The following is a 144,179-nucleotide window of genomic DNA, read 5'->3' on the forward strand; positions in this document are numbered from 1 at the left end:
ATACCAATTTGCCAATTATTAAAAAGGCAAATAGTATCTAGAAACAGAGAATGGAGATTTACAATGCAACCTCATTGGGAAGAGGGACAAAGAAACAGGCCCAGTGACCCCTTACCCTGTGCTGTGGGGAAGACTCCAGGGCTCAACATAACCGGGGTGCAGAAGCCACAGCACCCCAGAAGCTCAGTATGTTAATTATAGGTGGACGAGGAGGCGGGGTTATTGCATACAGCTGAACAAGGAGGCGGGGTTATTTCGTGCAGCTGGACAAGAAGGGTTGGGGAGGGCGCTCCAGTGGACATTCACTGCACACTGTCAACATTTGCACTCAGACCAGAAGAAGGCTTGGCCTCTGAGCCTCTCCCAGGGAAAACCTCCCCCAAGCTTTCCTGTGGGTCTGAGGTATTTGGGTTGTTAAAATATTAAGAGACCATTTTTCCTTTCCCAGTCCTGCTCCCACAATGATGACTCTGAGACTAAATATTTATTAATAAATGGCTAGGCCATCAGCTTTGGCCATTCCTTGAGTAGCTTATAACTTGTTTAAACTATTTAAACTATTTTATGTATACCACTTGGTTAGTTACCCCTTCGTCAGCGTCTCTCCAAGTTTGCCTTCCTGCTGCTTTATACCCATCTCCTCTACCCATCTCTTGGTCTGTCTCTCCTGCATCTCTCTTTTACCTCTTTCTATTTCCCAGAATCCTCTCTCTTCCTGCCATTGTCCCACCTCCTTTTTCCTGAGTCAGCTCATTGGCCTTCAGCTTTTTTATTGACAGGTGTTACTTACTTATAAGAGATTCTCTCTACAGGGCACCTTGACATGGCTGGCCCATGTCAGACAATACACATTCACCCAGCACTTGACTCACCCCCTATACCCACCAAAATCATCTTTAGGGCACTGGCATGAGGTTTAAGGAGATGGCTCAAGCCTGAGGACCTGAGTTCAGTCCCCAGAACCCACTGTGGCAGGAGAGCAGACTCCTCAAAGTTGTGCTCTGACCTTTAAACGTTTGTCGTGGTGGGCAGGTACTCACAAACACAGGTGTCACACACCCATCCACAGCCACACAATTATTATACCTGTACACACAGGACACATAATAATGAGTTAGTGAATGAATGAATGAATGAATGAGGGAGGAAAAGGGTCGTAAGATAGTTAAACTGCATCCTGTTAAGAGAGGGTGAGAGGCGTGCATTGCTAAGTAGTTCGGGCCAAGTGTGGTCCTGTCTGTCACGGACCTTTAGCTGTCTCAGGACTAGGCTCTCCAGCGAGGTGGTCTGATAAATTGTTAGAACTGTCAGAAATCTCTCCCAGAAAGACTTGTTCCTTCTCTTTCCTTCTTTCTCTGGCACCAGGCTTCTGCCTTTCCCTTCCCCCAAAATGAGATTCCTAGGGAAATTTTAATTATTTGGGAACCACTATTTCAAAAGTCTGCTAGCACAAGTGTCTTGTTTAAAATATCTTTTCTCCTATTGGGACAGTTGTGTAACTCTTCCATGCCTAGACAGACAGCCCCTCACAGGTCTTCTGCAATTCCTGTCATGTAATATATCTTCCACATCTTCCTATATTAATAAACAAGGGCTTACTTATATTTGCTGGTTTGCAATAATGATTCCTCTGGATGAGTCATCTCACTAGTGCACATTTAAATTTTTTCTCTTACTAGCATGTGTGTACGCAAGAGAGAGACCAAATCTTTGGGTTTAGACTCCGTCTTAGAGAACCTGACCTAAGGTTACACTCAAGTTAACTAACAGGCCAGTATCTAGCACCAGTCTCCAGGTTATTCCCCAACAAGTCTGCACCCGCAGGTTACAAGCCTGCTCCTGGCACTTCACTTCCTAGCAACCACCAACCAGGAGAAAAACAGAAGTTAAGTTTATGATTTGGCTCCCAATACCAGCCAATTCTATTAAAGGCCATAATGGGCCCCCCCCAATCAGAACTAGCAGGTTAAATACCCCCATCTTGCCTCTATAGTAGGCTGAGAGCTCCACCTTCCTGCTGTGTCAGGTTTGGCGAGGAGCCCAAGCTTGAGCTTGAATAAAGAGACCCTGGAGACCCGGCAGGTAGACTAGGGCCCTGCACAGAGATGGATGGATTGGCCAGGAGTGGATTACATCGGAATCAGCTCCATGGTGATCTTGCGGTTTCAAGGCACAACACAAGTGTGCATGATGTGTGGGCGTGTGGGTGCAAATGTCATGGTGCCCACGGGCAGGGCAGAGGACAACTTGTGGAGTTGGTTCACCAGTAATAGGCAGCAAATACCTTCACCCACAGAGCCACCTCACTGGCACTCTCTGTTATACACTTAAGTAACCTAGTCTATTCTTTCTGACAGTTACGTTGTTTTCCATTTTCAATGGTTTGCATATGCTTAGCCCAGGGAGTGGCACTGTTAGAAGGTGTGGCCTTGTTGGAGGAAGTGTGTCACTGTGGGGTGGGCTTGGAGACCCTCCTCCTAGTTGTCTGAGGATGCTCAGTCTGTTCCTGGCTTCCTTTGGGTGAAGATGTAGAACTCTCAGCTCCTCCTGCACCATGCCTGCATGGATGCTGCCATGCTCCTGCCTTGATGATAATGGACTGAACCTCTGAACCTATAAGCCAGCCCCAGTTAAATGTCCTTTATAAAACTCACATTGGTCATGGCGTCTGTTCACAGCAGTAAGACCCTAACTAAGACACCATTTTTTAAAGATTATTTTATGTAAGGGATTGTTCTGTTTTCATGCACACCAGAAGAGGGAATCAGATCCCTTTATGGATGCTTGTCAGTCACCACATGGTGCTGGGAATTGAACTCAGGACCTCTGGAAGAGCAGCCGGTGCTCTTAGCCACTGAGCCATCTCTCCAGCCCATTCTCCATTGGTTTTAAAAGAAGAATTTTTACAAACACTAGCATCCCATTTCTTTTTTCTTTTTTCTTGCAAGATTTTGTAACACAGCTGCCCAACACTCATGCATTTGTAAGTAAACACCCCCCTCCCCCATAAACTTATTGCTCCACAGAGCTGTCAGCCAGAAACAGCACAAACAGAGATCCCACAGTGAGTGGAGGACAGAGGAGATACTCTAAAGAGACTCTGATGCTAAGAGGGAAAGCAGTGAAAGAGCCCGAGGCCCTGTGCCCAGGAAAGGACTTTCTAAACTATCTCACACCTAACTGCAGATCGTCTGCTTGATCTCACAGCCTTCTATAAACTCTAAGACCACCATAGACCCAGGGAAGAGAAAAATGGGTTTTCTTTCCACACTCAGGCCAAACTATAAGTAAGCCCACTTTTTTTTTTTTTAAATAGCAATTTCTATTTCATCATTTCCTTCTGACGGAAACTAAGACAACACGTTATGGCCCTGCGTGCTTGGTAGCAAATGTGTTTTTTTATGTCACTCTCGGAGAAGCCACGCAGCCCTCCAAGGACGGTTCTTGGAAGGCCTGGAGTGATGTGGAGTGGGCTTGGAGCAGTGCCTGGCACTTAGTGAGCACTGTGTAAATATTTGTCATTCTAAGTTTGGATGAAATTCCAAGATAAGTCCTCTGGTTTCCTAACATTTGAGTACAAAATTAGATGAAAATATCAAGCCAGAAAGTGTCCAAGTGGCCAGCCAACATCTCAGAAAGTTGGCAGGCAAGCACAGTTCAGGGGGCATCCAAGCCATTCCACAGACATCTGAAGGAACAAGTGCATCCTTGGTCTGATGAGGGTTCAGTGGCATGACCCCCTGCTTTGTATCACTATACTCTTAATGCAGTCCAGGCTGCTTTAGGACCCGCAATCCTACTGCCTCGGCCTCCCAAACAAGAGGCCTGTGCTCACCTTTCCAAAATTTATAAACTGGGGATCAGGCAGGACCTTGAACTCTTGGTTCTCCTGCCTCAGTTCCCGAATGCTATAATTAAAGATACACACCATCATGTTTGGCTGTGTCTTAAAACTAAAAGATGGCCAGGAGGTGGAAGTATACGCTTTTAATCTCAGGAGGCAGAGGCAGGCAGATCTCTGAGTTCAAGGCCAACCTGGTCTACAGAGCGAGTTCTAGGACAGCCTGAACTACACGGAGAAACCAAGCCTCAAAAATAAATAAATAAACAAACAAACAAGTAATAAATCATGCTCAGAAGTGTTACACTTAAAGTGTAACTATTATGGGCTAGATAAGAGTCCCCCAAATATGTTTGACTCCCAAGCCCTTCTATTGCAAAGTAGACTAGAGATTGGCGATGGATTCAGATCACTGGTTAGCTTGCTTTAACCTGCAGAGAATATGTACTCACCAGAGTGGAGTCTTCAGTACAGCACGTCCTTGTGACCCCTGAGGCTTTGGTCCTTTTTCTGCAACTTAAAGGCCACAGTGGTTGCTTCTGAATTCATAGCTGGAAAAGGTCCACACACCAAGAAATGACAGCACCACCGGAAACCAGCACCATTGGATGCCACCAAAGGTGGGAAACCATTCTCTCCCATGGCTTCCAGAGGAAGTGCAATCTTTGTCCACACCTTGAATTTCAACCAGTCAGGCTCATTTTAGATATCTGGCATCCAGGACTGTTGTAGCCACCAAGTTAGTGGTGATTTGCAATAACAGTCACAGAACAGGAAAAGAATGTGATTTCGGTCCAAGCAAAAATGGCATTTAGGAGTCCCAGGTGCACTGACACATCTCACTTTGCCAAACAGAAAGCAGATATCGCGGAGCTCAAATGGTTTAGCAGAGATTTTATGGGACTAACGTTGAGCCCAGAAGGCCGTGGTCCTGAGACTACATCTGTAATGAGAGACATGGGAAGGAGTAAGAAGTGGAGATCTGGGATGCGTCTTGGGCTTCAATTGTGTTGAGCAAGAACAGATCCTTCAATTCTCTTTACCAGCATCAAATCCAAGCACATCTTCACCACTGCTTGCATGAGTTTTCCATGCAATGAGCTCCGTACTGCCCACTCACTGCGGCCTGCCAACCCATAAGAATCATTCTCTCTAACCGGAAGCTGCCATCGGCTGTCCAGTTTGCATCTGCGGGCTCCTGTGCCTCCCTCTCTGGGCCCTTATTCCTAAAGATGTGGTGGCTCTCGAGGACGTTGGCTCTCTCTTCCTCCTGTTGGCAAAAACAAAAACAAAAACAAAAACAAAAAACAAAACAAAAACAAAAACCAGAGGGTGGCAAAGGTCTTGCCTTTCTTAAGTTGCTTTTGGTCAGAGTGTTTTGTTTTTTAATTTAAATTTTTTGTTTTGGATTTATTTGTTTGGTTGGTTTGGATAGTCAAGACGAGGTTTCTCTTGTAGCCCTGGCTGTCCTGGAACTCGCTCTGTAGACCAGGCTGGCTCAAACTTGCAGAGATAGACCAGCCTTTTTGCCTCTTGAGCGCTGGGATTAAAGGTATGTGCCTCCACTCCCAGATTTGATTTATGTTTATTTCTTCTGTTTGGGTGTTTTGCCTTCCTGAATATATGCCACATACAAGCAATGCCTGTGGATACAAGAAGACAGCACTACGTATCTTGGAACTGGAGTTATAGATGGTTGTGAGCTCTCATGTGGGTGCTGGGAGTTGAACCTAGGTCTTCTGGGAGTATAGCCAGTTCCTTTAACTACTGAGCTGTCTCTCCAGCCCCCAGAAAGTTTTAGCACAGCAACAGAAAAGTAACTAGTATCAGTAAAAGTATGAATTTCAGATGACAAGAAAATTGGCAAAACACTTGTAAATAATTCATATTTATGTTAAGATGTGGTGGTTTGTTTGTTTTTTTTTTTTTAATTTAAAAAATGTTGTTTTGAGACAGGATCGTATGTATTCCAAGCTGGTCTTGAACTCCCTATGTAGCTGGGGCTGGTCTTGAATTCCTGATTCTTTTGCCCCTTCTTCCCAAGTGTTGGGATTATGGATGTTCCCCACCACACTTGGCTATTTTTAGGTCTCTAAGAAGAATAAATATTTTACTGATTTTGTTTGCTTGTTTTATATTTCATATCACGTCTGCTTCCCAAATGAGAAAGAAATGAGGCACAGCAATGTTGGGAGTTTGTACCTCTGGATATCAGTGATTAGTATGGTTGGTTTTAATGTCAAGTGGCCACAAATTAGAACACATGAGTAGGGAATGCCAATTAAAGATCCTGAATTGACTTGATTGATGTGGCAAGGCCCGCCCCAATTGTGGGGGGCCCTTCATATGTCAAAGGATATGGCAGAAAGAAATTCATATTCCCCTCTGTTCGCTAAGTTGATTTGCCCCATTTCTACTCGTCTTCCTGCTGCTGCCACTGCCACCGACAATGATGATGATGATGATGATGATGATGATGATGATGATGATGATGATGATGATGACTTCAATGCTAGCAGAACCACCCTTTCCAAATTTTCATCACGCACCAGATAAAAGTAGCACTTCAAGAACCTCCCATACCTCAGGTCCAGATTGGTTCTACTGAAGCATCCCACCTTGTAGACTGAATAACTATAGATTACTGTTTCCCAGGGAGAGACAGCTATTGTGGGACAACCTCGAGGATCAAATAACTACCAGGTTCTCAGCTCTTGGATGAGATTCTGCTGTTCTGCTATTTTAAATTACACACACACACACACACACACACACACACACACACACACACACACACACACACACACACATATTCATCCCTTGGTTCTATACCTCTAGAGAACCTCACTGAAACTGGTTCAGTCTGGCTCAAAGCCCAGGTTTGGTCCCCACTTTGTTTTAGTCTCAGTGCTCTGGAGACTTTTCCAAACACTGGCTGCTGACCCAGGTAGACAAAGGCCTGTGTGGTGGTAGGGACTTTTTGCAGAAATACAAAAGAAAAAAAAGGAAATCTTATTTTGGTGCTTTGATACAAAATGTACCATTAATGTCAATAATGCTTGGCATGGTGGTATTACCTATAATTCCCACACTCGGGAGGCTAAAACATGAATATTTCAAGTTCAAAGCCCACCTGGGCCACCTAGTGAGATCCTATCCTACAGCAGTGAGGCACATTAATAGTAATAATAATAGCACACTTCTTTGGTAATTGTATGTGATTCCTAGTGTGAGGTTAAATAGACCTTGTATTTTCACTTAGCAATTCCAGGATGCCAATGTGTAGGGAGAGGATGTTTTTATCCGGAATCTGTGCTTGAATTCTGAAGGTCCTGTTCCCCAATTGGTTCTTGATTGATCAATAAAGATGCTATCAGGCAACGGCTTGGAGGAAGAAACAGAACTTCCAGGTTCCCACAGGCAGGCTAGCAGACACAGGAGGAGGAAAGAGATTCACCATGCTTCAGAGGGAGAGCCACCAGCCCAACCATGTGAGATCTCCAGTGGAGTGGCCATTGGCCACTTCCCTAACTGGACCTGGAGTAGCAGGTGGGAGATTAAAAGCTCGACTAAGCTGAGGGCAGACTTAGGGTGCTGAGCTAGGTCTAAAGGTGACTGAGCAACTGAGCGAAGATTTAGGGGTGCTGAGCTGAAAAAAAGGACGCACTAGCAGAGGAAGGCTTAGGAGAGCCCAGCCATTTAGCTAAAGCATACCAAAATAAGTTAATGTGCGTGTGCTTCATCTGCGGATCCAAGGGAATATGGGCAGGGCTGGTAGCGAGGTCTGCCCAGAGCTTAAAGAGGAATAGTAGAAACTGCACACTACACCAATGAGCTTTTTTTCCGATTAAGTTTCTGTGTTTCACTGTTGATATTTTGGTTCTCAGCCCCTCTAAGGAGTCTCTCTACCAAACCATCTCTTAAACCTATTCAACTGTTATCCTGTGACTGTCCATTAGAATTTAGAGGATTTGAATGAGGACCTGCTGAGCCGTGTTTCTCTGCTATTTTCTTACCTGATCGCATCCTTCATTTTCTGTTGACACTTAAAAAGAGTCCCCTGGGAGAGCAAACCCCTACGGAACTTCTAGTAGGGCTCACTCATCAAAGCCAATCATGATTAGCTTTTATATAGGACTTCACAGTGTGGAAGGCAATTTCTACATGGCTTAGCTTCCCCAGAAATGTTAGATAGTACATACCTTTTAAGATATTTTTGCTGGGGCCTGAAGAGATGGCTCAGTGGTTTAGGGGGCTTCCAGAAGACTGGGGTTCGATTCCCAGCTCCCACATGGCACCTCACAACTATCTATAACTCAAGTTCCAGGGGATCTCATGTGCTTATCTGGATTCGGCAGACACCGTATATGGCATAGAGATATATATACTGGCAAAATATCCAATATATATATATATAATTTTATTATATATACACATTATTTTATTATATATAATAAAAATAATTAAAGATAAATCTAAAACAATATTGAAAACCTGATAATTTTGCAGGGTCAGGGAGATATGTATGCACGAGGGAGTTCAGATTCCCAGAGCCCACATAAAAGCCAGGTCAGGTGGCAGCTCATGATCCCAGGGTGTGGATGGTGGAGACAGAAGAGCATCGGACAAGCTATCTGCATGGACTGGCTGATTCAGTGAGCTCCGTGTTCTGGACAGGACTCTGCTTCAGTACATACAGCAGGAAGCCATCAGGGAAGACACCAGTGTCAAATTCTGGCTTTCACACATGTGCCCAGGCACATGAACAAGTATACTCACACATGCATACAAACATACATACACACATACATATATACAAACATATGTACATACAGTTTAAAAGATAAAACAGTTTTGTGAGTGAGGAAAATGGGGCTTTGAAGAAGTTCACTAATTTCTCCCCGTCAGACAGTGCAGCCGTGTGACTGTGGTTGCAAACAGCAGTCGGCCAGCATCAGAACCAGCCTGGAGCTAGTTCATGGATGCCAGTAAACTTCGACATAGGATGTGGCTGGCCTTCCCACCATCCAGTGGGAAACAGATGCAGCTGGCTTGCATTACATCCCTCTGCCCCCTGGTCCTCCTCTCTCAGATGCCTGGATAGCCATTAGCTACCCCTCCTGATGCCCTCTGGCGTTTGCTGATTAGCACAGATGCATTGCAAACTTGACTGTTGGCAGTTCCTGAGCCCTGAGACTTAAAATCCAGGGAGTTGGTGACTCAGCAAGTTTCCTCCAGTCTGAGGAATTAAAGGCCTTTGGCTATAGGCCAGGTTGTATGAGAGGCAGGAATCTGGATGTTTCTGGAGCTGAATAATGTTGACAAGGCCCCACCCTCAGGCCCTTCCCACTGCCAGGCTACTTACCCTGGTGGCCATGAGCCACTCCTCCAAAGACTGTATACAATGACTTGGCAAAAATGGGCAGGCATGACTAGGCAAATTGTAACTTGGTGTGTGCAATATCTTGGGTGATTGTGCCTCGTGGGGCTTGGGTTGAGTTACAGAGCTTGGAAGGAGAGGTGGTAGGGCAGGGCTTTAGAAGATCATTATGTGATCTCCAGACAGTCGGAAGACTGACTTTTGAGATGGTGGAGGGCAGAGTCTATTGGCAGGGTGCCCCAGAGTTGTGGGTTTACAGCCCCCCTGCTTTACTGAAATCTTGCCGATATATCCTCATCCCGTTCTCGGGCCCCACTCCTGGACCAGAACTCAAACTTGAACAAAAGATGCACTTTACTGTGGCTAATTGGATTTACACCCCAGTCCGTCCCGGGATCAGCCTTTGGATGCTGTTTCCTGTGGCTGCTATGAGGGCTGTCCCCCAAACTTCCAAGTTCCTTACGTGGACCTTGAGCTGAAAACCCCAAGACCGCCATCTATTCCCCAAGAGAGAAACAGATTCTCTGTGTTTACATGAAGATCATTCACAGCACCAAACGCTTGCTCACCAGTGACTCACCTGCTAAAAGCACTTTATTACGGGTTTATTAGTGGTTTCTCGCCTGAAAAACTCATGCCTGAAAACCTAATCTTAACAAAAAGCCAACTCTAGAAAATCCAAGCGCATTCCTGAGAGATTTTTGCTCCTTTGAAACAAGGTCTCCCTATGTATCACTTGCTACGCTGGCCTTCGACTCACAGCAGTCCTCTGGCATTTCAAGTGCTGGGATTGCAGGTGTGTGCCACCACTCTTCGCTCATGTTAAAGACCTTATACTATAATAAGAAGGTGGCAGGGGGTGGCCCCAAATCACTATCACCAGTTCCATATGCTCTTCCCAAGTCTTTCCACTGTATCATTAAGAGGTGAAGTTTCTGTTCCGAGAGGACAGAATGAACAATGCTGTGAAATTTGAGACTCCGGCAAAAGGAAGGTGAAAACTGGCTGTCTCTGCCCTCATCACAATGTGCACCTAGGGATCCCTGAGCTCTGGCAAAGACGTGCGTGCGTCAGGAGGGCCAGGTAGAGTGAGAACACACAGGTGGAGGGGGCTGCCCGGGAGCCCTGCTTTAGTTGCCAGAGTCCACCTACCCAGTGCCAGAGCCAGGGTGAGGACATGCCAAGGGCGAGCTGCAGGCTGAGCCCAGGCAAGCCCCGACTGAGAACAAAAGTAATGATAGACTGTTATTTTCATGCATCTCTGAGTTGGATGTTGGCTGATCCGAGGTCCTGCTAAGAAAAATTATTTATTCTGCACAGTAGCAACATCACAGGCTCCAGACCACAGCTTACTCCAAATAGTGAGACCAAAGCTATGCCTCTCTGCGCTCCCTCCCCCTTCTCTCTGTCTCTCTTTCCTGTCTCTGTCTCTGTCTCTGTCTCTGTCTCTGTCTCTCTCTCTCTCTCCTACACACACACACACAAGGCAGAGGGAGGGAAGGAGGGAGGAAGGCCAGGAAGAAACAAAATGATTTAGTGTTGTCACGGGATTTATTAATTCCTGGGTCACCTATGTCACTTCTTGGGCTGAAGCTTCCTTCTGTAAGCTAGCGGTAGTTCTGGAAGAACTCTGTTTTCAGAAGGAAGAGTCACATCCTCTTCCTTCTACAGTTTGTTTGCCATCCCTTCTACAGTTTGTAGAGAAATCTAACTCAATGACAGAACAAAGAGATGGGCTCTGTTACAGGGCACAATTGTTCTTGTCCTCAGGTTTCAGGTGAAAGCCTCACCTGCCCGCCCTCCCCTCTCCCCCTACCCCCAGCCTCCCTCTGGCATCTGGAAGGCTAGTCTGAGAGGCCAGGCATGTAACTCTGGCCTCAGCCCCAGCTCACCTTTGGGAATGCCCTGTGTTCTAGTTAGAGAGCCTCCGATATCACTACTGTGTAAGGCAAATCATTTGCCTGGCTGAGAGCAGACCCAGGCTCCAGGCACTCGGGACCCCTCTGCACTTTCTCAGACACCTGTTGAGTCTAGCTTCGAAGTTCTCTGTATACTTACTGCCCCTCCCTACCGCATGCTGTAGACTGGCTTCGACCGTGACGACTGGGCTTCTAAAAACCCCAAGTAGGGCTGGAGAGATGTCTCAGTGGTTAAAAGCACTTTCAGAGGCCATGGGTTCAATTCCTGGCTCCCACATTGAGTCTCATAAGTGCCTTTAACCCCGGTTCTAGAGGACCCAACACCCCCATTTGGTTTCTGGAAGCACGTAGTGCACAGACATACATGCAGGCAAAACACCCAATCCACATAAAATAATAAAAGTAAAACATTATTAAGAAAACAGAAGCAAAACCCAAGCTAAATCGGAGTTCAAGTTCAAAGCCAACCTGAGCTACAGAGCAAGACGCTGTCTCAGTGACTAGGAAGGAACAGGAGGGCAGCTCAGGGTAGAGCGCTTTGCTTACCTGTATGTGTGAGTCCCAGCTTTCATCTCTACTGCTGAGAACATGATAATGATATGCTAGCTAGATTCTATGTCAACTTGACACAAGCTAGGGTAGCATGGGCAGAGAACCTCAATTGAGAACACGCCTTTATCACACTGGCCTGTAGGTAAGTCTGTGGGATGTTTCTTGGTTAATGACTATTGTGGAATGGCCCAGATCACTGTGGGTGCCATCATCCTTGGGCAGATGGTGTTGAATAGTAGAGGAAAGCACGCTGAACAAGCCGGGAGGAGCAAGCATTCCTCCATGGTCTCTGCTTCAGTTCTTGTCTCCAGGTTCCCGCCCTGTGATGATGTCGTGTAACCTGTAAGCCCAATGAACCCCTTCCTTCCCAGGTCGCTTTTTGTCATGGTGTTTTTACCACAGCAATAGAAACCCCAACTAATAAAAATAATGATTTAAGTCGATAATACCAATCCAAATGCTTCTGCATGTTCTGAACTGACATGCTAAAGTGAGTGCCACTTTCCAAATTTAACAGCTCAAGAATGAGCAGACAAAATGTCCCTGCTATGTGCACAGCAGAGCACACGGCTTGCTGGCCACCTCTGAGCTACAATTTTGTCGATTTTACCACTGGCATATTTTATTACATTTGTAGAAAAAGCTTTAAACTTCAATTTATTGTTATCTTGGTATGTGTGTGTGTATGTGTATGTGTATGAGTATGTGTGTGTATGTGTGTGTATGAGAGAGAGAGAGAGAGAGAGAGAGAGAGAGAGAGAGAGAGAGAGAGAGAGAGACTTGGATGTCTCAATGGCAACTGATTTTTGTGTTTGTGGAAAGAAGAAAAGCACACAGGCAAAGCACAAACACAATGGTGCACCCCTCAGGGCTGTCCAGACAAACAGACCAACGGCTGTGTACAGTAAGGAGAGAACAGCTGAGGTTTAATTTAAGGGACTGCCTTGCTGGAGTGTGGAAGCTAGCAGGTCCAAAATCTGCAGTGCAAGTTCCAAGGCCAATGGGTGGGACACCCAGTTGTACACTCTGCACGTGACTCGCTTCTGTACACTCTGCACGTGACTTGCTTCGGTCATGAAGTGGATGGAAGTGATTTATACCTTTGAAAAGGGACTTCTCCGTCACCCCATCTTTTCCCTGTGGCCTTGAGATGGCAATGTTCAGATCCAGGCTGCTTGAGTCAGGTGACTGTCACAGAGCTGAACTGGCCCCTTAGGAACAGGAGGATACTTGTGAAATAAACCTTCGTTTTAAGTCACCTAGGCTGGGGCATGAGAATCACTGCATCACAACTTACCTGACTGAACCCCGGTGGCAGGCCATTTAGGATGCAGGGCCATGTGATCCTGAAAGAAACTTCTCTTTGCTTGGAGAGATAAATGCCTAATGGTTTTTGATGTTTTTTGTTTTGTTTTTTTCTTGTCAGATGTAAAACAGGGATGCTTGGGGGTTTCGAGCACTGGCTGCTCTTGCTGAGGACCTGGGTTCAGTTCCCAGCACCCACATGGTGGCTCACAATCTTGTCAACCCCAGTCCCAGGGATCCGATGCCTTTTCCTGTTTTTTGTGGACACTGCGTGCAAGTGGTGTGCAGACATTCACGCAGCCAGAACACCCTTACCTATCAAATGAATTTGAAAAGTAATTAAAAATGTAAAATGGGGACCTAGGGTTGGAGATCCAGGAATAAAGTTACTCGTGGAGCTTTGCAAAAGGATATTAGATCAAAGCAACAGTTTCTGAGTCAAGAACCGAATATTTCGTACTGAACACTGGTTTAACGGGAACCTTTGAGTGATCATGATATATTCCAAACTCAAATATTGGGAGAAAGAAGCAAGTTGTCAAGGAGGCTGGAGTTATCTGGTACTGCTGTACATCCGCATGGAGGACCAGAGGGAGGACAGGCGAGACGCTCTGTGGATGGAGGGACGTTTTGATAGCAGCAGTGTGAATGTTGATTGCCGAGATGCTGCACACTTAGCACGGTGAAAACTTTGCACTGTGCTCACGATACCACGTGAAGGAGGATATGGTGAGTCACTTGCTTCATTGGTCCTGAGTGTGTTATTACTGGTGTACAATTACTAGTATGTAATTAACACTTGCTGGTTGAAAATTACCAGTGGGAGCTCCTTGTAACAAAAGTGGACAAATTTAAAGATTCTGGGGTGTGTCTCCCAGAACCCCAGGGCAGGAACGATGAGAAGTCTCAGAAAGGACCTGCATCAGGGAGTTGAAGGCCACATTTATGCTTCCTGGTCTCCGCCTGTCTCTGCAATTCTATTTCCTTTTCATTCTGCCTGCAGCCTGGCCTCTGAGTCTGCAGCCTGGTCTCTGAGCCTGCGGCATGGTCTCTGAACCTGCAGCCTGGTCTCTGAGACTGCGGCCTGGTCTCCCAAGCCTCAGAGCCTGTGGTGTGATCTCTGAGCCTGCAGCCTAGTCTCTGTGTTCTGGTCCAGAGGACTGCAGACACAGGCTATGTCCGACCTCTTCTCCTCCGTTCTCCTAGTATACCTAGTACACCCCAGTGTTAATAATCACTCAGTTTAGAAAAGCTCAGAAACCCCCAATTGGTTATTCCCAAGAAAAGAAAGCCAAGTAGCACATCCCGAGTTCTGTGATCCCCTCTATCCAACGAGCCTTTGCCACTACTTCTGAGATGGGAGTCGCCAGGTGTGTCTGTCTCCCATTGCCTTCGATTTTGAGAATACTCACTGTACCACATGGATTGCTGTCTTTTGTAACCATAGCACAGAGTACATTCAGTTTCAGTGACACATGGTGGACTCTCAGGTTGAGTCGGGGTCTCCTCCAGTATGACCAAACTGTCCACTATGGGAGAGGCCATTCTTCCCATTTCCTGTCCAGACTACAAGTCTGAGGTGCTGTGTTTGACTACCTAGTACCCATGAGGCTCTCAGCCCCAGCCACTTCACCTACATTCTCTGAATCCCACAGAGCACACGAGGCCTCGCAGGTTTCTCTAGGCTAACAGGGGTTCTTACCGCTCTGCCTTTGCCCTCGATTCGCCCTTGTTAGTTTCTGGCTAAAGAGAGTCTTTGCCTATCGTTCCAGGGTTTGTTCTCTCACCATCCACCAACTCCTTCCATAGGTGGCTTCTTCCAAGGTCTGTGGCTTGCTGGAAGGTTGCACGGTCTCTGTTATCCACAAGGATTAATTTACCTCAGAACACTGAGGCACGAGAAACATCTCTTTAGGAAAAATAAAATCCAACTGTGAGCACCTTCATGCCAACTGATGAGAACCCAAGGTAGCCATGACTCTGGCTAGACCCCTTCTCCATGGACCTTGGTGGGAATCCTGGCATTTACACAGTGACAAATGCTAAGCCTAATACTTGATCCAGGGGCATGGCCAGCAGTGAAGTCGCTCCCCTCCTACTGCTCTCAGATCTCAAGGCTCCCAGGCCTCTGAAGGGAGGTGTATAGTAGTCCCTGTCCATGCAGTGTCCTTCCTTGGCAGGGTCCCCTTGGAGGACTCTGGCTATCCTGAGCATGGTGAGTGTGGCTCCCTTTAGATTACATTCCTAGAGCTAGCCACCAAGGTCTACTTCCTTATTTGGCCACTTCCTCTTCCTGAGGTTGAATACAAAAGTCCAGCTATTAAAAGCCCCCTTTGCCTCACCTAACTAACACGCCCAGGTAAAATGAAACACCTCATCCTAACACAGGGTTTCCCTGGTACCTTCATAAACTGCCATTGGCCCATGGGCTAAGTCAGTCTCCTCTCTCTCCAGAGAGTCCCCATCTCCCTCATCCTCTATCTCCTTCTTTGTCCCTTATCTCTGCCCTCTGTCCTCCTGGGGCAAATAAATCTTCATGTTGAGAACTTGGTTCTGGGGGATGCTGAGCTGAAACTTTCCCTTCCAGCCCTGTCATCTCTGAGTCCCTGACCACATTCTTTTGCCATCCTGAGCTTGGACTTGAGGACACAGAAGCCTAAGTGCTGGAGACTCCACTGGGAAAACACTTGCTGCCCAGGGATGAGGACCTGAGTGGGATCCCCAGCAGCCATGGAGAACCTGGGTGTGGGTGTGGGTGTGGCCGTGCGCATGCACACTATAACTCCAGCACTGGGGAGGAAGAGACAGGAGGTTCCCTGAGGCTTTCGGACCTGTTCTTCTTGTCCAGTAGGACCTGTGAGCCCCAGGTTCTGGTGCAGGGCTGGTGAATGGGCTGACAGGTTCAGGCTCTTGACACCAAGTCTGACAAGCTGACTCCTAGAACCCACATAGTGGAAAGAGAGACGTGATTGTCATAAGTGGTAACCTCCATACCTACATTGTGGCATGCATACTCCCCTTCCCCTACAAAATAAATAGAAATGTAATAAAATAAAATACGGAGGAGAGTGATTGAGGAAGATGCTTGACATGGCCTGTGCATACATTTGCACCCTGCTGTATACCTGTGCCTGCACACATACACACACACACACACACACACACACACACACACACACACACACACGCACATGCACCCTTATCTTAAGTCTATTAATTGTCCCATGAGTCATGAAATGCTCTTTGTACAAAGGAAAGGTTGGGGTGGGTGCTGTGAATTCTTGATGCACCTTGAAAAACACATACCATCACTTTATTTCTTCATGCACAGAAGCCAACAAAGACATCCATTTGCGCAGCATTTAGAAGTTTTCCAAAGTGGTGGGGAAGGAAACATGCTAGCCTGGATCTCAAACCATGACTCCTACCATAGTCCCTGTTGCCCAGAGGTCACCCTGTCAACAGCCAGGCTAGAGAGAAGATGCCCTTGCGTAGATGCCTATGGAAAACAGTGAAGTCTCTCCCTTTGTAAATCAGTTGTTATCACATTTATTGATTTATGCTGTGGGTATATGCATGGCACACCATAAGGTGTGGCTGTAAGACAACTTGTGGCTAACAGCGCTCTCCTTTCATCAGGCTTGGTGGCAGGGGCCTTTACCAGCTACGCCATCTCCCTGGTGCTCTGTCCCCCAGCCTTAATTTTTAAATTATGCTTTACCCTCATGAGAAGACTTTATTTGAGGCCGGGTTGTATGGTACTCACACAGCTAATCCCAGCACTTAGGAGGTAGAGGCAGGTAGGTAAGTTCTAGGCTAGCCTGGTTCACAGAATGAGTTTCTGGACAGCCAGGACTACACTAAAAAACCCTGTTTAGAAAAAAAAGGAAAAAAAGAACACAGGAAGGGAAGAAGAAGAAGGAGGAGGAGGAGGAGAAGAAGAAGAAGAAGAAGGAGAAGGAGGAGGAGGAGGAAGAGGAGGAGGAAGAGGAAGGGGAAGGGGGGAGGAAGAAGAGGAGGAGGAGAGGGGGCAAGAGAGAGAGAGAGAGAGAGAGAGAGAGAGAGAGAGAGAGAGAGATTTTATATGAGCTAGACAATTCTGTAGTTCCAAGAATCAGAAGGCAGTGCTTCAAGATCAAAAATTCAAGGCTAGCCTGGACTACATAGTGAGACTCTGTCTCAACGAACTAGCTAGCTAACTAAATTACAGCATAGATTTACCTGCTCAGTTTTTAAACATATGGTGGCTATGATTTAATACTTGTTTCAAAAATTAATGATGCACTGTGCAGTGGGAACTGTCGTCCCTGAGGACAAAAGTCTGGGGTCTCCAGAGTCTCCCTTCTCTACGCCGGAAGCCCACAGGTGCTGTATCTTCTTTCTGCCTGGCTTGTCTCTCAGAGGCCTGCCCTCCATGACTCAGCACATTAGGTTTCTTGCGTTCCACAGTTCTAGCAGTGACCCTTGCCTGACTCCCTGGCAGGCCCAAGGCATCCTCTTGCTTGTGATGTCCGGGCAGGGTGGTCTGGCCCTACAGAAGGGGTGAAGAAGTCTTTGTGACTGAGGGACCCCAAAGGGTTGACTTTGCTCCTGAAAGAGCCCAGGGCCTGAGCAGCGTCAGAATCAAGTGGTAGCATCTAGCCAAAGGGGGTGGAGGTGGCTTTCCTCAGGGAGAACTACTGTTCCTCTCCAGTGAGATATCTAACGCTTTTGAACTCTTACTCTCTAAATGATTGCTCTGAACTTACCAAACGTTTCTGCACTGTACCAGTCCACATTCCAGCAACATCTCCAGTACCTTGGTGTCCCACCAGGCAATCCACCCCAAGTCTCCCGGCAGAACCCCTCACATTTCTGTTGTTCCTGCATGTCTTGTAAGAAATTTGTAAAATCCATGGGTGGTAAAGTAGGGGGCTGTTCTTAAACAAAATCCAGATCGTTTGATTTTACCAGTGAGGACTCAGGAGTCAGATGCTGGGGTGATGCCTGCTAGGTCAAAGAGGCAGAAAACAGAGAAAGCACCTTCCTTCCAGCCCCAATGCCTTCTCTCATGCTTGTTCAAATGGTTCAAAAGACCTCCTTCAAACTGAATGTCCCTCCCACCTACTTCCTGTGAGTCTCCCTGTCCCTCCCATCTACTTCCTGTGAGTCTCCCTGTCTGTCCTCCTGAGTTCCTCTCACTCCCTATGGGTTTTTTTTCCTATGTTCACTTCCAGGCAACTGATGGCTTACTCCACCTCTTGACCTGTGGTTGACTTTATTTAATTCTGTTTACAATAAACAGAAAGCTCTTGGTTTAAATGTGTGTGCTAGGGCTGAGCTACACCACGACTAGAAATAGGTTTTTCCAGTAAATAATACAATCTCGGGAGTTCACCCTCTGATCAAATATCTTGTAACAGGATTTTTTTTTCTTTAGTAGGAAAGCTAAAGAATGCTAGCATACAGCACAAGAGGCAAAAATGCAAGGGATGAAGCCGCCATGCACATGCCTCATGAATGCCGTTATTTATGTGCATTCTATACGTTAAATGAGTCTTTGACAGACGCTTACATTGTTTTTATATGGTATTCTCGTAATGAGAAAGGAAAATGTCGTTTATGTCTAGCATCCAAGGTGATAGTACTGTGTCTTATACACAAAAGTTTCCACTAATGTGTTCACGACACATTAAATAATTAGATACTTGGTGCTGGAGATGTGGGTAAGAGTACACGCCATTCCTGCAGAGGACCAAAGTTTAGTTTGTAGTACCCAGGTGATGGCTCACAACCATCTGCCATTTCAGTTCCCAGGGATCTGATGCCTCTTCCAACCTCTGTGAGCATCAGACATACAAGTCGTGTGTGTATATACACACAGGCAAGGCATTCACACACCTAAATAAATCTAATTAAAAAAAAATACTTGGTAACTGCTTTATCTCAGTACTTTTAGACATTAGCAAGCATCGGAACCTTCTGGAAGTCAAGCTAAAACCCAGGTTACTGGGTCCTGTCCTGGAATGGCTTCAGTCAATCTAGCATGGGCCTGTGAATCTGCAGTTTTAACAAATTCAAATGGGGCTGCTGCCGGTCAGAGATGACATCTTGAGGACCGTTACCCAGAGCTCCCAGGCAGACTGTTGTACAAGTATTTGAGTGTTTCTGTGATTGAGAGAGTGTTGGTTGGAGCTTTGGATAGATCAAGAACTCATTATTATCTCTCTGCTTTTAAAATCTATTTTATTTATTCTTTGACATTTCTGTACGCAGTGTATATAATGTTTGCAACTCAAATCTCCTCTCCCACTCTCCCTGCCCACAGTACTTCCCCTTCCCACCTACCATTCTCTTCCTTCATCATTAATTCTGCATACATGTGGGTATTTTGCCAGCACACATGTATGTATTATGTGCACCATGTGCATACCAGGTGCCTGTAGAGGCCTGAAGAGAGTGTTGGTTCCCCTGGAACTGGGGACGCAAAGTGTCGCAGCCTTTATAGGGTTGCTAGGTATTGAGTCCTGGACCTCTGCAAGGGGCACCATGCTCTTAACTACTGAGCCGTCGCTCCAGCCCCTCCTCTTCTTTTTTAAAATAACATTTTTTTCGTTTAATTAATGATATTAGCAGCTGTCCTAATATTGCTGATCAGTTCAGATAATCTAGTATCTAGTGGCTGGCTTGGTGCCACCTGGGGAATTTGTTAGAAGCAGCCTAATGCCTAAATCAGCGTGGGACCCACCTTCTGACCCGCAAGGTCTCTGCAAGATATGAATACTTTCTGATGGATGGACAGCACTGGGGGACAACACTAAAGAGCCCTTTCCTCGTAAAGTGTCTAGGAAGGAGTGGTCAAGTAAAGAACCAGGCTGCCTCCACCTTAGGCTTCAAAGTCATCTTATAGAAAAGATAAGCAAGGCTCACTCCTGATTGCGATTAAATCTTTTTGTCAAGGTCTGTCCTATTCCCCACATGTAACCTTAACTACAATTGACTCTGTACTTTCTGTTCCAAGAATGGCAACCCCCTCATTGTTTCAAAAGTATAATAACCATCTTGCAACCCTACCTTTGTTCCGAAAGGGCTGTTTTGACTACTTATTGTCACAACCTTGCAATCCTGTCCTTGTGTCAGAAGGTTGTTATGACTAACTTGAAATGCCTGGGTTCTGTAACCCTGCCTATTTTGCTTGACCCCTACCCTTGGCCTATAAAACCTTTCTCTCTAATCCAATGTGGACCTCTCAGCCCCCCTCCCCTTTAGGGGGAGGCAGCCCATGAACAGGAATAAAAATGCTTGCTTTAATCATTTGGGCCAGGATGATTTGGGTTGAAGATCTTTCCCTTCCCGTCTTTGGGATTAACACAGGAACCTGGGCTGGCCTTGACGGTGTCCAGAGCTATGGTGAGCTGCTAAGTGCCTTGAAAAGACCCCAGTGGGCACTTTAAGGGAGCTGTGCCTCCATTTCTGGATAGCACTGGTGGACGACATTGAATGGCCACCAGGCTGGGCCTGAGGGTGGCTTGCTCAATAATGCCGTTTATATGAGAGCTTCAGACTGTGGCTGTCAGGCCCAACCAGGCCAATGAAAAGGGATAAAGAAAACAAGCTTTTCTGCGTGGCTTGGGGAAGGCAAGCAGAAGTGCAATTGGACACAAGAGTACATGCTATGCATAAATGGAGCCACACCCGGTAGAGCCCATCTGCTCACACGCTTCCTGGCCTACTCTATGCATGCCTGGGTATGGGCAGGACATTTCTAAAACAGCATAATCTTATGATCTATTGTCAGTCAAGGCAGGTTAGAGAATTTCTTTTTGGCTATAAGACAGAAGGTAGAAAAAACCTGAAATAACAGACTCTTAAGCTGGAGGGCTCCTAGGAGATCCTTTCCAATCCGGATGTGCATGTCCAGGCAGGTTCTGTATCTCTCAAGTGCCAAGAGTTGAAAGCCAGAGCCAGACCCAAGTCTTACATATAGCTTCTTTTGCCACTTTGCAGAGACATGAAACTAATTTGGGAGGAAATAAGTAAGCTCTAATTATTGGATTTTTTTTTTCAAGTAAAGAAAACCATCCATCTGGCTTGGACTGAAGCATGTCTAGGCCGATTCCTTTTTGAAAGCAAACCCAACACCAATCAAGCTTTCTTGGCATTCCACATTCTCACTCCTGGTTTATGGGACCTTTGCTCAGCCACAGATGTGGCCACAGTACATAGACCATGTCAACTTGACCGCCAGAGGTGTTACAGATACTTAGACCTGTCAGCAGACCATCTGTCTTCTACAACATTTCTATGGACAATGGTTGACCTCAGGCTTTAAAGGTCCTGTGTCTTTTTGCTATTGAGGTCATTTGACTTGCTGCGGTCACCCAACTGGCCAATGGCCTACTCCCTTCCTCTGTCCATCCCTAGGACATTTATGACTGATCAGCTTACCTTGGACACTGGATCACAAGGCCAAGTATGAGTGAAGCATGAATGGGGTATGAGTGGAGTGGTATATGTGGTGTGAGTGGAGTATGAATGGGGTATGAATGTGGTGTGAACAGAGTGTGAATGGGGTATGCATGGTGTGAGTGGAGTGTGAATGCAGTGTGAATGAGGTGTGAGCAGAGGGTGAATGGGGTGTGCGTGGTGTGAGTGGAGTGTGAATGCAGTGTGAATGAGGTGTGAGCAGAGTGTGAGCGGGGTGCGAGTGGGTGTGAATGCGGTGTGAATGAGGTGTGAACAGAGTATGAGTGGGATGTGTATGCAGTGTGAGTGGGTAGGGTGTGAATGATGTGTGAGCAGAATGTGAGTGGGGTGTGAGTGGGGTGTGAATGCGGTGTGAATGAGGTGTGAACAGAGTGTGAGTGGGGTGTGAGTGGGGTGTGTATGCGGTGTGAGTGAGTGGGGTGTGAATGCGGTGTGAATGAGGTGTGAACAGAGTGTGAGTGCAGTGTGAGTGGGGTGTGTATGTGGTATAAGTGAGTGTGTGAGCAGAGGGTGAATGGGGTGTGAGTGGGGTGTGAGAGGGGAAGCCCATCAGTCTGTGTTAGCACAGGGTCTTATTCCTGTTTCTTTCACCTTCTGTACCTTGAGAGAGGCCAAGACCGAGCATGTGGCTAGCCGTGGGCACTGAGCCCTGGGTCTGCCCTGAGCCTTCCCTGGCTTTTCCCTCAGCATTGAGTCCCTGTATGCACTTATGTGATCAGAAGGAAAGGTGCAGAAAGCTGCCTATCCACTGCTCACAGTGGCTATGTGGGACGGAGCTGGGCAGAGGAAGACAGTTCTTTAGTCCTGATTTATGTCTGCTCTGCTTGGCATGTTTCAATCAGCATAGGTTACTCACAACTCTAAAAGTTCAATAAAATTAAAAAGCGAGTTGCAAGAAGAGGCATATGATGTCATGCGCATGGAATCCAAAACGTTTCTAACATCCCGTAGCCTCCCATGGGGTTCATGCAGCAACTCACTATACTGCCGTAGCAGCCCTACCCTCTGTAGCTAGTAACTCCTGACTTTCTCAGAGGGCTACACAGCAGCTGGGAAGAGCCGATGCGGTCAGAAGGGCTGAGGTCACGAGTGGTGGTCTCAACTAAAATGGTGACATTTTGTTTCATGAAGGAGGAAGAAGAGGAGGAGGAGAAAGAGGAGAACTAAAGTTCTAAAGGTCAACATGATGAAAGATGAAAGTTCACTGGAACTGGTGACCTACGCTTGAGGGACTGCAGTCCTTCACGTACCTCTCCTTGTCCTAGAAGTCTTCCCTAGAAGTTATATATACATATACATCATATACATAAAGCTACTTAACTACAGTAAAAGGGGAAGAATTTTTCTTCCCTGATGTATAAGACATCATCTAGTAACCCCTACATACAGACATAAGGAAGAAGGACTGAGGGACGGGAAAGGGAGAGGGAGAGAAAGTACCAAAGTATGCTTAGACCGCTGGTCTCTTTTCTTCTGGTTTTCTTTATTTCCCCACAGGGTCTTGTTCAGAAATAAGCACAGGAAACAAACATTAAAGTCTTCTTAGTGGATGGATGGATGTACGGATGGATGGATGGGTGGATGGATGGGTGGATGGATGGGTGGATGGATGGGTGGATGGATGGGTGGATGGTTGGGTGGATGGATGGATCAATCAACAAGCAGACAGATGGACAGACAACTTGAATGAACTAATCGTTGCCAGCTCTCAGCACAGGTAGGCGCCTGTCTTCTCCAGGAAGCTCATGGAGACCGCCCTTGACGTTTTGGGATTCCCTTATGGATATATAACCAAATCCTGAAGTCAGGCTACTGAGCACCAGCCAGTCCGAGTCTAAGTACCTCCAGGTGAGACGAGTGGTTAGAACAGGTTAGCTCCTGCCAATGTCACCTGTGCCCTGCTGAATGTTCCCAGTTTCCTGCCCTGTTCTAAGTTCAGACCTGTAGCTGTGCTGAGATGACCCAGACCCAGTGCTGGGCGAGAGTCGTAGCTAAGAGGACCCAACAAGGAGGAGGAAGCCACCAAGGAGATCCTTGCTTAGTCTCTGCCACCAACCAGTGTTGGGACCTCGGTGAAGGAAATCATCTGGGCTGTGGCTTCCACTCTGTAAAACAATGGGCTGCGTGTGCTCGCTGCTGCTGTGTAGATGTAGCTCCAGTGAGGGGAGAGCCTATGTCACAGCTTGGTGCCACACTGGCTATAGCTTCAGGGAATTGCCAAAGTGTCAGGGAGTGGTAAGCACATGAGAGCCAATTGGCACCATAGCCAGCCAAACAGCAGCAGTGCAGCCAAGGACAAGCCAGCTCCATCAACGTGGTCGGGATGCTAAAGTCACCATGGCTGGGCTTCTGCTGGGTGTGAACCACATTTCTTTATGTAAGGCTTGTTACAGCAACATCTTTTCTCGGGTGAGTGATGCCAGGCCCCTGACCACATGGCATTTATGGCCAGTTTTTGTCGAGTTTAAGCTTGAAGTAGAAGCAGGAAGAGTACTCAGCAGCCTTGACACCGCCTGACTCTCCAACTTCATGTTCAGGGAGTAGCTGGAGTTGTCAAAGGTCCTTCCCCACCCCCACATGACAAGAGCCTGTAGGGAGGGTTCTATGCTCAAAGCCATAGGAAGCTGAATGTAGCTTGGCCTGAGAAGCTTAGCTACAGGTCCACACGCCTTTCAGCTGCAGACCTCAACTTGGATTCTGAGCTCTGTCCTCCTCCGTGAGCCACACAGCCCCATCACTGGAAGGAAGGCTGCTGACTTTGCTCTTGGGAATATCAGATGAGAAGGCATGTGTTACAGTTTCAGCCCTGAGTTGAGCACTTCATTAGTGTCCAGTGAACGGACATCTCTTCTCACAATCAAACCCAGCTGTCTTAGTTAGGGTTTAACTGCTGTGAACAGACGCCGTGACCAAGGCAACTCTTATAAGGCTGGCATACAGGTTCAGGGGTTCAGTCCATTATCATCAAGGCAGGAACATGGTAGCATCCAGGCAGGCCTGGTGCAGGAGTTGAGTTCTACATCTTTACCAGAAGGAAGCCAGGAACAGACTGAGCATCCTCAGGCAGCTAGGAGGAGGGTCTCCAAGCCCACCCTACAGTGACACACTTCCTCCCAGAAGGCCACACCTCCTAATAGTGCCACTCCCTGGGCCTAGCATTTGCAAACCATCACATCAGCCTTCAGTACTTAACTGAGGGCTTGATGCTAGCACAGGGCTCGGGGGTGGGCCTGTTGCAAAGGGTCCTAGACAGGGAGGGAATAAAGAAGCCTAATGCTTCTTACAATCTTGTCATCACTTAATCTCACAGGTCCCTGGCAGAAGCATGAGTATCATTGTATCAGCTGCCTGTGGCCTCTGCTCAAAGGCGTCTGGAAGGTCCTGCTCAGGCAGGTCTCCAGCCTGCTGCTCAGACATCCCCTGCTGAGAAGACCTCCATTGTCAGCATGGTGCTCTCGGGGACTTGATCTATTTATTTGTTTGCTTATTAATGTATTTATTTATCTTTTTTTTTTTTTTTTGTGAGACAAGGTTTCTCTGTGTAGAACTGTCCTAGAACTGTAGACCAAGTTGGCTTCAAACTCAGGGATCCACCTGCCTCTGCTTCCCAAGTGCTGGGCACACACCACACAGTGATTTACTTCCTAAGACAGCCCTCTTCGAAATTACAATCCTCTCACCTCCACCTCTCAAGAAGACGATTCCATGGCTGTCCAGAGAGTCATGGGGGTAGGGGAAGCAGTGGGAAGAGGTGAGGCTACAGAGATATGGAAACCCGGTCCTGAAGGGTCCTTGCAGGCCTGCTCCAGAGTCAGACTTTGCTCCTGGGACAGTGGGACACCAAAGAGCAGTTCTGGATAGGGCACCACAGCCTGACACTCACTCCCTTGGGCCGGGTGTGGGGAATGAACATTGCTTTAGATGTTAAGGCTGCTGGGCTCCAGGGGCAAGGGCTTATTGTGTAAGCAGACATGGGAGGTGGAATAGTTCAAACAACACTATTGGAGGCTGGGTCTTGCTGGTCATGCACCGCCTCCTCTCCAGTAGCAGTAGATCCTAGAGGGGAAGTGAAACAAGACAGCTGGGAGCTAAGAGACCTCAGGCAACTCGTGAGAACAGACTCTTGGGAGGCAGCTTTAATGAGAGGAAAAAAGGCTACTTAAACCTTTTGGGGTGAGTAGGGGCTATGGGATTAGGGTACATCCTTGACCAGGACTAGGGTGTTGGGGATACCTCATTAGCATAATTAATTCCAGGTGCTGCTAGATGTGACCTTATAAGGGGAGAGAAAGTTTAACCTAGCTACTAGGCTCAGGTGACTTGGGGGATGGGAGGGAGCTACAGTCCCAGCCTTTCTGAACACACTCTCTGAAGTAAATGTTATGCATCTTCTTTGCCTGATTCCACTTCCCGCCTCTACTGCACTTTGAAGCACAAGCTACTATTCTTCCTCTAAGAATCTGTCTGCCTTCACACACACACACACACACACACACACACACACACACACACACACACACACGCACACACACCACGTGTTCTAAAGTCTTTACTGGATGAAAAAATACACTGAAGAAAAAGGCCGGGTTGGGGATTTAGCTTAGTGGTAGAGCGCTTGCCTACCAAGTGCAAGGCCCTGGGTTCGGTCCCCAGCTCTGAAAAAAAAAGAAAGAAAGAAAGAAAGAAAGAAAGAAAGAAAGAAAGAAAGAAAGAAAGAAAGGAAGGAAGGAAGGAAGGAAGGAAGGAAGAAAGAAAGAAAGAAAGAAAGAAAGAAAGAAAGAAAGAAAGAAAGAGGCCGTGCTCCTCATGATACTGTGGGGCCCCGACACTGACGCTGGAGAATTCCTGTCATAGGTAGTTGCCCACTTCTAGAATCTAGAGACTATGGTGAGGTTGACACCAAAGGGACAGGACACTGGACACCCGGATACCTATCCCTGGCACCCTAGGCATAACTCATACACTCTCTGTGCACTGACAACAGAAACCTAGCTCTCCACCTTGGCTCTCCCCTGCGCTGTGCTCGCTCAACCCTGGCTTTCCCCTATGAGCACCTGTGTTGTCTAGGGCACACCTGGGTTTTCACAGACCCTGGATTCAGTTGCAAATAACAGGAGTCTGAAAATAATTGGCTTAACCAAATTAGCCCAATGGGTTTTCAATTTCCCAGGTGGTCAGACCTGGTGTGGAAGCCTCTTGAGTTCCTGTGGGGGCTGCTCTGTCTATATTTCTGCTCCCCACCCCAAGCACATGCCACAAGGCACATGTTCTCTTGTTCTCGAGACGGTCAACGTACCCTCTGGTGTTTTGTCCTCAGTCTCGGGAAGATGGGAGGGCATGGCACGGCAAATAGAAGCCAGGGCCAAAAGAGCTTCCTCAGAAACCTTTTTATGTGACTTTAATTCACTCTGACAGCAAGAGAGCCAGTGCTTCTGTGAGAGCAAGCAAAACCAGACTTCCGTTAGTCAGCGTGACACAAGTTCCTGAACAGGAGTGGCTCGGTCAGTGGCGCCCTCTGCAAGGCTGATTGACTGATTAGGGGTTCAGTGACTGTGAAAGGCTGGGTAGTGCAGGCCTAGAGCCAGATTATCTCAGGACAGCAGAAGCCCTCTTCATTACCTCTCTCTATACCGCATTTATATCTTTGTGACCATTTGGTAAATCCCTTATATCTACAAACAGAACTGTAGGTTTAGATTTTTCAAAACCTACTTTTAATAAGGGTTCTTAAGTGCTTTAACCTCCCTTCTAGCCCACCACCCACCATAGGGAGTGGAAGAGAAAGGTTAATAGGATACAGGGAGAGTGGACTTGTTTAAAAACATTCCTCGGAGCAAATCCAGTCTGCATTGTCAGGATATCAGCGGTTCGGTTCACAGGAATCAGCCACGGCACCTCGATCCAACGGAAGCTGTGAGGCTCTACTGTTCAGAAGTTCACCGAGGCGATTTTGATCTCCAACTGTCAGGACGCCAGCAGTCCAGTTCAGTAGTGTCCGGATAACAAACACCAATCAGCAGCGGTGGCACAGCCTAGCAGAAACAGCCAGGCCTCCACCGAATCCACACAAGTCAGCAGGGGCTCCTAGGACCAGCAGGGACGTCAGGAGAAGTTCTCTGCTCTACCTCTCTCGAAGAAGTGAAGACCAGCGAAGACACCAGACCAATGAAGCGTTGCAAAGCTAGCCGTGCAAGCCCACTGCCACTGTCTGTTCAGTCCCACTTATATGCCCTCCAAACATCACGTGTCCTCTCTCGGGTCTTGCCTCAACAAAACACATGAGTCTGTATGAGCCAAAACATCCAGAAACTTACACTTCACTCTGCCAATCGGCCCAAGTCTAAGGAAGTGGCAAGAAGCCACCAGAAGTTTTTTTGGTGCATTTTTCTCTCTATGGAGTCACAACAAACAAACAACAGTACAGCATCCCAACGCCATCCAATGCCGCCCACAGTCTGTTGGGTTATGTTTGTATTCCTTCAAAACATGCGTCTTTTCATGTGTCTGCTTTAGCAAGATATCCTTTCACCCGTGTGTCCAGCAAAGTACCAGTTGACACAACTGACTTTCCAAAGAAACCAAAAGTTTCCACTTCACAGAGCACTAATTTCCAGTCAACAAAAAAAGCTAGAGATGCTGTCAGCCAGCTGGCATCTGAGGCCTGGGGCAGAGAATTCCCATGTTCCCCTAATCTACCTACCTGACCAACACATTTTGAAAATGCCTCCACGTATGGCCTCCTTAGTTCTGTTACTATTAAAAGTTCACAAAACTGATTCTTACAAGTAAAGTGTGACCTCTCAGAAATGTGGGTTATGAAAACGGGAACATAGCTTTCTGGGATGTAAGGTTCTTGCCACAATTATATTACTTAAAAACTCCAAAGCATCCAGGCAATGGTGGTTCACTCCTTTGTTCCCAGCACTTGGGAGACAAAGACAGGTATAGTGTGAGTTTGAGGATAGCCTGGCCTACAGAGCAAGTTCCAGAACAGCCAAGGTTATATGGACTATAAGCCCTGTCTTGGGAAAAAAAAACACATACTCTCACACACACAGTCTCTCTCTCTTTCTCTCTCTCTCTCTCTCTCTCTCTCTCTCTCACACACACACACACACACACACACACACACACACACACACACAGAGGTGGGGGGGAGAGGGAGAGAGGGAGAGGGAGAGGGAGAGGGAGAGGGAGAGGGAGAGGGAGAGGGAGAGGGAGAGGGAGAGGGAGAGGGAGAGGGAGAGGGAGAGGGAACTCCAGAGCAGTGAAATAACTAAGGGCCCCATGCTGGTGCCACCAGGGGTGTAGAGAAAAGCACAACCACTCCTGGAAAAACGTTTACTGTGGCTTTTCCTTTTACAGAGGTGTCTATAATAAACCATAGGCAAGGTCTTGCTATGTAGCCCAGGCTAGCCTCTGACTTGCAATCCTCCCATCTCCACCACCTGAAACTAGTTCCCAGGGCTAAAATGCATGAGTCTTCTACAGTGCTGAGTACTGTGCTAGCAATAATTATACACCAGTTCCACAATAATCTTAGGATTAGAAGAAATATATCAAAGAAAGAAAAACCTAAGCAAACATTTACAATAGCATTGGCACCGACCTATTTTTTTTTTTTTTTTTGGTTCTTTTTTTCGGAGCTGGGGACCGAACCCAGGGCCTTGCGCTTCCTAGGTAAGCGCTCTACCACTGTGCTAAATCCCCAGCCCCAACACCGACCTATTTTTAAAGGATTCCTGTAAAGCCAGTTCCCAGGAACCCCCTGCCCATTGAGGCCATGGCTCAGGGGTTTGAGTCTGGGGCCAATTCCCTTGTGTAACCTGGCATTTCGCAAACAGCGGTAGCCTCTACAAGTCTCTTGCCGTGTGAGAGAAATAATAAGTAGACGGACGCTAAGAGGTTGTTTTTTTCCCCCAGTGGAGACACTGCCAAATCTGAGTGTGAGAAAGCTTTCAGGAGGGGTGGGACTCACACACTGCAAAGTAAAACAGGAGGAAAGGAACAGAGCCTGGTCACAGTGTCTGTGGATTTGCAGAAGTCCTGGAAATCGATGTGTGCTAAGGAAAGGAAGCCTGAGCTGCCTGGCTTTCCTGTGCCTCAGTTCCCCTGCCTTTCAAATGACAGCCCTACCGCCTTCTACACAGGGTGACTGAGATGCTACGGTTTGCTGAGCTCCCCGAAAATGTTTTGAAAAAGCATTTTGTCGACGTAAGATATGGTGTGAAAGTTAGCGTTGTCTGGTAGCCTATGAGAAATCAGAGAGGCTTGGGCAAACTGAGCTTATTTTTTTTTTAAAGATTTATTTATTTTATGTATGTGGGTACACTGTCACTATATTTAGACACACCAGAAGAGGGCATTGGATCCCATTACAGATGGTTTATGAGCCACCATGTGGTTGCTGGGAATTGAACTCAGGACCTCTGGAAGAGCAGTCAGTGCTCTTAACCGCTGAGCCATCTCTCCAGCCCCCAAACTGAGCTTATTAAAAACATTGTCTCACCCGTGAAGAGGGGCACGATAAGCTTTCATCTTGTCTCTGTGTTCTGAAAAAAAATCAGCATTTGTCTTGTTACCCAACTATATAAACCCAGGCCTCCCTGGAGACCCCTTTTCCTATTTGTCCCCCACTCATTCCCCCCTCCCCCGAAACTGTGTGTTTTAAAAGTCCACCGTCTATCTGGAGAGGGAGGCCAGGATGAATTGTGTTTGGTTTTAAGGTCAGAATGGAGATAGGCCTACCTAGGTCCTCTGCAGAACTACCTTTACAGAACAGGACCCTCTGGTCCCAGTTAACCCTTGACCCGGGCATCCTGCTCCCCTGAAGATAGGCCTGTGCCAGCCTGCTGAATGGCAGTTGTAGGGGAGCGAAACCCCTGTGGCCTTTATGCCCTGGAGTTCCACTTCTCAGGGTAGGATCTTTCCTCACTCTGTTCCCAAAGCAGCTGCTTCTGCCGTCCCTGCTCTGAAGTGGAGCCTTGTCCTCATTCCAGACCAGGGTCTGGCTGGCTTGTTGTCCTATGGAAGCAGGCACAGTTGGGAGCTCTGTATAAAGGGTTCTACACTGGATACAACTGACTTCAGTTGTCATCTGTCACGGGCTGCCCTCTGACTTGAGGGACATTTGCAACATCCTTGGCCTCTACCCACTAGGTGTCAGTTGGTCCCCTCCCCATGTTGTGACATCCCCTAATGTCCTTAGACATTGCCAACAGTATCACTAGTTGAGGGTAACTAGGGTAAAGCTCCACCCAGGAGATCCTGCTGTCCTGGCTGTCTCTTCACCAGCCGCCACGGAAACACCTTCCTTCCAGGCTCAGAGATTGGCTGGCTATCTGCTCTGTGGGATAGTTGTTGACATTTTGGCCTCTAAATCCCGTTCTGGGCTTGGGATGACTTAGCCATCATGAGTGGGAGGCAAAGCGGAGCGCCATAAGCGCCAATTCTGAGCACAGTCTCTCAGCCTCACAGCAGTAGGTGGCCAAAGGAATGCACCTGCATCCGACTTCAAACTTCCATAGAATCAACTTTGCCACCTCTGAGAAGAGGGTGGGGGCGTGACTGGACGGCAGAGCATACTGCCCCCAGTGGCTGTGTGTGGCTCTGCACCTAAGGCAGCTACTCATTTTGTCCTCCACAACGGCGACTGAGCATGCTCTCAATGGCGCTCATTGCAGACTGCTAAGGACTTTTCTTTCCTTTTTTTTTTTTTTTTTTTTTTTTTAGATAGGAGTCTCATGTAACACACACTAGCCTCCTAAAGAGCTAACTAGGCATGACCTTGAACTTCTGACCCTATATGCTGGGATTATGAATGCGTGTCACCATGCCACACACATTTTCTTTTTCCATTCCCACTCTATGAGGGTTTGATCCCCTGGACAAGCCCTCTCTTCTCTTCATTGGCTTCGTGCTAGCCAAGTCTTGAAGCATTGGAAGCACTGTTTGCTCTACAATTTTTTTTTTAAGATTTATTTGTTTTACTTAGGAGTACACTGTCTCTGTCTTCAGACACACCAGAGGAGGGCATCAGATCCCATTACAGATGGTTGTGAGCCACCATGTGGTTGCTGGGACTTGAACTCAGGACCTCTGGAAAAGCAGCCAGTGCTCTTAACCTCTGAGTCATTTCGCCAGCCCCCCTCTACAATTTTTTTAAAAACCCTCTGAATGAAGAGGCAGCTCCCAGCTCACACTGCCTGACTTATATGGAACCTCAGTTCACCATCATCACAGAGTATCCATCACCACAGGGTATCCATCCCACAGGGTATCCATCACCACAGGGTATCCATCACCACAGAGTATCCGTCACCACAGAGTATCCATCACCAAGGGGATCCATCACCACAGAGTAGGAGTAGCAAAATAAGTCTGTGGAAGAGGTAGGGCTGGGGGCAGGGGCAGGCATTGTTCTTAGAGAATGTATGGATCCAAAGGGGCTGGGGTGGAGATCTGGGCCAGGGGAAAGGCATAATAAAGCAAGCATTGTGTGTGTGTGTGTGTGTGTGTGTGTGTGTGTGTGTGTGTAGAGGTGATCACTAGATCTTGTAGTGCACGAAGAGATGTACAGGAAGTCCTGTCCGTAATTGAAGCTTTGCGAGCTGACAGCAATTGCAATGAATATAATGGGAGGAAGTTTACTTCACTTGATTCAGAAAGCATCACTCAGCTTTATAAAACAAACTTGACATTAGTGGAAAACACACAACGCACATTCGATAAGCCGCAAAGAAAATACAAAACACTAATAACCCTAAGAAAATGTGGAGACACATCAGAAATAAAACAAACAAACAAACAAACAACCATGAAGTCACAGCTTGCTTCCTCTCATGAGGTAGAAGCAGGAATAAGGACTTTCCTTGTGGGCTGTGCTACAGTGAATTGTCTCAACTGGGGGCAGGGGGTAAAGATTGAAGAGCTGGAAAGAATGGCTGGGGCACTCATCGTGGGACAACCAGGAAATGTCCTTGTTTGTTGCTACTTAGCTGCGCACTCCTGCTTTGCAGACTGTGTGATCGAGGCTTGCCTGGCACCTCTCTGGCCCGGGCTTCCGTATCTCCCACACAGGGTGTAAGCACATCTTTGTTAGCCAGGTTAACCATTTGCTAATGTGCATCCCGCAGAGCCTGACGTGTAATGAATGCCTGGCATAATCAATACAAGCAGGATTGATTGTCATAGCGGCATACACAGGAAGTCACCTGAGTGTCCAGAAAGAAAACAGTCAATAAAGCATGTCACAATTATAGAATATTTGTGACCCAATGGTGCAAGAAGTAAGCAAGAGTCTCACAAAAATGAAAGGGACATTGTGCTATGTATTTCTCTAAATGCATGACCTACCTGGGCCACAGAGCAAGTTCAAAGACAGACTGTGTCAAAAGGAAAAAGAAAATAAAAGAAGGTTGCACTTAGAGGAAGAATGCTTGCCTAAGACACATGAGGCACTAGGTTTAACCCAGTCCCTGAAATAAACAGGACCAAAACCATATTGGTGAATACCAAGACTTTATTTTTTTTAAAGGTTTATTTATTTATTTTATGTATGTGAGTACACTGCCATTGTCTTCAGACACACCGGAAGAGGGCATTGGATCCCATGACACATGGTTGTGAGCCACCAGGTGGTTGCTGGGATTTGAACTCAGGACCTCTGGAAGATCAGCCAGTGCCCTTAACCGCTGAGTCATCTCTCCAGCCCATACTGCAACTTTATATTTAGTTATTTATTTGGGTGGATTGTTTGGCTTTGTTTTTATTTTTTTTAAGACAGGGTATCTCTCTTTAGCTCTGACTGGTCAGAAACTCACTATGTAGCCCAGGACGCCCTCCTCCAACTTTGGCAATTGTCTTGCCTTTGTCTTCTAACTTCTGGGCTCATTGCTGTGAACCACCACACTGGTTTTGTTTTCTGCTTGCTTCTCTTTTTGAGGCTCACACAGCAAAGGCTGATCTCAAACTTGCAATGTGGCAGAGGCAGGCCATGAATTCTCCCAAACCACCACAGGACACACAGTCGAACAAAGTTTTAGAGCAGTGTCAGGTTCAAAGCAAAGACAGAGTGGAAAGTACTGTGTTCCCAGGATGCTGTTCCACATGAGCATCCAGGGTCCCCAGGCGGCAAGCACACTGGCTATGACCAGTGGGCCCCTCTGATACTGACCCAGAGCCACGATCTGCAGAGCATTGCCGTTGCATGTTGTGTGGACTTGTAGATAGTAAGATAATACACACCCACCACTGTACACCCTGAGGAACATTTCCATGAGCTCAGAGCCTCCATGCTCTGCCTACCCACCCCTCCTCCCTCTGACTCCTGCCAATCCATCTTCCTGCCTCTCCAAGTGCTGCCTGTTTCTGGAATGTGGAGTCAGGCAGCCTTTCCACAGAGGAACAGACATTCACACACCCTCTTGTGTTCTTTCTTGCTTCGTTGGTCTTGCTGGATCACTAAGGTAGGGATAAAGAGGTGGGAACGTCAGTGTGTGGCGGGTGTGTGTGTGGACCTTATGGTTTTCCTAGGGAGCAAGGTGGCCGGTATGACTGCAGAACATTTGGCTTTCTAAGAGACTGCCAAGCTGTCTGCCAACGTTTTGCATTCCCAGGAAGCTTGAGAGTCCATGCAACTGCAGGTCCCCACCGACGCTGTGTGTCGTCTGGGTTTTGTCTGTTCTGATCAGCACGGTTTCAACGTGCAGCTCCTCATGGTGACAAATCCTTTAAAGTACTTTACCTTATTTTCCCAATCATGTCTGTCACCTCTCAGGACGTTTCCACGGATTACCAGCTATGGCGATGAGTAATGCGGCACTGCAACATCCCTGGGCCAAGACCGAGAAGGAAGAATGGCCTTGACAAAGCTGTCGGCCATCAAGACTATTGCGCACTGGCGCATGGCTGAGCCCTTTAGCACAGGGCACAAAGTAAGGGACGTCCCTGAAGGTGGCGAGTCAAGAAAAGTAGCTGTTGTTATTTAAGGTTTTGTGTTCCTTTATTTACTGGAGGTGGGTGCTGCATGTGTCGCGGCACTGGTGCAGAATTCAGAAGACAGCTTGTAGGCGGTGGTTATGTCCTTCTACCATGCAGGTTCTGGGTGTTGAACTCAGGTCATTATGCTTGGTAGCGAGTATCTTGACCACTGAGCCATCTTGTCAGCCTGTAGCTGTTTATTGTTGTTGTTGTTGTTGTTTTTGTTTGTTTTGTCTTTTGTTTTTTTTTTAAGTGGTTTAGGGTAAGGGAGATAGCTCAGTGGATAGAGCTCTTGCCACACAAGCTTGACAGATTCCTGGCACCTACATAAATGCCAGGTAGATATGGCAACCCACTTGCCATGCAACACTCTGAAGGTGGAGAAGGGGCATTTCAGAGGCAATCCTAGTTGAATGAGTGATCGGCTCTGCCTCAGTATACAGAGAGAGGACAGCAGAGGAGGAAGACACGATCTGGCTTCCACACAAACCTTCACACATACATGTGCATCTGCACACACCTGCTTGCTAAAACATGTGCAAATATGTATGCATACACACATGTGTTTGTGTGTCACACATACATGCATGTATGTGTGTATGTATGTATGTATTGTATTGTATGTATACAGGTTTTGCCTGTAGTCACAGACTGAAGCAGAAGACTCACCTTGAGTTTGAGGCTAGCCAGAGTTACATAGTAAGGCCCTCCCTCTCTCAAAAAGAGTCATTTTTTTTTAAAAAAGAGAAAAAGGTTTAAAATTAAGTCCAATCAAATAAGTCAAAGCAAACAAAAATCCACTTGCTCTTGATTTTTTTTCTCCATTGCAAAATTTTAATTGAATTTTATCTCCTTTATAATTATTGTGGTGTGTGTGTGTGTGTGTGTGTGTGTGTGTGTGTGTGTGTATGCTTGAATGTGCCACAACACCAAACCAGAAGTCAGAGGAGAGCTTTCAGGAGTCTCTCTCCTTCTAGCATGGGATTCCCTCCTTTCCGGTCAATGGCCCCTGCCCACGTAGGCCGGCTGTACATTCAAAAAACAGCCCTGATTCCTTATCCTTCTGCTTCCGCTTTCCAAGAACTAGGATCACAGATGTCCCCTGCTGTGCCCAGCTTGACAGTCCGATGTCTATCCTCTGAGCTACAACCCCCGTGCAGACACAGAAGGAACCGGAAAGTGTTTGTGATCTAAGTCTGAGTGAAGTCCCAGCCCTCCCTGGTGCCCGCGCCCTCGCTGAGGCTGAGCTGCCCACCATCCAGCCAATATTACAGCTGCACAGGGAGTCAAAGGATGTCCTGGCCCGGAAAAATTGACCTGGTTTAAATATTGGCAGGAGCGCGCTGGGATCTCACTAAGGTTGCCTTCCCTTGAATTACCCATGACCTGGCAGGTGGTAAAGGTCTAGGGAGTGCTTTGTGTGGCTTCCGTGCACGTAGCAGGCAGGACCAATATTTGCTCTCTGATGCCGAAAGAGAGGCGCTGCTGAGGCTTTTTGATGCTGCTCAGTCAGTGCCTGCTGGGAAATACGCACAAGAAGGTTCTGGGCTCTGGGCCCCGGCGAACACCCCACTGGCTGAAGTTTGGATGCTCTGGGTTCCTTTCCGGAAACACAAAAACCCCAAGAGAGCAGTTGAGGGACAGCACTGGCTTTGTAACTGGGCACTGCAGCCAGATCACAGAGGTAGCGGCCACTTGAAAGGCTTCGAGAACAAAATCAATACAGGCCTGACTAGCCAAGATCTCACAACAGCTTCAGCTGTTTGTTGGCTCTGACATGGAAATAGTGCAAGCCGGGGCTCCAGCTGCCCCTGGGGGATGGGCCAGCTGTTGGTAGCCCCTCAGCGGAGCCCCAAGAATAGGATCTTATCTCTCCGACTGAGCTCAATGGCCTGAAGAGGTCTTATCTCTCAGACAGAGGTCAACAGCCCAGAGAGGAACTAATAGAAAAGCACAGCTACCCAGGGTAGCTTCCTCCTCTGCTGGTAAAATGTCACACGTGTGCATACGCAGTTACTGATCTCTGCGACCCAAGAGGGGAAGGTCATGTGACCTACCCAAGGTCACCCACCTGGTAAAGTCAAAAGCCAGATTCCAACACACACACACCCCCTAGAAGCCCAGTCACTTTCCACATCGACACACCGCCCACTCTATGGAGCATTGAGTTACAGTGTCACGGTCACGTAAGCACATCCTAGGGTCCCAAAGTACAGACTTAAAACATTTTGCTATTGAGGCACGCGACACTGACTTGGAATTCCCAACTACTTGAGAAGCTGAGGCAGGAGCATTTTAAAGGTTTAAGGCCTCCCTGAGCAATTCAGTGAGACCCTATCTCAAAGTAGAAATGAGAAAACGGATATGGGGACAGTTTAGCTGGCAGAGTACTTGCCTAGCATGTGTGAGACCTTTAGTTCACTACCAGTGCTGCAAACTATAAAATATGGTAATTGTTTTATTGATCAAATTTCCTTTCTCACCTTGGAAAACTGCCATTGTCTCTGTGTCCTGGCTACAGTCCCCATGAAGCCTTCCCACAAAGGCTTCTTGGGCTTCCCAACGATCCATTGAGATCGTCTGAGACCCTCAAGTCTGGTGGGGGAGTTTGCCCCTCACTCCCTCTAGAAGAATGACCATGCTTCCTAGGGAGAACCTAATAAGACATGGAGACAGGTACCTGGTGAAGAAGCTTTCCCCTTCACGGTTGCCACCTGAATGAGAGCCAGTCGAATAGCTTCTGAGACCCTGGTCTCAGGGATAGCAGGATGGTTGTGTGTCTTTGAAAATAGAGGGCTGGTTTTAAATTCCTTGGCATCGTACACTGCTAATGAAACTGTTCTTCTCCATGCTCTTGAAGATTGTAGAAAAGGGGCAGCCACAGATCCATAATATAACCTCATTTCTGGGGAAATAGAATACATGTATTCATTCATGTGTTGTGTTAGGAAATAGCCTGAAGGAGCACTCCACACTCCGGCAGGGAGCTCCAAGGTAGCTCAAAGCCAGAGCTGCACCCTTGTAAAAACCTTCACACCTTTACCACTCCCCCATACACTATTTAATGTTTCTGTAACAGTGTGAACTGATTTTACGCGTCTTTATTTGCACAGAGTAAAGTTCGGTCTCTTTGGCGTCTGGCTCTGCAAGTTCTGACAAATGTGTAAATAGACTGTGTGCCCACCACCAAATCAGGAGGAAGACACGTCCAGCCAGCTGTCTTGTCTTGCTTACTTGTATTTCATTTTCCCAGAGACAAGACTATAGTATTCCTACGGATCTGCAATTGCTCCTTTCTTTCTTTCTTTCTTTTTTTTTTTTGGTTCTTTTTTTTTTTTTTTTTTTTGGAGCTGGGGACCGAACCCAGGACCTTGCGCTTCCTAGGCAAGCGCTCTGCCACTGAGCCAAATCCCCAGCCCCGCTCCTTTCTGTTACTATGAAGAGACGCCATGTCCAAGGCAACGTATAAAGTAAAGTGCTTGACGGTTAGCTTGTGGTTTCAGAAGGTTAGAGTCCCTGACCATCGTGGCAAGGAGCATGACATCAGACAAGCAGGCATGGCGCTAAAGCAGTAGCTGGGAGCTTATATCTTGATCCACAACCAGGAGGCATAGAGAGTTAACAAAAAATAGCAAGAGTCTTTGGAATCCTCAAAGCACACCCCCAGGGACACACCTCCTCCTCCAAGGCCACACCTCTGAATCCTTCCCAAACAATTCCATCAAGTGAGGACCAAGCATCCAAATCTATGAGCCCGTGAGGAGAGGGAGGGCATTCTCATTCAAACTACCACACTGAAAAAAATAATGTTATCATCCTTCTGTACCTGAACCTGGTCTTCTCCATTACTACTCTTAGAAAAGAATAACCTTGGCACCTCACAGAGAAACTCACGAAGAAAGCACTGTTTGCTTTTTGCTGTTAATAGATCAGAGTCCTGTGTGTCCTGGGCTGACCAGGAAACCACTGAGTAACTGAGGGTGGTTTTTAACTTCTGGGTCCTTCTGTTGCCATCTCCCAACTGCTGGGGTTACAGGCATGCGCCCCCACTCCCCAGCCCATTCACCGTGGAGTATCCAACCCAGGCTTTGCATGAGGTAGGCAAGCATACTACCAGCTGAGCATGTAACACCGGTGGTCCTATCTTTCTACTGTTTAAAATACTTCAATGTCTCTCACTAAGCTGCACAGTCTGGCTTTGAACTCATGCTAGTTCAGTCCGGTTTGAACTTACAGTCTTCCTGCTTCAGCCTTTATAGTAGTTGGGAATCTAGGTCTGAGCTATCAAGCCTGGCCTCAAGCCATTTGGGGATAAAGGGCAAAGCTTGGAACTCATGACCCGAAAGGCTATGGTGAGTGTGAGGACAGCAAGGGAAGCACTCTGGGGAGGGACCTACCCCATGCCTCCGACTGCCTTCTGTCCATCTGAGTGTCTGGGCTGAGTGTAAGATTTTCACCTTTTGAGACCATGCAGACCCCCGCTGCACCCACTTGTATCTGGGAGAAGTGATGCTGTTTTGGACTGGGGGTATCGGATAGAAAGACTGTCTCCGAAGACCTGGGGCCACAGTGGGGCGAGTAGAGCTTGGGAGTTGCCCTCTGGGTCTTCCTCTGAGAAGGTGTGTCATTGGTCCTGCCAGTGAAAACTTCTAACAAGTACCCTGGTGTGGCCTAAGGGCGGCTCAGGAGCTCCCAGAAGAGAGGGGTCACTGCTTGAGAGCTTCTCTTCAGGTCCCGGGAACTTGGCAGGAGAGAACCAGCCCTTCAACATCCTTGGAAACTTGTTTGACAGCGAATTCTCAGGCCACCCTCGAGGCAGCTGAACCGAAAGGCCAAACCACTGTTTAGTCCCCAGGTGACTGTGATGTATTCTGAAGTTTGAGACGATTTAGGAACTGAGTTCTGAGACTGGGGAATATAGCTAAGTATGGCAAAACCCAACCAACCAACCCTCTTTGCCACCCCAGGCTACCTGGCTCGCGCACCCCCAACCCGCTAAGGGCCGCAGCCTGAGAGCCTAGGATGCGGAGCCGCAGCACCGAGAACCGATTTGGAGCACTAACATCCCACCTCCCACCCTGAACTCCAGCCTCCAACAGGAACCTCCTGTTTCCAGACTCTGACAGTCGTCAGTGAGCTCTTTGTGCGGCCTTTACTTTGGCATTACAAAGTAATGGGTACAAAGCAGGGGCCTGTTTCCTCATTATCTGCCGGATGAATGCTTGGAGGGTGTCTAGCTGCCGGGTCGCTCTTGGTAACCCGACGCGCAAGCCTTGGAAGTCTGGAAGGGGACCAGTTTCCTGCTTCTTTGCCAGCTGGAAGCAGGCCCAAGTGGAAAGGAAGTCAGTGCTACAGTGCCACCCTGTGGCGAAGGGAGGAAACAGCCTTTCTCGCTAGTGGCGTTGACTTCAGACTTGTGGGAGACACTTTTAAACAGTATGGGATCCCCAACTAGCAAACCTGCAAACATATTTGATAGCATTTGCTGTGCACTAGGCGCCATGATCATTGTATTATCTTGTAGCACCCTCAGATTCCCGCCGTTCTTATTGGAGAATACTTTACCAAAGAGGAAAAATCAAGAAGTCCTTGCTCAGCCCCACAGATTACAGTTCTAACCAGGAGCATCCAGAATGATGTAACAAGATAGCTACGCCCATGTCCGTTTTCTTACTGCAATGACGGGCTTACTTGATTGATCGTTTAAAGCACTTTTCTTCAGAGGTAAGGCAATATTCAGTCATTATTCAGTCTCACAGGGGGATAGATTGCAGGACCCCTCTGGGCCCAAATCCTGGATTGTGCAAGCCCCTTATACAACACTGCGCTTTGGTCGGCATTTACGATTTGCACACATGCTTCCATATCTTAGATTATCTCTGCGTCACTAACTGCACTGAGGACTCTTAATGGTGTGTTCTATGTAAGTAGTTGTATATATTATCTCCCTGTTGTTGAACAAAACAAAAGAAAAATCTGTACACATTCAATACAGGCGTCATTTTGGTTTGTAAACACATCTGATTCTTAGGTAGTTGAACCTCTAATCCATGACCTATGGATTTAGAAGGCCAACATGAAATCTGAAACTAAAAAAAGTTTACCTAATATTTATTATTTGTACAACAAATTATCCCCCAAACTTCTGTCCTCTCACAGTTACTGAGAGCACCTCAGTGGCAGACTTCCAACTCAGGACCCCCAAGTGTGAGAAGGGTTGCTAACATCCAAAGGCTTGACAGTCCACTTCTGAGCTCACAGATGTGGCTGTTGGCTCACTTCACAGGTGGGCCCTTTGATAGGGATGTTCATAAAAAGTCCCCAGTCCTAGATCAAATGATGAAACACAGGGGGTCAGGAGAGAATTGCCTTGTCTTGAAGCCTGGGATTGTGGCCTCCAGATGAAACGTATGCTAGGACTGAAATGTATACTACTGGCTGTAAGGACTAACTCTGCTCCAGTACAGAAGAGGACAGCACCAAAGATCTAAGTGCCAGGACCACCCCAGGCCATTTTGGAGCTGGCTATTGAAGGACGAAAAATTAAAATATCACCTGTGTAAATCAGCACAGTTCCTCAGACATGTTCACATGTAGTGTCTTAGTTAGGGGTCCCATGGCTGTGAAGAGACACCATGACAAGGTAACTCTTATAAGGACAATATTTAATTGGGGCTGGCTTACAGGTCCAGAGGTTCAGTCCATTACCATCAAGACTGGAAGCATGGCAGTGTCCAGGAAGGTATGATGCAGGAGGATCCAAGAGTTCTACATCTTCATCTGAAGGCTGCTAAGAGAAGACTGACTCTCCGCACTGGGCAGAGATTCAAAGTCCACCCCCACAGTGACACGCATCCTCCAAAAAAGCCACACCCACTCCAACGAGGCCACACCCACTCCAGCAAGGCCACACCCACTCCAACAAGGCCACACCTCCTAACCGCGCCACTTCCCATGGACCAAGCATATTCAAACCACCACATGTGGGTGTGGCTGGATCTTCCTGACTCTTCACTCAACGCATTCCCTGCCTTCCATATTCCTCTACATACCAGCTCTGTTTAATTTCCTTCTTTAAGGAATGCTAAACATTTTAGTGAACTCTTTAAAGTGCGTGCGTGCGTGCGTGTGTGTGTGTGTGTGTGTGTGTGTGTGTGTGTGTGTGTGTATCCTAAATTCTAAATTTTGGAACCGAGTTAAAAAGGGAGGAGATGCCAAGAGCCAAGCACACTGTCTCAGGAATTTTTCTCAGGAATGCTTCGGGCTCACTTTTACTGCCTTTGTTTCGGAGGAAAACTAGCCAGTTATCTGTTCCTATCACTTTTACAGCCTTCAGCTCCGGGAAACCTAACCAGTTGTCCGTTCTTATCAATGGTTTATGGCTATAGGGAGGTTGGTGACTGTGATGAATTGGGCTTGGGCCCTGCGTGGCCTTCCTGCCTGCTTGTCCTTTAAAGCCGCTGCCCTGAAATAAAGTTTGAGAGTTTATCAGATAATCGACTTGCTCTCTTTCTTTGTGCCTCCTATCCCTCATTCTTTTGTCTCCTCCCAGGCCTCCACTGAACACCCCCTCCACCCGCCCAGCAGGCCAGGGCAATTGGCACCCAGATGTGGGGCCTGGGTACAGGGATCCAACTGAACATTGCTTAGCCACGAACGTCTCCCTATCCTAGGATCAGCGCTTCCTCGAGGATGCGAGAGAAGTTCTGCATTTCGATTGCCACAGCCGCCCACCAAGTGTCCGATCCGCCTAGGATAAGATTAAACAATACAATCATGGGACAGGCATCGAGTAAACATGACTTATTCTCGCAGGGTCTTAAGGAGTTCCTCAAGGCGTGAGGAACTGAGGTAAGGAAAATGGACCTTGCTAAATTCTTTATATTCATTGATGTTTGTCCTTGGTTTCCCCAAGAGGGAACCATTGATGAAAAAAAGGTGGGCCAGAGTGGGAGACTGTCTGAAAGATTTTTATAAGACATTTGGCCCAGAGAACGTTTCTGTTCAAACCTTTTCCTACTGGAAATTGATTAATGAAATACTTAGGGTTTACAAGACATGGCCAAATATTCAAGAGGGAGAAAAGGTCCTACAGCGCCATTCTCCAGCCCCTTCAATCCGTGATTCCATTTCTATTGTTATGCCAGACCCAGAACTCCCCAGTCCATCCTCTGAGTCCCAGCAGGCATCTGCGAAGGTCCCAACTCTTAAAATTTACCCCTTCTTGACTGAATTGAAAGTTCCAGTCCACAGTGAGCCTGACGAGGCCCCGCCCCCAAAGGATTCATATCCCTAGAAGAAAAGGCTGCCCCACCCTTGCACACTGCCCGCCCTAGTGTACCCGTCTACATCATTAATCCCCCATTTTGCGCTCCCGTTTTTTATTTTGACTCAGATATTGCCAACGCCACTGAAAATGCTAAAACAAAACTGTGCTGGGAGGTAGCCTCCCTTAAAGATTTACTCTTTTTTTCTTTTTTCTATTTTCTATTTTTCGGAGCTGGGGACCGAACCCAGGGTCTTGCGTTTGCTAGGCAAGCGCTCTACCACTGAGCTAAATCCCCAACCCAAAGACTTACTCTTAAAGAAAAGGGAACACCTTAACCTACTGAGGGAATTGCGGGCTAACCCGGTCACTTCCTGAGCCTACCCCTCTTAAAATTGAGACAAAGAAAAAATGCTAAAACTGAAACAAAGAAAAAGTCCCCTAAAACCCTTCAAGCGTTCCTGGTCACACGTATCAAAATAGCCTGAACCCCAACCCCCAAAGGAACAGCGGAGAAGACGATGCTTCCGAACAGGGAGGGAACACCCCTCACCCCTTGGCTGATGAAGCCTCGGATAATAGAATGAGGTTTCAAGAGATTCAGACGGGGAAAAGGAAGAGGTTAGACATCAACTGTATGGCCGCCTCGGGTTTAAACACATAAAAGAATTAAAAATGGCGGTGACACTCTGTGGCCCAGTGGCCCCTTTAAAATGCAAACCCCACCTGTCAGGCCACCATACAGCCCCACCGTAGTGGCAAGGACATTTCGGGCTATGACAAACCCTGTGCAGGCTTCGGTTTGGCTCATATTGGCTTAGCCATCGGAACTGCCCTTAAAGACTTTACCCGGGGGGAGGGGGGGGGTTGGGGATTTGGCTCAGTGGTAGAGCGCTTACCTAGGAAGCGTAAGGTCCTGGGTTCGGTCCCCAGCCCCGGGGGGAAAAAAAAAGACTTTACCCGGAATAGTCGCCCAAAGACTTGCTTCAATTGCAATTCTCCAGAGAATGCAGGGCCCCTAAGGCTGAACATAAGCCTCCTTCCTCCCTGTGTCCTCGATGCAAAAGAGGCAGGCATTGGGCTTCTGAGCACTGCTCTAAAACGGGTGCCCAGGGTTAAAAACCTACCTCCAAGGCAGGGAAACACCCACAGGGGCCAGCCCCCAACCCCGGAACTGGAGACAAACCCCTGGGGCTATCAGGTTTGCTTACCTCCCAAAAAGATAGCTTGGCCCCAGAAATATTAGAAAGTGATGAAATCCAGGGAAGAGAGCCTCCCTGAGACCCCTCTTTCCCTTTCTCTTCACAGGTTAAGAAAAATGGATCGTTCCCTGTCAAGACTTGTCTGAAGTGGTCCTCCAGAACCGAAGAGGACTCGATTTGCTCTCCCTCCAGCAAGGAGAGCTATGTGCAGCCCTTGAAGAAGAATGTTGCTTCTACACCGACTATACTGGGGTAGTCAGAGATAGTATGGCTAAATTTAGAGACGGCTTAGAACTAAGAAAGAAACAGAGAGCGAGAAGAGGGCTGTTTTAGGAACTGGTTTTCCTCCTCTCCCTGGCTCACCACCCTCTTCCCTCTCATTTTTGGTCGGTTTCGTCCTGCTCCTGGCTGTTGGGTCTTGGGCCTTTAACCAGCTCACTGGCTTTATCAAACAACAAATGGACCCCCTGCATCCAAACCCCTACTGGTTCATTACCATAAGCTTGATTTGTCTGACAGAAGCCTGACCAAGCCCTATGATGATCTGCCTCCTTTAGGAGCTGCATACAACCCAGATTTGTACTCACCTGTATTGGCGTGGGTACCTACCTGTAAGGGGAGTGAGATGAAGCACTGCAAGGGGAGGACCCTATTGTCCGGCTCTGAGTCCCCTGAGAAGTAAACCTGATTGCATAGAGGTTGGTGTTAATCTCTCCCTGGGTCGGATTTCACAGATCACACTTCGGAATTGGTCTTGGGCCCTGTGTGGCCTTCCCACTTGCTTGTCTTTTTAAGCTACTACTCTGAAATAAAGTTTGAGAGCTTGATCAGACAATCGACTTGTTCTTCTTTGTGCCTCCTGACCCCCATTCTTTCGACCCCTCCTCAGGTCTCCACTGAACCTCTCCATAGGCTGGGGCAAGTTGGGGATATAGGGCAGAGCACTGAGATCAGAAAAGTGAGGAGTCCCTGATGGGATCTTAAGGTGCCCTCCCCCATCCCACAGCATCACTGAGCTGTCTGTCTGGGCATACTGCTCCCAACATTCTCCTCTCCATATGAGTCAATCTCCCCAGACAGCATTGCCCTACATAATTGTAAGTAAAGGGAGCAAGGGGATCATAAGCAGAGCAACTCCTTAAAACTCAGAGTAACATGTTGTCTAATGAATTGACCTGCATTGTTGGGGTCCGGGACCTCAACAACAGGATACACTGCTCCCTGTCTAGCAGGAGGCTCAGGAAAAATTACCCGTCTCCTTGGAGCCTTGTCTCCATAACACCACTCCAAGGAAGGATAGGGTTCGTGGGCAGGAGGAGGAGGAGTTCCCTCTTCTTTAAAGCTTTCTATCTCTGACATTTGTTCTTTTATTTTAACATTAGTACTCAAGAGAGCATCCTTGACCAATCTCCACAAAGAGAACATGGTGACAGGAATGTTCTCAGGGCCATCTCTCTATAGTGTTTTTTGCAAATCTGTCTTAACGTGTTCCCAATCAGGAATACTAAGTCCTCCTGACTGAACAAATCAGGGACTAGTCTTTTCTAAAGTTTTAATAAATTCTTTAGCTACTTTTTCCTCTACCTCTGTCCCCTACTGTTTGAGCAGAGCTACCAATTGATCTGATAGCTGTAATGTGGAACTCGAGGTTCCCATGGCTCACTCCTTTTACTTAATGTGAACTAAACTTACCTTCAGTTTGCTCACCCAATATGTTCCTTTCACTTCACTAGCCAGCTTCCTGGAATGATCCCATCAGGGGCTCCTCACTTTTCCAATCTCAGTGGGACCTCCACTTGGTGGCGCCCATGCTGCCACAGTACCAAGAACCGGGTGTAAGCCTGGGGTATTTAACAGAAGACAGAGACTCAGGTCATTCGTGCTATGAGAATCCCAAAGCGTTACTGAGGTTCACAGAATATATACACCAAGTCCACTGGGTAGAAAAAGCCCTGGAAGCACAATAGAAAAACAAGTTTACGTTCTCTGGACAAAAACAGGAACTGAGGGTTGGGGCTTTAGCTCAGTGGTAGAGCGCTTGCCTAGGAAGCGCAAGGCTCTGGGTTCGGTCCCCAGCTCCAAAAAAAAGAACCAAGAAAAAAAAAAAAAAACAGGCACTGACTCAATGGTGTTACCACCCATCAGCCAAACAGCAAAGGGCAAGATGTTCTTTTTAAAAAAAAACAAAAGATTTCACATGCATCAGCAAGGCTCAGCAGGGGGCAAACACTGAGGAAGCCCAGGAGGGTCCGACAGTTACAGTTCAAACTTATTGGCTAAGCTTATTAACCTTTAAATCTATTGGCTAGCAAGCATCAATCAGTACATTCGGAGAATTTTCTACTCAAGAATGTTCCTGTGGGTGGAGAATGGTACCTGACCTAACCTTACCCCAAGGCAGGAAGTTGGAACTTGGTCTAGTTTTGACCTGAGGCAGGTGAGTGTAAGGCTTGTGAAAGCCCCTAATTCCTTCAAGACCATATAGCTCAAGCTGACCTTGAATTTTCAAACTCCTGCTTTAGCCTCCTGAGTGCTACCGTTGCAAGACTGCACCACTCCACCAGGCTACCCCTGTGCTCCTGGCTGCCAAGATAACATGTACATGCACATGCATGCACACGCCTTCCTCTGCTTTAAATTTCTTCAGACATGGCTCATGGCACCATGTGGTGTTCTTGGGCCTGGCACTCAGCACACACCTGTGCATCTTTCTTCCACTTCCACATGTACTAAGAACTCATGTTCATCACTAGCTACAGAGCAGGAAATAATATGGATACTCCTATTGAACCTAGGGTGGTGCTGGCTGTAAAAGAAGTGTAAGAAAAAAATTTGTAGCCTTGCACCAGTCAAAGGAGAAAATAAAGCTTTCTAACCAGCTAGGGAGAGGCAACCAGCTAGGGAGAGTCAGATGTCAGAAGCCAAGAAGGAAAAGCTGTGCCAAGCAAGTGAGCTTACTGGAGGTAGCCCACGGTTTTTGCATGGCTACGAGGGGTGTCCCCTGATGAGGCATGGACCCCAGAGACTTTGTCTCCAGGTTGCTTTGCTTCTGATATGCCTTTCCATGCTTGCCACTGCTGTATTCTTCATACATCTGACATCATGGAAAGACCCTCACCACCTATTGGATTAACTGTGTTGGGCAGATTTCCTCAGCATCAATATGAAGATGTATTTTCATGTGATAATGTGGTTTAGGCAAATTGATGATTTGATAATTCCTAGATGTGACCCTCCTTGCTCCCAGGGATCATAAGTCAATCATCAGTTTACAAGGGCAAATGGAGCAGAAATGACAGGTGTAGGGTTCAGGAGCCCTGTGGGTATGTACAGTAATGATGACATGGGGTCAAGCTGCGGGGAGACAAATTAACTTTACTTGGGGTGACTCAAGGATTTTAGGGATGGGGGAGGTTAGGAGTATCCAGGATCAGCAGAGGTCATTGGCTGAAGGCTTAGGGCACTGAGTTCCCTTATTAACATAGGGAAGGAAGTATTCCAGGAATCTCAGGTGCTAACTGAGCAGGCTCTTACCTGGAGAAAGGAAGTTGAACATGTAATCTAAGGCAACATGACATTCTATAGGTAGAGTCCTCTGGGTCGTAAGGCCAGAGAAGGAGAAGACCTGCTTGTAAAAGGAGTCTTCTATTTTGCGTTGAACCCAGGATGCTACCCAGACAACGGTGGACTTTGACCTTAATTAGCATGGTTTTCCCATACCTGATAATGATTTTATAGAATTTCTGAATTGATTCAGTAATTTTAAGCCCCCCTTCAGAATAAGAAAGCTGCAAAAAGATTTCTGTGAACCTTCATGTGTCACAATCGTGCAAATTACACTAGGAAAAGAAATAGACTCAGAACAAGTTTAGGATCAATTGAAACATTCCTTCTAGGTTAGAAATGAAGCCACAAATATCAGTAACTGAGGTCATAAACTAGAAGTGGGAAGTTTATTATGGGTATAAGAACAGAAAATAAATGATTGACTAGTTTATCTATACAAGACTTCAAAACAATAAGACACACGACAGATGGTCTGCCTCTTGACAAAAACCTTGCTAACCCATGACATAAAAACTAATGCTTTAAACTCATAATGAACTTATGGAGCTAAAAGATAGATAAAGACTGTTTAGTTAGGTGTAAATCTTAGGAAGTAAACAATTCTGTTATAATTCCTCAAACCTTATTGATCTATGACATGAACTATTGCTTTGAACTTATTATGAACTTATGGAATGCAAAAATTATTTAGAAAACCATGTGGTCAATTATCTTGCTGTGACATTTCTACCTGTTTTTATTATTGCTCTTTATGACTATGAGGTGATCTCTCTTCTTATGTAGAGAACTTTGAAAACCCAAGGACAAAAATAAAAGTTGTTGGAGTTTCTTTCTGCCTATGAAATATGTGTATATATGAATATGTGTAAGGCTGTTGGAGTTTGCTCCATCCACCCACCAAATGTGTGTGTGTGTGTGTGTGTGTGTGTGTGTGTGTGTGTGTGTGTGTGTGTTGTAAGACCTCCGACCCTTGGTCAGTGGTACTTACTTTGAGATGCTTTCCCGAGTGAGACAGGGAGATGCAGATCCTTGCAAAAGCAAGAGGTTTCTTTTCCCGCATGTGAGGATCAACCTTCAATTAGTCCCTAAAGGCAAGTGACTATGAAGGACCCTTTTGCCAGCCTTATACCCACCTGCCTCTGGGCAAGGCTAGGCTAAGTTCCATTCTCTACCCATAGGGACATTCTTTTTTTTTTTTTTTTGGTTCTTTTTTTCGGAGCTGGGGACCGAACCCAGGGCCTTGCGCTTCCTAGGCAAGCGCTCTACCACTGAGCTAAATCCCCAACTCCTAGTAGGGACATTCTTGAGTAGAAAATTCTCAGAATGTATTGACTGATGCTTACTAGCCAATAGATTTAAAGCTTAGCCAATAAGTTTAAACTGTAATCTTGCTGATGTAACCTGTGCCCCTAAAAAGTATTAAAACTCCCTGTTATAGCCATTTAGGGGTCACATTCTAGTCACTTGCTTTGAGGGACTAATTGAAGGTTAACCCCAACACGAGGAAAAATAAACCTCTTGTGTTTGAATCAAACTCCATTCTTGTGCCTCACTTGGAGGGGTCTTCTAGTAGTTAAGACTCACTCCAAGTCTTACATTTGATGCATTGGCCAGGAAGCCAGACCCCCTATGAAGTTGCAAGAAACGGTGGTCAGAGGAATAGCTCAAGCTTGATGCCAGGTACCGTAGTTATCTGTATCCCTGTTGTCTGTCTTGCTTTTGGCTTGCTATCAAGTATCTGTAAGGTTTGAGAGCCTCTGATCTGGTGCAGTCAATTGCAGCAAGTAGATGTGACTTCATGGACACTCCTTTTGGAAACTATTAAATTTGTTACCCGCAGGAGCTGGTTGAGTCACCTGATTATCTGGTTTCTGTGCCCATGGCAGGGGCAAACTTTCTGTGTGTTGATTGTCTCTCTCTGTGTTCTTGGACTTGGACTTGAACTGACATTATTTCTGAGCATGGCACATACTGAATCTATTCCATTAAGCATCCTAGTTAACCATTGGAAGGAAGTTAGGGAAAGAGGAGAAAACTTGTCACTAGTAGTAAAGAAGGGCATGTTAGTTACTCTCTGCTCTTCCTAACAGCCCACTTTCGGAGTAAGGTGGCCATCCATAGGGACCTTTGATTTGCAGGTGATCAAAGCAGTAGAGGAAAGAGTCTTTAGGCCAGGATCCCTTGACCAAGTGCCCTATATAATTACCTGGAAGGAACTACTGGAGGACCCCCTTCCCCTCCCCCTTAGATAAAAGACTTTTTGTCTCTGAGACCCTCTCAGGTCCTAGAAATGAAGAAAAACCCTGTAGAGACCAATGAGTCCGTAAAGAACAACATCCTCCAGGACCCTTCTACAGTAGGTCTGATACTGATGGACCCTCTATCCATCATCCCTAACCTCCCCCTTTCTCTGGCTCCAACAAGGGTGTAGGGAAGGGGGGGACCCTCAGAACCAGGACTGACCTTGGGAACCTGGAACAAAGAGCCACTTCACCTGATATAACAGTGGCCCTCCCCCTTCGAGCCTATAGACCCATGGATGAGGATGGCAATCATGTCATGCAATATAGGCCTTTCTATTTGGCCAACTTGTATACCTGGAAGGCCCAACACTCCCCTTTTCAGATAATCCCAAAGGACTGATTGATCTGTTTGAGACTGTTTTATTTACTCAACAGCTCACCTGGGATTTATCCAACTCATGAGAGTGATCTTCAGGACTGAAGAGCGGGAAAGGATAATGCAGGAAGCCAGAAAGAATGTCCCCTCAGACACGGGGGCACCATGGATTGACCAGGCTGTCATTGACAGCAGATTTCCCCTGACTAGACCTGGCTGGGACTTTAATACAGCAGGAGATAAGGATTACCTGAAGGTCTACCACCAGACTCCATTGGTAGGTCTTAAGGGGGTCACAAGATGACCCACCAATTGGACCAAGGTACATGAGGTTAAGCAGAGACCAGGCAAGTTGCTCTCAGCCTTTCTAGAGCAGCTCATGGCGGCATTCTGCCAATATACACACTATTGACCCCAGTAGCGAGGAGCACAAAGCTATGTGACTATGGCTTTTATACACCAGGTCAGTAGAGATATCAGGAAAAAGCTTCAGAGGCCAGAGGGACTACAGGATAAGTTGTTGAGGGATTTAGTGCAGGTTGCTGAGAAAGTCTACCATAACAGGGAGACAGAGGAGGAGAAGGGGCAGAGAAAGAGAAAGGAAGAAGATGAAAGGGAGATGAAAAAAGAAAAGTGACAGGAAAGGAATTTACAGAGAATCCTGGCTACGTAGTTAGGGAAAGCAGAGAAGAGAGACCCCAACCAAAGAGAGACAGAAAACCTTGAAAAGGAGCAGTGTGCATATTGTGAGGAGAGGGGCCACTGGGGCTGAAAGTGCCCCCACCAAATAGAAGCCAGGGCAGGGAAATCCCAGGCCATGGGAAAAACACCCCAAAATGTTGAAAGTGTTAGCCCTGGAGGAAGACAGAGACTAGGGAGGATGGGGTTTGGACTCCCTTGAGGCCAGGGTAACCTTGAAAGTAGAGGGGAAACCCACCTGATCCTTGGTGGATACTGGGGTCTAACTGATGGGCCAGTCTCCAGCAAAAAATAAGTAAATAAAAAAATGTGTGGGTCCACGGGGCCACTTGGACTAAACAATATTCATGGACTAACTGAAGTATTGTGGACCTGGCATCCCACTTGTTCATGATTATCCCTGAGTACCCCTATCCCTTGCCCAGGAAAGATTTTTTTTCTCCAAGATGAGGGCTTAGATCCACTTCCTTCCCAAGGGTCCTCAATTGAGGGGGCCTGCTGGAGAACCTGTCCAGGTCCTCACTATTAGGCTAGAGGACAAACACAAATTATTTGAGACCAACACTCAAATCTTGGTGGTTGGAAAAGTTTCCTTTTGCTTGGGCTGAAATGGCTGGGCTAGGTCATGCGTATGCATATCTGCAGGCTGTGTATCTGGAGCTTAAGACCCAGGCTGATCTTGTCTTGGTGTGCCAGTACCCGATGTCGGGGGAGACACAGGAAGGAATTAAGCCACACATCTCCCGGCTCCTCCAGCTTGGGGTGTTGCTTAGTGCTGTTCGGCCTGGAACACACCACTCCTGCCAGTTAAGAAGCCGGGCACTAACAATTATCACCCAGTTCAGGACTAAGGAGAGGTAAATCATGGTAGAGTGGCTGACATCCATCCTATTGTGCCTAACAACCCCTACACTCTGTTGAGTTCTTCACCACCTTCCAGAATTTAGTACACAGTCTTAGACTTGAAAGATGATTTCTTCTGCCTGACTTTGGCACCCCAAAGTCAAGAATGCTTTGCCTTTAAAGACCCAGAGGATAGGACCACCGGTCAGCTGACATGGACTAAATTCTCCACCAGTTGGGCTCAATTCAGCCACCTTGCTGCCCAATCCCAACCTTGAGCCACCACAGCATGAGTGTCAAATACTAACAGAAGCCCCATGAGTAGAGAAAAGACCTCTCAGACCAACCCCTGCCGGGAGCCGAGGTTACCTGTTTTATAGATGGGACAAGTTTTCTTCATGAAGATCAGAGACGAGCAGGTGCTGCCTTGGTGGAAGGTACAAATACTATCTGAACTGAACCTCTATCTGCAACAGAAAGCAGAGCTAGTTGCCCTCACCAGGGTCTCAGAATTTAGAATGGGCAAGAAAATTGACATCTACATGGATAACAGGTACACCTTTGCCACAGCCCACATCCACAGGGCTATATACCAGGAGACAGGACTACTCATGTCAGAGGGAAAAGAAATAAACAAACAGGAAACCTTAGATCTCTTGGATGCTCTGATGAAGCCAACAACTGTGAGTATTATTCATTGCCCAGGACATCCGAAGAGTAGAGACTCAGTGGCCTGGGGCAATAAGCAGGCAGACCAAGTGGCTTGAGAAGTGGTTATGCAGAAGCCTATCCCAGTTATGGGCTTGCAAGAGACACCCACTGGGAACTGGGATTGGACCAAGGGACGGCCTCACTTAGAATATACAGCAGAAGAAAAGGCCCAAATTAATAGCCTCCCTACCAATTATTACTTAGAAGAGGAAGGACAATGTTGCACTTGAGAGGGGAAAGCTATACTCCCCAGACAACAAACAAAAGACTCACTTAGCCAAATGCACACAAATGGACTTATTTAAGGGATAAGAAGCTCATCCAAGCAGTCAAGGTTTATGTCACAGACCTTAGGTTTTTAGCCAGAGAGACAGTGTAAGGTATGTCAGCAAGTGACTGCTTATGCAGCCAAGAGCAAACAGGGCAAGAGACCTAGGGGAGTGCAGCCTGGGGTTTATTGGGAGGTCAATTTCACAGAAATTTTTTTTGGGTTCTTTTTTTTGGAGCTGGGGACCGAACCCAGGGCCTTGCGCTTCCTAGGCAAGCGCTCTACCACTGAGCTAAATCCCCAACCCCAATTTCACAGAAATTAAGTCAGGAAAATATAGTTACAAATACCTCCTAGTGTTCGTAGACACTTTTCTCTCTGAATGGGTTGAGGCTTTCCCCACCAAGCAGGAAACAGCTATTGTGGTAGCCAAGAAGATATAGAAGAAATTTTCCCTAGGTTCAGGGTGCCCAAGGTAATTGGATAGGACAACAGCCTTGATTTTGTTTCTAAAGTAAGTCGGGGATTGGCAAAGGCATTAGGGACTAATTGGAAGCTCCATTGTGCATACTGTCCCCAGAGCTCAGGGCAGGTAGAGAGAATGAACAGAAACCTAAAACAGACCTTAACTAAATTGACCTTGGGTACTAGTGTTGACTGGGTGGTGCTCCTTCCCCTAGTGTAGAATGATGTCATTATACAGGTGAAGGCAGTTACAAGATAGAACAAGGCCTGTCATTAGACAAGAAGGAAAGATGGACGGGAGAAAAGTTTTAGAGAGGAGGAAACTGGATAGAGAGGAGAGAGGAGCTGCCAAGAAAACACGGAAGTGGATGATAAGATTCCTCTCTGCACATTTACAGGTTGTTATGAATATTCTTAAGGGATGGATGTGTACAGGGCTTTGTATGTCTAGGTGGGCAATTATATCTTATCAATTGGATCACGGGTTATTGTGTGTTCTTTCATGTGGTGATTTAATTGAATTCAAGAGAGTGTGTGGTAGCTGGAGACATTGGTCCACCATGGAATTGGGATGTGTATGTCTGGCATGGTGGTAACCTGCCTTAGGAACTAGATGGGTAGAGAGATTGTTGCCGGGCTCAGAGCGTAGCCATCGGCAGTGTGGTATGGGATGGAGCAAAGCGGGTGAGAGACTTTGCTGACTGAGATGAAGATTTCTACCAGATATCTTGGGGCACTATGGTGCTGGATCTAGTGAGGGATAAAAGACAGCTTTTATTTCATTGTACCACAACAGTTGGCGCTTTAAGCAACACCCTGGCCCTGTTCTGAGTCCGGAACAACCCCTAGCATTTTAACCTGGCCCCTTTTGAGATCCTGTTTGGTACTCCAAATCCCTTGGTGTCCCCTGGGCCCTCCCTGGAGGTATCCCAACTCACTGATGGGAACCTCTTCTTGAGGCTCTTAGCTCTTCAGTCAATACCAGAGATTTGGCCCAAACTGTCTGCCTTATATGCTCCAAGAACGCCAGAGAGCCCTCACCGTTTCCAGACTGGTGACTGGGTCTACGTTGGAGACATCGGGCACAGTTGCTGGAATCCCAGTGGAAGGGAACCTTCCTGGTGCTGTTAACCACTCCCACAGCCCTCAAGATGGACTGTACTGCCACCTGGGTACATGCTTCTCATGTGAAACCTGCAGACGCCCTGCTCCCTGGGGACCCTTGCTGCCCCCATGTGCCTGGCTGTAACTTGGACTGTGTTTTCCACTGAAACTAGAGATGAGGTCACCTCCCTGGTGGTCTCCAAACCCCTGAACACCTGGTGGCTCTACCTCTCTTTCAACCTGTGCCAGCTGGCAGCAAGACTTGACTTGTGGGACCTCCATGGTGGGAGCGCAGGCAGAAGCAAACTGCCCATATGGGAGAAAGAGGGCTCTGGTGGAGTGGGGGCGATAGGATGTGCATTCCCTGCACAAGGCATCACCTTGCCAGAGACTCCTCCATTTATGTTTGCCCTGGAGATGGAAGTTCACTGATGCAGGGATCCAGACCAGTTTTATTGATCTATCTGGGGATATGAGACTACAGGAAACACCTACTGGAACCCCTCCTCCTCTTGGGACTTGATCACGGTAAAAAGAAATTACACGACTGAGAAGCCCTACCAGGGGGATCAAGGGACCAAGGGACAACCCGTGCACAAATGCCACCTATAACCCAATTATAATCAGATTCACTCAGAAAGTCAAAGAAGCAACAGGATGGCTAAAAGGAAAAACTTGGGGGCTCAGGTTGTACAAATTGGGGTATGATGATGGCCAAGGTGAACTCCTCCCCTTTGCTAACCACCCTCATAACCACCTTGTTAGGACCCCTAATTGCTCTCCTGCTGTTGTTGACCTTTGGACCTTGCATATTGAACAAGCTTAGAGCCTTCATAAAAGAGAGAATACGTGCAGTACAGCTGACGGTCCTGTGCCAACAATGAGACCCTGAGGAGAGGACCTGAAGAATACGAGTTAGTTACCCAAGACCCCTGAGTGTAGCTCCAAGATTGGAACTTGTACAAGAAAAAGGGGGAATGAAGGAACCTAGGGGCTTTCGCCAGCCTCATACCCACCTGCCTCGGGGCAAAGCAATGCCAGGTTCCATTCGCCACCCATAGGAACGTTCTTGTAGAAAATTCTCAGAATGTACTGACTGAGGCTTGCTAGCCAATAGATTTAAAGGTCAATGTGCTTAGCCAATAAGTTTGAACAGTAACCTTACTGAGGTAACCTGTGCCCCTAAAAAGTATAAAAACTGCTTGTTATAGCCATTCAGGGTCACCTTCAGTCACTCGCCACGAGGGACTGATTGAAGGTTGACCCCAACACACTGGAAAATAAACCTCTTGCGTTTGCATCGAACTCCGTTCTCGTGTCTCACTTGGGGGGCATCTCCCGGTAGTTAAGACTCACTTTGAGCCTTACAGGTCCAAACTGGCAACCTCTGTTCTCCTTGAGACAGCTTTTCAGATTGCACTCTCCCTTCCCTCCTCCCCCTCCTTCCCACTCTCTCCCTGTGTGTGTGTGTGTGTGTGTGTGTGTGTGTGTGTGTGTGTGTGTGTGTGTGTGTGTGTGTTCTGCTCGAGACAGTTCTCCAAGCAGTTCTCTCTGGCTATTCTAAAAATTTCTCTGTATCACTCATCTCGTACAGCCCTTCAGCCCAGTCCTTTATTTTCCATATTAATCCAGTCATTTACTCCAGGTTCCCTTTTGATTATCCTGTGAATCAGCATCTTGCTGACCCCAGCCCCTTGATTCTTTGGAGGCAGGAAGCACGCATTTCTTTTTTAACTTTGCAGAAAATTCAAAGATCTGTCTTCCTTTGTAGGCCAGGATCTAAATTCTCTCTGTTCTAGGCTGACCTTGTACTCAGGAATCTGTCTGCCTTTGTAAGCATAAACAAAAAACTTAGCCAGGTGGGATCTCCTGTGATCACGGCTCCCTAAATCTCTTTATCTCCCTTGTTAGTATCTTTCGGACAAGCTGACTCACAGCATGGCTGTTTCCTTCAGAATCACAAGGTGCATCGTATAATTGATATTGCATATTATATTTATTATATTTAGCATGGTTGAAAATTATATATTTTCGAGCTCATTTTCAGAGTTTTTTCCCCACAGCCCTAAGGGCTGTCTTGATGGTCCCAGCATTTACCATTTTGCTGAGACAGTAGCCACACCCTCACCTCCCAGACTCCTGCTGTCTCTGATTATCATGGAGTCATTAACAATAACAGAGGACATTCCTTGAAGGAGGAACATGAAAATATGTACAGTATTATATGAACAAGCCTCACACCCACAGCAGCCATTGACAGTTTGGGAGGCCCACACCTCCTGGCCCTGTTCCCGGGGCAGGAACCCTGTCATTCCATCCCTACCAAGGCCATGACTGACCCGGCAAAAAGCCACTGTCTCCTCTCAGTAGCTTGTTGGGACTGGATAGTAATCAGATCTCTAACTGGACTTGGTGGTGTTTTGTCTGCCCTTTCTCCTGATGTCTGAGGAAGGAAGTGGTGCCTTTTTTCTCTCTCCCTCACCTGACCCTGCTTCTCCCCTGCCCCTTTCCTTTCCCAAGCCTCAGGTGCTTGCTTGTGTCAGGGAGAAAGGGCAAAACCAAGAGTGGGCCCTTGCCGCCAGATATCAGGACCATCTGGATGTCAGATTGGTAAATAAAAGTGATCCTGTGCTGTGCTATAGGTTCCACACAGTGTAGCTCACTGGGTGGAAATGGCTCTCAGTACTTTCCAGTGTGCTACTAAATAGAGTGCAACTTTAAGAATCCAAAGTTCACACCCCATTTCCTTCATGCTGAGGTCACCAGGGTTTGAGTGTCCCCACAGTGGAAGCCTTGGGAGCTTTCTATTGTCCCTCCCACTCTGCCCTTGGAGGAGAGCAGCAGCTCCTCTTTCTGACTGCCCGGGTTCTTTCCACCCTCTCAGGTTGGTGAAAGTCTGGCCCTGATCCATGAGGCCCTCAAATGCACAGAACAAATGACAAGCCCGTCAGGGCTCTGAAGAGCAGGCTCTCTAGGCCCCAGGGGACACTAGTGACATGTGTGTTTAGTTTTCCTTCCTGCTCTGCGGACAGCATGGACAAGTCTTCAACCTCTCTCAACTACCTCCCAGCTCTCAGGGTGACTGAGGAAGGACCAAGGATCCTGAGACCTAAGGTAGACATCTGCTAAGCTCTCTCGGACACAGTTTGGGGATTTCTAGTCTTTCCTTAGAAACAATCAAATTGAGCTAGTGGAGACAGACAGAGCCTCACTTCATCACCCTGTTGTAAAACTTAGCAGGGGCTCAAAGGATGCAAACATTCCAGGGAAGTTAAAGGGCTGTGTAGTTTCCTCTGGGGGAAATCCAGGAAGACTTCCTGGAGGAAGTGATCTTTGAGCAGGACCTCACACTTGTGGAGGTCAAGGATGTACTCCTAGACTGGAAGACAGCCAAGAAGGCTCCCTGGAGGGAACTGGACAGTGTCTACATAACTCTTAAGGAACAGTCTTAGTGGCATTTCCATTGTTTGGAGTATACACCTTGGATTACTCCAGAAAAGAAGAGGAAGGGTTCCTATGGGAGAGTCTAGGGCTGTGGCTCAAAGTGCCACCCAGAGCAGCAGTGCTCACAGCTCAACAGAGAACATTGGCTGGACTTGGCACTTGGACTTGAAAAAGCAAGTTCCCTGTCCCCCAGTGTTTCTGGGAAGATGTGTGAAGAACTGAGCCCAGAGGCTGCAGGCTGTGTGCAGAGGGGCGGGGGTGGGTTTTGGGCATGAACACTGTGCCTATGTCTTCTACCCCAGAGTATGGTGAGAAGTGTTCAGCCCCCCACCCCCGCCCCGCCCCCTCTCCCTTCCCCAGGCTGCTCCAGCAACTCCTTCAGCCTTCTCTCCTCACACAGCCTGGCTCTTCATGTCCAGATTTGCTAAGCCTGTTAAGAAAAGGAAGCATGGGGTTGGGGATTTAGCTCAGTGGTAGAGCGCTTGCCTAGCAAGCACAAGGCCCTGGGTTTGATCCCCAGCTCCAGGAAAAAAAAAAAAAAAAAAAAAAAAGGAAGCATGACCAGGCAATGGTGGTGCAAGCCTTTAATCCCAACACTTGGGAATCAAAGGCAGGGGGATCTCTGATTAGAGACTGACCCGGTCTACAGCTGACTACACAGAAAAACCCTGTCTCAAAAAATAAATAAAATAAAATAAAAGATGGCAGTTTCAGTGAGGCCTACCTTTACTAAGTGATAAAGAGGCCCTACCTTACCAGAAGTGCACTTGCCAAGTACAGTTTTTATTTCCCTGTGTTTTGTTTCTGTTCCACACTCACACTGGCTCACCCAGCTCTCAAAAGACCTCACACTAAATAAGCCGAACTCCAGCCTTGCAGCAACCCAAGACAGTTGTGCCCAGCATCTAGAGCAGGAAGAACTTCCTGGTAGGGGGAAGCATCTCCTTGGGAGTCACATGAAAAGGTTGAGTATTGCAAGAATGGTGAGCAAATTCCCCTGTTGCTGCAGCTCTCCAAAGGCTCAAACCCTCTGCCTACACCACCTCAGCCCAAGGAAGGTGAAGCAGGAATGTGCCACTTTATTAGCTACTCCCCATTCCCCAAATTCCCAAAACCAAGCCTGACTCAAAGTCCTTGATTGTCACAGTCAATTTCAGGCTATCAGTGTATGGTCCCTGAACCTAAGAAGGGATTAGATCCGTGATGTGTACAGGCTTCTGAGGATGCTAGAGAACTGGTGTCCTTCCAGGGAACACAGTCAGGGATGAACAGGCTTGACCTTTACACTGTCAACTGAATGTCCTCTAAGAAGAGGCCAAATTCCACGTGTGACCTTCCTGTCTTGTACACAGCATGCACGACATGTTGCCTTTCCCTGAGAGCCTTTGACATTTACTAAGTTTACTACATTTTTTAATTTTTAGCCTTTTAGCTATTTTACTGTTGATTCCCCCTCTCCCGAGAGCTATAAAAGAAACAAGCATTTATTATGATTTTTTCCTACCTTAAGTAAGAGCAGCAAGCCAGTAAAGGTTCAGAAGAGGGCTCTGGTAGAAAGCTGGGCAGTCTTCACAATATTAGACAGGAAGATGCTTTTATTTATTTGCTTTTACTTGTTTTTGAATGGGTTTTCACTATGATATGTAGCCCAGGCTGGCCTCCTGTCTCCATCTTCCAGTGCTGGATTTCAGATATAAACCACCTTACCCAACTGATACTGTTATAAGTATCACTCTGAAATACCAGCGATCTATCATGACTAGCACTCTAGCATGACCAGCACTCTAGTGTGAGCAGCACTCTAGCATGACCAGCACTCTAGCATGACCAACACTCTAGCATGACCAGCACTCTAGCATGACCAGCATTCTAGCATGACCATCATTCTAGCATGACCAGCACTCTAGCATGACCATCACTCTAGCGTGACCATCACTCTAGCATGACCAGCACTCTAGCATGATCATCACTCTAGCATGACCATCACTCTAGCATGACCATCACTCTAGCATGACCAGCATTCTAGCATAACCACTTCCAGTATACACAGTCTTCCCACACATGCCATGGCCCACCCTCTTCTCAGCAGGGCCACACAACTCATTATTAACCACTAAAACAGGACGGTGGTGATCGTAATCTAGGGGATCTCTGACAGACTTGAATGTTAGGGAAAGACGAAGAGAAAATGAAAGTATCAGCTTTATTGAAAGTGTGTCCTTAAGGAGGGCTGGGTTCCCTACCCACTATCATCCTATCTACATATCTATATCTATGTCTACATCTATATCTATATCTATATCTATATCTATATCTATATCTATATCTATATCTATATCTATATCTATATCTATATCTATATATACACTAAGTAAATAACCCTCATGTCTTCCTGCCTTCTCTCCTCCAGTGTTTTCAGGGATTGAGAAGTTGCAATCTAGAGAGTCCACTCTTGCTCTCCCTGCCCACCTGCTGTGGTCGCTCTCCTTCAAGAGGGAGACGACCCCGAGCAGACTCTAACAAGGAGTTACATATAAAGGCATATTTCAAACAATAGTAACTAGACAGGGTACTATTGGTGGGGCAAAGCGACCTTCAATCTGACTCCTGGTCAGTGGACCATCTGGGACATCCCAAAGGGGTAGGTTGGAGAGTCAAGGTGGCTTTGTTTGACAATTTGGCTTGCAGCTGTTCCAGGAACTAAACTAGGTCTACCATTCCTGGAAGGGAGGGGTCTTTGTGCTCAGAGGTCTGTGGTGGAATTTTCTCACTACCCTTAGCCTGACCCCAACTCTGACTCTTTCAAGCTTCCCCCATCTACTAAGACCAGAGTCTGCAATATCTGATGTGTACACCCAGGCAAGGGGAGCCACAGCAGCCTCCTGCTTACATAGGGATGCTAGGATGTGTTCGGATTCTAGCAAGTATGGAACATGCCCAGGTATTTAGCCCTTGAAGGCAATAGTGCTCACTTATTCCCACTTTTGAGATGACCAAGGAAGGTTTAAGAGCATTCCCTGGTCTAGGAACCCAGTGCTCCTCCTTTAGCGAGATTTCTTCATTTCCTCTGTCAGCCCTAAAGTAGATCCCTTCACTGTCTTGTTCTGGCCTAGTGCAGAGATGTCAGGTGATTTATCACAAAGAACAGAAGAAAAGGCACGGTTATTCCATGTTTCCCCAAAGCGTTAGACACTATCAGGTATCACTTCATGCCTGTGTAGTTGTGTTGAATCCTGCATGGCCATGTGGAAGGGGCTGTGTGACATGGTTCCCAGCCCTAGAACAGAGCCAGCAGGGTATGGGCCCCTACAAGTGTTGACAGTTGCTAGGCATAAGGCTTCTTTGTATATTTTACTTCATGGTCCTCCTATGGGATATATTCTCTTTGCCAAGGTTATCTGGAAATGTGTTGTCTGCTAAGGTTAATGACTCCATGATAATCAGAGACAGTACAAGTCTGGGAGGCAAAGGTGTGTCTAATGTCCTTAGCAAAATTGATGAATGCTAAGACCGTCAAGACAGCCCTTAAGGCTGTGGGCAAGAACTCTGAAAACATGAGTTCAAGAATATATAATTTCTCAACTATGCAAAATATAAAGATGCAATATGAATTGTATAAGGAGCTTCACAGATCTAAAAGAACAAAGCAGCTGCACTATGAGCCAGGTTGTCAAAAAGATACTAAGGAAGGGGATAAAGATATTTAGGGATTGGTGAGCTCAGGACAGGATCCCACCCAGCTAAACTTATTGTCTTTGTTTACAAAGGCAGGCAGATCTCTGAATTCATTTGCAAGGTTAAAAAAATGTGCTTGCTGTCTCAAAGCATCAAGAGGGTAGGGTCATAAAATGCCAATTTATGGAGATAATCAAAAGGGAATCTGGAGTAAATGACTGAATTGATATGTAAATAAAAGACTGGGTTTATGTTCTGCAAGAGATGAGCTATCCAGAAAGTTTTTAGAATTTTTTTTATTTTGTTTTGAGCAAGAGAGAGATGTCTGGAGCAGAACACAGCTTGTACCCCACAATTTGACTTCTTATGAGGCACTCAAACACCCCTTCCTCAGAACCTCTCCAAGCCAAAGCAGGTCCTTGGCATGGTAGTGCTATGATGCAGATACAGAAAGTTCCAAGCAGGTTTATGTACTGGGAGCCCAGTGGCCAGCTGATAAACTTTTGGGAGTTTATGGTCCCTGGGGCCTCTGATCTAATTCATGTATCAGTCTCCTGTGGGATTCTTATTGTGATGGTATTACTGGGATGCCTTGGAAAATAAACGATAGGGCCTACCTAGAAGACACGGGTGACTGAGAGCATGCCCTGGAAGGATGTATCTTATCCCTATCAGATCACAGAGGCTTCCCCACTAGAGAGAATTGGCCTCCCTCACACTCTATGTATAGTACCTTCCCCAAGCTGCTAAACTTCTAGCATGTAGAAGCCCTCAGGTAGGGTGGGACAAGGGAGCTCTCTAAATTGCAGTCTATATGTCCTATTAGTACCTTCACCAACCCTGAAACTCAGAGACCCTTTCCCTAAGTTCATAAAATATAAACAAATTCCTTCTTTCTTCAGTCACTCTTGACTCGCCACCATATCCCAGGTTCCCCTACTTGGGGTGGCCAGTGTTATTAAAGACCCTGAAATGTAAATGAAATGTAATGAAATTAAAGACCTTCGATGGTAAGCCAGCACTCCCCACAGGCTTGTTTTCCTTCCTTATATCACGATCTCTTACCCTTCTCTCTGTCTGCTCCTTAGCCACAGTGAGTTGAGCATCCTTTGTGGTTAACCCGTGAGTTCTCTTCCATTACTAATTAAGGCTTTTATAGTGGATATGGAATTCATTGCCTAAGGTCTCTTTCCTTTTTCTCATTTTCTACCATGTGAGTGAGATGCCAAATCTTTTAAGTTCAGATTCCATTTCGGAGAACCTGACCTAAGTTTGAACTCAGGTAACTACCTAGCATTAGTTTCCAAGTTGCCCCCAACAAAACCCGAGCCTAGCTCCAGTCTCTTAAGTTAATCCCAACAAGACCAGAGTTTCCAGATTATAACCTCAACGATGACATCAGTGTCTCCAGGTTATTACCCCAACAAACCTGCACCCCCGGGTTACAAGCCCATCCCCTGCCTAACGGCCACCAATGCAGAGGGGAGAAGAAGTTAAGTTTATGATATGACTCCCAGCACCAGCCAGTTATGTTAAAGGCCACAGTAGCTTTCCAATCAGATGCTTGCACATGCAGTCCCTGCTTGCTGCTTACTATAAAGCCTTGTCCATAGACATTTGGGGCTCCCCCACCACCAAAACTGTCCTGTGTGACAGCAGTGTGTTGGGTGTGGGAGAGCCAGCTGGAATAGAATAAAGGCCCTGCCGTGAGTTGAATAAAGACCCTGCCGTGAGTTGCATCGGATTGGCTCCTGTCTGTGTTATGGGATAACTAACATTTCCCTGGCACTACATAAGCAAGAAGAGCCATGGTGAAAGCAAAGCCCAGGCGAGCCTTCACCAGAGCAAATCTCCAGGCACTCTCTTAGCTTTCCCAGCCTCCAGATGTGTGAGACTCATCCCCATCGTTCATCAGCGCATCTGTGGTGCTTGATCGCTACAGCTGCAGTGGACTGCTGATTCCGTCTGTGGTGACGAACATGTGCACCGTGCAGTGGCTCGTGCCTAGATCCCAGCATCTGAGAAGCTGAGCAGGATGGCTGTGAGCTCAAGGCTAGTCAGAGCAGCACTGTGAGATTCTGCCTCAAAACAAAGAAAGCTCCGAATTTAGTGGATGGTCGTACGTCATTGGAAATATATGCCGAACTATAAGACGACACATCTTTGTCCTGTCTGGTTCAGAACTGGCTGTGTAGATCAGGACGGGTGATCTCCTTGCTTCTGCCTCCAAGTGCTGAGACTGTGATAAGTACATTCCACCAGGTACACCTTTAGATAGCTATTTCATGGGACGAGAATTATAACTCAACTTTCAAGCATCACCCTCTTTAAAAGAACCAGCGTATTCCTCCAGCCACACTCCTTTGGGATAATGAAAATGTAGCCAGTTGCCAAACAGTGAACACCCTTGTGGGCTGACAGGATGGCGGCCCCGACGCGCAGAGGCTGAGTTTTCAAAATCTCCATCTGTGTGATCTACACTGAGCTCATGAAAGCAGGGCTTGTTTATGCTCTTACTTCAAGTCGTCTGCCTTATTTTGATAATGCTCTAAATTATAGGCCCCAGAACTGACCTTTAATTACAGTGTTTTAATAGGGTTTACTGGCAAATACCAGAGGATTATCGGAGCCACTAGTAAGGAGCAGCAGCCTTTTATCTGCTGTCCGTGCTCGCCTCTAAAACGCAGTCAGTACCCAGAAGTATTTGTTTAGGACTCTCTCTCTCTCTCTCTCTCTCTCTCTCTCTCTCTCTCTCTCTCTCTCTCTCCCTCTCCCTCTCCCTCTCCCTCTCCCCCTCCCCCTCCCCCTCCCCCTCCCCCTCCCCCCCCCCTCTCTCTCTCTCTTCCTCCCTCCCTCCCTCCTCCTCTGCCTCCTCCTTCTTCAGGTGAGTGTTGGCCTCCAGCTGTATTTCACCCCCCTCATATGGGGAACCCGTCTTTTTCCACCTTCTCTTTCCCTCCTGGACTCTGGGGAACCAGAAGTCAGCATCCTAGAAGACTGACAGACAGCAAATATCTCAAAATCAATCACCCACCCTGCTCCCTGCCCCCCTCCTTCAGGCACGGATTGAAGGAGAAATTAGCACAAAAACTCGTGTCGTACCTCAAGCTAAAACCTACCTGGTACGCAGTTTACAGGAACACAGCTTGCCAAGCTCACTGCTCCTGTCCTACCTCCTGTGCTAACCCTGTTCCACCTGGAAGCCCTCCCTGGGTCACGTTCCATAGCAACAGGGATCCCATCCATCTGGGGCTTTGTCCACACTCAGCCCACCTTGGTCCACGGCTTGATACCAGCTCTGTGTGTGTGTGTGTGTGTGTGTGTGTGTGTGTACTTGCATACATGCATGCATATGTGTATGTATGTATCTGTCTGCCTGAGCCCGTGTCTTCCCCTCGGTGTAACTCTTGTGGGCAGAGTGACAGTTTCAACTTCGTACGTCCCAGCATCCCACAGCTTGAATACTGCTCACAGAGAATGCTCAACCAACATTTGAAACTATTTTGAGTGGCTCCTATGCAGCTGAGACATCCACAACCTGCTTTTTTGAACCTCACCATTGGCATGGAGATAAAGAAAACTAGTAATCTGAAGTTATCTGCTCCCTGGCAGCTGGCTGTAACAGCAGACTCAGCCCCAGGCCCAGAGGAAGCACTGACCTCCTATGGGCTGTGGGACTTCAGAGCAGTTGTTCCCAAGGGTAGTGAGGACGCCCACCCTAGAGAGGAGCCATAAGATAGAGCCCAGCTCCCAGGCTGCACTGGACAACCTAAGTCAGACAAGAGAAGCTGTACCAGGAATCAAAACCCAGCTCCAAGTGTTCTCTGTACTTGGGCTGGGGTCTTGGTACCTGTGCTGTGGGCGTCATCTCCCATTTGGCCCTTCTTCCTTTCAAACATCAGGACAACAAACTGCTCGTGTCCAAATTCCATTTCCACATGGCTGAGTGTGCATGGGGAGATTCCTGAAGTTCTTAGTGCCTCAGTTTCTACACGTAGGCAGTGGCCTAGGCTCACTGGGTCCATAGGTTACAAATGTACAGCCCTTAGACTACACTTGGTCAGGGCTTACCCAAAGCCAGTCTCTCTAGGATCATGGACACCCTGAGCAGGTTCTGTTCTCAACCACCATCCTGTCATGGTGGACAGCAACCCTGCCCACCCCAGCTCACGAACCATGAGTCGGAAAGTCGCTCTGATGTCTTGTGACCTATCTGATAAATTTCCAGTTGATTCTGCTTTGCTCATCAACTTATCATGACTACCTCAGAAGTCCCCTGCTACAACACATACCCTCAGTACCACTCCCTGCCCCGCCCCACTGACTGCGGCAGAGAAACAAGGACTGCCTGGCAATGCCCGAGATACCAGGTAGACTGGTGCAGGGCTCCCATTCTGTATTCTGCTGTTTTCTCAGCTCCCCTGCCCGCGTGCCCATGCTCTGGCCTTATCTATAGTTCCCTGAAGACTTCAGAGGAGAAGCATCTTCTCTCCGTGAAATAAAATCTCTTCCCTTCTGTCCGAGTGAGCCCACAGAGGCACTTAGTCCACTCCCAAACCTAAAACTACCCAGGGACTCATGCATCGAACGAACCCTTCCATTCCATGATCCTGAGGAGAAAGACCTTTTAGCACAAAAACCCACTGGAGTCGTGCCACATGATACGACTGATCCTAAAAACTAAAAATGTTGCCTTAATGATGCTCAAGTCTGAAGAATGGTTAGGCGTGAAAGCATTACAGCCTTCAGCTGTAGGTCTGGGACCAGGGATCCCAAGGCCATGGTCACGAGGGCACAGAGCTGCAGCAGCCCCATGGAAGACTTAGAGCGGCTGGGGCTGAAGGACTGGGAGCCGTGAGCCTTCCTTCTACCACGTGTTCTTTCTGAAAATATACTCCATCACTACAAAGACTGGTGACAGGCATGTGACAGCTGTGCATGGTGGTGTCCACAAGGCATATGCACGATAGGCAAAGATAGTGCAGATACCCCCTAGATAAATATGTATAATGTCATGTCATGTGTTTTATAAAGAACTGTAAGAATGACGTTCAGCCCAGAGGCAAGCATCTGGAATCCCAGGTACCTTGGAGGCTGAGATGGATCACATGATCCCAGGAGACCTGGCTGGGTATGGGGAACACAGTGAGAGCCAGTCCTCTAGATAAACAAGAAAACAACAGCCAAAGAAAGAAATTCCAACATCCGCTGCAGGGATAAGTCTGAAAGGTGGTGTTAGGAAAAGAAGCCACATGCTTATGCAAACTTCGTATGATTTCCCTTGACTGAGCTGCCTGAATCCGTCAAGTACACACACACACACACACACACACAGAGGGGCGATTGCCAGGGCTCAGACGGAGAGGCAGCTGGATGGGGACCATGAATCAGGACAGAGGTCCAGTGACTCAAGTTCTGGCACAGAAGGTGATGGCTGCTTGGCTTTGAGTGACTTAACCCAGAGGACTGTGGTGTTAGAGTTAAAAAGGTAAGCCACGTGTTACCACTTTTTATTGAGCTGGGCACACCTGCGATCTGGGTGCTTGGAAGGCTGAGGGAGGAGTATGGTGAGACAAGCCTGGGCTCTCTAACAAGTCCCTGTGACGGATGAGGAGAGCGGCTGTGGCTAGGTGTGGGGGTTTGAATAGGAATGGCCCTCCAGAGACTCATACATTTGGATACTTGATTATTAGAGAGTGGTACTGCTTGACAGAAATTAGGAGGTGTGGCCTTGTTGGAGTAGGTGTGCTCTTGTTGAAAGAAGTGTTTCACTGTGGAACGGGCTTTGGTGTTTAAAATGCTCAAGCCAGGGCTGGAGAGATGGCTCAGTGGTTAAGAGCACTGGCTGCTCTTCCAGAGGTCCTGAGTTCAAATCCCAGCAACCACATGGTGGCTCACAACCATCTGTAATGGGATCCGGTGCCCTCTTCTGGTGTGTCTGAAGACAGCCACAGGGTACTTATATATAATCAATAAATGTTTAAAATGCTCAAGCCAGGGCTGGAGAGATGGCTCAGCGGTTAAGAGTATTGGCTGCTCTTCCAGGGGTCCTGAGTTCAAATCCCAGCAACCACATGGTGGCTCACAACCATCTGTAATGGGATCCGGTGCCCTCTTCTGGTGTGTCTGAAGACAGCCACAGGGTACTTATATATAATCAATAAATATTTAAAATGCTCAAGCCAGGCCTGTTTTCGGTCTCTTCCTGCTGCCTTCACATCCGGGTGTAGAATTCTAAGTTATCATGTCTGCCTGCATGCCGCCACGCCTCCCACCGTGACAGTTATGGACTAAACGTCTGGGTGGTGGCGACGTAAGCTTTTAATCCCAGCAGTGCGAAACCAGTGGCAGGGAGATCTCTGTGAGTCTGAGGCTAGCCTCATCTACAGAACAAGTTCCAGGACAGCCACACAGAGAAACAAACAAAAAACAACAACAAAAATTAATTCTTTAACTGGCAGAGAAAATAAACCCTATCCAGACCCCTAGATTGTAGCACCCGTCGGTAGATAGATAGATGGAAGGATGGATGGACAGACAGACAAACAGAAAATGATAACTAATAGATTGGTCTGCTTAAAGGCCTACTTTATTGATAAACTTTTTTGTTGTTGCTGTTTTGAAACAAGGTCTCGTGTAGCCTTTGCTGGTTTTGAATGCACTATAGCCAAGGATGACCTTGAACACCTGATCTTCCTGATGTCAGGTCCAAAGGAAACTCCATTTTCAGAAATTCTGGCAGTTAGACAAAAGCTAGCACTCCTCAGAAACTTGCAAAGCTGGTTCCCTCTACCGAAAGGAGCCATTTCCCTTATCTCTGACAGAAAGGACATTGTGGCAGCTGTTAGCATACCAAAGCACATGCTGGCCTCCAGGTTCCTGAGGTACAACAAGTGCCTGTTATACATTGCATTCATTTAATTACTTATTTACTTATTTATGACTTTTTGAGACAGGGTTTCTCTGTGTAGCCTTGGCTGACCTGGAACTCACTCTGTAGACCAGGCTGGCCTCAAACTCAGAGATCTGTCTGTCTCTGCCTCCCAAGTGTGCACTGCCACTGGTCAGCTCTGTTAAACATTTGAGAGTCAACCCAACATCCTAGCTCTTCTTACCCTGCCTGTCCCCCAAACTTCTCCAGCTCCAGCCCCAGGTACTAGCTCTCCTTGCTGGCCTGCTACTTCTGCTGTGCCCCCTTCACTCCTTACTCTCTCTCTGCCTCTCTCCTCCTCCCCTCTCTGTCCCTCCTTCTCCCCTCTCTGTCTCTCTCTCTGTCTTTCCCTCTCCCTCTCTTTCTCCCTTCTGTCCTGCCTCTGTCTCTTTGATCTGTCTGTCTACTATCTATCTATCTATCTATCTATCTATCTATCTATCTATCTATCTATCTATCTCTGCTACTCTCACAGCCAGGTCCAGTCTGCTAGCCACATTCCACCCACCACTTTCTCTTCCAGACACCTCTGGCTGTATTCTCCCTCATTCCTACAACAAAAACTTTCACCTTAACCATACCATAGAGGGGTCAAGTCGGTTTATACACCCACCTCTGCCTCCCAAGTGCTTGCATGTGTGCCACCACACCCAACTTGTGAGAAAGACTTTTAGTTTGATCCAATGGAGTTGGTGGTGGTTGTCATGCAGTCTCCAAAGGCAGAACTCTAAAGGCAGCCTAGACATGAGGGAAGCTGACCACCTTCTGCCCTGCCCCGGTGTGACCTGATACCACCCGAAGCCTCAGAGGCAAGCAGCCTGTACCACAGTGGCCAGATTCTTAAGTCTGTTCTCTGCAGGAAAGAGGAGGGAAGGGGGATGTCCTTTAGCCAGACAACAAAACAGAGGGAACCAGTCTGTCCCTGATCTGTGGATGGAAATTGTCCTTTCAGACCCTTCTTTCCATTGTGTCCCCTCCTCCCCTTGCTCTGCCAATAGGATGACAGAACAGCTGTCATCAGCTAGGTGGGACACACTAGTTCATCTCCTCACCCCATCCCAACAACCTCCCTCAAACTCACCGACCCTGAAAGTGACTGAGCGCAGCCTCCTATTTTAAGAGCCAGATCCCCTGTCGGCATGGCAACTCCGGCTATAACTCCTGTCAGCTGCTGCTGGGATGAAAGCAAAGCTACCTCTCACCAGCTGCAGCTCGCCCTCAACAGAGAGCTGGTCTAGCCACACAGCACACAGACATCCGTCTCTCCTACTTCGCCCATTTTCCAGCCTTTTAAAAGTACGAAAACCACTCTGGGACTGCCAGCCATTGAAAAACGAGTCCTATCTGTGAAAGGGACCGCGTGAGTGATTTTATTTTCCCTAAGTCTGTACATTTTTATTGATTATATTTTAATGACTTATTTACATCCTTCAAGTGCTTCAGAATCAAAGTTTTAGGTTACACCAGCCTTATCCAAAACAAGAATGAGGTTTTGTTTCTGTTTTTTGTTTGCTTGTTTATTTGTTTTTGTTTTTGTTTTTTTAAACCAACCATGATGACACTGTAAGACCAGCACTTGGGAGCTGTAGGCAGGAGTTCATGTATAGCCTCTGCTATATAGTACGTTCTAGGCTAGCCTGAACTTCATGAAATTCTGTCTAAAAGGAAAGAGAGAAAGAGAGACTTCTATATTTCAATCTTCTAAGACTATGTATTTTTTCTTGGAAATTTTGAAAAAAAAGTTTAAAGTTTTACATTTATTTGTTTAGTCTCTCTCTTCCTCACCCTCTCTGTCTCTCTGTGTCTCTGTCTCTCTCTGTGTGTCTCTGTCTCTCTGTCTCTGTCTCTGCCTCTCTGTCTATCTGTCTGTCTGTCTGTCTGTCTGTCTGTCTGTCTCTCTCTCTCTCTCTCTCTCTCTCTCTCTGTGTGTGTGTGTGTGTGTGTGTGTGTGTGTGTGTGTGTGTGTGTAGCTGAGAGGAAAACTTTCAGGAATCAGCTCTCCTTCCGCTGCATAAAATTCAAGGATTCAACTCAGGTCACCAAATGTGGCAAATATCTTTACCAGCTGAGGTATCTCTCCAGCCCCCACCCTTCCAAAAACTATTATGAATATGTCTTTCTATGTATGTATATTATGTATGTATAATGATGGGGCTTGAATACTGAACTACACCCTTGGCTTTTATTATAAATTAATTTCCAACATACACAAGAGCGCAATGAGAGAAACTCCATATGGTTGATACCATAGAACCATTTTAATGAGTATTTGTGTGTAAACTAAATAGTTTGTGCATAAACTGATGACATGACCACCGTATGGTGTAGCTAAGAGCAAGGTTTTTACTATGAGTATGAAAAAAACCTAGAGCCAGAGGCATCTGGAAGGGTCCAGAGCAGTAGTAGACCGAACATGGCCAGCAGACTGAACCTGGCCATTAGAGAAGCTGGAGCAGAGTGCGCACACACACACATACACACACACACACACACACACACACACACACACACACACGTGGAGGGGTGCGGGGGGGGGTGAGACGGGAATGGGGAGGAAGGCTGAGAAAGACAGATAAAGAGGGAGTATATGGAAATCGCAGGGTTATATGGAAAATGAGAGCCTAGGGAGAGGGAAGCCTGTGAGCTTGAAAGTTTATGGTAGGGGAGAGGTGAGAAGAGCTAGGGTGCCAGCATGGACTGTGCAATGTGTAACAGGTATTATGAGGCTGAGGGAGCCTAGAGGCCAGCATGTGCTTTTGTTGCTAACAAGCACCACAGATAGTCATCTGTCCCTTCTGCCAGTGACAAGGAAAATGTTCCTTTCGGTAGAAGGGAACCAGTTTCTGAGGAGTGCTACCTTGCGTAAGTGCCAGAACTTGAGGAAGTAGGGTTTCCTTTGGGCCTGACAGTTTGTACTTTCTTAAAGACATGGATCGAAAGGGAAAGCTAATGCTTTTGTAAATGATTATTTGCTTAGAGTTCAATTCTGAGTTGTACCTGAAAGTGAGCAGCAACTAGAGAAATAGGAGGAACATGTGTAGGGAAGCCATGCTTTGATGGTTACCATGGATACTGCAGGTCTAAGCTGGGTTTGCTTTCCCTTTTTCTTTTTTTAAAATTTATATGAGTACACTATCATACCATACCAGAAGAGGGCATAGGATCCCATTACAGATGGTTGTGAGCCACCATGTGGTTGCTGGGAATTGAACTCAGGACCTCTGGAAGTGCAGTCAGTGTTCTTAACCACTGAGCCATCTCTCCAGCCCTAGATTTGCTTATATGGCAGGAACAATTCCTTTTAGTAGGCTCTGGATCAGAGCTATAGGAAAGCCCATAGGTTGGTCCCCATGACTCATGTTGCCTCTGAATTTCCCTTCCCACTTTTAATGTGTGATTTTTTTAGTGTGATTAGTTTGAGCATATTCTTGCTCCGAGTTTCTAGGACTCCGTTTATGGTTCACTTGTCTTTTGTTGACCCTGTGACTTACTCTGAGGAATTCTGAGATACTGTATTCCCATTGAAAGCCTGTTTACTGTAGAAGAGGTTTCTACATCTCTGAAGGAAACAGTGTACTAAACATGTGACCAACCTGAGCCAATGAGATTCAGAGGGCTAGAGTTCTACTCCCTCTTGGAAGAGCTTGAGCCCAGTGTCAATTACCCCTCAGTCCCAGTGTCCAGGGTTCGCTGTCTGTCAGATCATTTGCTGTGGAACCCACTAGCAGTGAGTGTGACTGTGGCTGGATGTCACTCAGTAGACACCACATACGGTGTTCTCTGCCTTCTGTTTCACTCACCAGAGATCACCAAAAGTCCCCAAACATAAATATTTACCATGACCCTTTCCAGGGAGACCCGACTCTCACAACAGCACATTGCTACACATTCGATTTTCTTAGTAGTCCCGGCTGCTAACCTCTCACTGTGCTTAGTTTGTAAATTAAACTTTGTCCTGGGGGTGTATGCATAGAGAAAAGAACATAGCTTGTATAGATGGAGAATTATAAGTGTTCTTGCTCAGTTAGAAGGGTAGCCTGGAACTCAGAAAGCCAGGAGCCACACAGCTCTGAGAGGAAGCCTCCTCGGCCAAGACGTTGCAGCCCTGAGGGGAGAGTAAACCCAGCCGAGCTGAGGAACTCAGGAGCCACAGCCCTGCTCCAGTTCTTCAGTTCCTCCCTTCTTCTCTTCGTGGCTTCTTGGCTTTTTCTGATGAGAGTCTCAATAAGCAGCAGATCTCATTTAAAAGATTTCTTACAGGGTCCTGGGCATGGAGGGATGAATCCAGGAGTAGACGCCTCTGTTCCCAGGAGTGAGCGGCAGGGAATTGAACAGAGGTCAAGACTTTCCTAATGGAAGGGCAGATGACACCGTTTTGACAGATGCTGTCATAGGATTTCTTTGGGGCTGCCCCTTTTCAGGGCAGAGATTTCCAGGTTGAGGATTGGTTGGATTTCAAGTGCTGAGCTTTGGGAGCTCGGGGATTGTTGGGTTGTTTTGTGGGAGGCTCAGCGATTGGTGGGGTTTCTGCTCATGGATTGGTGGCTTTTTTTTTCACCCCCTTTTCCCTGTATCGGGCCCATGAGTTGGGATGGGAAGATCTTCCCTGCCACAGGCTGCTTCGTCTGAGGCGCCATCACTGCTGAGCTGCTGGGGTAGGCTGGAGAGGAGGCATTGCCACTGCAGACAGCTCCAGAGATGGTGTTTCACAAAGGCTGTAGGCTGAGGAGATACACCGTTTTGACAGCCGCCATTTGACAGCTCCTGTGGTGGTATCTTATGCCTCTTTGACAGTTCTAGTGCTGCTCAGGGGCTACAGGGATCTTGCAATATTTATTCCGTCCCCCACCCCCCATTTCTCCTCCCCCTCTTTCCCTCCTTCCCTCCACTGGTGACTGAACCCAGGGCTTTCTTTTTCTTTTTTCTTTTTTCTTATTTTTGGTTCTTTTTTTTCGGAGCTGGGGACCAAACCCAGGGCCTTGCGCTTCCTAGGCAAGCGCTCTACCACTGAGCTAAATCCCCAACCCCAAACCCAGGGCTTTCTGCACACCAGGCAAACACTGCTTCACTGGTACATGCCTCTAGTCAAGGGAAAGACTCCTAACCCAGCTAAAGGTTAAGTTCAGAGCCAGGAACGATTGGCAATTAATTACGAAGATATAAAGTATAAGTTATCACTCACCCTCACCTAGAAGAGGCCATCAGGCTGGGCGGAATCAGCATCCAGCTGCATGATGGGAAAAGACCGCAAGGGAGCTATCAGCCATCAGGGGGCAGAAGCGGGCTGGTCCTGGAAATCGGGAGCTGGGAGAGGGAGAGCAGTTGCCTGGACCCTCTTCTCCCCTCAGGGTGTGCTGGAAGATGGCAGTCACCACGCATCTCTATCTCGGGTGCAGACCTGGCCCGTCAAGATTTTCAAAACAGAGGTCCCCCCCGAGAGCAGACACTGTGGCCCGGACCGCTGCCTTTTCCAGCTGTGGGAGCTCATTTATACCAGTGTTCGCAGCCTTCCTAAGGCTCCTCATGTTGTAGCGACCCCCAACCATACAATTGTTTTTATTGCTACTTCGTAACTGTAATTTGGCTACTGTTAAGAATCGTAATGTAAATATCTGTGTTTTTCTGGATGGTCTTAGGCAGCTCCTGGGAAAGGGTCGTTTGACCCCCAGAGGGGTCTTGACCCATAGTTGAGAACCGCTGTCTTATACTCAAACATTACCCAGAAGAACCTCAAAGAGACTTCTCTGGCTATGTGGGTTGTACCTCTCAACATTTACCAATTTAGAGTAAAAACAGCATCCAGAAGATAGTTACTTCTTATAATAAGAGAAACCACTACATGTGGGTTTATTTAGAAAAATATAGCTTGTGAAACAAACAAACAAAAATGTTAAGTATGGTACTATTTTACATTTCTGCCATTTATTTATTTATTTTTACTGTTTAGCTTAATAAAAGGCAGATGGGTTTCCTGTTTGCTCTGCATTCTGGTCTGTTGTGATGCCGACCGTGTTTTCCCAAAGTACTTAGCTTTCCTCCCGTAAGGGGAAGACAAGAGTGGAGAGAGCAAACGTGTCTGTTTTATGTGGGAAAGGGGTACCTTTAGTGGAGGCTAAGGACCAAGGGTTGAGAGCCAGGCTGCCCGGAAATTTAACCACCATGAGAGATGTATCCTACATAGCCAGTGGTGCTAGATAACAATGTGTCACTGGTGTGACTCAGGCAATCTGTGACATCTTCCTATACTGAGGCTCCGCCTCCTAAAATTTCTGTCATGCCACATGACAGCGCCACCAACTGAGGACGGAGCATTCAACACATGAGCTTGTGGGGAGTGTTTCAGATTCCGCTCACAATGGAACCCACTTGGTGGGTTCTCATCAATCCAAACGTGTTCTCGAACAGTGCCCTCCACCCATCATCTCCCCCTCCCAAGGCCCACTCAGTCTGGGTGCTATACACAGTAGTCAGCATTAGGAGGCAGCGTGTGCCAAGCACAGAAGTGCTGGGGTGGGTAGGACAAAAGGATCCAGCTCAAAGCCAGCTTGGACTGGATCAAGACGGTATCTCAAAGGGAGGGGGGTGGAAGCACAGGCTAGAAACTTTCCTGCTAATTCCCTCCCAGAGCACCAACGCCAAGTGACCATTACCTGAGCAAATCCCTAGGAATGCTGATTTCTGGGCCACCTTGGCTCAACCAGGGGCCAGAACCTGACTTTGAGAGCCGTCAGCCATCGGGGCGCCTATAGTCATGAACATACCCCTCCCCCGACACACAAGTAAAAATAAAAAGGGTCTTAATAATAAGTTCAAATAAAAAACTTGAATTTCCTAAGCTCATTCAAGAGCCCAATACCCAGAGATTAGGTAGGTGGGAACTGTTTGATTGTTTCAACATAATATTTTTATTGATTTTTGGGGGGGGGGAATTTCGCATGATGCATCCTGATCAGAACTCAATTCCCAGACCCTCCATGTCTGCCCCTGACCCTTGTGACCTCCCAAAAATCAATCAATCAATCAATCAATCAATCAATTAGTTAAAATTTAGATAGAGTCCTTTTGTGTTGTCCATATACCCACTGGAGCACGGTCAGATTCTCAGTGGTCTGCCCTTAAGCAGAGCTGAGTCCTCCCCTCCTGCACCCACCAGAAGCCATCAGTGGTAAAGAGTTACATCTCAGCATCCCCATCAGACTCATTCTCTCTGGTGACTTCCCACTTAGGCTGTTACTTTTCAGAGGGGGTCGTCATAGTCAGCGGGAACCCAGATCTTGGGCTCCCACATGGTTTCTGGCAGCAGCACAGACTGTGAACATGGCCCCAGCTACAGTTGGACCTTGGACCCAGACGTGCACCTCAGCAGCAGCACAGGCTGGGACATCACCATGGCTCCAGGCTGCAGTGCAGACCGCAGACTCCTCACCACAAGGCTGTCCACAGATTACAGACATCAACACAGATCCTGGGTGCAGTAGGACTTTGGACCCAGGTATGGATGGCCCTTGGCAGCCTCACTGACCATACAACACCATGGCCTCGGTGGCAACTCAATCCACTCACACCAATATGTCCCCCACAGTGGCAGCCAGGACATCAAGATGGCTTCAGGCAGGCTGGCCTGACTGACTTTTGTTTTGTTTTGTTTTTTTTAAGATAGGCTCTCATCGTGTAGCCCTGGCTGTCCTGAAACTCACTATGTAAACCAGGCTGGCCTTAAATACACAGAGATCTGTATGCTTCTGGCTCCTGAGTCCTGTCGTTAAGGCCACCACAGCTAGGTGGATATTTTATGCAGCAGCTGTTCTGAGCGCTGCTACTGCCTGTGGTCTGTTAGCAAGCGACCCTGGAGTCCTGTGCAGAATAGGGAGCAGGTCCTCCTCACCTCCCTTGTCCGTCAAGGAGACCCCTCCCCTTGGGACCCAAATCTACACTCTGCAGCCTTCCCAAGGTGGTTCTCAGCCTTCCCAAGGCTGTGGTCCTTTGACACAATTCCTCATGCTGCAGTGACCCCCCCCCCAACCACACAATTATTTTCATTTGCTATCTCATCGCTGTAATTTTGCTAGTTACGAATCGTAATATAAATATCTGATATGCAGGATATCTGATATACAATCCCCCAAGGGGGTCACGACCCACAGGTTGAGAACCACCACTCTAGCATTTTCAAGTCCCCTTTCCAAGAAGCCCAACCACAGATAAAACCAGTGAAGGACTCACCCTTTTTCACACAGCTCTGCTTCTCTCCCCTCCCTTACTGGCCCAGGATGCCTTTCTACCACCATAACAGAAGAGCCCCTTTCCTGGTGATACAGGCTCTGGCCCACCTGACTCACAGATTTTTCTCAGATGACTTCCAGATCCCGGCTTGGGAAAGAGCTCCAAGGCCCTAGGGTGTGCTTTTCATCCCCCAGCCTCACTCACTGTTACCTACCTACTTCTGTCTCTGCTCTCACTCCAAAAGACACGCATGCGAGTTATCTATGAACCTGTTCTGTGAGACGCTCAACACATTCTAATGGCGCCCAGCACACCCAGTCACGCACTGTCCCTTTTCATCTGTGCTTGGCGACATCATTTTCTGTGGGGCTAGCGGGGCCCTGGGACATGGGGGAGGGGTGGAGCCCACTGGAGCAAGAGTGGAGTCCAGGTATGTCCACACCCCAGAAATCTCATCTTGAAAGTGGCAGGCATAGGGTTGTTCGTCTCCTGCCCTGGGTCCATGTCCCAGCACACATAGCTTTGCACTCCAACCTTTGCTCCCCTGAGGAGGTAGGTAGCCTGGTTAAACTTCCTCTCCCCTTATAAGGTCATGCCCAGTGGCACCAGGAATTCCTCCTTATGCAAATGAGGCACCCCCAGTGCACTGGCCCTGGCCAATGATGTACACTCACCCTGAAGGCTCCTACCTACCCCCAAAAGTTTAATAGCCTTTGTTTCTCCCATTAAAAGAGCTGTCTTACTGAAGCTGTCCCGGGAGAGTCTGTTCTCGCCAAGATCACTGTGGCCTGAATGGTTTGAATGTGCTTGGCCCAAGGAGTGGCGCTATAAGAGGTGTGGCCTTGTTGTAGGAAGTGTGTCATTGTGGGCATGGGCTATAAGACCCTCCTCCTAGCCAAGTGGGAGAGATTTCTGTTTGCCTTCGAAACAAGTTGTAGAACTCTCTCAGCTCCTCCTGCACCATGCCTGCCTGGATGCTGCCATGTTCCCACCTCGATGATAATGGCCTGAACCTCTGAACCCGTAAGCCAGTCCCAATGAAATGGTGTCCTTTATAAGAGTTGCCTAGGTCATGGAGTCTGTTCACGGCAGTAAAACCCTGACTAAGACACACTGGTTGCAATCGCTGGCTGTCACAATGCTCTGCGGGGAAGCCAGGATGGTAATTTTCTGTGGTCTGAACTCCTTAGGAAGCCATCATCAGAACCTGGAGTTCACTGCCAACCCTGAAGGGCTGGGAGAGAGCATGGAAATGCTGGTCACAAAGGTCAGGGTGCCTCCTGCTGAGGCGCCCCTGTCCTCCCACACCCATTCTACCCACTTTCTAGTGACTAATGTTGGCCAAGAGGATTGCCCCTCCCCCCAGTTCCCAGGAACCTCTTCCCTTCAGTCACCATGAGTTGACTTGGCTTGAGAACAGAACAGAAGTACTCTCACCCAAAGAAAAGAAAAACTACGGTTAGAGGACCCCTTATCAGAAAGGCTAGGGACTTTCTAGCCCCTGGTGTTCGGATTTCAGAGCAGTTCAGATTTTGGAGTATTTGTATAGACTTTACCAATTGACCTAAAATGCTCCAAAATTCCAACTTTTCCCTGGCATTTTCCACTGCTCTGAGAAAGGAGCTCAGGCGTTCAAGGCCAGTGTTGGCAGCAGAGCAGAACAAAATCTCTTTCATAAGTTTCAAAATTGAGAGCATCTTGAAATTTTAATCTGGTCAGTGTTTGCTAGCACGAACCCCTCGTTCACTAAGGACTTTACTGAGCACCGTTTTCGTGATGGGTTTTTATTGCTGTGATAAAAACTCCATGACCAAAAGCAATGTGGGGAGGAAAGGGTTTAATTTCACCTTACAGCAATAAGTCCATCACTGAGGGAAACCAGGGCAGGAACCTGAGGCAGAAACTGGAACAGAAGCCATAGAGGAACTCACTGGCTTGCCCTCATGGCTTGCTCTCAGTCTGCTGTCTTATTCCACTCAGGAACATGTCCAGGCATAGAACCGCAGTGGGCGGGGCCTCCCCCCATCAATCACTAATTAAGAAAATACCAGTAGACCTGCTTACAGCCCCGTCTTAGGGAGGCATGTGTTCAACTTCGAGTCCCTCTTCCCAGATGACTCAAGCTTGTGTCAAGCTGATATGAGATTGACTCACTGCACAGATACCTAACATGCCAAGACCTGGGTTAAATATTAGAGCTAGTAGGTTTAAAATTAAACCAGGGTGCAGGCCCGGGAAGTGTAGTCTGGGTAGACATTAAAGTAGCCTCAGAAGTGCCTGAGTCTTTCTGACAAAGAACAGAGGGGACTGAGAGGGGGGTGTCTATGAAAGGACCCTGTGAGTGACATACACTAGTGGGCGGGAGCTCCACAGTGATTTCACCGAGCAGCCGGGTCCTCAGGTTTGAGCTCTGATGCCCTTCTAAGCACAGGCTATAGGGCTTGTGTTTTGCATGTGATTCTGTGGCCACTCCTATTGACAGACAAGAAACAGAAGCTGAGAAGCCACCGCTCATGCTAGACACCACAGGAAAAGGGCCAGCAGTTCTCCTCAGGTCTATCTGACTTCAGTGATGGACAGCCTGTGACAGCAAACTGGTCCCAGTTCTAGACAGGCAGGCTTCCATGAGGGACCTGGAAAGCACTGACAGGGCCACTTCCCTGGTGCCTCCATGGGTCATATAAATGCCAGTTGTCACCAGTGCTGTGGGTGATGTGAGTCAGCCAGTGCCAGCAGTAATGGTTGTGTTGGTGGCCTCAAGTCATGGTACGAAACCAACCATCATCTGGGCTACAGATGCTGTCTTCCATAGCTCCTTCCAGCAAGAGCTGACCTGTCTTTGCTCAGTCCCACGTCTGGCCTGACCTCGTGACTTGTCCTCCCTGAGTATGTGGCAGAAGTAAGCATGTGTCAGTTCCAAGCCTGGGGTTCAGGAAGTCTTGTAGCTAGCGTCTGCACTCACATCTCTGGACTCTTGCCATGGGAAGAAGCCTGAGATAGACCAGGCTGCTGAACGGGGCACATGTGGTGACAGCCAAGCACCAGCCGTGTCCTGCCAGCTCACCATATACACATCAGCAAACTGTAGCAGAGGCCGGCTGGCAGGCTCACCAGCTGGCCCACAGACTCTGGAGCAAATAAATGTTTATTGTTCGAAGCTAGAGTTTAAGCCAAGGGGCGGTGGCCTGCTATGTGGCAATACAGAACCGATACAGCCGAGAAGCACTTTAGAGAGAAGGACGGTGTGAAGTTGGAGATATTCCCACCAGACATAAATGGGATAAATAGGAACCTTTGGCTGGGAAAAGAGAGACTTAGAGGGAAGGCAGGGAGAGCCAGCCTGAATTCAGTGGAGGAGTGGCCAAAGGAGAGATAGTCCAGAGAGCTGAGCACTGGCTAACAGAGGAAGAGGGGCCTCAGCCAATGGGATGGCTGCATCGTGCCAGACTGAAGTACACATAGGAGCTGAGAGAGCCCCCACGGATTGCACGGGATTCTGAGTGCCACGGGGTCCGGGCATGCCAGTGGACTACTGCAGTGCTCTGGCCTCTTATGAGGGTGTTAAGAGTTTAGTGACTGAGCATGTGAAAAGGAGAGAAACATGTAGGTGCCACAAGGTCAAGCACACTTAAAGCCAGCAAGAAAGTAGAGGATGGCCAGAGGGTGGGGAATCTTTAAATTGCACTGGTATTTTAAGTACAACGATGGCTAAATATGATGGTTAAATGTCATCATCACAGAGCTCAAGTATGGATTTCTGGCTACTCCACAGGAAGAGGAGGAAGGATCACTTGAGAAGATAGCAAGCCGCCTGTATTTACAAAGAAATCAACCTGCAGGTAAAGGGGTGGCGCTGTGTCAGGAAGATCTCAGGGATTCATTGAAAGGGGAAGGAGGAGCCCAGCAGAAGGACGCTAACTATTAATCCCAAAACTTAGGAGGCAGAAGCAGGTTCATCTCTCGAGTTTGTGACCAGCTTGGTCTTCTAGGACAGCCAGGGCTAAACAGAGAAAATCTGTCTTTAGGAAGACCCCTTTTCTTGGCCCTTGGCACTTCCCAGAACTTCCTGGACACTTTCCATCTCCTTCCCTAAACTGTCGCAGTTTCTCCACTTGCTGCACAAGCTCTGGTGCAGGGCTAGCAGGCGTGCAGGGCTCGCAAGGCCCCGCTTGGCCGCCAGAGGGCGCTTAGCCTCCGCCCGGGGAAATAGCTGGCCAGGCATATTGCGTGTGTGTTTAAGTGTGTGTTCTTTAAATACGGCGCCTGCATCTCGGGGCCTCTCCCCCAGCATGTTTCTTACCCTGTTCGCATCTATCTAATAGAGAATTTAGCCGAGGCTGGGATGAGGTTAACTTCAGCGCAGGTGGGACCAGCAGGGTTTATGCACCAACGCAGAGCGGTTTCGTAACGCCCCCGGCCGAGGTGCCCTAGACCGAGTTGGACCAACGATTATAGGGAGGACATTGTGGGGATCGCGACCCCAGAGCTTTACGTAGCGAAAGTTATGAAAACCTCAAGACCAGTGCCCTCTGGGAGGTCTCTAGGGACACTTTAGGAGTTTCCGATTGATAACTTGTTTCAGTTCTTGAAATTAAAAACAAAGCCGGGCGTGGCTGTGCACTCCTTTAAACTCCGGAGGCAGAAGCAGGTAGATCGCGGAGTTTGAGGCCAGCCTGGTCTACACAGCGAGTTCCAACACAGCCAGAGCTACACAGAGAAACCCTGCCTCGGGTGCTCAGGCGCGGGGACTGGGGGCAGGGACTGGGGTCTGGGGTACATCAGCAGCCTAGGGAGATGTCTCAGTCACAATTCCCCAGCAGGAAGCTGCAGCACGTTGGAGTCTCCTGGGATTGGCAGAGTTAAAATCATTCAACCCAGGATGCCCTGGGCTTGTTTTGTTTTGTCCAACTCTGACAATGGGATTAGGAACGGGGTAGAGAGGGCTAGGAAGGCAAGAAGCTGTGCTCGGATGCATCCTTAGGGTGGGGGTGTGGAGAAGTCGGTGTTCAGTCACTGGGTGTATATAAAGGATGCAGCCCTGTCTGTGAGCAGTCTGTGCGGTGTGTTCCGGAAAGATCTAAATGTGGCAGAGGGCTAGAGCTCAGAGCTAGCGGTCTAACCCATGTGTAAGAGTGAGTGCCTTCTGTGCGTTCAGCAAGTCCTTAATTACCCAGGGAGGCCTTCTGAAACCGGAACTCAGTATTGGTCCCTAAAAGGTTGGGTAATGGGTTTTCCTTACTTCTGAAATCCAAGGGGACCAATCTCCAGTTCCCCAGGGCTCCCAGACTCTTCGGGATGTCTTTGTCTTCTAAAATCCTGGGCTCCCACAAGAGAGCACTTAGTTAAGGACACAGAGATGCTGCTTACCCTTCAACCTATTAATCATCCTGAAACCTTTGCTAGGAATTTCCTGCTCCTTGATCCAACCTCCTCAGCTGCGCTGCTAACTCGGACCTAGGAAGGGAATGCTTAGACTTGCACACCCCTGTCAATCTTCCATTTACCCCGCCCATACTCCTGTCCACAGCCAGCCCCTAGGGATGCTCTGGCTTCCCTCTCCAGCCCTGCAGTAGCCATCCTGAGATGGCCCCATCGTCACACCCTGGGTTTCAGTGTTACTTCTCCGGTGAGTGTTTATATCAAATCCAGTGTGTGCACAGAGTGCCCCAGGCCAGCACCCACCTTTCAGCACCATTTGGAGCTGTGAGCCTCACACAAGCTAGGAAGGCCCTCTACCAGTGTACTACAACCCAAGCCTAGGATTTAAAAAATATTTGTGGGAGGGGGGAGGGGGATGTTTGCCCGGAAACTGGGAAAGGGAATAACACTCGAAATGTATATAAGAAATACTCAAGTTAATAAAAAAAAAAATGTTTGTGTATGTCGGCTTTAAGGGTCGAATATCAGATATCCTGCATATCAGATATTTACCTTATAGCTCCTAACGGCAGCAAACTTACAGTTAAAAAGTGGCAACAGGAATAATTGTATGGTTGGGGGTCACCAAGCATGAGGAACTAACTGTACTAAAGGTTGCAGCTTTGGGAAGGTTGAGAACCACTGGTATATGTATTTATATGTGTAGGTGTGTGGTGTCTGTGTGCTCATGTGGGTGCATGTGTACATGTATGTAAGTACCAGAGGAGGCCAGATCCACAATATTCCTCCAGCACTGTCCTCTGGAGACCAGGTCCCTGTGAGGATCACCATGGACTGTCAACTTGACAGAACTGGATGGAATCACGCAGGAAGCATGCATACCTTAGAGGTAGTCTTGATTGACATGGAAGGTTTCGTGGTTCTCTGGGCTTGGGTCCTGGGCTGCATAAACAGGAAGACGCTACCTAACCCTGAATATCCATCCCTTTCTTTTCTTCGCTGACTGCATTAGCAATGTGACCAGCTCCTTGAAGTTCTGCTGCTCCCCCACCGTGGTGGAAGGGTAAATTAATATGTTGCTTTTGTCAGGGTGGACTGTCAGATCATCAAGGCAAGGAGACCTAGCGATTCAGCCAGGCCTGGTGACCAGTGAGCTCGAGGGATCTCTCTACCTGTCGCCATCCCCCCAGGCGGTGACAGATGTGCTGTAGCAATTTTAGTTCAGTGGTGGGGATCAGAACTCAGGTCCTTATGCATGCGTGGCACGCTCTTTCCCAAGTAAGACATCTTTCCCTACTTCTGTATTTTATATCTTAATAGGAAGAGCAGAATAGATACGAAGTTAAACTGTTTTATATGATGGTGAGTATATGAAGAAATTAAAGTAGGCTGTATATAATGAGTGGCCCGTGCCTGAAATCCCAGAGCTTGAAGGTTGAGGTTGGGGGATTGAGAATTTGAGTACAGCCTGGGCTACATGGAAATTCTGGAGAATGGGAACAGGGCAGGAAAAGGTGGGGGAGGTGAAAGGATAAGGGGAAAGGGCTAACCCACACTAATATTATAGGACTAAGGTGCAATGCTGGTCTGGAAGATGCCCCCTGTGACCTTACCAGCAAGAAGATAGCCGTCAAGATCTGTGGAGAGATGCTCCAACAGAAGAAACAGTAAGGACACAAGTCCTGAGGCAGAAGTTACTGAGAGGAAATCGGGGGCTGTGGATGGCGCTGCACTTGGTTTTACACTGTGGGGTATTGTCTGAACAGTGACCAGCACCTGTAGTCCCAGCATGTGGTCACATCAGTTTCTCAGCCTCTTACCCCAAGAACCACTCAGGCCACGCTTAAACACCTTTACCTTCTGCCTGGCCCAGTCCCAGCACGTGGAAGGCAGAGGCAGAAATATCCAGAGTTCGAGGGCCTTGTTACTTGCACATACAGCTTCTCTTCTGGGTGTTCCAGGGCACAGGGCACCTTTAATGCCAGGGACACACTGGAGGGTTCTTGAGTTCTCTGCTTCTGTGTTCAAGTCCTAAACGGTAACACCTGCCGGCACCTATAAACTGTAGCCCTTCGGGGTAGCAACAATGTCACCAAGATAAGCCACAATGTTTCCCTGACTCTTTGGACTCCAGGGCCATGCATCAGGCCAGAGAACTCCAAAGCCAGGGAGTGCCTGGGGGAATAAATCCAGGAAGGAGACCCTAGGCAGGCAGAGCTTTAGGCCTAATGTGTTGAATTCATTAGGTTCCAAATCTTTACAGCCTTGCCAAGCCCTGTGGGGAAAGATCAGCTGCAAAGTTCTCTCAGGAAAGCACCAGGCGCTGAGCTGGTCCCAGTCTGACTTAGAAGCAGTTAGGGGTCAGAGTTGTTTCAGGTTGGCATATTGTTCTTTGCTCAGTCTAGGGGATAGCCAGCAGACTCTTGCAGTCAGTGCCACCCTTGCCCCTGGGCTGTGCAGAAGTGAAGGCAGGACACAGGGCTGAGGAGGAAACCGGAAGCACCTCCCTCCCACGCTGCAGGACAACCATACAAAGGGCCTCCTCTGCGGCCATGCAGGATGGGCTGGGCTGGCAGGGGAGGGCTGAGATTGTCGCCCAGTGCAGGGCCAGGACAGCTGCAAATGAAACACAGGCCTAGAGCACTCAGGGAGGCAGGCATCCATCTTTCCCGGAGCCAAGAAATCCCGGCCAAGAGCTCAGCTCCAGAGCGAGGAAAAGCACCAGGCAATACTTGAAACCAAGCAAGCCCCCTGGAAATGTTGGATTCCTGACAGGTAAAGAGCCAAGCCAAGGGCTTTTTTCCTGCTGGCCCAAGCACAAAAGCCAAGGACTCTGGAGAAGTGGGAGATCAGCCTGGAGGGGACTCGGCAAACAGAAGAAAGCTCTTGAGGCCAGAAAAGATTCGCCCCCCTCAGATCCCAATGCTCATATCCAGTCAGTGTGGAGGAAGGGACACTTGGTGTCACAAACCTTCAAGGCCACCTCCTGGTGGAGGCTCCAGCGACAGGCGCCATGGCAGTGTGGTATGTATGGGGCATGGTTACAAGGCCCAGTGTCCACCTGAGGTAGGGTAGTGTGTAAGGAAGTGGTTGATACCACTCCCATCCTGTGGAGGGAGTGACCCCTAAAGTAAGGTTGGACGTAGCTTGATTGATTCTTTGTTGTGTTAGATTTCTTTTTCTTTCTCCTGAGACAGAGTTCCTCTGTGTAGCCTTGGCTGTGCTAGAACATACTCTATAGACCAGGCTAGCCTCAAACTCAGAGCTCGGCCTGTCTCTCTGCCTCCTGGGTGCTGGGATTAAAGGCATGGGTCGCCACCATCTGGTTTAGATCTTGTTTATTTTTTTAATGCTAGGGGTAGTACCGTTGGTTTCAAATATGCTAAGCACACATTCTCAATGAAGCTTCACCCTTGGTGCCTGGGGCTTCATCCCAAAGGAATCTATCTGCACAGCAGCACATGATGGGTAAAATCAATGAACACACAAAGGAGTGTGCACTTTTATCTCTATTACCTATCATGTGGAGGGAGGGTACTTTTCTAACGTTCTAAAATTAAGCTGGACATGGTGCCCTGTGTCTGTAATCCTATCCCTAAGGAGGTAGAGGCAGAAGGATCGGGAATTCAAGGACAGCCTGGACTGTCTCAAGAAAAAAGGGGGGGGGCGGGTTTCTAAAATTAAAGAATAAAAGAATTCTATGTGAGGATGGGCTCGCTGTCTCAATCCTCTTTATTCTTTGCTAGATCTTGAAGAAAAAGATAAAAAGGAAATATGCGACAAAATGACAGCTTTTAAAGAATAATAGAAAGAAAAGAAAACTCTTCCTTCTGAACATAAGAGTAGCACATGCTGTATGAAAAGGAATTTGGGGGTCAAAGGTCACCTGTCATTTGTCTCCCTGAAGGCACTGATGTCACATTTCCTGTACATGCAGATAGATTTTGGGGAGGGAGGAGTTTGAGACAGGATTTATCTGAGTAACCCTAGCTATCCTGAAACTTACTCTGTAAACCAGGCTGGTCTCTTGGAACTAAAGGCATGTGTCACCACCACACTTGGCTCAGGTAAATGTTTTTACATGAGATGGAGCTGTTAGAACGAGGGCAGGAGGCATCTCTGGAGAGCCGTGCTTGCCATGAGCCTTCTTCCTGCCCCTTTTTCTGAATGTAACCCTGAGCTGGCCTGGTCTGGCCTGGCCTGGCCTGGTTGGTTGCCCTTTGTCCCAAGAGAGGAAAGGTTACTAGTTGGCTAGGTAACCTGGTGTTAATTGTTAACCTGACAGAATCTGGAGTCACCGGGGAGCTGGGGGAGTAGGGGTTCTTTTGATTCTGTTCATTGGTGTGGGAAGCCCTGAGTTAATTGTGGGTGGGACCTGAGCTATGTAAGTAGAAAAGGAGAGTTGAGCATGAGTGTGCACCTTTGCACGCCCTTCCTGGTCATGGATGGGACGTGATTAGCTCCCTCAGGATCCTGCCATGGATGTCCCTGCTATGACAGGGTCTAACCTGGAACCGTGAGCCAACGCCAATCCCTTCTCCCTTAAAACAGTGGATGAGAATGGGCAGAGAGCCACCTTCAATGTCTGCTCTGTCTTGGGCTGTAGAGGCAGTGACCCTGCTCAGGAAAGAGATCACGGGCCTGGGGTTGTAACTAGGTGCTGAAGTGCTTAAATGAAGTGCACAGAGGGCCCTGGGTTCACTGCCGCCGCCCCCCTCCCACTGTTGTAGATACACGGAGGTGGGGAGGGACAGAGAGCAAGAAGAGAGGAGGGAGGAGAGGCTCCTGTTTCTTCATTCCCAGAATCCACCACTCTATGAGTTCCTGGTGGGCAGAATGGTGTCGGTCATGTTTGGTCTAACTCCAGTTGAACACGGTTGGGGAGATTCTCCTGGGGATAGAGTCCTGACCCCACTGTGGAGTACACTAGGTGTGACAGTAGTTCTATTCCATCCCTCCATGCTGAGTGCCCTTTGTGGATACCCACAGAGCCACTTGCTTCTTGGGGTCGAGAGCCCAATATCCCTAGTGCCTCCTCCCCACTCCCGTCTCCTGTGTTTGTGTCCATCTATCCTGTTGCCCTTGCCCTGCACCTGGCCCCAGAATCCACTTACTTGATGAAACTCTTAAAACTGAGTCACTGAAGCAATGCTTTAGGGACTGGGGCTTCACACCAAGAGCCAGCCCCACCATGCCAGACGTATGAATGTACCATCCTCAGCCTCAGGTCAAGCTCAGATGCCTGCAGCTCCTGAGAGTCTCCGAACCAGAGCTGCCAAACTGGGTTCTGGAATGGGCCACGCACAGAAACTGTGATGTAACACAGTCCACTCCTAACAGGCACAGTGGTGTACAACCCAGCTACTTAGGAGCCCCAAGGCAAGAGGACCGTTTACGTCCAGGAGTTTGAAGCCAGCCTGCACGACAGAACAGCACCCCAGCTCGTTGAACCGCTTAATTTAGGGCTAATTAATTACACAGTAGAGAGGAGTGAACTCTTGATTGCTACTGTTCCTTCTGGGGTCAGTACGCCAGGAGAAACCATCCAGAAAAGAAGAGGCCCCATGAGTTAGGTGGGGGTACAGTGCTAATAAAAGGGCCACTTCGCCCCACAGTGGGCCTAGGACCTCGTGAACCAGTCAGTCCTGAGGCTTAATGCCAGTGTGTGCTTCAGAAGGGCTCAGAAGGGATACCTGGCCCCAGAGATGCTCACTCAAGGACTCGGGTGACAAAGCACCAACGTGGATCATGTGGCTCATGACCTAGCGCAGGCCCTGTGTCTGGAGTGAGCTGAGGACTGTGTTCTTGAGTAGTTGCTTGTCTTGTTGCTATGACAAAACTGACAGAAGCAGTTTAGCGGTTGAAGGGTTACCTTTTGCCACGGTTTCTGGGGATACCATCTACCTAGTAGGGATGGTTGGGCAGTAGGAAAGATATCAGCCACATTACGTCCACAGTCAGGAAGCAGAAAGCCATGGAGGTTCTTGCTTATCTAGCTTTCTCCCTTTTATGCAATCCAAGACCCCAGCCCACATGAGGGGAAGGGTTCCCACCTAATCCTACCTAGAAAATCCTTCACAAATACGTCCAGATCTTTGTCCAAGATGTTCTCAATTCTGTCAAGCTAGCAACCAACTGAACCATGGCCCTTTCACTACACGAAGTAAGAACTGGGGGGAAGCAGCTTGGTGGTGTAGTCCTGGCCTAGGAGGCCTGGATTTTGTCAGCCTTTATCAGTCTATGATTAACCCTGCCCTTCCCATGAGGACAAGCAGAAGTACCTGCTGTGTGGCCTCCTCCTGAGAGCTGACCGGACCAGCACAAGACAGTACATTTCTTCTGCTAATGGGAGCTCATGTCTAAGATGTCTTTACCCCTCCCCTCTCTGTCCCTGAGGTTCTGGGAAGTCAGCCCTCTTCTCAGTCTCTAGGCTTTCCTGGTTGTTTCTGAGGCGGAGCGCCCCAGAAACAGGTGGCCACAGGGCAGCTGAGAAAGAGGAAGCAACCAGACCCATGCAGCCCAAACAGGCTTCTCAGCCAAAGACGGGAAGACCCCTCAGAGCGAGCAGACACCCTGGGAGACATGGGATACCTGGAGGTGGGTCTAGGCGGGTGGGCCTACCCATGGTCTTCTTTCAGTGCCGGCAGTCACCGTGACCCTTCCCCTGCGCAGGAAGTTTGCTACAAAACACAGATTGTTTGCACACTGTGGACTACTTTGTTTCATTTTTGCTGTCTTCCTCTCTTTTGGTTTATTCATTTCTCTGCTGGGTTTGTCACTTAAGAAGTCAAGGTCACCGGCCTCCCCATACCCACGAGTGACAATTTCCATTTCCAACCCTCCACCGGAAGCAGTGCTGCGCTTGGGTTGGATGTTACAGGGGCTCTGCAGAGGCCCCATAGATCACGAAGGAAATGAATCAGCCCAGTTGCTTTTGGGTTTTCTTGTTGCTGCTGCCTGTTTTTCACAAGTCTTTCCTGAGCAGTGCCTTTCATGTTAAACATTAACATCAACTTCCAAGTCCCAAAGAACATTGCACTGCTCCGTGCACTGCCCAGAGGGTGAATAAAGAAACCCACGATGAATGAGTTAATTCTGAGCTTCTTGGACATCATTATACCAGGATGCGTGTGGTGCTGCACGTCTTCAATCTGAGCACTGAGAGGCGGAGGACGGGTGGAGCTCTGTGAGTTTGAAGCCAGCCTGGTCTACATAGTGAGTTCCAGGCTGCCTAGTGAGACCCTGTCTTGAAAGAAGTGTGTGTGGGAGAGGCGAGGGAGAGGGAAGAGGGAGGAGGAGAGGGAGAGGGAGAGGGGGAGGGGGAGAGGGAGAGGGAGAGGGGGAGAGGGAGAGGGGGAGGGGGAGAGGGAGAGGGAGAGAGGGAGAGGGAGAGGGAGAGGGGGAGACGGAGAGGGAGAGAGGGAGAGAGGGAGAGGGAGAAGGAGAGGGAGAGGGAGAGGGAGAAGGAGAGAGAGAGAGGGAGAGGGAGAGAGGGAGAGAGGGAGAAGGAGAAGGAGAGGGAGAGGGAGAGAGGGAGAGGGAGAGGGAGAAGGAGAGGGAGAGAGGGAGAGGGAGAGAGGGAGAGGGAGAAGGAGAGGGAGAGGGAGAGAGGGAGAGGGAGAGAGGGAGAAGGGAGAGGGAGAGAATCCATGCCTGTCTAGGAGGGAAATCTCTGCCTGTGTCCGGCTCCATGCTTCCCTCCTTGGGTGGGCAGCACCAAGGCCATTGCTCAGGGACGTGTGGGTGAAGAGGGTGCACCTAATAGGAACATCAAAGGAGGCTATCAAAGAAAGGAAGCCAAAAGCTAAAGGAGACTCATCTCCTTCCTAGCAGGTCCTGTGATGATCTTTCCATTGATGCTATCAACCAAGGAGGAACACCTTGACTTTCCTTAGGAGTCTGTTGCCCCCCAATGGTCGCCAGCAGTTCCCGTGGTCCACGGGACAGCCAGCATGAGGCCATGTGAAATCCAGCCTGAGACTGTGCCTTCTTCCTTGGCATGAGGGTGGTATCTGCTGTGGCCACTGCTTTGGTGACTATCTTCCTGCCAAGCGCCTCCAGCTACCTCCTTCCACCTACTTGTGCTTCTTTCTCCTTTCTGTCTCATGCCAGCTCCCTCAGTGGAAAGACTGAGTGTCCTTAAAGGATCCTTCCTCAGCCCCTGACACCCAGGAACCTACTCAGCTTAAAAACAGCCTTCTTCAGCCTGCTGCCTGCTGCCTCCTCACCGAGAACTGGAGGCTTCCAACTAGGGTGCCTCCCCCTTAACCCACACATCCTTAGGCGACTGAGCCTGAGCGGAGTGAAAGGTTCTCTCTGACATGGTTAGCAGAGGCTCAGAGCTTACAGAAGTTACTGACTATACAGAAATGCCATGAGAACGGCATGCAGGAAGAACCAATTACAGGGTGGCCTGGGGGCTCTCTCCCTGTGTGCACCTGGCACACTGAGAGGTGTCAGTGTAGTGGTAGACAGTGATATAGATGAAGATATCAGCTGAGAATGAGGGGAAGAGGAGGCCTACTGAGCACATAGAGAGACGCTGTCTAAAGTTAAATAACTAAGTCCTATTCATGGTAGTACGCACTTGTAATTTTAGAGCTGGGAGGTAGAGGCAAGGTCTGTCCTACCCACAGCAGTGATTTGAATGGGAATGGCCCTAATAGACTCCTGTATCTGCACACTCAGTCCTCAGCTGGAGAACTGTTTGAGAAGGATTAGGAGGTGTGGCCTTGGAGGAGGAGCGTAACTAAGGGTGGGCTTTGGAGGTTTCAAAGCCTAAGCCAGGCCCATTCTTTCTCCCTTTCCCTCTCCCCCTCCCCCTCCCCTTCTCTCTCCCTTTCCCTCTCCTTTCTCTCTCTCCCGACCTACAGATCAGATTGTAGCTCTCCTCTACTACTGCTCCAGCACCATACCTGCCTCCTCGAGGCCAGTGTGCTCCCCACCATGATGATGATGGACTAACCCTCTGAAATTGTAAGCAATGCTCCGATTAAATATTGCCCTTTATAAGAGTCGCCTGGGACATGATGACTCTTCACAATAAGAGGTCATCTTGAGGTGAGATCACCCATGTGATGAGTTCAAGTCCAGCCTGAGCTACATAAGACCCTATCTCAAAATGGAATCAGCTCAAACACATGACATACGTAGCAAGTGTCTAGAGTCCAGCCCACAGTAATCTACGAACTAACTCGTTTCCTAAATTGTAGTGTTTTGGGGATGAGAACTATCCCCTAGAGGCTCAAGGATTTGAACTTGGTCCCCTGTGGTTTTGGGGTCATTTAAGATACAAAGCCTCCAAAGTTTTGGAGGACGTATGTCACTGGGGGTGGACTTGGATATTACATAGGCTCACCCCACCCGCAACTCACTCTCCTGCTTTGTACTTGTGGTAGAGATATGAGCTTTCAATTTTCTGATCCGGCCACCATGCCTACCTGCTGTCATGCCTCCCAATGATGAATTCTTACTCTCTGGAACAGAAGCCCAAATAAATTCTTCTCTCTATAAATTGCCTTGGTCATGGTCTTTTGTCTCAGCAACAGAGAAAATAGCTAACACACAAGCCATCCTAACGTTGACTCTGAAGCAGGTGCTGTGTTGACCCTGGAGTAATAGCTTGGCAAAGAGACCAAGCAAAAGGCCAAGGGCTGCATGAAGGCTAAAGTGATGTTTTAAGGTTAAATTACTGTGCTTAAGAGTTTTACAAAACAAAAATGCCTCAAACCTGTTAGCCCCACTTGCCCAAGGACAGATAAACAGCCCCATCTGTTCAAGGACAGATAACTTCCGGGAGTGCTGGGGGCTGTTCATGTAAGATAAGAAACTTGGTTGCCCCAAGTGCACAGGGTGTACTTGATCACACGCAGGCAGGAGGAACATAGATAGGAAGTATGTCCGAACGTGTGCTTGCCCCCAGTTGGACAAAGGCAGGAAGTAGATAGTCTATGGGCTTTGCCTTTACAAGCCCCCATACTCTGGAAAACCACCCACACAGACCTGGTGAGTGCCCACCATCCTGGTCAGTATTTAATCAAGTTTGCTTCAAGTTTAGCTCAGAAACGTGGCAGTGGGATCAACGGCTGGAGCCAAGACTTTATTGCCTTCTGTGGCCTGGATAAATCACAGTGGAAAGGTGGCTCCTGCCCGGCGGAATACCGAGTAAGGGACAATGAGACACTGTGACCTTTTCTGTAACCTACCACTGTAGATACTGACAGTCATGGTCCCTGCATAGTTTTCACCGCCCACCAAAAGGAACTTGGAAGACATCATCATGGATGAAGACATGAGCAAATAGAGCCACAGGTCCAAAGACACTGCCAAAGAGGAATCTACAGCCATGCCTGTTCCCCAAAGCCATCTTGACGCAACCTGACGCTTCCCCCGCCCCTCCCCCATTTGAGAACCTGGCTGGGCTACGGGGTAGGTTGAGGTTCTGCCCTCAGGACACCAGCCTTTGGCAGAAGCATCTCTCAGAGTCCCTGCCTCCCAGCATGCATTCTGGTTCCCATGAACTACCGGGTCTTTCCAAGGAACTCAGCTCAGAGTCTCCGGGGCGCAGCGGTCACTCTGGAACAGATAATTGACCCACATCTGAACATTAGCAAGTAGTTAATGGCATGGCTACCGTCTACAAGATCACCCCGAGTGATCACCCCGAACGGCTGGCATTTGGGACACAAGTGTGGACACACTGCCAGACTGGGCAGGACAAACAAGTCTACTCGAGGCACGGAAATGCCTGCCCTCCCCACTGGATTCCAACCCCTAAGCTTTTGCAGTCATGCTTGCCCGGTGCCATTTGTCCAGCAGACAAGGCACGCTCTCCCCTTCCCCACAGACTCCTTACTAGGGATGAGTGTGTGAGACCTGGCTGTGCGAGGGAGTGTAGGAAGATTCAGCCAAGCGAGGAGGCTTCTGGGAAAGGCTCTTCTGATGTTTATTAGAAAAGGGAAGTAGCGTGCTTCTTGTCCTTCCTCTTTCTCCTGTCCAGAGGACAGTGTGAAAGCAGGAATACCTCAGCTCTTTTGGTAATCTGGAGGGCTAAAGTCAGAAGCTGAAGATGAACGGCAAAGTGAGAGAGGCAGTCTGGGGCCCTGATAACTCACTTAAGCAGCTGCCCTTGTCCTGGGTTATGCAAATTAATGTTAAGTCTTAGATGATTGACAGAGTTGTGAATTTCTAAAGAACTCCCTGGAGAAGTCCAGCCAAGGAAGCAAACTTCCTGCTGGGTTGGGTCTTTTTGTTTTGTTTTGTTTTGTTTTGTTTTTTGTTTGTTTGTTTACAGTACCAGAGACTGAAATTTATTTATTTGTTTGTTTATTTATTTATTTAAAATGTTGAGGCAAGGTTTTATGTAGTCTAAACTGCTCTCAAACTCCATCCTGAACTTATCCTGCCTCAACAGCTCTACCACTAAGCTACATCCCCAGCCCTCTCCCCCGCCCCCCCCGCCCCCCCCCCAGCTGAGGACTGAACACCCAGGGCCTTGCGCTTGCTAGGCAAGCGCTCTACCACTGAGCTAAATCCTCAAACCCCCCAGCCCTTTTTAAATCCTATTTTAAACCTGTTTTTCCTCAGTGCCGCACTAAAGCCAGCACTGAGTTTCAGCCTTTAGTTCTGTTAACGCAGAGTCCCAGGTCAGCCAGGAGTCAAGGGGAGGGATCTGCAGAGGTTACTTATCCACAGCGGGTCAGACACATGTGAGCCCTTCACATCCTGGGCTGGTCCTGCTTATAAATTGTCCCACGAAGAGATGACTGTTTATTCTAAGCCGAGGCCAGGACCTGTGGGGTCAAGTTCCAGAAGCCAGTGAGCTGGCCATTGGAATGTGAGTGTGGGTGGGTGAAGCAAGGAAGTGGCCACTGGCTTCCACTGAGTCACAGAGGCTTGAGTGGGGGAAGGCTCCCCAAGCCCCACCTAGGTGTAGCAGGAAGAGCACGGACAGGAAGGAGGCTGGCTCTTACCCAGAGGATCCTGGGAGGCCAAGCAGGCAATAGATACAAATGCTGTCCTGTGAAAATCTCCAGGGGATGCAGGAGGCCGTGTGTGTGTGTGTGTGTGTGTGTGTGTGTGTGTGTGTGTGTGTGTGTGTTATATGTGGGTATTTGTGTGTGAGTGTGGGTGTGTGTGGTGTGTGAGCGTGTGTGGTATGTGTGGTTGTGTGTGTGTGTAGTATATGGAGTTGAGAGGTGGTGTGGATGTGTATGAGTGTGTATGTGGTTGTGTGTGTGTGTGTGTGTGGTATGTGTGATTGTGTGGTGAATGGTGTGCATGTGTGTATGTGGTACGTGTGATTGTGTGGTGAATGGTGTGTGTGTGTGTGTGTGTGTGTGTGTGTGTGTGTGTGTAGTTCAGAAAGATCCAGAGCCCTTGCCTTTCTTTAGTTTGAGCTTCAGAAGTTGTTAGGTGTCAAATATAGGTCTTGAGAAGTTAAAGTTGGGATGTGTCCTACATAGCTTTAACTGTCAATCTGACACAGTTTAGTCATCTGAGAAGGGAGTATCAAAACAGGGATTGCCCAGACCCAGATCAGATTACGTGTGGACATATATGTGGGGGATTGTCTTGATTGTTAATGGATGTGGGAGAGCCTAGTCCATGTGGGTGATATCATTTCCAGAGCGGGTGGTCTGTATCAGAAAGTAGCCAGGCTGGAGCTGGAGAGATGGCTCAACCATTAAGAGCACTGACTGCTCTTCCAGAGGTTCAATTCCCAGAAACCACATGGTGGCTCACGATCATCTGGAATGAGATCTGAAGCCCTCTTCTATGTGTCTGAAGACAGCTACAGTGCATCATTATACATAAAAATAGATAAGTACATCTTAAAAAGAAAGAACGAAAGGAAAGAAGGAAGGAAGGAAGGGAGAAAGAAAGAAAGAAAGAAAGAAAGAAAGAAGGAAAGAAGGAAGGAAGGAAGCCAGGCACGGACAGAACCTGTAAGCCAGCCAGCAAGTATGGCTTCCTTAAGTTGTAGGCTGTTGTCTGTGTTCAATTGTGTTTGTCACAGCAACAAAAGGGAGGCAGAATGGGGTCCCTTGGCTGCCTGGTCTCCTCCAAAAAGCAAGGGTTTGACACCGAGCAAGTGTGTAAATATATTAAAGAGAGACAATGAGAGACTGTGTGTGAGAAGGAGGAGGGCCACAGCAGGTTGGAGGAATGTGGATGAAGAAACATCACAGGAAGTCAGCAGGACAACATCCCCATTAGCTGCCTGTCATCTGCCTGTGAGTTGCCCATACTGCTCCAGAGAGGAGCAGAGTGTGGCAAGGATGACAGCCTGGTGCAGAGGTACAGCCCGAAGGCAGGCCGACCCACCATCCAAGAACGTTTATCCAACGCTCACTGTTATGACGGCTATTTTAACTGCTGTACGGTGGATGAGTAGCTAAACCCGGCTAGTTGGTACACAGACTGTAACCCTAAATCCGGTAACAGCTATACAGGGTGCAGAGACCTGTCCCAGTTGAAGTAAAATGGAGGGTGTATAGCAAGTGGCCTGGGGGAGTCCTAGCAGACCTAAATCCACCAGTTTCAGCCTGTGTCTCTTCAGAGTGTTACTTCCTCTATTATTAACTTGCTTTCTCTCAAGCTAGCTGCTTTGCTACAGTGTAACTTTAGATCAGCCTTAGATTCCCCCTTCCAACCTGATAATCCAAGGCACTCTCTAAACTGGTGGTATTCCAAAGGGAATACCAGGGGATCGTGACCCAGCCGTCCAGCTGCCCTCGTGCTATAATCTTTGAGTGGAACTAGAGGTGAGAGGAAAGGCATACAAATAATTTCCACGAGTTCCTTGGCTGATGGCACAGGTGCCAGTCCACCTGAGGCGGCCACGTGCCGTGAAAGCCTGAAGCTAGTTCTCCTGCTTCTTCTAGTGTCTCCCAAAAGGCAGGGCTTAACAAATGTTTGCTGTCTGGTCATAAAACAAACAAGTGGAGCTGGGACTGTATCCGCTCCCAGGAAATCTAGGGAACTAAGAACGGACGCAGAAGCCGCTGGGTCTTCAAGGCTCTTTGGAATCAAAAGTAACGGAGAAATCCAGACCCCTTTGCACTGAGCTATCGTTAAGAATAGAAACAGTAGGATTGGGGGCAGAGCTCTGTAATGCTTGGAGGCCCTGGGTTCCAGCAGCAGCAGCAGCAGCAGCAGCAGCAGCAGCAGCAGCAGCAGCAGCAGCAGAGAGGAGACAGTAGTCCTAGCACCAAGGAAGCTGAAGTAAGAGGATCGTGAGTTCAACGCCAACCTGGGCTACAGCATGAAACTCTGCCTCAAGTCACACGCATATCCCACAGCCACTCAAAATGCCAAAAGCAGCACTCAGCAGAGCAGTTAGTGGGTGATAACCTGTCACCTAGCCTGTCCATTGAGGGGTGACTACTGGCATGCTCCTCACTTACATAATCTCCTCGAGGCTCTCCCAGGCTGCCCAGCAGAGTCCCCTGGGCTCCGAGCCAGCCTCTCCTCTTGACCTTTCTCTGCTTTCTCTCCTTAGAGAATGAGGTTTAAAAGCCTGCTGATAATACTCCCTCCTCAGCCCGTGGACACCCGCTAATCAATTCAGTAGCTGGTGGCTCAATGTGGAACATCAGCCATCGCGTGAGCCCTTGGAGTATGAAGATGGGCCGTCTCTCAGGAGACACTTGTAGGCTGGAGCTCAGCAAGGAGAGGCCGCCTGGATGGTGGGGATCTCTTTGCATACTCTTTTATACAATGTAGACTAATGTAGACTAAGCAACTGGTTTTGTGCCTGGCTTGGATGGTTGTGTAGGGTCTGGCTACCCGCTAGGTGGCATGGGCAGGCAATGGGATGGTGGGGGTTGGGGGGCATTCCAAGGACAGGGAAAGTCAAAGAAATGGGCATGTCATTTTGGTTTTGTTTTATGCGACTTTCTTTTTTTTTTCTTTCTTTTTTTTTTTTTTTTTTGGTTTGGTTTTCTTAGAATGGACATTTTTGACCAGAATAGAGTTGATATGAATAAAAGGCAGGAAGTTAAGAATTGACAAATCAATGTTTTTTAGTTTACTTCATTATTTTATATGTATGAGTGTTTCGCTTGCCTCTATGTCTATATACAACATACATGCCTAGTATCCACAGAGGTCAGAAGAGGGCATCAGATCTCTGGGGCTGGACTTACAGACAGTTGTGAGCCACCATGTGGATGCTGGGAACCAAGTCTCAGTTCAAGTCTCAGGAGCAAGAAGTGCTCTTAACTGCTGGCTCAACTCTGTAGCCACTACTGGTCAATTATAGCAGAGAATGTAATATTCCTATAGACAGAAGGGAGAGCCAATGAGATTGGAGTGTTCCTATAGGAAGACTGGGCCAGTGAGAATGGAGTGTTCCTATAGGCGGAAGAGAGGGCCAATGAGAATGGAGTGTTCCCGTAGGCGGAAGAGAGAGCCAGCGAACAGTTAGCAGATGGAAAACTAAAACTGAATAATTTTCATAACCGTGTCCCTCTTGTCCTCTGCTGCGAAGGGTGCCTTGGCCTTACATTTGGCATCTACCCTCGCCCCACTTCTTTTTCTCTAACAGACATTTACACCTTCCCTGCATAAATCACGCATGCCTCAGGGAAACTCCAGAGTGGGTCTGGCTGATCTACCCCACCAGGGATTGGTTCCGGTTGAGCATGTGACGCAGGCCTGGTCTCCTTCTGAGAAAATGGACCTAGTCTCTAAAAGAGGCCCCTAAGAAGGGAGGGTCTTCTTTCTTGTTCAGGACACCGTCATATCTAGAGGTGGCCTGTTTCCCACGAGTTTGAAGATGAAGACAATAGCGAAGGCAGCAGGGCAGAGAGGAAAGGACAGTTTCTTTGAGTTACTATGAGCCACGCACGGCATCCTTCTTGCCTTAGCAGAACTTACCGTTTCGGTTTTAAGCCAGTATGAGTCAGGGTTCTCCTTAGTTTTGTTCCAAAATACCACCTTGCTTTCTCAACAGCTCCTGAAATCCCTTTTCCTCCAGTAAGCCTGCTCCTGGAGAACTCACTGGAAACCTGTTCCATAACCTGATGATATGGGGGAAATCAGGGTCCCCTCTCAGGGTTCTTAGTCTCATTGATAGAAGCGTTTACGGTTCTGGAAAGAAAGATCAGCGGTTACGAGCACTCGCTTCTCCTCCTCCCCCTCCCCTACCTACCCCCCTCCCCCTTTTCCTAAGATTTGCTTTATGTGTATGGGTATTTTGCCTGAGTGTATGTATGTGTACTGTGTACCAGCTGGTGCCTACGGAGGTCAGCGGAAGGCATCGGATCCTTCAACTGGAGTTACAGGTGTTTGTAAGCCACTGTGTGGGTGCTGGAATCAAACCTGGGTCTCCTATAAAAGCAACAGGTACTCGTAACCAAAGAGCCATCTCTCCAGCCTCCAGATTTGCTGCTCTTGCAGAGGACTTAGGTTCTGTTCCCAGCATACACTGTAACTCTAGTCATGGAATCTGACATTTTCCTTTGGTCTCCAAGGACACCCTGCATACAGGCAGTCTGTATACATACATGCAGGCATAAAAGAAACTTCGAGTTTTGAGGGGTTTTTTATTTTTATTTTTATGTGTGTGATTATATGTCTGATGTATGTCTATGCACTACATGCATGCAGTACCAACAGAGACCAGAAGACGGTGTTGGATCTCCTGAGACAGGAGTTACAGACAGTTACGGGTTGCTTTGTGGATGCTGGGAATTGAATCTGGGTCCCAAGGCCCAGCAGCCAGCGTTCTTAAGTGCTAAGCCATCCCTCTTGCCCCAAAAAATAGTAAAAAAAAAAATTTAAAAAAAATTAAGGATGGGGGCTGGAGAGATGGCTCAGCGGTTAAGAGCGCCCGACCGCTCTTCCAGAGGTCATGAGTTCAATTCCCAGCAACCACATGGTGGCTCACAACCATCTGTAAAGAGATCTGATGCCCTCTTCAGGTGTATCTGAAGACAGCTACAGTGTACTTATATATAATAAATAAATAAATCTTTAAAAAAAAATTAAGGATGGATTCAAATGGCAGCTCAAAGACAATTTTATTAGAATTAACAGAAAAGCTTGAAGGCAAGCCAGCTAGCTATATCTCTGGGTTTCCAGAGGCCCCGGGTAGAGGCAAGAAGGAAACAGCCAAGCTTGGAAGCTCGCATAGAAGTCAAACACATGGGGCTCGAGACCCCATATGAACAACAATACCAACCAACCAGAGCTTCCAGGGACTAAGCCACTACCCAAAGACTATACATGGAATGACCCTGGGCTCCAACCTCATTGGTAGCAATGGATAGCCTAGTAAAAGCACCAGTGGAAGGGGAAGCCCTTGGTCCTGCCAAGACTGAACCCCTAGTGAACGGAATTGTTGGAGGGAGGGCGGTAATGGGGGAGGGGAACACCAATATAGAAGGGGAGGGAGAGGGGTTAGGGAGATGTTGGCCCAGAAACCTGGAAGGGGAATAATAATCGAAATGTAAATAAGACATATTCAAGTTAATAAAGATGAAAAAAAGAAATTTAAAAAAATAAATAAATAAAAAGGGAACAAGACTACCCTTAGGAGGGGATAGGGAGGCAAAGTTTAGAACAGAGGCTAAAGGAACGCCCATTCAGAACATGTGACCCATACATATACAGCCACCCAATTAGATAAGATGGATGAAGCAAAGAAGTGCAGGCTGACAGGAACCGGATGTAGATCTCTCCTGAGAGACACACCCAGAATACAGCAAATACATAGGCAAATGCCAGCAGCAAACCACTGAACTGAGAACGGGACCCCCCATTGAAGGAATCAGAGAAAGAACTGGAAGAGTTTGAAGGGGCTTGAGACCCCATATGAACAACAATGCCAACCAAAAAGAGCTTCCAGGGACTAAGCCACTACCCAAAGACTATACATGGACTGACCCTGGTCTCCAACTGAATATTGTAGCAATGAATATCCTAGTAAGAGCACCAGTGGAAGGGGAAGCCCTTGGTCCTGCCAAGACTGAACCCCCAGTGAACGGGATTGTTGCGGGGAGGGTGGTAATGGGGGGAGGATGGGGAGGGGAAGCCCATATAGAAGGGTAGGGGTAGGGGGAGGGGGATGTTGGCTTGGAAACCGGGAAGGGGAATAACAATCAAAATGTAAATAAGAAATACTCAAGTTAATAAAGAAAAAAAAAAGAAGAAGTCAAACAAACACATGATAGACAAGTGACCACATGACGGAAAAAATGTTTTAGAGAAAGAATAAGGAAGCTAAACTTGTTGGGGAAAGCATGTTAGAAAAGAGAAAATAACTCAGAGAAGGGGTAGACTTACAGAGCTGCATGCCTGAGCTACTGTGATAGAGACCAGCATTGTCTATTATGGGATAGAAGGAGAGGCACAGCATTTCATTAAAGGGCTAAGTTAGGTGCTCTGTCTTCCTAGAGGGGGTCCCTGGCCACCTGCTCAACCTGGCACACCTGTTAGGCTGCCAGCCAACAGTCTCTACCAGAAGGTTTTCCTTAATGGCCCTTGATGCCGCTCTTTCCTGCTCATCTGGGCTTCTTGTTCCTCACCTCAACGTTCTCCCACCATGGCTGACCCTCAACCCCTGCCTTTATCCTTACTCCCTACCACCTTCATCCATGAGGCACCAGCGCAGGTCAGCATGTCTCTATTCTTGCTGTCCCTACCCTCGAGTCAGATAACTACAGGCTGTGTTTGCCTCAGACCCAGGAACTTTGGAATTACTTTCCCCAGGACTGTCTTAGGAGCGCTTGAATAATGGCTGACCTCACCATGAGCCGATGGGGCTGCTTGGGAAAGACCCAAGCAACGGGATCACTGGCTATTAGCATGTCTACAATCCACCATTCTTGACTAGCTCTTACCAAATACTGTGCAATTCTCTTAAACATTCAGGAGCAACCCCCCATACAAGACAAAACACAAGGGAAGTTTGAGTGAGTGTCAGGTGTGAGGGACGGGTAAAGCCCTTGGAGGAAGGGGAGTCTCTTAACCTGGGACTTCAAATTTAGACAGATTTCATCCTCCCCAAACAGGAGCTGGACTTAAGAGTTCAAGACAGGGACTGGAGAGAAGCTCAGCAGTTAGGAGCACTGGCTGCTCTTCCAGAGTTTGTGGGCTCAGTTCCCAGCGCTCACACAGTGGCTCACAAACGTCTGTAATTATATTTCCAGGGAATCCAACATCCTCTTCTGACCTCTGAAGGCACTAGGCACGCCGGTGGCGTGTGGACATACATGCCTGCGAAAACACCCATACACATTAAATTAAATTAAAATGAAAACAACCCAGGACCAAGCACAAACGTGTTAGCAATACCAGCATTCAGGAGCCTGAGGCAGGAAGATTGCTGAGTTTCAGTGCAGCCTGGACCACCATGACACTGTTTAAAACGCAGGATCCCCAGGACCAAAGCCAGACTTGGTGGCGCACATCTGTAAATCCAGCACTTGTGGCCTGGACATACTGAGTTCCAGTCCCAGGCAAACATCACTGTGAACAGCGAACTCAGAACCACTTGTTTTGTTGTTTTTGGAATTTTGTTTTTCCCTTTCTCTGGGCCTCTTCAACTTGCAGCCCTAATCACTCCAGGAGGGGTCAGTAGCAACCAAAAGGTGTCCTTGTAGGATGTGGCTGGTGACCTGGCTTCTGGGTTTACCATCCAGTTCTTGGGCGGGTGTCCGAAGAAATCGCTGGGCCGTACAATTGCTCTTTCATGAACGTCTTTACTGGCAGTCTTCGGTGGATTTTGGGCTGGAAGCTGACTGCTCCTAACCTCTTTCTTTCTGGCGCAGGGAGACTGCAGATGGGAGGTATGGGGACAGGATCTAAAGTCTCAGGAAGTGGAGAGGCAGGGGAGGAACTCGAGCCCCGCACACTCCTTTTAGTAGCCCAGTCTCCAAGTCGGAGCCTGCAGGGCAATTGTCGTGTTAATTATTGGCCAGTGTCCGGCCGGGCAAGCCAGCTCACCAGCTGTGACTCATCCCTTTTCTGCTGAGGCCTCAGAGGCTCCGCTGGGCACACCCCTTAAATGACACGTGCCCTCATAATTTCTGAGGGTGTTGCAGCCTGTGCGGATGTGTACCCCGAACCAGACTCACAATCAGCTGAGCCTTGTGTGGGTGTTTTCTAGACCACATCCTGCGCACTACTACTCTCTACCCAGAGTTGGAGGAAAATCGGGACCAGAGGAGATGGGCCCATGGCTCATCTCTAGCCACTCACTGTCTAGAGAGAGGGTAGGAGGGAGGGAGAGGGACAGGGCCTGAGTCAATGAGAAGGGCAGGTTGGCACCCGGAGCGGGTGGGGAGCAAATGGCTGGAAAGATACCAAACATGGAAAAAGCCTGCAGATGCTGGACCAGTGTCCTTATTCCTCCCATCCCCCACATCTGTGGGCTGCCACCAATTTGCCAAGTATTCCAGAGCCATTTTAAGATGAAATAGTATCAGCTTTTTTATTCTTTTGTCCTTCTCTCTTCCTTTCATTCCATTGTTTTTGTCTAGTATTTAACTTTGTGGTATGTGTTTTAAAGGAAATTATTGTTTTATCTGTTGTTTGTTTTTAAATTCTGGGTTCCCAGATTTTTCTGGTTTCCGAGTAATTGCCGGGGTTTATTGAGAATTTGTATCGGCAACACTTTCAATTTTTTTTAATTGAAAAAAAAAAGTCCATATTTTGATTGTTTTTTTTCCTCCCTGCCAGTTCCTCCCAACCTCCCTACCCACCCAACTATATGTGTTTTTCTTTTTTTGTTCTCTTTTAAGAAAGAAAGCCAAACAAACAAGCAAATCAAAACTCCATTTAAAAAAAAGCCCACAAAAATCAAAATAAACAAAATAAAGACTGATTGAAACAAACAAAACAAAACAACAACAAAAAGTCCACAGAAATACCAGGGAGTTTGTTCTGTGCTAGCCAGCTACTTCTGGGCATGGGGCCTGCCCTGGAGTATGGCTGATATACCCAGTGAAATCCATTGGAAAAAACTGATTTTCCTTCTGCCAGGGGGTATCAGATGCCAGTAGCTTCTTGGTTAGGGATGGGACCCCATGTCCACTTCCCTGTTCATTTTCAGGGCGAGGCTCCTGTCTTGCTTGAACCTATGCATGCCTGTCTTGTGCAAGCTACCACAGCCTGTGTGAGTTCATTTGTGCATCAGTCCTGTTGTGTCTGGAAGACATTGTTTCCTTGTAGCCAACCATCACCTCTGACTCTTACAATCGCTCCCTGAACTTCCAAGGAAGTGGGGAAATGTTACATCACATGTCCCATTTAGGACTGAACGCTTCAAAGTCTCTCACCCTCTGCACATTATCCAGTGAGGATCTGTGTTAATTCCCACCTACTGCAGGAAAAAGTTTCTCCAATGAGAGAGTTTTAAGCAAGACACTGATCTGTGGGATTAGCAGTATGTCAATTAGGAGTCATTTTACTTAAATGTTTCTTTAGCAGAATAAGTATAGTAGGGTTTCCCCTGAACTGTGTTTGTCTTTGGTGGTAAGGTGTGTTTCTTGGATGTAGCAGATAAATTCAGTTCTCTAATCCAATCTGTTAGTCTGTGTGTGTGGTTTTTTTTTAATTGGATAACTGAGATCATTAATATTGAGAATTATTAATGAGCTGTGTTTATTGATTCCAGATATTTGTTATGATGTGAATTCTCACAACCTCATCCCCTTCTGATTTCTTGTTCTGGGATTATTTTATTCCTGTGTCTTTTGGGTTCTGACTTACATCTTCAGACTGATGTGTGCCTTCTAAAGGCTTCTATAGAGCTGGACTGGTAGATAGAAATTCCTTACATTTGGTTTTTGTATAACGTTTTCCTATTCTGTTGTAATTGGTACTTTCAATGGGTTTGGTCTCTCAGAGTCTGTTGAACAACCGTCCTTTTGGTGTCTCGATTGAGAACTAAAGTGTTATTCAAATGGGCCTACTTTTTAACATGTTACTTGGTATTTTCCCTTGCAGCTTTTAATATTCTTTATTTTGTAGGCTTCACAATTTCATTACGGTGTGTCGTGTTATCTTGGTAGGCATTTCCTTCTTTGGATTGGGGAGATTTTGTGTGTGTGTGCGCGTGTGTGCACTTTTGACCTGAGTTTTTTCTTTTCCTCTTCCTATAATATGGTCTTTTTCATAGTGTCCCATTTTTCCTGGATATTTTATGCCAGGATTTTTTTAAATTTTATTTAGATTTAACATTCTCTTTGTCTTCAATATCTCAAAATCTCTCTTCTGTGCTTTTTTTTTTTTAAACCTATATCATTCTCTTTTTTCCCCCGAAGATTTATTTATTTTATATATGTGAGTACACTGTCATTGTCTTCAGACACACCTGGAGAGGGCATTGAATCCTATTACAGATGGTTGTGAACCACCATGTTGCTGGGAATTGAACTCAGGACCTGTGGAAGAGCAGTCAGTGCTCTTAACCACTGAGCCTTCTCTCCAGCCCTCTCTTCCGTGTCTTGTAACCTGGTCATGAGGTTTACCTCTGAGATTTTGTTTGCCACCTTAAGCTTTTCATGTCTAGGTTTATTTCATTTTTTTTTATTTCTTTATTGATTTTTATTTCTATGTTCATGCCTTGAATTGTCTTTCTTATTTCACTCAACTGTTTTTGTTTTCATGGTCTTTATTAAGGCATTTGCTCATATCGTCTTTGAGGTCCTTGACCATATTTATAACTGCTTGATGTTCTCATTTGAATTGGCTTTTTTCCAGGGCCTGTTGTAATAAGGTCACTGGCTTCTGGAGAACGCATATTGCCTTGGCTGTTCATGGTTGCATTGGGATCTAGGCCTCTGGGGTTGTGATATTTGAGGAGTCTCTTGGTGTAGATAGATATTTGACCCTGACTTTGCTGGGTGGATGTTCCCTTCTTCGGTTGCTCTTGGTCAGTCTGGGTTCTGGTGACTGAAAGGTTGCTAGTAGAGAGAGTGTTTGTGGACTGGCATGTGCTGCAAGGGAATGGAGACGGGCAAGGGGAAATACTGAGAGGGTCTTCAGGAAAGAGCTAGGAGGATCAGGTCCACACCAAAAGGCGGAGTACACAGGAGGTGGGGGTAGGGTGGGATGGATCTTGAAAAAAGGGTTGCCATAGGAAGATATTACAATGGAGAACAGGAAAGAGAAGCAGCTCCTCGAGGCCCAGCCCAGTGTGGCCACTGGGAGTTGTCCCTGTAAAATATAAAAAATAAAAAAAGTAAGGCTGTCTTTTATCCCCCACTAGGTCTACACTCCAATGTCCCAAGATGTCTGCTGGATATCTTAATTCTCAGTCAGCAAAGCGTCTCACCCGCTCTGCCCCATCCCATATCACACTGCCCATGGCCTCTCTCTGAGCCTGGCAGCAATCTCTCTACCTATCTAGTTCCCAAGGCAGGTTTCCATGTCAGAAACACACGTCCCAATTCCGTGGCGGCCCAGACCAGCCGCCGCACACTTTCTTACACTTAAATCGCTCCATGAAAGAACACACGACACAGTAACCTTTGGCCCAGTTGATAAGATACAATTGCCCACCTAAGCCCAATACACATCCATCCCTTAAAAACATTCGTACCAACCTGTAAAGGTACAGTGTGGAATCTTAACGTCACCCGCCATATTGTCCTGCACGGCTTCTCTCCCTCTCCCTCCTGTCTCTTCCTCCTTTCTGTTCCAGTCTCCTCCTCTTCCTTCAAACTTCTCTCCCACCCATCCTTCCTTCTCCTCCAATGACAGGCCTCCTTCTATCCTGTACCTGCCCCTCACCTGTATTTTACAAATTCAATGGGGAGAAGGTTCTGGTGAAGTCACCTGATTCCTGAGTACAGGACTAGGCAGCAGTCCTTGGGGCAGTGGAATTAGCATCAAAATACAGATAACTCCAGGGCAAACCACAACACCTGGTAGCAAGAGTTTCTGTGGTTCAGCTGGGGACACAAAGAATGGAGATGGACTGGAAGGGAAGACTGAGAGGGTCCATAGGAAAGAGATAAGTTGGGTCCATGCCAAGATGAGTCCCTAAGAAATGGGGCTGGTCTTTGGTTTTTTGAGACTGGGTGGCACTATGTAGCCTAGCCTGGCTTTGAATTCATGGCAATCCTCATGCCTTAGCCTCCCCAATGCTAGGATTATAGAGAGGCATGGGCCATGGCCACAGTTGGGTTGTCATAGTTTGATGAGACCCTGACCAAAATCAACTTGGAGCAGAATGGATTTATTTCAGCTTATAATTCCCAGGTCACAGTCCATCACTGGGAAAAGGCAAGAGTTGAGGCAGAGACCATAGAGGAATGCTACTTCCTGGCTCACTCTCTATGGCTTACTCAGCCTTATACAGCCCAGATCCATCTACCCAGACATGGGACCCTTCACAAAGGGACCAGGCCCTCTCACATCAATCAATAATCAGGATTATGTCCCACAGACGTGCCTACCGTTCACTATGTCAGAGGTAATTCTTAGTAAAGATTCACTCTACTAAGAGTTCTGGTGTACTGGCCAGGTTTTGTGTCACATTGACAAAAGCTAAGCATGACAGCCACTATGCCTTCGAGTATCAACTTCTTATTTCTCTAAATGCTAGCACTGTTGAGTTTTAAAAACAAACATCCTGGGGTCTGGGTCTCAACTTGTAGACTGAGACCCTTGGGAGGTTGAATAGCCTAAGGGTTGCCTAAGACATCTGAAAACACATTATGACTCTAACAGCAGCAAAATTACAAAATATGATTGGGGCTCATCACAAGAAGAAGGGTATTAAAGGACCACAGTATCAGGAAGGTTGAGAACTCCCCAGCTAGAGGCTCCCTTGATATACTCTGCCTACTCCCACCTTTTCTCTCCGTTTTAATGATGAATGACACCTGGATCCCAAATCCCCAGTCCTCCTGGGTCAAAGCCAGGGGGTTGTATGTCCTCTCCTTGTACCTGACTATGGTTTGAGGGAGAGGCGGTGTGACAAAGGATTAAAACCCCTGTGGTTAGGGAAGCATTAATCATGAACAGGGCTAACTCAAGAATCGTAGGTAGAAAAAAAGCATGTTTCTGTTCTTTGGTCTGGAGTTGTCTGATTTTCTAGGACAACTAGCCATTCAGTGACAGAAACCTACCTACTTTTGTCCCTGCAGCATTCGAGTGACAGACTTTACCGTCATGTCATGGTGGGGCCATGAACCTTCACAGCCCTTATGCTTGCACAGTAGGCTGGTCACTGATGGAGTCATTGTTTCTGTTCAGGTTTTGTTGTTTTGTTTTGAGAAATCACCCTACTATGTAGCCCAGGATGCCCTCTAACTCAGATCTTTGTGGGACTACGGATACACACTATCATGCCTGGCACTGGTAAAATCTCACTGTGCTGTTCAGGTTGATCTCCAATTTTTAGGCTCAAGTGATCCATTGCCTCCAGAGCGAGTGGTCCACAGGCTTGTACGCCAAATAGTCAGATACTTTAAACACTGTATGTTGGCTCAGTAAATTGTATGTAATTAACAAATGCACAAATTTTGAGCCAAGTATGACAGTGCATGCCTATGATTGCAGCACTCTCAAGATAGAGGCAGGAGGATCAGGAGTTCAAGACCAGGCTGGGCTGCATTAGACCCTTTCTCAAACAAACAACCCCTACTCATTTTACAGACAGGAGCAATTATCTTTGCCTTCATTTATATTCAACTCAGCCTTCCTGTATTCATGAATATTGAGGTTCCTCTTTCCTTTGGGTCAGTGATAAGATCTGGTGTCCCAGTTCCACCAAATCATCTGAGAAACAAATTCTTTGACACATGTTTTTGTTTTGTTTCATTTTTTTATTTTTTTGCCAGGTGTGATGCCTTTACTCCCAGCAGTTGGAAATCAGAGGCAGGTAGAACTTCATGAAGATGAGGCCAGCCTGTCTACAGAGTGACTTTGGGGTCATTTTGGTCTACAGAATGAATGAGTTGCCAGTAAGATGATAAGACTTTGGGGAACTCTGGCTGCTTAGGAGGCTTCGGGGGACCATTAGAAACCATTCAGGGAAATGGATGTGGCTTGCAATGGCTCTGACCTTTAAGAAAGAGAAGGATAGCTGTGCCATTGGCCCACTGCCGAGAGCCTCACACACACTGAATAAACATCTCTTCAGTGTCCCCTCTTTTCTGGTGTCCAGTGGACAATCTGAAATGTCTCGTTGCAAGAGCACACTCTAAGATGTTTCCATTTTCACACTGAGCTGTGAGGTAGTGTCCAGTAACTCAGCGCCTGTCTACCTCACTACGTAATGTAGAGATATGCCGGTTGGTACAGGCTTCCGTGTGCCCCAGAGAAAGCCATTTCTGAAGACTTTAGCCATCCTCGGTGATAAATATGGCTGCAAATACTCCCCAGACCATAGTCATAAAGCTTTTACTCCAAGTTTACGGGGGCCTCCCCAGCCCAAGTCACCCCGGGTCTCACATCACTGGAGTTGTCAAAAGTGTGTGTCTTTGACCACAGATGTCACCCACACTCTTTCCTGGTACTACTAGGCAAACCATCTGTGTATTGAGGTGCCTGCCGTGGGCCTTCGCTTCCTCTAGGTAATCTCTTGTAGTTGTAGATGTCTGTTCTCTGCTCCCACATTCACTGCTCTGGCCAGAGGGCTTGCACTTTTGGCTTTGGCCCTGACAGACCCTTGTTGCTGTGGGTAGCTGTCTAGGCAGAGTTGAATTGTACAGGGGAGGGACTAGGAAGGGAAGGCTTTGGTCTCTTTTCCCACCTCCCATCCCCACGGAAGCTAGTCTTACTTTCAAAGGCTAAGTAAGCCTTGGCTAGTCACTATATGGTCCCCAGGAGGATGTACTGGGAAGCTCTCACATATGTTTTCTCAGTGCTGGCCATGGATTACAGCCAGCTAGGGACCGCACATATGGTGATGCCTGACTCTCCAAACCAGCAAAACCTACAGGCTCTGGGCCACAGTGTGCCTGTTATTCTGTTGCTACTGTTTGTTTAAACGTTTTGACTTAATTACATGTCTGTGTGTTGTGGGGGGAGGGGGCACATGTGCCATGGCACGGATGTAGATGTCAGAGGACATCCTATGGGACCTGGTTACTTCCTTCTCCTGTGTGAGTTCTGGGGATTGAACTCAGGATTGGCAAGAGGGTCTTTTACCTGCTGAGCCAGCTCTCCAGCCCATGTTTCCTTCCCTTCCCTTCCCTTCCCTTCCCTTCCCTTTCCTTCCCTTCCTCTTTCTTTTCTTTTTTTTTTTCTTTTTTGGTTCTTTTTTTTTTTTTGGAGCTGGGGACCGAACCCAGGGCCTTGCGCTTCCTAGGTAAGCGCTCTACCACTGAGCTAAATCCCCAGCCCTTCCCTTCCTCTTTCTTTCTTTCTTTCTTTCTTTCTTTCTTTCTTTCTTTCTTTTTTCTTTCTTTCTTTCTTTCTTTCTTTCTTTCTTTCTTTCTTTCCTTTCCTTTCCTTTCCTTTCTTTTCTTTTCTAGACCAGTTCTTCTTGCTATATAGCCCAGGCTAGCCTGAAACTCAACATGGAAACTACACAAGCATGAAATTCAAAATCCTTCTGCCTCGGCTTCCTGAGCGGAAGGATTGCTGGAGTTCCCCGTGATTCCTAGCACCGGATTTGTTTGTTTGTGTTGCTTTCAGAAAGTCTCACACTACAGCTCTGCCTGGCCTGGCTCTTGCTATCGAGAGGCCAAATCTTTTAAGTGCAGACTCCGTTTCAGAGAACCTGACCTAAGTTTGAACTCAGGTAAACTAACAGGCCGGTACCTAGCATTAGTTTCTGAGTTGCCCCCAACAAAATCTGAGCTTAGCTCCAGTCTCTAGGCTAATCCCCAACAAGACCAGCATCTCCAAGTTATTCTCCCAACAGAACTTCACCCCCAGGTTACAAGCCCACTCCCTGCCTAACAACCACCAGTGCAGATAGGAACAGCAATTAAGTTTATGATATGACTCCCAGCACCAGCCAGTTACGTTAAAGGCCACAGTAGCTTTCCTATGCTTGCACACTTACTCCAATTTGCTGCTTACCATAAAGCCTTGCCCTGAAAGATATTCGGGGCTCCTCCACCAGCCAAATCTGTGCTGTGTGACGGTGGTGTGGGGTGGAAGGGTGAGCCAGTTTGACTAGAATAAAGACTCTGCTGTGAGTTGCATCAGGTTGGCTCCTGTCTGTTTTGGGGGGATCCTTGCAGAAGACATGGGTTCGGTTCCTAGTACACCCATGTTGGCTCACAACTGACCCAGGGCTTTAAGCATGGTAGCTTTAAGCACCAACTGGGCTGTATGCCCACCCTTTATTTGTTTGTCACTGTTTTTACTATTATATTTCTTTATTTATTTTATGTGCATGTGCCACAGTTCTCCTGTGAAGGACAAAGGACAACCTTCATTCTTTCCTGTCATGTGTGCTCAAGGACTGAACTCGGGTCATCAGTCTAGGGGCAGGGCCTTTATCTGCTGAGCTATCTTGTCAGACATAGCTTTTCTTTGCAATCTTTTTTCCCCAGACAGGGTTTCTCTGCGTAGCCCTGGCTGTCCTGGAGCTCATTCTGTAGACCAGGCTGTCCTCAAACTCCTCTCTCTACCTCTCGAATGTCCCAATTGACTTGGAACTCGAGGTTGCCCAGGATGGATAGCTTTGAACTCAAGGATCTTCCTCTGCCTCTGTGCAAACCAGAAACCTGGTAAAACTCCTTTTGCTGCATTTCTGCCATGTTCCTTCTCCCCTGAGGCAACAGATGCTTGCAAAGTAATAAGGGAAGACCTTGGACTGGGAAAAGGCGATGGCACCAGGACAGCAGCAACCCCTTACAATTTCCTCCAAGGCTTTTGCTCTTGAAGTCTCATTGCATTTCAGTGATCGCCGCACGATGTGGTCCCATGGCTTCCCGTTTGATGGGAAGGATACTAAACTCACTCAATTCTGGATGTTTTACTGCTGTGTTTTGGTTTTTGTTTGTTTTTGTTTGAGACATGGTCTTACTCAGAGCCCAGGCTGGACTTAAAAATCAAGATCTTCCTGCCTCGGCCTTTTGAGTACTACGATTATAAGTATGTGCCACCACATTGAACTTAAATTCCATTCTTGTTTGTTTGTTTGTTTGTTTTTAACAATGTTTCACTGTGTAGACTTGACTGTCCTGAAACTCAGAGATCCACCTGCCACTGCCTCCTAAGGGCTCGAATTAAAGTTGTGCATCACGGCTGTCTCACCTAAATTCTATTCTTAAGGTGCTTTGCCTGGACACTTGGAATGTTGTAGGTAAAAAGAAATAAGGATTTCAACATTCCTCCTCCCTCTCCCTGTGCTGGGAAATCCAACCATGTCCTCTAGCATGCTAGACAAGTGCTCTACTGATGAGCACCCCATACCCCAGCTCCAATACAGTGATGATTTCCAGACAGGGTCTCACTGTGTAGACCTAATAAGCCTGGAACTGTGTTGTAGACCAGGATAGGCTCAAATCTAAAGATCCACCAGTCTGCCTCATAAGCACTGGGATTAAGAGTGCGCACCACCATGCTTAACCCCAAGATTGTTGTAGGTGGTTGAAAGACTACCACTATTATTTCATTTATATGACACAAAAGCTCAGTTAATGATGGTCCTTTGGGCTTGGGTTAGAGAGAACTGAAGGTATAGCTGAAATTTCCAAGCAAATCTGTTATTTGGAATTGGATGAAACAAAAGATTTTTATCCTCTTAAGTCAGGCTCCTCCCCACAGGTCTCTGAATGATTTCTTTACTAGGAGGCTCCATTGGCCTGTGAACAGTGTGAATGTAAAGTTTGCTGTTTCCCTCAATAGTACTGATGGAAGCCATTTGAGGCCCTTGTCTGAGGGTGGTGGTGAGTCCTCAATTCTCCAGTCTGCAGCATTGCCACTCAGTGCTATGTCAACCGGAGAACTTTTTTTTCTACACTTTTCCAGGAAGACCAGCTATTTTAGCCAGGGTTACTCTTGCCATGCTAAAACACCACGACCAAAGCAACTTGGGGAGAAAGAGTTTATTTCACTCACAGTTCTACCTAACAGTTCACCATCAAAAGCAGCCAGGACTGAAACTCAAGCAGGGCAGGAACCTGGAGGCAGGAGCTGGTGCAGAGGCCAGGGAGGGTGCTGCTTACTGGCTTGTCCTCATGGCCCTCTCAGCCTGCTCTCTTATAGAACCTAGGACCACCAGCCCAGGGATGGCCCCACACCCCATCAATCACTAATTAAGAAAATGCCCTTCCGCAGGGTCTCATGGAGAGGTTTTCTCAGTTGAGGTTACCTCCTTTCAGAAGACTCTGGCTTGGGTCTATCCAGGAGCAAAGCTGGGAACTCACTCACTGGGAGCTATTACGGAGTGAGCACAGAGCACAGAGGACCTCCATCCTAGAGGAACGGCTGCTGGGTTTCTCAGGGAGGAGGCAGACGCTTAGAGTAAGAGAGGTCAGCACATTTGCTCTCATCCAACTTCTAAGAAGGTATCTGGCCCAGACAGATATGAAATTAAACTCCAGGGCATGAGAGCTTCTGCATGGTCTCGTGTGTAAAGAATTTCTGTGCAAGTATGAAGAACTGAGTCTGAAATCCTAGAACCTGGGTAAAAAGCCAGTCACAGCAGCCACATCTGTAAGCCAGCAAGGATATGGCAAGGTGGATGGAGGCATAAGATAGAGAAATTCTCCAGGGTTCAGGGGTCAGCTGGCCTGGCATACCAACAAGTAGACCCTGCCTCACAAGGACTGACGCCCAAGGGTGTCCTCTGACGCTAACACGAGTACCCCCCCATACACACACACACACACACACACACACACACAACACACGTTGCTGTAAAATTTAAAAAAGGAGATTTCTTTTATTCTGCACTAGGTCCAGCACCATAGTGCCCCATGACATCTGTTTGATATCTTCATCTCTGTCAGCAAAGCCTCTCACCTGCTCTGCTCCATCCCATATCACACTGCCAATGGCTACTCTCTGAGCCTGGCAGCCATCTCTCTACCCATCCAGTTCCCAAGGCAGGTGCCACCATGCCAGAAATCCACATCCCAATTCCGTGGCAGCCCAGTGTCTCCAGCCACCACGTACTCTCTTGAATTCAAATCGCCACATGAAAGAACACACAACACAATAACCTCTGATCCAATTGATAAGATATAATTGCCCACCTAGACATACAAAGCTCTGGACACAACCACCCCTTAAGAACATTCATAACAACCTGTAATGTGCAGAGAGGAATCTTAACATCGGCCTCCATGTTCTCTCGGCTGCTTCCCCTCCTCACTCCAGTCCCCTTCTCCTCTCTAAAATCCAGCCCCCGCCCATCCTTCCTTCTCATCCAATGACAGGCCTCGTTCTATCTTGTACCTGCCTTCACCTGCATAATGACATCATCCTACACACACACACACACACACACACACACACACATACACACACACACACATACACAGACACACATGAATGAAAACCATGTTGAAGAAGCAAAAGCATTTTCTTCTAGCATCCTTTGAGGAAGCAAAAGCATTTCCTTCTAGCATCCTATGTTCAGCAACAAGGGAGCTGTAAGATAAAGGGCAGATTAGTTGGATAAACATTAGGAACCTCACAGAGGTGAAGTGAAACCCCCAGAAGATGGTCGTGTGTGATGGCTTCAGTATCTATCTATCTATCTATCTATCTATCTATCTATCTATCTATCTATCTATCTACTATTTTTAAAACAATGTTTTGGTCCGGATTGGTCTCACATTGTAGCCCCAGCTGGCTTTCAATTCACGCAATCCTCCAAGTGCTAGATTACAGGCACGGACCTGCCTCACACACAGCCTTCTGTACCATTTAACAAAGGACAATTTATGTGTGGGGACAGTCATAGGACAAAAGAAGGGGGTGCAAGTCTTTAAATAGTGTTTGGCTGTGGTAAGGTGGGGAGACCAATAGGGGAGTTGTTTATTTTATGTTGCTGAGTTAAGCCAGAGCTCTGCCACTGAGCCACACCGCTCCAGCCCGAAAGTTAAGTCAAGCTGTGCAGGCCCATCTCGGTGCCTTCCTGGGTGCAAAGTCCTCTAGGGAGAGAATGGTAGGGAAGAGATAAGGGGAGGGGGGAGAGGGAGAGAGGAGGGGAAGGGAGAAGGGGGAGGGGAAGAAGAAGGAGGAGGGGGGAAGGAGGAAGAAGAGGGGGGAGGAGGAAGAGGGAGAAGGAGGAGGGAGAAGGAGGAGGGGGAGGGGGGAGGAGGAGGAGGGAGAAGGAGGAGGAGGGAGAAGGAGGAGGAGGAGGGGGTTGAGGATTTAGACCTAGGCAGTTCTGATTTCTCAGGGTCTTTTGCCCTTTGTCAGAGAAGCCACATCTGTTTGATTCTCAGGGGATTTCTACTAAGAGGTGATTTGGGACTGGCACATTTAATCCTTAGCAGGTGCTAACGGAAGGACATACCTTCTCTGGTCCTCAGAAGGATTCTGGCAGAATAACCTGACCCAGTACTCCCTACCTGAGCTTCCTTAACCCAGCCTCAGTGCCTCAGAGTCTGTGGACTTAGTCTCTATCCAGTACAGCTCATTTGTTGGGTGTGTGTGTGTGTGTGTGTGTGTGTGTGTGTGTGAGAGAGAGAGAGAGAGAGAGAGAGAGAGAGAGAGAGAGAGAGAGAGAGAGAGACCCAGTCTCCCTGTGCAGTTTAGACTAGCCTTCTTAAACTTCAGTACTTCTGCCCTTAGCCCCCTGCACTGCTGGGAAGGCGTGTGCCCCGACACCAGCTCCTGGGTGTGCAGAAGAAAGCTTTGCAGTGAGGTAGACACAGCCGCAGGGGTGAACCTAGGATGTGATTGGGCCTGTAAATGAGCTGGAGATCAAACCCAGGGCTTTGCAATTTCTAGGCAAGGGCTTTAGCCCCAAGCTGCACCCCAGTCTTGCAAAGAAGTCTGGAGAAAAGAAGGTTACTATAGGGGAGAAGCCAAGGGTTGCCAGGCTCCAGTTGCTAAGCAGAATAGTGGTAAAAATGACTTTTCAAGAGCACAGATCTTGCCCATGTGATGGGTTAGTGCCACTTGCTGCCGAGCCTGCTGATTTGAGGCCAGTCTCTGGAACTGACATGGGAGTAGGAGAACTAACAAGTGTTCACCCACTGTTCACCCACTGAGAGTGGCCATTATGGATTCTGGTGTTTGAAAAGAAAGTTAAGTGGCCATTTCAACACTACCACTTAGAGCCTGATATTAAAGCCAGTAAGGACGGGCCAAATTGTGTCCATCGAGACCAAGTACTCCCATAGGGAAGTGTGTACCAGTTTGGGCTTCCATACATATCACACACACACACACACACACACACACACACACACACACACACAGAGGCATAGATACACACATAGACATACACATACATATACACACATACACACTATACATGTATACAGAGACATACATACACACTATACATGTACATAGAGACACACATGCATACATTCATACATGCACACAGAGACATACAGACAGGCACACATACACATGCAAACACTCATTCACACACAGACATACACACACAAAAATAAACGAATGTGATTTTAATTTTTTAAAGATCACAGACTTTTGCTTATGATGACAAATAGCAGATGTCACAGAGCCTTCGTCTTAGAAGTTCCAGTGGTGGTATCTGGGCTCCGTCTTATGGTGGAAGAATCGCTAGCTAAGGGCTGACAGAGCCTTACAGGCATCTGGCTCAGTGGCAGAAATAGCAGCTCCCAGTGGGAGGACTAGGCCTTCCTGGTGAGCACTGCTCAGCCTGAACTCGCTGGCCTTTTTATCAGGCTAAGTGGTGTAGATATGGCCACTTAACTTCCTTTCCAAACACAGAATCAATAATGGCCACTTCCCAGTGCTTGAACAGCCTCATAATTAGGCCTCAGAGTAGTGCGAAGGAGGCGTCCAGCCGGCCCAGATTCTAACCCCAGCCTCACCTCCTCTAGACGGAGTAGATTGAAGATGACTGCAAACGTCTCTACACCTCCAATGGCAAGAGACGGGGGTTGAAGAAACGGCGTAGTGGGTAAAAGTGTTCTCCACACAGCCTGTAGTCACGAGTTTGATTCCTAGAGCCTATGTAAAGGGAGAGAGAGAGAGAGAGAGAGAGAGAGAGAGAGAGAGAGAGAGAGAGAGAACACATCAAGCTGTCTTCTGACTCTGCAGTCTCACAGCGGTATGCGTTCCCATCCCCATCATGTCTCCACACACGACCTCATGCTCCCACATCACACACACACCATGAACACACACACTCTCACTCACACACACCATGAACACACACACTCTCACTCACACTCACACACACACACACCATGAACACACACACATACTCTCACTCCCTCACACACACACACACCATGAACACACACACTCTCACTCACACACACACCATGAACACACACTCTCACTCTCTCACACACACACACCATGAACACACACACTCTCACTCACACACACCATGAACACACATACTCTCACTCACACTCACACACACACACACACCATGAACACACACACTCTCACTCACACACACACCATGAACACACACACTCTCACTCACACACACACCATGAACACACACACTCTCACTCACACACACATACTCTCACTCCCATACACACACACACACACCATGAACACACACACTCTCACTCACACACACATACTCTCACTCCCTCACACACACACACAATGAACACACACACTCTCACTCACACACACATACTCTCACTCCCACACACACACACACACACACACCATGAACACACACACTCTCACTCACACACACACACACACCATGAACACACACACTCTCACTCACACACACATACTCTCACTCCCTCACATACACCACACACACACCATGAACACACACACTCTCACTCACACACACATACTCTCACTACCTCACACACACACACACACACACCATGAACACAACACTCTCACTCACACACACACACACACCATGAACACACACACTCTCACTCACACACACACATACTCTCACTCCCTCACACACACACACACACACCATGAACACACACACTCTCACACACACACAAACACACACAAACACACACACTCTCATACATACAACCCTGCACCTGGTCCTCCGCCTGAGGGGTGGCTATTAATTCTTCAGTCTGCATTCCCGGCGGGCACTGATGGCATTACTCTGCACTCTAGCCATTTGCCCCAATTTAAGTTTAGAAATCACAAGTTTCAGTAATAGCTGAACCTCTGTTAAAAATGTTAATAAAGGTTTTGTTGCATGGTAAAAAAAAAAAAGATTATGAGAGAATCCATGTGTCCCCTTTCGGTGACAGTCATATTCTGAGAGGGAGCTTCCCAGGAGCAAGCATTCTAAAAGCCAGGCTGAAGTCATTGTGAGCTCCTATGTCACTTATGGCCATTTAGTCTCTGTCCTATTTAGTAGCCAGGTCAGTCTCAGCCCAGTACAGTGAAGAAGAGTTGTCTCCATCTTCCTCTCTCAGAAAAAAAAACCTATTCATTTTTTGTGGGTACACATGGTGAGAGAGAGAGAGAAAGAGTGTGTTAGAGTGTGTTAGAGTGAGTGAGAGAGTATTGTGAGTGTGCATGTGTGTGTATGAGTGAGAGTGTGTTTGTATATGTGTGTGCCCTCTCACTCTACTCTCACTCTCTCTCACACACACTCTTTCACTCTCGCACACACATATTCTCACTCACACATTCTCTCTCTCACACACACATACACACACACTCTCACTCACACATACATATACATACTCTCTCACTGACACACACACATATACATACTCACTCACACACACACATACATACTCTCTCACTCACACACACACTTCACACACACATACACATACTCTCTCACTCACACACACACTCTCACACACATACACATACTCTCTCACTCACACATTGTCTCTCTTACACACACACATACACACTCTCTCTCACACACACATATTCTCTCTCCACACACACACATACACAAACACACTCTCACTCATACACACACATGCACACTCACAATACTCTCTCACTCACTCTAACACACTCTTTCTCTCTCTCTCTCTCTCTCTCTCTCACCATGTGTACCCACAAAAAATGAATAGGTTTTTTTTTTCTGAGAGAGGAAGATGGAGACAACTCTTCTTCACTGTACTGGGCTGAGACTGACCTGGCTACTAAATAGGACAGAGACTAAATGGCCATAAGTGACATAGGAGCTCACAATGACTTCAGCCTGGCTTTTAGAATGCTTGCTCCTGGGAAGCTCCCTCTCAGAATATGACTGTCACCGAAAGGGGACACATGGATTCTCTTGGGGGTAGCTCTAGTCAGCATTGGGTCCACAAAGGAGAGGCCCACAGGGTCTTGGACAGTCACATCAAAGCATTGTGCCAAGGCTTGGTGTAACACACCCCAGCACTCCTGAGGCACAGGCCGGGGGATTGTTCTATGTTCTACATATCAAGGACTGCACTAGCCAGGGCTACATGGAAATACCCTGCCCCAACAACAAAAGGTCTTGAAAGAATTGATAAACAAGAGGATAATTTCAACGGGAAGGAAAAGTAGACAACACGGGCTGAGGAACACCAAAAGGGAAGCCTGCTCATTTTTTTTTTTTTTTTTTTTTTGGTTCTTCTTTTTCCGGAGCTGGGGACTGAACCTAGGGCCTTGCGCTTCCTAGGCAAGCGCTCTACCACTGAGCTAAATCCCCAACCCCAGGAAGCCTGCTCTTTAGCCTGCCTTGAACTGGCCGTCTGAGGAAGTGGTCAGGATTAAACTCGGGTTGCCGACTACTGGGGTCACCACAGGGTCTTGTTGTCAATGCTTGGTTTTGTGTGACAGGAGTCCACACTGTAGCCCAAGCTGGCCCTGAACTCACAATGGCCACAGCCACCTGCCTCAGCCTCCTCAGTGCTGGGCTTACAAGCATGGGCACCTCAGGCTTTAGCTGCCTGTTCTTATTGTCTTCATTTAAGGCAGCAGCAGCTGCACCCTGCTGTCTGAAGACTGACTCATTCATTCACACTGGTTGTGGTGCCATCAGGGGCAGTCATCTGCTTTAGTCTCTGTCATGCTAGGGCTCAGTTGTCCCCTTCTTGTTTTTATAAAAGATTTATTTATTATATATAAGCACACTGTCGCTGTCTTCAGACACACCAGAAGAGGGCATCAGATCCCATTACGGATGGTTGTGAGCCACCATGTGGTTGCTGGGATTTGAACTCAGCACCTCTAGAAGAGCAGTCAGTGCTCTTAACTATTGAGCCATCTCTCCAGCCCAGGTGTTCTATATTTGAATACGTAACCAGGAAGTAAAAAGAATGTCCCTGACAACGCCAATGCTATTTTAATTAATTAATTAATTAATTAATTAATTTTAGTAAGTTGGTGTCCAGAAAGTGACTTCAGTCATTTTCACCCTCCCTTCCTTTGGCCATTTATGTTCACAGCGTTGTCCTGGCTAAACGCTGGGGACTTCTGCAGACAGATCTCCCAAAAGCTCTTTCAGCTGGAAGAACTATCATTCATTCCGGCAAATGCACACCTTCCATTTTGCCTGTCTCTTCCTTTCCTGAGAGCTCTCCCCCCACCTCCCCTAGCTCTGGCCTTTTGTCTCTTCCTGTTCTGAACACGGTTCTTAGAATCCTTGAGGCTTGGTTTGAGTTTGAGTCTTTGTTTTTCCTTTCTCCTGGTCATGTTTGCCATTTAAAATTTCTATCTGTGGTGGTGATAGAGCAGAGGGCTTTGTGATGGCAACAGGATGGGTCACTTCGATCTTTTATAGCAGCGTATGAGTATCCTTCCCCAGCCCTCAAAGGCAACAGGAGAGACGTGCTAAGACAGTGAGACTGTGTCCATAAGCTGTCCAAAGCAGGGGTGTGGATCTGCTCTGTTGCGTGTAATTAAAAAAACAAACAAACAAAACATGTTACGGCCTTCCTGGGAGATCGCCCCTAGCGCTGACCTCTCCCAGTTCCCTTTCCTATGGCTTAGCCCAGAATCGATCACAACCACCCACAACCCAGGAAAGCTATGAGCTCCCTCTCGCTTCTCTTTTGCTCCTCCTGGCTAGTTTTGCTAGCTGCCGGCTACCACCCCGGCTTCTCTCTTTCTCTGCCCACCTTTGCTCCGTGGATGAAAAGCATGCAGACAACTTTATTACTTTAGAACTTGCCAGGTAACACAATTGCTGGGCTCAGAATCTCCTCTCCTGCCCTAACCTTAACAGACTATATCAGCCATCCAGCGGTGGTGAATGCCACTGGTTCTATCTACCCCAAGATCTTACATGGTTGCTTCGCTTTTAAAGTCTGGCCAAAGGGGCTCTTCTCTTTCCTCATATCTCTTTTTTTCTCTTGGGATCCGGAAGTCCCACCTGGACCCTTCGCCCAGCAATTGGCTCCCGACTCCTTTATTGATCAAATCAAGAACCAATTAGGGAACCAGACCTTACTATCAGCACCTCCCCTTAAACCACCCCTGTGAAGGGGAGCCAAGGACCTGTTGTGTTAGGCAGGACCATGCTAGTTTGAAAGACCTCCTCCATGTAGAACTGAGAGGTGACAGTTCCATGAACTACAGTCACTTGGTCTCCAGATCTAGCATAAGTTGTTTCTCTAGATGCTTGCCTTCCCTGCACCACAGATCCCAAGAAATGGTCAGCAAGGAAAACACGATTTTGGCTTACCTAACATTCTTTAACTGGTTGCCCCTAGCAATGGCCAACTTTGGGCAAAAAAGGGAAACTTTATAACACCCCTTCCCTCCCATCCTAGATTGTAAATGAAGGCTCTTATTTTTTTTTAAAGAATCATTTTATGCATGAGTGTTTTGCTTGTATGTATGTCTGCACCACGCGTGTGCCTCGTGCCCTGAGAGATCAGAAGAGGACACTGGATCCTTTGGAACTGCAGTTACCGGTGGTTATGAGCTGCCGTGTGGATACTGGGAATTGAACCTGTGTCCTCTGGAACTGCTAAGCCATCTCTAAGGCTTCTAAGCACTAATTCCTCCTGAGCTTCTCTCTGCAAGTTTTCCTCCAAATAAGTCACTTGTTCCTTTGTCTACCCTATCTCTTCATTGCTCTTTTGTGGGGCTCCGTTCTCCCTGGGTCACTGGCCACCGCCCACAAGGACCGAGTTGATACACAGAGTATCAGAATGCCTGTGAGTGGCATTAAGGACTCACCAGACCAGCTTCACGGAGACAGATCAACTTTCCTGAGGGCAGTTCGGGGGTTATATAGTTTGGGAGAAGCAGGTGGGAATACCTGGGATGGGCAAAGGCTGGAGGCTAAGGTACAGAGACGCCTCCTTAGCATGGAGGGGCGTTCCAGCGAATTGTAGCCGCTGAACCAAGGCTACGTGACTAGAGGGTGGGGGTTTCCCGACAACGTCGGGAGAAAGAGAAGCCCTGCTGACAAAGCAAGTCGCCATTTTGTGCCAAGCTCAGAAGGCTATCCTGACAACGGTAGGCTTTGACCTTAATTAGCAGAGCAACACTGCTTTGAGTTGCAGAAGCCTGAAGTCTTTCCTATGCAGGTTCAGGATCAGGAAGGCATAGGAGGGGCTCGTGAAGACCAGATAAACACCCCGACTCACCTCTAGGAACTGGAAAGAAGGTAACTATGTAAAGCTGAGTGTGTAGAACGTAGACGACTGCTCTAGACAGGTCAGCTCTGGTTTCTGTGTGAGCTGGTCTGGACACAAGGCTTTAGAGGAGCCCTGTCTCTGCTTCCTTCCTCCTCCGGCTTGTCCTGCTCTCTCACTGAGCCAATGGATTGGCACTGCTCCTCTTTTCTGGGGCCATTTTCCAGGTCTCTGTCAATCCATTCATTAACTCATCTAGTAGAGTCTAAGGCCACCCCTAGGACCAGGCCAGGGGCTGCTCAGAGCAGTAGCACTAACTGGAAATCAGGGGATAGAAAACCAAGCCTTAGGTACTGAAGCCTCTTTTCTAAGGGCAGTAACCCATTCACAGCACTGAGTCCTCAGTGCTCATCCTTGTTGATTTGGGGTAAGGGAGGACAGGTGTAGAATCCATGGCTTTGCACACGACTTTACACCCCTGAGCTATGCCTCTAAGCCCCAGCTACCCTTCTCTCTTTTCCCTTTCCCTTCCTTCCTTAAAATCTGCAGTGCTGGGATCAAAGTCTCATCCATGCGCTCTAGACAGGCTCTCTACGACACACTCAGCCCTAATCGATTTGCCTTAATTGATTTGGTGCAGTCCACCAAAGTGAAACTCCCGCTTCTGAATGTGTATCCGAGGCTCGTTTGAATGCAGTCTAGTTTTGAATGCCTTTGGTTTTAGTATCAAACAGAGGGGCTTGGCTGGGTTGAAGAATATCCCTCAACTTCAAGTCCACTAGAAAGTTAGCATATGACCTTGTTTGGAAATACGGTCTTCGAAACCAGCTCAGATGAAGGCATAGTGGATGAGGAGAGGGCTCCAAGACTAGTATAACTCTGTAAGAGAGAGGACAGAGATGGGTTGGGGATTTAGCTCAGTGGTAGAGCGCTTGCCTAGCAAGCATAAGGCCCTGGGTTCAGTCCCCAGCTCCGAAAAAGAGGAAAAAAAAAAAGAGAGAGAGAGAGAGAGGAGAGAGAATTAGAAACATAGACACACACAGGAAGAGGGCGGTGTGGCTGGTGGAGGTAGTGATTAGAGGGATGGATCTACAATCCCCAGCATTCCAGAAGCACAGGAGGCAGGTGAAGATTCTCCGTAGTGCCAGTATGCCGGGCCAGCATACCAACTTCGGCGTTATGATCTCTAGGGTAGTGACATATTTCCATTGTTTGAAGTCCTTAGTTTGGAGTGAGTCTTCTGACAGCCCTAAGAAACTCATACTGGGACTTCTGGCTGGCTATAAAACAAAACAAACACTGGCTTCCTAGCTGGTGATGACTCATGATAGAGAACTTGCCTAGCATGCATGATGCCCTAAGTTTGATTCCCAGCACCACATAAACTGGGTGTGGTAGCCCGAACCTGTGCCACCACTCAAGAATATAGACTACACAGGCAAGAGGACCCTGCTGCATCCTGCATGGCTTAGGGATCGACCTAGCTGGGTCAGCAGGAAATGAAGAAAAGCGAAACACACCTGCGGAAAGGCAGGTTTATCCTATACAGTTAATCAAAGAAGCAGGTTTAGCTAATCTTGTTAGCAGGGTGGTCTCTGTAGGGGAGAAGTTTTAGGCTCTTGACATCCTGGAGGAAGAAGCTATCCTCAACATTTTCTATACTGTCAACATCTGCGCATAGACCAGGGGAAGGCTGTGCCATTCTGAGGCACTGGAGTCCTTGACATACTCATGCTAATGTTAACAATCCACCTCCACTCAGGACTTTAGTCCCCATAGGATCTGAAGGTGCCAGTCATTCTCGGCTGCCTAGAGAGTTTGAGGCTCGCCTAGGACATATGAAACCCTGTCTCCACTCCCCACATACAACTAAGCAAGCCCCTTATTCTCCCAAACAAAATGGAACAACTGTCTGGACAACTTTGTCATGAACACTTCATGGCGTTTGCCTGATTTTTATTCATGTATCTTTTCCTCGATATGTTGCCTAAGCTAGTCTCAAGCTTCCAGACTTGAGTGATGGCCTCAGTCTCTTGATGTCTAGGACAACAAACACACACTATGAACCCGGTAATCTGTTAATTTTGTTTATTTTACTTTGTTTGCTTTTAATAGAAAAAACATTCAATAATGACCAGCTTATAAAATTTTAGTTTTATTATGTATGTGTCCACACATGCACTGAGGTGCACACGTTCATGCCATAGTATGCGTGTGGAGGTCAAAGGGTAACTTTCAAGAGTCAGCTCTCTCCTTCCAATGTGGTGGTTCTGCCTGCTGGGCCATCTCGCTGTCCCTGTTTATTGGACTTTTGACAAGTACTAGGCATGGCGACTCATGCTTAGCACCTGGGAGGCTGAGGCAGGAGAATCCCTGTCTCCAAAATCCACAATGTAAAGCCCAGCACCATGAGGGCTCATGATAGCAGGAAGAGGAAACATTTGTGAAACCAAAGCCCCACCTACCACATAAGGGACGATATGCCTTTATCAGGTTCCTGGGAAATTTCTGCATATGCAGATGAAAGATCATGACAATAAGGAACATGTGATGGAGGCGTCGAACGTGGCAAATATCATCCTACGTATTTACAGCATTAAAGCACAGCATAGGCACAGTCCAAAACTATAGGGGTTTCAAGCAACCACCATTTTACTTGCTTATGGTTCTATGAGTCAGAGACAGGTTCACTGGATGGCTCTCCTGTGTGCATCAGTTGGCAAAGTTCACAACTGCACACAGCTGATGGCTGGGTCCGCCTGTGCTCACCAAGAGGCAGGAGGCGTGATACTTGCCCTTTAGGTGGCTGGCTTGGGCTTCTTCACACAATGGATTACACCATGGCTGGACTTCTTGCATGACAGCGGCCTTCCAAGAGCGTTGAAAGCACAAGCTTAATTTTAGTTACCACCAGCCATAACTCTGCCATACTCTACTGGTTTGTACTGGTTTGTCTTGTTGCAGCTGCAAGGGACTCTAGAGCTGTAGTGGTTTAACTAAGCACAAATGACACCTTATAGTTCTGGAGGTCACAAATCTAAAATGGGCCTCTGTAGACTAAACTTTGGGTTTGGGTAAGACTGCTTTCCTTTGTAGAGGTTCAAGAGTGCCTTTTCTTTCTTTTATCTTATTTTTTAATCTTTTATTTTATTTTTTTTTTTGAGGCAGGGTCCCAGTAACTCAACCTATCAGAAGCCATCTAGGAAAAGTTAAGGCATGTAAGTGAATTTTCTGGAGACGGCCCACCATTTTGCATGGCCTGAGATGGGTGAGCTCCAAGAAGGCAAAGTCCTTAGAGTCTTCATCCGAGGGTTGCCTTTCGCTGCTGAGATGCCTTTCCTGTCACCATTACATAGCCTAACGATTCCTGGGCATCAGCCCCCTTATTGGGCAAATTTTCTATAAAGCAATACTCATATAGTAATGCTATGTAGGCAAATTGATGATTTCATAGTCCCTGATAATGATCTTATAGAATTCCTAAACTGATACAGTAATTTCAAGATCTCTATAGAATAAAAGCTCATAGAGAGCTCTGCAAACCTTCATGTGTCACGGGCTAATTGTACTAGGAAAAGAAAGCAGGCTTGGGTCAAATTTACAATCAAGGAAAACATTCCTTCTAGGTTAGGTGTGAGATTATTATCTGGTAACTAAAGGTCATAAACTGGGAATGGATGATTTATTGTAGGTGCAAGGACAGAAAGTAAAATATTACTACTATATGTATGTGTGTATATGTGTATATGTATGTATGTGTGTATGTGTATATGTGTATATGTGTGTATGTGTGTATGTGTATGTGTGTATGTGTATATGTGTGTATGTGTATATGTGTGTATGTGTATATGTGTGTGTGAGTGTGTGTGTGTGTTTGTGATGTAAAAAATATTGCTTTAAACTTATAAAGAACTTATGGATGGGGCTAGTAACAGCTAATGAATGTTTAGTGGGATACTAGTTTTAATGGAAAGACATGCAAACAATTCTGCTGTGATTCCTTAACTATCAATCTATGATATAAATTATTGCCTTAAACTTCCTATGAACTTATTGGAATCTGAAAGTGTTTAGAAAACCATGTAGTCAATTATCCTATTATAACAGTTCTACCTGATAGTTGTATGGGGTAAATTTTTAGAGAAAGTATATATACTGAGAACAGAAATAAAGGCTCGCTTGAAGCTTTTCTTTCTCTGCTTCATTCTTTTTCTCTCTCTTTCCTTCATTTTTTTTTCTTTTCTCTTGTTCATGAAGAATTTGATAAACTCTGAGCCTCTTGACTGGCCAGTAATAGGCCCTTGAGTCAAAGTAAAAACAGCCTTTTTCCCCCTTAATCCCTTGTTGCTAGCAGCAGGAGCTAATTTGGTCTTAGAATAACAAAGAGTTAAAGGAAGAGAAACATTTACAAATAGTAAGCAATTCTAGACCCAACAATTGCAACTTTTGCCCCTCAACTGCCAATGCCCCCCATCCCTGCCTGCCTCAGTCAACCTGGATGTCAGCCTGGTTGGTCCCCAGCACCTAACATAGCCAATTCTGACCTTGAACTCCTTATCCCCCTGTCTCTGCCTCCCAAGTGCTGTGATAACAGACCACTGTCGCTGTACTAAGTTTATGTGGTCTGGAAGATGGAACCCAGGCCTACATCCTGCATGCCAGGCAAGCACTCTGTCAACTGAGGACATCCTCAGCCCAGGTTTCTCCATTTTCTATTGACAGCTGCTTGCACTACTTGACTTGTTGCTTCTTTTATCTTTAAAGCTACTAACGGCTCATCAAGTCCTTGTGCTGTTGGACTTTGTCTCCTACCTCCCTCCCTCACATCTAAGCACCCTTGTGGCACCAGCTCAAGGACAGCAGATGCTAGAAAACTATTATTTCAACCTAGACTCCCCTTTGCCACATATACAGTATCTGTCTACAGACTCTAGGGATAGAGCAGCATGTCCTGGAGAGGAGACTGTCTTCTGCCAAGCACGTGGTCAGTGACAAGGAGAGTCCAGATTAATGGGAAGGGAAATCAAGTGCGCTAGCTGGCAGCAAGAACAGCAGAGCTCTGAGACTCTCTGTGGTCCACCACAGAGTCATGTTCCCCACAGGCTCAGGAGAAAGTGCCCACATTACCCACATTCCAATGCAGGACACGACTGAACAGGTGGCCCATGACAGTATAGACTGTACACTGTGCCCTGCCCAAGCCCCTTCTTTTATTTTGAAACAGCATCTCGCTAAGTTGATCAGGTTAGCCTTGAACTCACTTGACAGCTCAGGCTATCATTGAGCTTGTGATCCTCCTACCTCAGCTCCAGAGTACTAGCCTCTGCTCCCAACCTAGCTCTCAAGCTTGTCTCTGGCTGCTTGTCCATACTCTTAGCTGCATAGACCAAGTGAAAAGCTGCCCAAAGTCAGGGTCTTGTCAAGGCACACGCAAATCTTACCATTAAGTGACATCTCAACCCTCGAATAGGTTGAATTTACTTCATTAATTCAGTAACCAGGGAATCACTGTTTCCAACAAGAGGTTAATCATACGGTAACACATTAGCCCAAAAAAGAGTAACTTTGTCTGAACTCTGTTCTTCTATTCTAGAACCTGAGATAGAGCCTGTGTATGAAGACTCTTCCAGAAAGAAGGAGACACAGGCCTTATAATGCAAGGCCTTATAAACTCACTGGGCCAGCGCCTATATCCTGGCTCTTTAAGTTAGGCTCTGTGCAGAGCCCATAGGATGAAGGTAATTGTACAAGCCCCACCCTTCAGAAGTCGGTGTGTATGAGTTGAATGTGTTGATGCACACCAGAGACTCTGGGGTCGAGAGGGTCTTACTAGGCAGGAACAGTGCAGTTTATAGCTGTCCACAGTTTATACCTGAGGATGCAGAACGGGAAGATGTTGACCAGTTTTTGCCTGTCAGCAAGGTAAGGCTTTCCTCTCCAAAATCAATGCTCAGAACTGTAGAGAGAATCTCTTATGAACTGTACGGAAACATCATCTGTCAATAAAAAAGCTGTTGGCCTATTAGCTTAGGCAGGAAATAGGAGGTGGGAGTTCCGGCAGGAGAGAGGATTCTGGGTTAGAGTCAGGCACGGAAGAGATTCACCCGAAAGCTGATGGAGACCTTGGCATTAACCTGAGGAGAGGTTACTAGCCACTTGTAATGACTTAGAATAGAATAAGTGGGAGTTATGAGCTAGGGAGAATGAACCAAAGCTTTTGGCCTAGGCATTTACTCATAAATAATTCAGCCTTAGAGTCATTATTTTGGGAACTTGGCACATAAGGAACAGCACATGGTTACACGGAACAGAAGGGGTTATCTCATATTTGTCATGAGGCACCAATGCTTTCCATTGGTGAGGAGACTATATCCATCCTGTCCCTCCTCACTCTCCCTGCAGTGGTGGACATAGAGCCCTGGGCCTCCTCCTATATGTGAGGCAAGTGCCACACCACTGAGCTACCTAAGTCTCATTTCCAGCACGCACAGACACCCCCAAGCACACGCAGTTCTGGGAGTTGTGGACAAAGCCTAGGTTTGGTGGTGTGTCTTTAATCCCAGCACTCAGGAGGCAGGGGCTGGAGGATCTCTGTGTGCTCGAGGCCACCCTGGTCTACAGAGTGAGTTCGCAGATACACAGTGAGGCCCTATCTCAAAGAACAATGAGAACAAAAAAGAGCCAGATTGGAGGCAATGCTTGTAACTGCCGTGCTCATGAAACCAAGGCAGGCAGATCACTGTGAGCTCAAGACCAGCCTGGTCTATGCAGCAAGACCTTGTCTAAAATGACAGCAAAGAAGCAAAACAGCACACGCGGTCTAGAAACTCCAAAAGCTGAGACAGGAGGATACTTTGTGTCCAGGATTTCAAAGCCTGCCAACATAGAGAGACTGAAAGCAAAGAAACAAAGAAACAAACAAGGAGAAAGAAATGAAAGAGACTTTTTTTTAAAGAAGAAGCAGCCCTCAGAGTTCTGTCAGGCTTGGTGGTGCACACTGATAACCAGCACTCGAAAGGCTAAGGATCGAAAATCAGGAGTTGAGGGCCAGCCTTGGCTACATAACAAGATCAAGGCTAGCCTGGGCTGGTCTGGGCTGTAAGAGACCATGTCTTGTAAAACAAAACCAGCCAACCAAAACCAAATTCTGTTTTTTTCTGAACTCTTGACCTTTAAGCAATTCAGTGTCAGAGTGACAAGTAAAGATACCAACTGGAAGATCCCACGACACCTGGGCATCTGCTGTCCCCTAAGGCCTTGTGGGAGGACGCAGACACACACCTGCAACCTCTGCCATGAGTTTCCTGAAAACTGAAGTTTTAAGAGGAACCTGGTCACCCCTTCTCCTGACAAGTTCGAGGATAGGTTCAGTGGATGGAGCCTGGAATTTGTACAGGGCCTTGGGGGTCTCTCCTCCCGAGGGTTGCGGAACAGACATCGTGGGGAAGAGCGGTCTTCACACTCCTGTTGAGGACAAGGGAAGAGACTTGCCCGCTCAGATAGATGTCTACAGAGGGGCGTACAGGGTACAGATGGGGATGTGTGCTTTAGCAACAAAAGCAGGAACTGCAAGAGGGTTTAAGTAATAATCTGCCGGGACGCAGGCTTTGGTAAGCCCACTGGTCTTAAAAAGTAGCAATGTTTAAGGAATCCCAGACCTAATGATGGCTCTTCTCAATGATCCCAGTCAGGAAAGTTTCCGCCCTTCACCCATCTTGATCTCCCAGTCTTACTGTGGAGTAGGAATGGAAGAATGTGTAGGCTGGGGTATCTCAATGATAAAACACTGACCTATCGTTTGCGAGGTCCTGGGTTTGAGGACCTGGCACCACAAAATAGAAAAGGAGAGGAGAAAAGACCAGAGGGCTTTAAGTTGAACGAAAACATATGCCTCTGCTCTGTGTACACTTACCCAAGGATGCTTCTAGAATTCAAGAATGTTGCATTGCTGACCTTCTACCTACTATGAACAGGTCGTCCCTGCCCTCTTCCAGGAGGCTAGGCATTTCCAAATAACAACACCCAAACAAACTGTGCCATGGCCTACTGACTAGTTTGCTGTTCCTCCGGGGACCCCTTATCCAGGGATGTCCTTTTAAACACCCACTTCAGCCAGAAACACTAGAAAACCTAATGTCTCTAAGTCTGGTTGGGTGAAGCTGGTCAACCATGGGCCCATGTTCTTGGACACGACATCTTCCTTCTCCCTACTGTCTCCCAAGGAACTGCAAATGAACTAACTCTGCTCTCGGGTTTAATCCTTCCCTCACCTTCCTGACTTCTCTCTGGGCTTTCGAACCCTTTGATTGAAGGTTGGTCCTGGGGGCTGGAGAGATGGCTCAGCGGTTAAGAGCACTGACTGCTCTTCCAGAGGTCCTGAGTTCAATTCCCAGCAACCTCATGGTGGCTCACAACCATCTGTAATGGGATCTGATGCCCTCTTCTGGTGTGTCTGAAGACAGCTACAGTGCACTCACATAAATAAAATGAATAAATCTTGAAGGTTGGTCCTGTGTGTTCATCACCACACATACCTCTTTCTTTGTTCCTCCCCCATACACTGCAAACGTCAATTTCAGAAAATTTTCTCAGCAGTTCACTGTCAGCATACACTGCGGGACTGGGTGGTTTTGTTTCAAGCGCAGACATACCTTTCTTGAAGAACTATAGTCAAGTCTGTACACAATCATTGGGGTTGTCCCTGCCCTGTCACGAATGTTGGCTCACCCTTCTGGGTGGTACAGAGATCCTAAATCTAGTGCTAGTACCCCCCCCCCCCAGCCATTTTAAATTTATCTGAATAGCACAAACACTTGTACTCACAGGAGAAGTTTATCTTAATAACAGTATACCTACAAGAAAAAAATGAAGGCGTGTGGTGGGCTAATGTGTAGAAAATCTCTGTTCAGTGTTAAGAAGCAAGATGGGAGTTTGGGGAGGGAGAAGACAGTTGAAGGGGACTAAAGCCAACAACTCCGAGAGGTCATCTTGGAAAATTAGGAAATCTAGATTTCATTTACTTAATTTAATTTTTTTGAAAAAATAAACCTCAAATCTTGCTGCAGTCCCATATGGCTTTCATTTTCAACCCGGTGTTTCTAACAGAGAAGGAAGATGGCCTTCAAACTAAGCGTGAGCCCTTCTGGAAATAGAATGGGCAGCCCTCTCTTTTAGTCTGGCGGCAGAATTTTCTTGACACTATTAAACTCTGTGCGGGCGATCTTTTTTCTCTAAGCACCAGGATGCTGACGTGCGACTCCTCCAAATGGTTAATCTCCCCAGTGAACTCCCCACGCCCCACATTTCCTGTTATTTTATATGGCCAGGATTTGTAACTGGAGCTGCTGCCCAGAGTTCCACTACATTTCACCTACTGAGGTGCCCGGCGCAAATAATCCAAGTAATCCTTCACCATCAGTTGAACAGTGAGGGCCTGTTCTGGCTGACGAGAAAAGCCAAAAGCCCGAGAGGCAAAGTGCTTCAACGCACTTCTGCGTTAAGCTTTTAGTGGGTGCTCCAGCTCACGGTGTTTTGTTTTCCAGCGTTAGCATTCAGAAGCGTCACCGCCGTGTCGCCATAAAAGACATTTTTAAATGGTTGGCTCCTGTGGTAAGCTAGTATTTGTGAGTTCATAAAAACAGCAGCCTTCTAGTTTTCTGCAAACCGAAGAGCAGACTTCCTTACCTTTGAGCTGGTTCAGAGACAAGGTTGGCAAAGCATAATTGGGGGGGGGGGGAGCGGGGAGGTGGGTGGGTTCCAGGGGGGGCGAGGGTTAAGGTGACGCCCCACTTCTCAGTCATCTATCTTCTTCCTGGGTGCTCATGGGCTGACATTATCTCCAGGTCATTAAGTTGAGTTTGTTCCGTTTCAAAATCTGACCCTCTCCTCCACCTCACATGTCTGTCTTCAGCCTGCTTCCTACGCCTCAAAAAAATCTTGGTTGCTGTCGAACCAGCCCCTAAGCTTCCTGCTCCAGTTCCGCCTTCACTAATGCCATCCCCACTTCCCCACACCCATGGTGGATGCTTCCTGCCCTGAACTTAGGCTCTGTACGGGGAATGGGGATCCCAGCTCCTCCTGCCCCTTCCAGCCTCAGACTGTGCTCGTAGCACCTCTGTCTTCTCTGTAGTCGGCACCTTAACCCTTCCCACGGTCTTAATGTGGTCTCTCTCTCTCTCTCTCTCTTTTTTTTCCGGAGCTGGGGACCGAACCCAGGGAAAGGTTGCATCACACGTCCCATTTAGGACTGAGCGCTTCAAAGTCTCTCACTTTCTGCACACTATCCAGTGAGGGTCTGTGTTAATTCCCACCTACTGCAGGAAAAAGTTTCTCCAATGAGAGGTTTTTTTTTTTTTTTTTTTTTTTTTTTTGGAGCTGGGGACCGAACCCAGGGCCTTCTGCTTGCTAGGCAAGCGCTCTACCACTGAGCTAAATCCCCAACCCAATGTGGTCTCTCTTAAGACAGAAAGTGAACATCTCCAAAAATCTCGGCCCCTCTTCTCTATTGTTCTTTCTTCTAGAGAATATTTTATGTATTATGTTTTTGTGTGTGCGACCTGTGTGTGTTGGAGGGTGGAGGTGTACGGAGGTCAGGAGACAACTTTGTATGAGTCAGTTCTCTCCCTCCACCTTTGCGTACACGCAGGAACCTAGGTCATCGTCATGGCGATTGAGGGCAAACCCACAACCCTCTCTTCCTCTCTTCTTCCCAGTGAAATGTCTAGAATAAGTCGTCGGTTCTCTTCCTTCTCATCAGTGCCCTGTCACTTGGCTGCTCCCTCCCACCCCCACTCCCACCCCCACACTGCCTCCAGGAGGGAGCATTTGCCCCTCAACACTGCCTCCTTGGGCTTCAGACCACCAAAGCTCTTAGCTTGTTTTCCTCCTGTGTCTTTGTTCTTCCTTTCTGAGCGGCAGTCTCACCATGTGACACAGACTGGCGTGAACTCTTGGTCCTGCCTTAACCTCCCAAATGCAGGGAGGGATTCCAGGAAAGCCAGGACCCAGCAGGTCATCTCCTTTGTTGACCCTCTGTCTCTGTAAGGCCATTGGATGCCAGGGCTGCCTTCAATCCTTGCTATCCACATCCACTCCTCAAAGCGTGTAGTTGGGTTTTTCCGAGGTACGTCCAAACCTCAGGTCGTGAGAGGTCCTCCCAAACTTGGTAATCCACTCAGACTCCTACTCAGCAAAAGATACTGTCATTCCCCAAATTGCTCAAGTCGGAAACCTAAGTATTCTGACTCCTTTTCCTGTTTTTCAAACAATGCCGTCTTCGGGGTTGGGAATTTTAACTAGTTATTTTTATTTGCTGTGTATGAGCGTCTTGCCTGAGTGCACGTGGGTGTGCTGTGTGTGTGTCTGGTGCTTGAGGAGGCCAGAGAAGGACACCGGAAGCCCTAGAACGAGAGTTATGGTGGTTATGAGCTACCACGTAGGTGTTGGGAACCCAAGATGGATCCTGTGAAAGGACAGCAAGTTCTCTTAACCACGGCACTCTCTCTCTAGCCCCTAGCCCTGGAAACTCCCATCTCTACACCTTCTCTGCAGCCCTGAGCAATGTCTGCCCTCTTCTCTGCTGCTATAGTAACGCCTCAACTGGTCCTCCTACCTTAGCTCTCAGCCTCCTCGAAACTGTTCGCTACAGTGTTACTGCATCACACCCCTCTCCTGACCCGACCCTTTTGGGATACATTAGACACAAACCTTTCTTATCCTGTTGACTGTGTCCTCCGTTTCCTGGCACGTCTGCTTCCGGCTCGGATAAATGGCTTACCACAGGCCTGACCATTCAGGGGCTGGGAGGAAGCTTCTGAAGGAAGAGACGCATCGGGTTCTAAGGAGTGAAACGGGACTGGTGAGCAATGCAAGACGAGAGAGATGGCAGACCATCACTGCTTCCCGCTTAGAAGATCTGAAAACCGCACATGATGGACCAAGGCTATGATACCAGCACTGAAGCTGAGGCAGGAAGATTACCGAGACCTTGAGGCTAGCCTGGGCTATGAAATGAGACCTGTCTCAAATTGAAAAAAAAAAAAAAATCTGAGGCATGGTGGTCCTTGTACATTCTCTAGGAAAGTCCTGTGTTCCCACACCTCCTTGTGGCACAGCCACCAGAGGGATGACACCTAATCCCGCTTGTGTCGCTTTCCCATGTCCTTCTCTGCCCTAGGTTCTCACCTCCCGAGGAAGTGTCATTGTTTCTTCTTTAACTCAGACTTTACCTCCCAGGGTGCTTTACTCCCAGACAGTGCTCAGTACACAAACAAACGTCTGTCTCAGGCCTCTGCGAAGGAATTCCTGTTTGCTTGCTAGGCTTCCTCATCCTTCGCCACTCAGTCTGCCGCTGAGTTCTGTATTCATGCCAAGTCTTCACAAGCTAGGCGTCTGCGTGCGTGCGTGGAAACGCTTCTCCTCTGCCACCTCCTGCTTCACCTGGCTAATTCCTTTCCTACCAGGGTCAGTCTCTGTGTCCCTTTAGACACCTTTCTGGCCTATCTTGGCTGGCCTCATTCCCAAATCTCCCTGTGGCCTTTGTTAGGGGTTCAGAGAAAGCAGACCTCTCTGGTAGCTTATCTTTCTTATGTTACCCAACAAATGTTATAATTAATATAACATTTAACAATATAATTATTGTTCTAATTAATTTGCATTGGCAAAGTATAATAAAAAAAAATGTCCTAAGGATAAGGGAAGGACAGAGGCAAGGGGGGAAGAGTCTTTATCTAGACTTTTCCTTCCTCCTGTTGAGTGAGCCATTCTCAAAGGACAAGGCTGGCAGTAAGAGGCTTTGTGTCACCTGCTGATTCTTTTGTTATTTCCCTTCTTTCTCACCTCAGAAACAAAGATGTTCTAGAAGGCTCTGCCCATCAGGGCCTGTTGTCTGTGTCTTTACTGCTTCTTAACCCTCTTCCCCACAGCAAGAAAACCATTTTGCTTTAAAACGAAAACCCTCCATATTTCTCCCCTTTATGTGTATGAATGTTTTACCTGCATGTATACCCATGTGCAGTGCCCTTAGAGGTCAGAGAGTGTGGGATCCGTTGGGACTGGAATTAAAGAAAGTTTGAGCTGTTGTGTGGGCGCCAGGAATCGAACCTAGGTCCTCTGGAAGAGCAGCCAGTCTTCTTAGTTGCTGACCATCTTCCAGCATCCTGTTCTCTTCTAGTCTAGTGAGACAGCTGGCCCCGGGGAGTCACTGTCCCTGCTTCCTGAGTGCTGTGATTACAAGCACCTTTGCTTTATGTGGACTCCAAGGATCTGAACCCTGGTCCTTACGCTTGTGTGGCAAGGGCTTGCTTTATCCACTGAGCCATTTCTCCAACCCCACGCAATTTTATCCAAAATTTTTGTTTACGTATTGGCAGAGAACTCGTTCTAAAGGAACATGTCAAAAGATCTTTAATTATTATTATGGTAGTCTGATTTTATTTTTGCTGTCTATGTTGTACTTTTAGAAGACCCACGACCGTATAGCCTAGACTGGGAAGTAATAATTGCAAAATCCAGCTGTGGTTTAAGCAAATACCCACATGTTTGGAGGAAATGCTCAGTGTGAACTTGCTGTTATTCTTCAGTGGGGCTTGTGACTGCTACATTTATGCTACCTTGTATAGAACTTGAAGGCTGCCTTTTCTAAATAGTTTATCAGAGAGTGCCGGTACACTTCCCAGTGAGACAAAATCCCAGTGATACTTGTAACAGCACGAAACTGGTTTGTTACCTAACGTCGTTACATTACAGGTGATGGGCAATTTGTTCTCTTCAGGACTAGCCTTGACTTTTGGCTTTATCTCGAGGTGATCAGTAGGTAGGTAGATAATGGATGGATGGATAGGTAGATAGCGCAGTGCTTCAACTAAGAGGAGACTTATCTAGAATAGAGACTATATTGTCTAGCCTCTCTTGAAGCTAGATATGTGGTCCAATGGTATGTTAATATTGTTGCATGAGTCTTTCAATGACTTCGAGGAATGGGAGCCTCTGGAGTGAACCCTCCTTACATCCTTTGGAGTTGAAGGCCTGGTTAGAACAATAGACAAATGCAGATAAAAAAGACAGGTCCTAGTCCAGGTGTGGTTCTGTATGTCCACAGTTCCAAATAGACCGAGACTGTATCCTAAACTGAAAAAAGACAGAATCCCTATCCTCTGACCAGGGTCTGATCCAAGGCTGCTGGGGTGTCCTGAAGAAAATTCTAGACATATTCCATTTTATCTGTGTGTGTATGTATGATCAAAAATGAGGGGAGAATTTATTTTCCCGTGTGTGTGTGTGTGTGTGTGTGTGTGTGTGTGTGTTTGTTTGTTTGTGTGTGCTCTCTAGCAGTCACATGTATGTGAGTGAATGTGTGTGGTGCAGTGTGCATGCACGTGTGTGCTTGGGTGCATGTTGGCAAGATGATGACCTTGTGTGTTGTTCTTCTTTGAGTATCGCTCCAGCAGCCTGTTTTTGTTGTTCGTTTGGTCAGACTCTACTGTCGCCGTACTTGGATTACAAATGTCACCAAGTCCAGATTTTTAATGCGGGTTCTAGAGATAAAATTCAGACCCCCGTGCTTATAAGGCCAGTACTTCACTGACTGAGCTATATTTCTGCATCCTGAGGTATAGTATTGCTATGTGGCCCAGGCTAGTCTAACAATTCAACCCTCCAGCCTAAGGCTCTCACGTAACTGGATCACAGACAGGTGTGAAACATTACACATGGCTCTTAGTTCAGGTGAAACGCAGGCTCTACTCCGTGTTTGTGACTGGTTAAAAACCAAGTGACAAAACCATGAAATTGGGTATCAGGACAACTTACATTAAGATAACTCCTTTCTAGGACACAGCTAAAGAGTTAAAATTCTCCTAACAGTTCAAGTTGAAGAATATAGGGCACAGTATGCACACTCCGTCATCCCCAAGATGCCTTTGCCTTGAAGAAACTGATAACTAGACAATACGACCTCCTCTCCTTCGCTTCCTTTCTTCATTTGACTTTCTAAATAGAAACAGAGTAGAATACTCTCAGCAACCCAGGGAAACATAGTCCCAGGAGCAGAGTTTGGGAACTGTGGCTTGTTGCTACACACCTCTGATCCCAGCACCCAGAGGGAGAAAGCAGAAGGTTTGGGAGCTCAAGGCCAGCCTGCTGTACCTTAGACCACATTGCAAAAGCTCAATGCCGGTTACTTTTTTCTTTTCCATTTTTACATGTGTGTGGCATGCTTGCATATATGCGTGTTCTGCTTGTGCGTAGGTACGTGTGTGAGATCGTGCATTTGGTGTCCAGGGTTGTGCAGGGACTTATCCTTGACTGCTTTTCTTATCCCTTGGAGCAGATTTTTCCGTCAAACCTAGATTTGCCAATATGGGAAATCAGCCTACTCTGGAAATCTCCAGCCTTCCATGGCTTCATTAACAGGCGAGGGGCCATGCCCTGCCTGATTGGCATTTATATGAGTTCTAGGGATCCAAACCCCAACTTTAATGCTTGCAAAGCAAATACTTTAACCTCAAGAACCTCTTTATTAATTGATTGATTGATTGACTGACTGACTGATTGATTGATTGATTGATTTACATTTGGACAGGGGCTCTAACTATGTATCCCTGGCTAACCTGGAACTTGCTGTATAGACCAGGCTGGCCTCCAACTAAAAGAGATCTGCCTGCCTCTGGCCCCTCAGTTCTGGGATAAAAGGTATGTGGTACCATGCCTGACTCCAAACCCAAATTTTAAAGAAGAAGAAAATAAAACAAATGTATCCAGTTAAAAGAAAGTATCATTGTACAGGGTGCTCTGGTATCTGAAAATACCAGGGCTCTAACTAGGTTAGCTTTTCTTCTCTTTTCTTTTTCTTTTTTCTTTTTTTAAACAGTATCCGACTCTAAAAGGATGGAGCGATCAGTCTGAGCTCTGATTCCCAGTCCATCTGCGAGATGAACCAGCACCCACATAAATACTGCAGACCTTAAACAGATAAAGAAGCGTGGCTATAAAGTTAAAATCGAGACAAAACCATCTGTGGTAAGCACCTCAGTTCTCCAGCTCTGTCTGACGGCGATTAATCTACAAGGAATATTTGCAGTGAGGAGTTATGAAGTGGGGTAGTCATAATCCCCACAGCACAACAGCAATCCAGTTTCCCAGCCCACGAAAGCAACGGGCGTAAATACCTCATAGCGGCACGCTGCCAGTGGTGTCGTCTAAATTAAAGAAATGATTTCATTAATTGATGTTCCAATGGCTAGCTAAATATTTACACACTCCACAAGCACTGTACTCAAAATTTACAATAGCAAAGCAGCCTGCAGCAACCAAAATATTGATTGAGTCATAAAAACCAGAGGTTATTAACCCAAGTGTCTCCCTGCTTTGTATCAAACTAATTGTGAGGCCAAGGAATGCAATTTCTGAGACAATTACCAGCAAAGGGGGCTTTAATGACTTTGTCTTATTGTATTGAATAAATAAACAGTAGCTGCCTGAACCCGGACACCAAGTATGGTTCCTGCCAAATGCCAGTGTTAATCAAAACATTTCTCTTCCTAGATAACTCTTTATCTGAATCCAGACCTATGCGCGTTCCAAATACGAAACTGTTCCTGAGCCTCTGTGTCTCTCCAGGTGGACACCTCTGATGTACACGGCCAACATTGAAGTTTAGGGAAGAAAACAAAACAAGCGTGGTTCCTCAGGTGGTGAACTGCTTCTCCCTCACCCAAGTCCTCCAGGATGGCTTGACCCTGCAGACAGAAACTCAAGTCTCCTGCAGGGCTTCCTGGGGAAGATTCATGTTCTGGGAGGAGGGGTGGGGGGCAGAAGGGACAGGATGGGACCCAACACAGACAGCTCTGTGCTCCTGTGATATGCTTTTTGTGAGGAGTCAGGCAATGTTTGCTCGCAAACTCAGGATATAGCCATGTGTGTGTGTGTGTAGCTTGATCAACTGTGGCAAAACAAGATGTGTCAAACTGGGGGTGATCACAAACTGTGCCCCAAATCAGGTCTGCCACAATCTTCAATAAGCCAAAACCCAAAACCAACCAACCAAACAAACAAACAAACAAACAAAATGAATCCTGGAAAGCAGATAAAATAGATTATTCCATGTGTCCACATTGGGAAGAGGGACAGAGAATCCAGAGCCTGTCTCCACAGGCCTGAAGTGAGATCAGAATTTAAGCAGAGGGCCATGGCTAGCACATCTAAGAGTCCTGGTCAAGGTATGGTCTTGCCCACCAGTAACCATCTTTATTTGGGTTTCATCCTGCAGGGTGGTTTGACCAAGTTGTTTAGAGCTTTTGAAATTTTCTCCTGGGCCACAAGTTCCCTGTGTGGCTAGCGCATGAGCTCCCTGAAGAAATTCTCAGTTCTTTGGCGTCCATTGTCACAACAGTCTAACAGACTGAGAGACACAAGCATCTCTTTAGAATCGGGGCTGCAAAGCGGAACTTCAGCCTACACTGGGGAGACTACAGGAGAGTGAAGGCAGCAGGAAGACTTAGTATCCAGCAACAGTGACAGGCACAGTCTGTGGGGGACAGGGGGCAACTCTAGGCAGGGCCACACAGAGCAGTGGAGGTGTCCAAGCTGTAGGATCGATAAGCCTTCTCAGTGAGGAACCACTCGGAACCCTTAGACATTAATAAAGGGAAACATTTGGGGTTGGGGATTTAGCTCAGCGGTAGAGCACTTGCCTAGCGAGCACAAGGTCCTGGGTTCGGTCCCCAGCTCCGAAAAAAAAGAAAAGAAAAAAAATAAATAAAGGAAAACATTCCTTAATAATAGTGTGTGACTGGTTCTGGCTAATGCACAGAAAAGAACCAGCCTCAAACAGAAAATTTGCCAGCTTACACAGGCCGCAGGCTTACGAATTCTGAGTGCACTGTCATCCCTCGGGTCCAGGCTCCAAGTTACAGACAGGGCTGGAATTCGAGGCGCAGGCGAATGAATAGCCTTGGAAGCCATTTCTAGACGTCGGGCTTTGCCTTTGAACAGTGGGTGGGACCATGGAAGACTTCCAGGCATAGAGGCAGTATGCTTGGGTTTGGTAAAAAATAAATAAAATATAGTTTAAAAGGATTGGAACGGGATCAGAAGAGGTCAGCCCCCGGGAGATCAGAGGAGCAGGTGAGAATTCAGCAAGTGCTTGAGTCGCAGCATCTACGGTAGCAGCTGGGGAGAGGTGAAGGTGTTTCCTTTCTCTTCTTGTTTGTCGTAAGACAGTGGAGCACTGTGCAGCCTTGGGTGGCAGCCTGAACTCCTGCAGGATGAGTAGTGTAGAGAGGAGGAGAAGTAGGGTTGTCCAGTCCCCCTGGACTCACTGGATTCTAGCGGTACATACATCCAGCCTCTTAAAAAGCACTCCAAGACGATACTTTTCTCTTCCCTAAGGGGCCATGTGGAGATGTTGGCTGGGCTGGTGGGTTCAGTGATTACTGCTGTGGCTTCTTTTTAAAGCTTTGGGGGTTGTATCCAGCTGTGGGGTGTTTATCTCTGAATCACGAGAGACGGAGCCTTTCTCTTTACACGGGCAGCCCCCAGCACCACCACCTCATGCGTTTAATTGTCTTGTTTTGCATGTAAAGCCCTTTCTTTTGGCAAAGGATTCATCACCCAAGAGACCAGAGAGAGTCAAGTAAATATGTGCTTGAACAGTTTCTACAAATCTGCAGTTTAGCCCAGGAGACCAGAAAGGTTCCTGTCCCCCCTAGGGAAGCAGCAATTAAATGGGATATCCAAATACGCATTAAGTACCTGATGGACCCACGACGTAATTATGTATTTGAAGAATATTTCAAACGTGTGTCCGACATGCATCCGCACTGTTTCCATCCGTCAAGTAATTCTATACTTAGAACATGTGTTCTGCATAGCGAGTTGGTTTATAAACCCTCGTCAAAGGAGCTAAAGTAAAGGTTTCAGGCACAGCCCATTCTTCAGAAGTGTTTGCGCCAACCAAAGGCAGACAAAGCGAAATCGGAGCTGTAAGTTGTCCACGTGGAGCTTCCTGCTTGCCTGGGTGCTGAGTGCCTTAAGGGTGAACCTGTACTGGCAGGATCTCCGAGGCTCCCAGGACCTTTTCCACCGACCAGCTAGGAGCTGTCAGAAAAGGGAGGAACGGTGAGTAATGGTGAGGCGAGCCCTGGTGATAAGCCCTTCCTCCCTTCCCCGGGGAAAAGTCACGTGGCTCAGAGGACAATGAGAAGCCCGTGCTCTGGCAGGAGGTTGGCAAGTGAGAAAAAGAAGGCTAAAGGCTAGTGTTCTCTCATGTACTGCACCCGCCAAAGGGGTGGGAGCAAATAAGGTGACTTGGGAACTTGAGGGGTCACTCCAGACGCACAGGGTCGTCCTACAAACCTCAGAATGGATGCCTGAGGTCAGTGACTTCCCTGGGTTCCCTGCGCTGTCTAAAGACACCTGCCCTGTGGTTTCAAAACTCACAGCCTGACTGCTTTTACAAGGACACAGCAAAACAGCCTTGGTTTTCTGAGTATTTCGGTTTCTCCTAAGCCTGTATAAGTGCTGTTTGCGTATTAACTCTTTCAAGCTGCAAGGGACTGGCTTCCACTAAGCTTGCCCCTGAGCACGCGTGCACCCCCACACACAAACACATACACGCCAAACCCAGTTTTTGAGATAGGAAGAAAGCAAAGCAACTTTTCTTCTTTTTTCTTTTCTTTTTTTTTTTTTTTTTTTTTTTTTTTTGGAGCTGGGGACCCAGGGCCTTGTGCTTGCTAGGGAAGCGCTCTACCACTGAGCCAAATCCCCAACCCCCGCAAAGCAACTTTTAAACTGATTAGATTTGATGGAATGGCAGGACACGGGCGTTCTCGACCAGTGTAGCTGGGACACTGCGTTTTAAAATATGCTTATTTTGTGTGTATGGGCGTTTTCACCTACGTTTGTTTGTGCACCACATGCATGCAGTGCCTGCAGAGGCCAGGAGAGGGCCTCAGATCGCCTGGGGCTGGAGTTAAAGAAAGCTGTGAGCCATCTTATGAGAATTGGGAATCCAACCTGGTCCTCTGGAAGAGCAGGACTCTTAACCACCAAGGCATCTCTCCAGTTCCTGGGGGCTTCATTTTAAGGTCAGAAACGCTACAGCCAATAAAAGGTGGTTAGGAAGCTAGAATGGTCCTGGAAGGACTTCTGGGAAGGCAGGTGTAGAGGAATTTCACCTAATCAGCAAAGTCGAGGCATACCAGGGAAAGATGGGAGAAGAGGGAAGTACACAGGAGTGTGAATAGAGGGGGTGCATGGGGCTGACGGGGTGCGGGGGGGCTGAGGGGGTGCATGGGGCTGACGGGGTGCGGGGGGGCTGAGGGGGTGGGGGACTGGGGGGTGTAGGGGGCTGAGGGGGTGCAGGAGCTAAGGGGGCTGAGGGGTGCAGGGGGCTGAGGGGGTGCAGGAGCTAAGGGGGCTGAGGAGTGCAGGGGGCTGAGGGGGTGCAGGAGCTAAGGAGGCTGAGGGGTGCAGGGGGCAGAGGGGGTGTGGGGGACTGAGGAGGTGCGGGGGGCTGAGGGGGTGGGAGGGTTGAGGGGTTGCAAGGGGGCTGAGGAGTGCAGAAGGGCTGAGGAGTTGCAAGGGCGTGAGGGGGTGCAGGGGGCTAAAAGGGTGCAGGGACTGAGGGGTTGTGGGGAGCTGAGAGGGTGAGGGGGGCTGAGAGGAGTGAGTGAGTGGAGGGGAACTTTGGGGACAGGAAAAGGAAAACATTCAGAGAGAAAGATGGTTGATCAGAGTACAAGCTTCATTCTCTTCACACAGGCAAGGTGTTGTTTTAGCTTTAAGACAGGGGCTCACCATGTAGCCTGCTTTCAGATCTAGATGTTCAGCCTTAGGCCTCTGGAACAAGGTCTATTATTGAAGTCAAGATGGCAGTTAAAGGTAGGCACTTTCAGCTAAGCCTGAGTTTTATCCTGGGAACCTACATACTGGATGGAGAGAGTCAACTCGCAGAAGTTACCCTCTGACCACACAGTGTTCTGACTTCCAAACCTATGCACACCTCATCCTCCTGCTCCTTTTTGTAACAGGAAGCCCATTCAGTAAGAAACATGGGCAATTATAGCTGAGCTGAGTAGTGCACACCTTTGATCCCAGCACTTGGGAGGCAGAGACAATCAGGTTTCGGTAAGTTCTAGGCTAGCCTGGTCTACAAAATGACTTCCAGAACAGCCAGGACTGTTACACACACACACACACACACACACACACACACACACACACACACACACAAAAACCTATCTTGAAAAAAAAAGGAGAAGAAAAGAAAATAGTTAATTTTACTACTATGCATGCAAGTTCAGAGTTAAAGTTTTGTGTTTTCTCCCAACCTCCTGCAAGGAAGGAGATTTAAAAACCAGGGCAAAAAAGTGGGATCTCATAATTCTGTGGGTTTCAACTAACATCATCTATGCAATCATTGTTTCTAACTCCAACAATCCCAAGAATTAACTGTTACAGAGTGAAGCCAGGTCTGGTGGTACAGGCTTTTAATCCCAACACTTGGAAGGCAGAGGAGGGTAGATCTCCAGGAGCTCCAAGCCAACCTGGTCTACATAGGGAACTACAGGCCACTGTAGTCTACAAAATAACAAACTTGTTCTAGAATAAAAAAAAAAAAACAAAAATACAATTCAGGGGCTGGAGAGAGAGCGATCAGCAGGGAGCTCTTACACAGGACCTGGACCGGGCTCCAGGCCATCCAATACCCTCTTCTTGTCTCTAGGGCCACTAACACTCACATTCACATTCGTTCACAGACAGACTCATATACAAGTAATTTTTTTTAAATCTGAAATACAATTTCAGATATAAATATGGACATGTTCATGGTAAACTTCATGTTGTACAGAGATTGTTAAAAATAGAGAAATTTGCTGGCACTCAGGAGGCAGAGGCAGGAGGATTGTTGCTGTAAAAATATAAAAAATAAAATGCTGTCTAGATCTGGCACCACAGTCCCCCAAGATGTCTGCTGGATATCTTAAGTCTCAGTCAGCAAAACCTCTCACCCACTTTGCTCCATCCCATATCACACTGCCGAAGGCCTCTCTCTGAGCCTGGCAGCAATCTCTCTACCTATCTAGTTCCCAAGGCAGGTTTCCATGCCCGAAATACACATCCCAACTCCACGGCGACCCAGTGTCTCCTGCCGCTGCCCACTTTCTTACACTTGAATCGCTACATGAAAGAACACACAACACAATAACCTTTGACCCAATTGATAAGATATAATTGCCCACCTAAACATACAAAGCCCAATACACATCCATCCCTTAAGAACATTCATAACAACCTGTAAATACACAGAGTGGAATCTTTTTTTTTTAATTTATTTATGTATATGAGTACATTGTTGCTGTCTTCAGACACACCAGAAGAGGGCATCAGATCCCATTACAGATGGTCGTGAGCCACCATGTGGTCGCTGGGATTTGAACTCAGGACCTCTGGAAGAGCAGTCGGTGCTCTTAACCACTGAGCCATCTCTCCAGCCCCCCAGAGTGGAATCTTAACGTCAGCTTCCAGCTTCCATATTATCTGGCCGCAGCTTCACTCTCTCTCCCTCCTGTCTCTTCCTCCTTTCCGTTGCAGGCTCCTCCTCTTTCTTCAAACTTTTCTCCCGCCCATCCTTCCTTCTCCTCCAATGACAGGCCTCCTTCTATCCTGTACCTGCCCCTCACCTGTATTTTACAAATTAAATGGGGAGAAGGTTCTGGTGAAGTCACCTGAGTCCCGAGTGTGTGACTAGGCAGC

General features: G+C 47.5%; 5 long non-coding RNA genes across 7 annotated transcripts in view; 3 read left to right on the forward strand and 2 right to left on the reverse strand.

Moving 5' to 3' along the window:
- Nucleotides 1-25,996: 25,996 nt before the first annotated feature.
- Nucleotides 25,997-101,729, reverse strand: LOC103693208 (uncharacterized). Of its 2 annotated transcripts, XR_015637586.1 has the most exons (5): nt 101,143-101,729; nt 97,723-97,935; nt 45,605-45,753; nt 44,522-44,715; nt 25,997-27,723 (listed from the first exon to the last, which is right to left on the reverse strand). It is a non-coding gene; the product is annotated as an uncharacterized LOC103693208 (long non-coding RNA). The 2 variants fall into 2 exon arrangements; XR_015637585.1 differs by lacking the exons at nt 25,997-27,723; nt 44,522-44,715; nt 45,605-45,753 and adding an exon at nt 93,130-93,632.
- On the forward strand, nt 41,997-44,744 carry LOC148001469 (uncharacterized). The gene is made up of 2 exons (XR_015637587.1): nt 41,997-42,295; nt 44,019-44,744. It is a non-coding gene; the product is annotated as an uncharacterized LOC148001469 (long non-coding RNA).
- Nucleotides 84,426-91,354, forward strand: LOC102547925 (uncharacterized). Its single transcript, XR_015637584.1, has 2 exons — nt 84,426-84,864; nt 89,671-91,354. It is a non-coding gene; the product is annotated as an uncharacterized LOC102547925 (long non-coding RNA).
- Nucleotides 101,730-103,427: 1,698 nt separating the features above from the next.
- On the reverse strand, nt 103,428-131,351 carry LOC148001470 (uncharacterized). The gene is made up of 3 exons (XR_015637590.1): nt 131,109-131,351; nt 115,752-115,890; nt 103,428-105,009 (listed from the first exon to the last, which is right to left on the reverse strand). It is a non-coding gene; the product is annotated as an uncharacterized LOC148001470 (long non-coding RNA).
- Nucleotides 131,352-140,429: 9,078 nt separating this feature from the next.
- Nucleotides 140,430-144,179, forward strand: part of LOC134481873 (uncharacterized) — a 6,782-nt gene continuing 3,032 nt past the window's right edge. Inside the window, exons 1-2 of one of the 2 annotated variants that reach the window (XR_015637589.1) lie at nt 140,430-140,540; nt 141,348-141,508. This is a non-coding gene — a long non-coding RNA (uncharacterized LOC134481873). The remainder of the gene's footprint in view (nt 140,541-141,347; nt 141,509-144,179) is intronic. The other variant, XR_015637588.1, reaches the window with a different exon arrangement.

The sequence above is a fragment of the Rattus norvegicus genome, chromosome 14 (assembly GCF_021556685.1).
Source record: "Rattus norvegicus strain SHRSP/BbbUtx chromosome 14, alternate assembly SHRSP_T2T, whole genome shotgun sequence".
In the NCBI taxonomy this organism is placed as follows: domain Eukaryota; kingdom Metazoa; phylum Chordata; class Mammalia; order Rodentia; family Muridae; genus Rattus; species Rattus norvegicus.